Raw genomic sequence first — 134,228 nt, 5'->3', positions numbered from 1 at the left:
GCTTTATCATGGATTGCGGATCAACATTTGGAAGACAGGAGAGTCTATGTTGAATCAGACTCTCAGCTCACAGTTCGAGCCATTCATAATGAAGATGTTAACTATTTGGAGGTAGGTGTGGTGGTCGAAAGCTGCTACCAGAAGCTCCAACAACTCGAGCATGTGTCACTTAGTTTCATTCGGCGAAATGCTAATAGGGTAGCTCATGAATTAGCTAGGTATCCCTGTTTAGCTTACTGCCAGGTTCTTTTTACGTCTCCTCCAGGGAATGTGGTGGAGGCTATTATGTACGATGTTTTGAAATAATGAAATCTTCTTTTATTTCAAAAAAAAAAAATCAAGCTATTTCATCGTTCAGTTTTTGTACGATGTGTTCAGTTTTTGTATGATGTGTCCATGACACACAATAATTACAAAGTTTGGTATATTTATTTGACTTATATTCTTTAATAATAATTAAGCCATATATTCACAACAACCACATCAATTAAAACGAATCAAATTCACAAATTTTAATGATTGACATATGCGAATTGGCACACACTACAAACCCTTCATCATTTGGTGCACTATTATTACTTATGAATTTGGTTATTATTTTTATCTCACTGTTACAAATTTTAATTCTATGAGCGTATAAATTTCGCTGTTAGAAAATCATTTTATCTAATATTTTTTTCTTAAACAATATACTAAACAAAATTATTTTATGCACAATATTAAAATTAATAAGTTGGATTTAATCCCCACATAATATATAGTTAACATCACAAAAATTATTTTAATCAAAAAAATTCGAAAATAAATAATAAATATTTAATATTACAAAATCATTTTGATCGAAAAAAATTCAAAACATAATAAAGTTGGTAGAAAGAAATTATACTTTACTAAGACATATGGAAAAAGGCCTAACTCAACTAAGCGGGAGACATTGGTCTTAAAGACGAAATTTAGCTTAATAAGTGTAGTTGTTAGGTCCAATCAGACGTAGAAGGGGGGGTTGAATACGTCGTACCAATTTCTTCGATTTAATTTAATTGCGGATAATCTTTGTTTCAGTCCATGTTAAATCAATCGTAAATAAATAACTCCAGCAAGTCGGGGAATATTCTTATATTAGAAATAATCCTCGGGTGCTACAAATTCCAACACAAGTGTCGGCTGCAGAGACTACAATCACTCTATTACAAACTCTCGATAAATACGATCTTCTAATTTAACTCTCGAGAATGTGTATAGTGTGTGCACTTACAAAGTGTGTAGTTATTTTCAAATGAAAACACTAAGCTCTATTTATAGGCTTTCCAACAACTAACCATGGTTAACGAGTTCGTCCTGGACGACTTGAGTTCGTCCTGGACGGATTCGATTTATAAAAATAAATCAAACTCAGAATGTATAAGGGGTGGCGCCACTTTCATATACATATATGTAAATGTATATATATATATATATGAGAGTTGCGCCCCAAATACACACATCTCCACTGTGGTCAAACCTTGCGCCAGTGAAGTCAAACATGGCGCTAATACAGTGTTCCACTGTAGAGGAGTTACTAAGAATAATTCTAAGTGGATGACACTGTTGGAGGCGCAAACTTTGACTTGGTCAAAGTTTGCGCTCCAATAGAGTAGCACAGTGTGTATACAGGGACTTAGTTAAATTCTTCACACACTTATGCATAGCTCTTGAATCATGGTCAGAGGCGCACCATTTGACTTGGTCAAATGTTGCGCTTTGACCAAAGTCAAATGATGCGCCTGAGCATCACTGTGGACTTGGCTGATTTACTCCATTTCAACATTACAGTGAAGGAGTGAAGCGCAGGTTTTGACTTTAGTCAAACCTTGCGCCTCAACTCTTTCACTGTGCAAGGAATATTGACTTAGAAGAATTCAAGTCCTTCCATTTTGCACAAGGAGTTAAATATATATATATATATATATATATATAATTGTGTCAAATTAATTACTTGAATTATCTAAATTCAAATAATTCACAATTAATATATATATACATATATATCTAATTAAAAGTCCTTGACAATATATCTAGGAGCAGCTCGATTGACTTGATCAATTAATTCGTTGATCGAATCCACTGAATACTTTCGTACGTCCTGACGTCCTGTGCACTGGTCTGGTTCACGAACGACTCGAACTGAAATAATTCTTTGAATTCTTTGCTTGATAATAAACTTGATCAGTCATTCCGGGTTAGATGTTGCTTCGATAAATTTGATTATAAATAATCAAATTAAATATGCTGGAATCTTCTGGTCTTTGATACTTGATCTTCAGGCAATCTTGATAGCAGAAACATATTGAACTTTATTCTTCACTGAGGCTTGAACATGTTAATGAACTTCTTCCAGTGGACGGATGCTCGTCTCAGATATCTTGATTGACTTTGTCTATTCGTATCGAATCTCCAACCTGTAGATTCCTGTATTATACTTACGTATTGTTTCCTGTCTTTCGTTTTGTTGAGTTATCGTAATTACAGTTACGTTACATTATGCTTTACAATCTCCCCCTATTTGATTGTTAGAGTTCGACAAGCAAATCCTTTAAGAGGATAACTCAACTGACACAATGAAAAAGCATACTAATTTAAACAGGAAATAATACTAAGTACAGTCTGGATTATATCTTACAATTTCCAGAATTCAAAAGTAAATACAAGTAGCCATTTGTTCCTCTAGCCTGAACTAATCTTTCCTTGGTTTCTTGGCTCTTGCATTAATCAGCTTCTGCTCAGCTTTTCTTTTTGCAGCTTCCTCTACTCTCTTCTGAGTAAGCTTGTTTTCAATCTCTTCAATCCTTGCTGTAATGGTACTCAGTGCCACTTGCTCCAGTGTATTCTCAGGTGGAGGTTGCTCTAGATTTTTCTTCATCTTCTCTAAAGTCTGCAGGTGAATCATCTTCTTCAACTTCTTAAAAGTGACATTCATCTCCATTCCTTCAATTTTCATAATGATCCTTGATGGATGAGCACGAACTCTAGAAGTGTTGTGGACAGTCTCTACAGCTTTTCTTATCTCCAGAAGATCAACCAAATCTTTGAGCACACTCTTGTCTTCTTTTACCACTGACCACTTAACAGCTGCAACTGCACGAGTGATTCTTTTGGAATTGAGTTTTCCAATCTCTGTGAGTGGTATAGCAGTGACTTCAGAGTCTTTCTTCTTCTTGAATAGTACAGATGTAGGATTGTAAGTAACAACAGGTGCATTTGGATTTTCAGGAATTTCAGGGTTGAGTGGAGGCAGTGGATATGGTGGTTGACGATTGATGGCTGATAAGTCTAAATCTCTCAGAGCAGCAAAGTTCAGACGATAAGCATATAACAATTCAGCAGTTAGTCTTCCCTTGCTAGTCCTTGAGCACTTCTCCCTGACTTGAGCTTCCAGATATTTCAGTATACGAGGATTGTATGTTGATAATGCTTCATCAGTGAGTCCAATACTCTGAATCATACCATCCTTGAAGTACTTAATAACTGAGGGCTTGTCATGAATTTCAACTCCAATATCAGTGATCCATTCTTCCACCATATCTCTGAATACTTCATTATGCTTTCTGCCGGTAGAGATGATCTTGTTTCTTACCACAAACAGCTCAGTTAAAGATAGATCTCTGAGAAACTGACTTGACACATGCTTGAGTCCATGGCCTTCTCTTTGTAGCTCAAATGATATGTTAACCATCCATCCTCTTCTGGGAAGAACAGCAACAGACACAGTAGAAATGATATCATTCAACACCTCGTGATAATCATGTAAATCTTTGTAGTTGTTCCTGAAGGAGTCAAAGATATCTTTTACTTCGTCATCATCATTATCTTGAGTGACCTCTGGAAAGTCAAACACAGATCTAGCAGCATCCCATTCAGCTCCATCTTTATGTAAGTTGGCAAGTCTCCTTTCCCTTCGAATCCGTCTTTGGTTTTCTAACTTCTCCCTAGCTCTCTTTTGCTCAGCATAATCCCTAGCAACATTAGCAATGTCTTGAGGATTTGCAATTTCAAACTCTTCAGCAGGAAAGATGTCATTGTGATATGCAAGTTCATCAGCAAAGACTTCAGCGTCTGGGATTTCTCCTTCTTCAAGATCTTCATTCTCAGCACCAACCATCCTAATCACCCGGTCATCCACAAACTCAGGGATGTATTCATCATGATGACTGTAACTGAATTGATGCCTAAGAGCAGAATCAATCAGTTCTTCAGACACCCCTGTTATCACCCTCTTTCCCTTTGCTTTTTCTGCTGCTCTCTCCCCCTCAATTGAGTAATCCTCTCTGGAAGGTTGAGATGCCAGCAACTTAGCCTCCAGGGCAGCCAACCTTTGTTCCATAGTTGATTTGATTTCTGCCAACTCCTCCCGTAGAACAAGATTCTCAGCTTCTAGATGTTGAACTTTGAACTTTAGAGCTTCAAATTCTGTCACAGATACAGTTGGAATAGCAGATTCAATTGTAGGTTGGGATGTGGGGTTCTCATTTGTTCGTTCTGTAGGTGTTTCTCTCGTTTCACTCAAAGCTAGAACACTCAGTGGGTCAGAGGGTTTCTGTATATCAAGTTCTGTTGGTGTTTCCCTCTCACTCAAAGACATTCCAGCATCCTTAGATGTACCTGCAGAAGAAATCTTCTTAGCCTCTTCTAGAGAGGTCACAGAAGGTGCAATGAAGGTTCGTAAGCCTTCGTCCTCGGTTTCCTCGTCAGATGAATCTGAGTCATAAGAAACAAGTTGCCGACCACTTGAGAGTGGTGAGTCCTTTGATGGATCCTGAGTTGGAATCTCAGGGTGGGTAGACACAGGGCTCGAAGGATGTGATCCTTGAATTGGCGAAGCACCCTGGTTTCCCACAACTGCCTTTGACGGCGAAAGACTTTGTGACAAGTCCTCTGTAACTGGCACACTTCCTGATACGAAGGGCTCAGAAACAGATTGCCGTTCACCTTCGAGAGGTGAAGAGTCCTTTGAAGGATCTGGGAATGTTCCTCCCAGGGGGGTAGACAAGGATGTAGAAAGTGGCATTTCATCCAAGTTTCCCCCAGAAGCCTGTGAAGGCACTTGACCCTGAAAAGGATCAGAAACAACAGTGTCTATCCCTGACATGGACGACAAAGTGTTCGCAACCGTCAATTCTTCAACTGTGTGTGCAACCTCACTGTGCATTGGAATAGTATTTGGCTGAGGTGGTGAAGAAATAGACATATCTGCAGTTGTCTCAGGTTCTATTCTCCTTTCCTGACTAGGAGACAGAGCTGCAGTTTCAGAAACAGACTCCTTATGTGGTGCACTTAAGGCACTTTCTCCCTCGCTCTCAATTATTTGAAGTGGTTGGCTGAGGGGCTGAGATGTTTCTGCTTCAGGTGTTTGGGAAGTGGTGCCTTGGTTATGAATTTGGGGGATTTCAAATTCACTGGCACGTGGAGGAAGTGGAGTGAGTGGATTAAGATCCAGTAAATTCTGGACCCAATCATCAGGTGCACTAAATGACAAATTGTCAGAGTCAGAAGGGATACCTGATGGATGCAGGGGATTGTATGTGTTGGTGAAGAGTTCATCAATGTCCACCATCACATCATCAGTTGGTGCAGCTACAGTGGATTGTACAGGACTATTTGCTTCATCCTCAGAGTCAGTAGAGTTGTCCTGTAGTGAATCCTCTCCATCAGATTGATCATTGGCTTCAGAGGAGTCATCTGCAGCATCTTCCACAATTACTTCTTCCTCTATAGGAATATCTTGAGCCTCAGGAACATTTTCTTGGATGAGTGGCTCAGGCATTGGTTCATCTTGTTCTTCAGGGACTTCTTCAGCAACAACAGGGGCAGCAACATGTTGAATTGGTGGTGGAGGCACATTTTGATTCAGAAAAGCTTGCATGGCCTCAGTGATCACCACTGGTTCATTGTTGGTGTACCCTTGATGATTCTCTAGCATTGATATCACCCTTGTAGTCATGAAGGAACAGATGACATTGTCTATTCTTGGATAGACAGCAAGTTCAGCAGGTGTCAACAGCTGATTCAGCACAATCTGGAAGAAACGAGGATATAGAAGTACATGTCTGTTCTTCCTCTGTCCTGAAAAGCTCCCATAATCAGATGTCCCAGATTGATTCTTGAGTTTTGAGCAATGGCAATCCCAATCTCCTGATTGAAGTTGGTAATCCCATGGAATCCTCCAGTTTTAGGGGCAAACACATGGGAGATGGAATTAAAGAAGAAATTCCATTCCCTAGGCAGGTGCTTGACATACATCTTCGCTGGAAGATCACCATTTGGCTCCCTCTGACAGTGGATAGCATAGAAAAAATTAGTTCGTTCAGCTCTGTCAGGAACAGCTTCAAAGTCTTCAGTAGGTAGTTGGAGTGCAGTATTCAGGGTATTTTCTGTGATAGTTAATGTTCGTCCCTGAATTTGACAAGTGAGTCCAAGTACCTGTCCTGTATTCACAACAGAAATAGAAGACAAAAACTCTCGCAGAAGAGATTTGTTAAGGTTAACAGATTCTGTCATGGCAAATCTAGCAAAAGAAAATTCAGACATATATCGAACCCAGCGTCGATAATTCGCTTGCGTAATTAAATTATTATTCTCAACAATTGTGAAATTTGTTTTCGGAATATCAAAATTTGCAGCCATTTTTAATTAGAATTAAAAATGATTATAAATTTCGTTTCTCGAATAAACACGAACAAATATTCACTTTATGTCACGAAAATAATTAATTAATAACGCTCCGAAAAACCCTAATTCCAAGAATTTTAGAATTTGATGAAATTCAAGTATGTTAAACTACTCGAAATTCTAAGAATTATAGGTTCGGTTATGCAAATTATGGACACTTAGATCACTTAAAAAACGAGCCTCGAAGTCGAATAGTCTCAAAAACCCTTTCGAAAAACTGTAACGGATCGTGAAAAGGTTCGGTTCAAATCAAAGCTCTTGATTCAGGGAGTCTAAAACTGGTCTCTAAATCGACAATGGACAAGGATTTATGTGTGTGTTGCTCGATTAAAAACCTCGACTCCGTTTGTTTGAATATGGCAGTGGAGGGTTTATAAGCGATGTGTGTATATGCTGTGTATATGCGTTTGATAATTGAAAGAAAAGAGACAAGTCGCATACATATACGCTCAGGAGAGGAGGGCGCAACATATAGAATGACTAAAACACCCCTTATACTGAACTCAGTATACGGGGTTGGCGCAGATAATGTATTGACAAAATTGCCCTCCATAGTGTGAACTGTGGAGGCGCAACTTTTGTCAAGATATTCTAAGTCAAAAGAAATAACCACACATATGCACCTATATACACCCGAGGCGCAAACTTTGACTTTTGGTCAAAGTTTGCGCTCCATCATACATTCCAGCAAAATGTGACTTAGAAAACTAAGTGCATAGATAATACAGTGCATACAGTGATAAGAGGAGGGGCGCAACGTTTGACTTTGGTCAAACGTTGCGCTTCTTATCAAGCAACACAGTGTTGCCTTGGAGAATTTTAACAAAAACTCAAAAGCAAACGCCCACCTATCATTTTATTAAATATATTTTGATTAAGTCAAAATTATCTAATAATATGATAAGTAGAAAATCACAATTAAATCAAATAAAGTTTAACTAAATTAATTTCAGTCAACAATATTTAATTAATTATGCTGCATATATTTTAATTAAGATCTAATTAATGGATAACTTAAAATAATTTGAATTGCTTCAAATCCATTAATCAAATATAATTAAAATATGAATTAAATAAACACTAATATTCATTAATTGAATATAAGCACTTAAATAATTCAAGAAAATTAATTCTAAATATCTACCACTTAGCAATTAATCACATAATCACATAAAGTCATGCAGATCATATAAATCATGGTAAATAATTAAAGCTAATTATCAGAAAATTATGTAAAATACTGGATGCACTTTGTAAATTCACAAGTCCTGAAAATATGTACATTTTAAAACTTGTGAACTTACGAACAAATTGCAGTTATTTCTTGTCTAATTAATTAGACATATTTAACATCCCTAGTTCACCAACCAATCTAGAGAAAGTGGATTCGTCTAGTGGTTTAGTGAAGATGTCTGCAATTTGTTGATCAGTAGGTACAAAGTGTAACTCTACTGTTCCATTCATTACATGCTCGCGAAGGAAATGATACCTGATATCAATATGCTTTGTCCTGGAGTGTTGAACAGGATTGTTGGCAATGGCAATGGCACTCGTGTTATCACACAGAATCGGAATTTTATTCAACATGAGTCCATAATCTTGTAGTTGATTCCTCATCCACAAGATTTGAGCACAGCAACTTCCAGCAGCTATGTATTCAGCTTCCGCTGTAGACGTAGACACGGAGTGTTGCTTCTTGCTATACCATGACACCAACCTTCGTCCAAGAAACTGACAGCTTCCTGAAGTACTTTTCCTATCAATCTTACATCCTGCAAAGTCAGAATCTGTATAGCCAATCAGATTAAAACCTGTATCTTTAGGGTACCATATCCCTAGATTGGGGGTTCCCTTAAGATACCTAAAAATACGCTTAACAGCTATAAGATGTGACTCTTTAGGATCAGCCTGGAATCTAGCACATAAACAAGTTGCGAACATGATATCTGGTCTACTAGCAGTTAGATATAAGAGAGAGCCAATCATACCTCGATACTTCGTGATGTCAACTGACTTACCAGATTTGTCCTGATCAAGTTTGACAGCAGTTGGCATAGGGGTTTTGGCAGTAGATGCTTCTTCCATTCCATATTTCTTCAGAAGATCCTTGATGTATTTAGATTGGCAGATAAAAATACCGTCAGGCTTCTGAATAACTTGAAGTCCTAGGAAGAAGGACAATTCTCCCATCATGCTCATCTCATACTTGCTCTGCATTAACTTAGCAAATCTCTCGCACAAAAGATCATTAGTAGAACCAAATATAATGTCATCGACATATACTTGTACAAGAATTATATCATCCTTATGCTTTTTATGGAAAAGAGTTTTATCGATGATACCTCTGGTGAAACCATTTTCAAGTAAGAACTTGGAAAGAGTGTCATACCAGGTTCGAGGGGCTTGCTTCAGGCCATAGAGTGCTTTGAAGAGAAAGTATACGAAGTCTTCAAATTCTTTGTCTTCAAACCCAGGGGGTTGTTCAACATAGACTTCCTCTTCCAGATCACCATTCAGGAATGCACTTTTCACATCCATCTGATATACTTTAAAGTTGGAGTGTGCAGCAAATGCTAAGAACATCCTGATTGCTTCAAGCCTAGCAACTGGAGCGTAGGTTTCATCATAATCAATTCCTTCTTCTTGTGAATAACCCTTTGCAACCAGTCTTGCCTTATTCCTCGTAACAATACCATCTTCATCCAGTTTGTTTCTAAAAACCCATCTGGTGCCAACTATAGATTTTCCTTTAGGTCTTGGCACCAGCTTCCAAACTTTCTGCCTTTCGAATTGATTGAGTTCTTCCTGCATTGCAGATACCCAATCTGGATCACTTAGAGCCTCTTCAACTTTCTTTGGTTCTATCTGAGACAAGAATCCAGCAAAGTTGCATTCATTCTGAGTTGCTCTTCTAGTCTGTACTCCTGTGTCTGGATCACCAATGATTTGTTCAACAGGATGGTCTCTACTCCATACCCTTTGTCTTGGCAGATTCAATCTTGATGATTCACCAAAATCATAGTTGTGTTGAGTGTGATGACTAGTGGATCCACTTTGACTTACTCCCCCTGAGCTGATGTAGATTCTATTTGATGATCCTCCACTTTGACCACTGTGACCATGATGATCATTTGTATTGTTGCCAATACTTCCTCCAGATGGTTCAGGATCAGCATTCTCTTCATTTGCATTAGGATCTCTTATATCAGCTTCAGGTTCATCTTCTCCTAAGTAGATGTCTTCTAAATTCTCAAACTCCAGAGAATCAGATTCATTTTCCTTTTGAAGACTTGGGAGTCTGGTATCATCAAATCTTACATTGATGCTTTCAATCAGCTTGTCGTCATTGATCAGATAAACCCTGTAGGCCTTAGACTCCAGAGAATAGCCCAGAAATATGCCTTCTTCAGCTTTGGCATCAAACTTTCCCAAATGCTCTTCTTTTAACACAAAGCATTTTGCACCAAACACATGAAAGTAACTCAGTGATGGTTTTCTGTTGGCCATTACTTCATAAGGAGTCTTATCCAAATCCTTGTTAATCAGGGTACGATTTTGAGTGTAACAAGCAGTACTCACAGCTTCAGCCCAAAAATAGATTGGAAGTCTTGATTGACTAATCATAGTCCTTGCTGCTTCAATCAAGGTTCTGTTCTTCCTTTCTACGACACCATTTTGTTGTGGAGTCCTTGGAGCTGAATACTGACGAGAGATGCCCTTATCAGTACAGAAGTCATTAAGAACAGCATTACGAAATTCTGTTCCATTATCTGATCTGATTGCCCTTACTGGCAGATCTGCTTCCTTTTCAATCTTCTTGATATGATCAATGATGACGAGTGCTGCTTCATCCTTTGAATGTAAGAATAATACCCATGTGTATTTTGAGTAGTCATCGACGATCACAAGAGCATATCTTTTCCTTGATATAGAAGGAATGTTGACTGGTCCAAACAGATCCATATGAATCAGTTGAAGGGGTGAACCAATATCAGTCATGCCTTTGCTCCTGTGTGATGCTTTCTTTGACTTCCCTTTTTCACATGCATCACAGAGTCCTTCTTGACAGAATTCTTTCTGTGGCAATCCTCTCACAAGTTCCCTTTTAACTAAAGAGTTCATAGTCTTAAAGTTCAAGTGTGAGAGCTTCCGATGCCATAACCAACTATCATCAGCAGAGGCCTTGGTGTAGAAACACTTGACCTCCCCCTTACTTGCTGAGTCTATGTCGGCTATAAACAAACTTGATTTTCTTACACCACGGAGTGTAAGATCCTTGTTCTTCCGGTTCTGGATTAAGCAAACTTCCTTCTGAAAGATTACGTCGTATCCTTTGTCACAGAACTGACTGATACTCAGTAAGTTGTGCTTGAGTCCTTCAACCAGAGAGATATCTTCAATGATGACATTTCCAACTTTCAGCTTACCATATCCCGTTGTAAAACCTTTGCTGTCATCTCCAAAGATTACAATTGGGCCGGTTCTCATCACCACATCTGTGAGCAGGGACTTTTCTCCAGTCATGTGTCTTGAACAACCACTATCAAGAACCCACACAACTTTACTTTTCCTTCCTGTGCCCTGCATTCACAAATGGATTAAACTTTCTTTGGTACCCAGACGTTCTTGGGTCCAGGTGATTTAGTAGAAACAGGATTATCAACAGAAACTGGTTTAACATGTGCTTGTTCAGGGGTGACTGGACTCTTCTCCTTTTTAGTCTTAGCAGGAGTGCTTCTAGACTTGGAGTTGGGAGTTTCCTTCTTCTTAGAAGGACTAGCAGTCTTTGCCACAGGGGCAACAGAAGGTGCAGGCATATTCATATTCATAGTAGATGGTGCAGAAAAGGATGCATTCAACATGGTAAAACATGCAGACATCATATTCATAGCACATAGCATGCAACCTACTCTACCACATGGCAAATGAACAGCATTCATGTTAACAGTATTAGGCATGCTAGAAACAGAATTATCTACTTTAATCACTTTACATGCATGAGTAAGATGATTAGTAGAATTGCAATTATTACAAACCTTTCTAGCATTACAATTCCTAGAATTGGTGTTCTTAGGATCTAACTTGCCATTCCTGTTGTTCTTCTTTTTGTTGGAACTAGTACTTCCTAATCCAGTTTTATCTGAATCATCTCTGACATGGGAATTAGAAGGTACATCTTGTGATTCCTGTTTTACTTGAGGCTTAACAACTTCCTCATTTTTCAACTCTTCCTTGATGACAAGGTCTTCTTCTATCAGAGGTTCTGTTTGTGCCATTCTAAAGATAGGGGTCTTGGTGTTCTTCAGAATTTTAGGTATATTTGTTCCTTCAGGAGCATTCTCAGTTCCTGCTGAAACAAATATGCCTTCATTCTCTTTTCTTTTCTTTCTTTTAGCTCTTTCCAAAGAACTATAGTCAAGGCCAATAGCAACCTTCTTATCAACCCTTTGACTATCCAAGATCTCTTTCTGTAGAAAAGCAGAATTCTGATAGGCCCTAAGCTTAGTTTCTAGGTCAGCAATCTGAGACCTAAGGGACTCCTCAATTTCTGCACTACACTTCTCCTTATTCTCTAGATATTCAATTCTATCTTTAAGGTTAGTGTTCATGAGTTTCTCTAAAGCTAATTCATCTACTCTTTCTTCAAGTTTAGTTATCTTTAGAGAAAGACTACAGTTATCTGATTCTGAAGCTAATAAACTAGTGTGCAAGTTATACATCTCTTGACCTAGTTCATTTATAGTCTTTTTATAATCAGCAGTAGTCATGTCATCAACAGAAATTTCAGGAGATACCTGAGATGGAGATTCCTCGACAGTGTCAGCCATTAATGCAAATGCATAATTGCTCTGGACAGGTTCATCATCAGAATCTGTGTCATCCCAGCTTTTTCCCTCAGCAATGTAAGCCTTTCCTTTGTGCTTGGCCACCATTGCTTCCAACTTAGCTTTTAGCTTCTCATTCTCTTTCTTCAGATCCTCATAAGAATTCTTCTTATCATATGAGTTGCTTCTGACAGGAGCTGCTTTGGGTTTCCTGCACTCCGTTGCAAAGTGCCCTAAGTCATTGCAGTTGTAGCATCTGACCTTGCTCTTGTCATACATGTTTGGTTTGAAACTGCCAGTAGTCTTTGACCCTGAGCCTGAGTATCCTCCTTTACCCTGAAACTTGTTCCCTGAAGTTTTCTTGTACCGGGGGTTCTTCCTGAACTTGATATGCTTGAACCTTGCAGCCATATAAGCCATTGACTTATCTTCCAGCTGCTCCAGCTCTTCTTGAGTGTAGAACTCATCCTCCGGTTCTTCAGAAACTTCATCAACTTCAGCTTCTACAATCTCAGTAATGGTAGAAGGATAGTCAGCTTTGATGGATGAACAATCACTCTGAGCAACAGTGTGATCATTGATACCATATTCAACTAATTGTTGATAACCAAAGTATGGTTGATCAGCAATCAGTGCAGTGGTCTTCTGTAAGGCCATACTCTTGGATTCTGTTGATCCACCACCATATATGATCTTTCTCTGTTCAAGTTCCATCTCAAACGTCTTCAGTTTTCCAAACAGCTTTTCCAAAGTCATAGTCCTGAAGTCGCTTCTTTCCCGGATGGTCTCTGTCTTTACAACTAGATGGGGTGGCATCACAAATGAGAACTTTCTGTTAATCTCTTTCTGTGGATAAGTCTTTCCATGCAGGGTGAGTTCATTCAGTAACAACATGAACCTCTCGTAGATTTGAGAAATGTTCTCTCCAGGTATTGCCTGAAATGCTTCATATCTGGCAATTAGCATATCGTATCTGTTTTCCCTGACTTCTTCAGATTCCTCCATCAATGCCTCAATAGTGTCCCACATCTGCTTTGAAGTTTTCAGACTTAGTATCAGATGTGTCATTGTCTTGGTCATTGATTCAACAATTATGAGTTGCAGATTATGATCTTGTGCAACATATTCCTTATCAGTGTCAGTGTATTCATTTTTCTCTTTGGGAACAGACTTCTGTGGAATACGAACACCATTTTCAACAGATTCAGGAATAATCTTCATAGGCACAAATGGACCATTTTCCAGAATCCCAATAAACATGGGATTAGCAACTCTGATGTACAGCAACATCTTCATCTTCCAGTTGTTGTAGTCATCCTTGTCAAATGGAGGTACTTTGATTCCTAACTTGTGTGTCGACATTGTTATCAGATAAAATTACGATTGTACGGACAGCTAGCTTTTCAGATTGGTTACGGATCTCAGATCTGTATATCGATCAACCTCGCTCTGATACCAATTGTTAGGTCCAATCAGACGTAGAAGGGGGGGTTGAATACGTCGTACCAATTTCTTCGATTTAATTTAATTGCGGATAATCTTTGTTTCAGTCCATGTTAAATCAATCGTAAATAAATAACTCCAGCAAGTCGGGGAATATTCTTATATTAGAAATAATCCTCGGGTGCTACAAATTCCAACACAAGTGTCGGCTGCAGAGACTACAATCACTCTATTACAAACTCTCGATAAATACGATCTTCTAATTTAACTCTCGAGAATGTGTATAGTGTGTGCACTTACAAAGTGTGTAGTTATTTTCAAATGAAAACACTAAGCTCTATTTATAGGCTTTCCAACAACTAACCATGGTTAACGAGTTCGTCCTGGACGACTTGAGTTCGTCCTGGACGGATTCGATTTATAAAAATAAATCAAACTCAGAATGTATAAGGGGTGGCGCCACTTTCATATACATATATGTAAATGTATATATATATATGAGAGTTGCGCCCCAAATACACACATCTCCACTGTGGTCAAACCTTGCGCCAGTGAAGTCAAACATGGCGCTAATACAGTGTTCCACTGTAGAGGAGTTACTAAGAATAATTCTAAGTGGATGACACTGTTGGAGGCGCAAACATTGACTTGGTCAAAGTTTGCGCTCCAATAGAGTAGCACAGTGTGTATACAGGGACTTAGTTAAATTCTTCACACACTTATGCATAGCTCTTGAATCATGGTCAGAGGCGCACCATTTGACTTGGTCAAATGTTGCGCTTTGACCAAAGTCAAATGATGCGCCTGAGCATCACTGTGGACTTGGCTGATTTACTCCATTTCAACATTACAGTGAAGGAGTGAAGCGCAGGTTTTGACTTTAGTCAAACCTTGCGCCTCAACTCTTTCACTGTGCAAGGAATATTGACTTAGAAGAATTCAAGTCCTTCCATTTTGCACAAGGAGTTAAATATATATATATATATATATAATTGTGTCAAATTAATTACTTGAATTATCTAAATTCAAATAATTCACAATTAATATATATATACATATATATCTAATTAAAAGTCCTTGACAATATATCTAGGAGCAGCTCGATTGACTTGATCAATTAATTCGTTGATCAAATCCACTGAATACTTTCGTACGTCCTGACGTCCTGTGCACTGGTCTGGTTCACGAACGACTCGAACTGAAATAATTCTTTGAATTCTTTGCTTGATAATAAACTTGATCAGTCATTCCGGGTTAGATGTTGCTTCGATAAATTTGATTATAAATAATCAAATTAAATATGCTGGAATCTTCTGGTCTTTGATACTTGATCTTCAGGCAATCTTGATAGCAGAAACATATTGAACTTTATTCTTCACTGAGGCTTGAACATGTTAATGAACTTCTTCCAGTGGACGGATGCTCGTCTCAGATATCTTGATTGACTTTGTCTATTCGTATCGAATCTCCAACCTGTAGATTCCTGTATTATACTTACGTATTGTTTCCTGTCTTTCGTTTTGTTGAGTTATCGTAATTACAGTTACGTTACATTATGCTTTACAGTAGTAACGAATGTGGGGAACGAACATGAACACTTTTTTTTAATCCAAAATAATTTTTGTCTGTTTGCATGTTTATGATTCCTTTTTTTTAATCCAGAAAAAGTTATGACACTAATTTTATTTCTAAAATCATATAGACGTTTAGAATAATAAATAAATTACATTACATTTCATAGTTCTAATATAAAACACATTCATAAATATAATCTAATAGAAATTGACGTTACATATATAGAATACTGTCATACGAATGCATATCAATAAAAAAAATATTAAGAGAAATACTTGAAAAATACCGTAATGGGAGTTGATATTTATATATAAAACTCTACTATACAAATACAAATCAACCAAAAAAATTATATACGACAGAATTTTCAACATCCGCAACGAGGCCAAAATCTTCCAAGCGTAAAATTAGCCAACATCTTGAACATAAACCACCTCGTACCAGGATCACCGAATTTTCTTCTCTTTTCGGTCATTCTATAAAAATTTGTTAATTTCAAAATATGAATGCGTCAGCGAGATAAAAAAAATAATGGTGATTACATAGAATAATAGTACTAGCCCTGCAAGGCAACCAGTTGCAACTTGTTATGCAATTAAATGTAATTTTCAACAGATTTTTTCAAAGTTACATTTGTGATTGCATATATAGTTTCCAGTAGTTGTATATATGGTTACATATGCAATCTCCGCATTTTTGTAAATATTTTTTGAAACATAGTATTTTTGAAATTTGTTTTAAAAAGTTAATATTTTTGCAAAAATTCTTTAAGGTTTGGGTATTTATGAGAAAAGCCCTAAACTAAAACACATTATCTTTCTCAGAATTCTAACTAAAAAAGCCGATTTTCTAAAAATAACACATGCAACATACATATAAAAAAGATAATATTATTATATACAATTATTAATATACAACCAATGATTTATTTCATTATTTGTTATTACTCTATATTATCACTTTAAAAGTAATATCATAGATTTATACTATTTATTCTAATATTATTTATTATAATAATAATAATAATTATTATTATTATTATTATTATTATTATCATTATTATATCAAAACTGAAATATTAATAATTTTATTGGCCGCTCGGATTGTATCAGCCGATCGATATTATTATACAGGTCTCCTTAATATATAACATTTTCTAATAAATTTTTTTATTATCAATTAAGTCAAAACATTTAACAATCGGTCAGCATGATTGGTTTTTATTTCAATTAAATTTAAAATATAGACAATAAAACTATATATGTTATAAATCACCCATGCATGACACTGGGTTATAAGCTAGTCACATACGGATACCAAATTAAAATCATTGGAGTAAATATTAAAATAATAATTATTATTAATTATTATAATAAATATAACTTTTGAGTATTACTTTATATTTTTTATTTTTTTTATAATGTCAAATTACTCCCTCAATTTTATATTATATGTCCACTTTTGATAACTAAAAATTGTTTTAAATTAGTTATCTCATTTCAACTTTCAATGGAATGCAGTCAATAGTTGTATTTGTTAGATAAAATTTATACCGCGTCCTACTAAATTATATTTTCTAGATCTAAATATATCCCCATATTATATTTAGTGCAATAAATACAATAATAAATGAAGGTTAAGTAAATAAATGAAGGTTAAGTAAGTTTTCTAGAAGTTTGTAGGGGCATAACTCTCCTACTACAGACTGTATTTACGAGGCTTCTTCTCTCACAGCGTACAGAAGAACGAAGCAAGCATGGAAAACGACAACGTTGCAGGGATGGAACACCCTCTGATTACTGCTTTTCTTCATATCGCCAAGGGGCAGACCGCTGAAACTGCTATCCGATTCTTACAGGTCTCCCCCGCTATTTTTGTATTATTTTTTTGATCTTTTTTACTGCGAAAGTTGTGAAATTCGATGTTTTTTGTGTGTGCACAAATTTTTTGATGATGGGTATTGATTGATTTGCTAAAAGATTGATTGTACGTGTTTGGGTGTGTGATTGTAGCTTTTGTAATAAAGATTGAGACCCAATAGATGCGTAGGTGGTGTAATGCACTAGGGTGTGATTCTTGCATTTGTTTTGGGGTGTGATCTCATGTTTCTTTGTGTTTGGTAATTGTTTGAGTTGATTTTTACGTTGTAGATTGAAGGTTGATTAAGCATTGTAGTAAGGTTATTCGAGTGAGTTGTTTGGGGTTCGAATAGGAAAACACGTAACTAGTATAGTTTTTGGGACTAGTTAGCAGAAAAGAATGAAGAGTTTGTTAGGGACACATTTTTTTAGTCTTCATTCCCAAGTTATGATTTTTCTTACCTTAGATTGATCGGATAAAAAATCTAGTGTGTGTTTGCGCGAGAGTTTGCAGTTCTGAGTGAATATATCTCTTTATGTGTAGTATATATGCAAGGTGAAATTGCAATTCCAGTTTGAAGTAATATTGTTTTAGTTGATCCGGGTTGTTGGTTGGTGTCAGCTTATCTTAACTGCCAGATAATCATTAGCTTGTGAAGTACTAGCAGTCATACTTTGGATTGAGTAAGTGACTAATATTAACATCAAGTGTAAATCTTTTCGAACTGCAAGGCTGCACATTCACATGTGTCACATGCCTTAGAAGTGAATTTAGCATTTGTAGCTGGTCGCTGTGGAGGAGCGGATAGGGTATGTATGTATTGCGATTACTTGAGATAAAAAAAGGACTTGGAAGCACAAGTGTGGGCAGTGCACTTGGCGTCCTTTACACTTCGAATGATGCCACCAGAAATTGTGAAGTAATTTAAGAAGTTTTGTTCAGATATTGCATCACCACTACAGTGGTACAACCTAGGCAAGCAAGAAGTACATGAGACAAATAAAGCATATTCTGATTGTATATGGCTATTATGCTTTGACAATAACTAAAATCGAAATGATTTCTTGTTAAGTAGAAGAAAAAAGTACATCAAAGAAGCTAAGCAATCTTTACGTTTGACTGTTCAGACTGCATATCTAATATCCCTCTCCCATTTTAATAATAAGTTTAGAGAAAAGGGAGCAATCTTTATCCACGGAGTTGTGCTCTTGATTTTCTTTTCTTATATATATTTATTTGTAAGGGCGTTAGTTGTACTTAATTTAAATATATTATGATTTGATAATAATTTCCTATATTATTTATAGAAGTAGACTAGCATTTAATTATACTTATCGACCGGGAGTAGTTTCCTCTTTTGTAGAATCTTACTTGTTGTCTAGGATATTTATAAATAAATGTGATCATCATTATATACCCTTGTTAAACCCTTTTCCTTGTTAAATACGTATCATATGTCTGCCATATTATTTGAAATATCCCTTTAAGGACTCTGCATTAACAGGCTCATAAATTGTATTATCTTTTGTGTACAGGCCACTGGTTGGCAGCTTGCGGAAGCTATTCAGCTCTTTTATGCTGGGAATGAAACTGGAGCTGTTGCATCATATTCAGAATTTCCTCCATTGGTAAATGCGAAAACCCAGATTGATGACAGTTTAAGGTATTTTGAGCGTTTGAGAGGAAATACTATGTAACTTTCTTTATAGTGATTACTTACGTGGATGCCACATCAATCTCTCTAATTGTTTCATTCTTCTATTAGTGGTTCGGGAAAGCAATTGGATCATGAACATGCAGCGCCAACCAATGATTCTACAGTACGAGCTCCGTTACCAGTAATGAGAGATCTCCTCTATGACCGGGAAATGCTTTATCAGTATGCAATCGAATCTTAGACTATAAGTGGAAGTTTTAATTTATTACTTTAGAAGTCGTGATCTTTTTCTTGTCTTATTATATATTTCTTGGTCTGTTGATATCATTTTCTACTTCTCTGCTTCATTCGGTGCTATTTAGGTGTAATATCGCCAATTTCCCGTTTGCTAGGATAAGGGATGCTTTAGTTCGGTGCTTTATAGTTTTCGCTTTGCTATGATAAGGAATTTAGTAGTTTCAGTACTTAATGAATATTGTGAATCTGCTCTTATGTGTTTATCTTTTAAGTTGTAAACTATAAACTTCTTTTTTAAAGTTGCAACTATATCCTTTCTTACACTCTCTCCTCTTGTGAGCAATCACACACATATTTGTCACAGTAATTCCACTCATCTATGCAATCTAATGTTGTGATTTGGTAACTTGAGAGTTTACAGGTTTCTGAGAGGATTAGTGCACGTACAATTTTTTATTTATTTATGCATCTCGTTTGGATGTGTGTTGTTTGCATACTTTCATATTTGGGTGCTATAAACGATAAGTACAGTTGGCCTTGTTAAATATATACTCCAGCTCCTGATAAATTTAACAGTGATCTTGTTATACTGTTCTATGGCTTTCTTATGGTACTGAGTAGAAAAAATAAAGTTCTTAACACCCCTTCTCTCCTTTTCTTTATAGTTCCAGAAGAGCTGCTTTTTTGGGGTATGTGTCTAATGGAGATCGTTCAGACGTACTGTTACCCAATTCCAGCCGGGAAGTAAAGCATCCTGGGATCTGGGAAGCAGAGCAATCTTCTGCATCTGCAGTAGATAACTCTCGAGATAATCTTGCCTCGTTATATCGTCCTCCTTTCGCAATAATGTTTCGAGGTCCATTTGAGATGGTAAGCAATCTGTTTGCCTACATCATGGTCTTTGTTTACATTGCAAGGCTTGAATCTGGGTGGCTATTAAGATTAGTGGCTTTATTTTACAGAGAAACTTTATTAGCTTTTCTAGTCAGTAACTGAACTGAGGCATTCATGTACATGAGTGTCTAATTTTTATAAATTGACCCATGGCATCGAGTTTATCTGACGTGGATTTTTGTGTGTTTGTGCGTAATGCAGGCCAAAGATGCAGCGAAAGATCAGAACAGATGGCTTCTGGTCAATTTGCAATCCATGAAGGAATTCAGCTCACATATGGTATTGTTGGCTTGGCTCACATTTTTCTCATATTTATTGATATATTTTCTTAATGCAAGGGCGTATTCATCAATCTGCATATTTGTGCAGCTTAACCGTGACACTTGGGCAAATGAAGCTGTTGCCCAAACCATCAAAGCAAATTTCATCTTCTGGCAGGTTCGTATAGTGCTTCTGGAGCACAATCATTTTTTTGGTATCGGTACATATTATTACAATGTTATATTTGAAGGTCTTTTTTTATGTTCAAAAATATCTATGCTTGTTCAATTCGCTTAATCTTGTGTATAAATCTATTATAGGAAAAGGTACTGAACACTTCTGCAACTAGTTTCCGTTCAGTTTTTTTGGTATCTGTACATATTATTTCAATGTTATGTTTGAAGGGCTTTCGTTATGTTCACTAATTTCTTTCCTTGTTTAAGGCGCTAATTCTTGTGTATAAATCTATTATATGAAAAGGTATTGAACTCTTTTGCAACTGGTTTTCATTCACTCTTTTTTGGTATCTGTACATATTCTTTCAATTTTATATTTGAAGGTCTTCCTATATATTCAGAAACATCTGTTTTTGTTTAAGTCGCTAAATCTTGTGTATAAATCTATCATATAAAGAGGTACTGAACACTTCTGCAACTTCTTTAATTCAGTTTGGTCTGCAAATGAACTGGGGACAATGTACTGATATTGTAGATTGGATGATACAACATGGTCTAAATACTTGATATTTCTTGTTTTGTCACTTGAATATGCAGTGTATAAATAAAGCTAATTAGCTATCCGCCACAAAAACTTAAAAATAAGTCAGCTCTGGAACTTATATGAGGCATGATGTCTCATAACACAGTAAATGTTGTTGGCAATACTAGGAAAAACACTTGACCACCATTCACCACAAAAGAGGGTTTTCTGGAATGGATATGTTCACTTCTTGTACTGGTTATTACTTTTTTTTCCTCCAAATTTTTTTTCATCCATATATGTCATTGTAGGTAAACGATGATACGGAGGAGGGCAGTAAGGTCTGCACTTACTACAGATTGGATTCCCCTGCAGTTCTGATTGTTGATCCTGTTACAGGACAGAAAATGCGATCATGGAAAGGAATGATTCCACCAGAGACATTGCTGGAGGTACATACTTTACAAATCATGTAGATATCTAGAGGGGGATTAGTGCCATGATACCGACATTTGTCAAATAAATGGGAGGTGGATTTTGGTGCAATTAAAATGCATTTGCCCAGGGAGATGCCCTCTCTCTTCATAAGAGGATCGAGGGTTTAGTTTCTTTTCAGAATTCAGATACATCAAGATGTGTGTGAGTGTGGGGCATGCAAGTTCATATTCACTTGCTAAAATTTGAAAAAGGAAGGAATAGGATATATAAAATATAGGTAGACCTCTGAACAAGAAATGTATAGAAAAACTTTCTTTGAAGTATATTCTTCTTTGGACCAGTATCGTTTTTTAATCTTATGAATTTGAATTGATTTTTCTTTTGTAAATCTTTTTTACAACAGATATTGTGTTTCTATAAAAAATGTGGTTCCTAACATTCTAATTTTAGTTATTCGTCTTTATTATGGGAGAGACGTAGGTGAGTGGGCCACAGGAGTAACCACTTTAAATTGACAACTTTGGAAAACCTAGAGACCTCTCATGTCCAGAGTGTTAATTGAAGATTTGTGGTGGTTGTGTTGCTTTCTTCTAGTCAGTAAATTATAGACCGTTGGTAACTTGAGTGATAATAGGGTTAAAATAGTTCAAATATTACTAATATTAAAGTTTTGAAGCTCTAAAATGCTTTATTTAGAAGCGTTGTTTCCTTTTGTAGGATCTGCTACCGTTTATGGATGGAAGCCCAAAGGATCATCATGCCAGTTTTTCTCAAAAACGAACCACAGAAACTTCTCAGGCTTCATCTCTGAATGTTCAAGGTACATAAGGCACTATATAAAATTATGTTTGTTTGGGAATGTAAATTCTTATGATTGACCATAACCAAATACACCAGATTAACTGAATTGCTCTGCTCCAAACCATGGAAGTATGTGACCAAGAACTCAGTGTGAATATTATGAAGAGGTGCAAAGCTTAAAAGGATCATTAAATGATGTTTATAAAATCTAAAGACGTCGTATATGTAAATTTTTTACTTCCGGAAAGATCTCTTTGGGATATAGGAACTTATCGTATTAAGCTCTATTTTGTCATTTTGATCTTATTTCACAAGACAATATATTATACAATCAAATTTGGCTTCTTAATATTTACATCATGCCGTCACCTTTATTGTTAAGAGAAAAAGAGAAAACAAGTCTTAAAGGATTTTCCAAGGATGTTTTGGATATGTAAAGGCATTAAAAATCTAATTAAAAATTCTTATATTTTGTTGCTTCTACCTTGTAGAACAAGCTTATGAATGATAGTACTAGGCTGGCGATCGTAGTATTAATTTCATGTCATTGCTTGTTACCTTGGGATGAAGTGCAACAAAGTACTCCGTTCAGAGCTTATGAGCGATAGTATTAAGCTTGTGATCATAGTACTGATTTCATGCCATTGCTTGTATATCAATAGCTTGTTACCTTAGGATGAAGTGCAACAAAGTTCTCTCTCGCTCCCCCCCCCCCCTTTATCTCCCTCCCTCCCTCCCTCCCTCTCTCTCTCTCTGGCCAAGTTGAAATATATTTCGTGCAAATTTTTGCCTTTCCAGTATACATTTAACCATTTCGAAGCATTACTGATTGGACAATATATTGTGGCTACATCTTTTATTTGTTTTGCGGCTGTAATATAGTTAATTTTGATGTTTTCACTTGCAGCAGATATATCTGAGGATGAATATGAGGATATGCTGCTATCATTGGCTACGGGAATCTCCCAATATATGGATATCACTGATGCTGAGGAAGAACTACGCAAATTAAAGAAGCCAGCATGTTTACCCTTGCCTGAGAAGCAAAGCAGAGAAACTTTTCAGGCTTCATCTCAGAATGTTCAAGGTATGTAAAGCACTATACAGGTTTATGTTGCTGACTTCGCTGACATGTGTGTTTGGGAATGTAAATTCCTGTAATTGACCGTAACCCAACACACTATATCAACTAAATTGCGCTGCTGCGAGCCATGGAAGTATGTGCCAAGAACTCAGTGTGTAAATATTGTGGAGTGGTGCTAAGTTTAAAAGGATCATTAAATGACGTTTATAATATCTGAAGACATCATATATGTAATTTTCTTACTTCCTGAAGGATCTTTTTTGGATATACGAACTTATACATTAAGCTCTATTTTGTCGTTTTTATCTTATTGTACAAGCCAATATTATTATACAACCAAATCTGGCATCATAATATTGACATCATGTCGTCACCTTTATTGTTAAGTGATGACAAGTCTTGAAGGTTTTTCCAAGGATGTTTCGAATATGTAAAGACATGAGAAATCCAACAACAAATTCTTTTAGTTTGTTTGCTTCTACCTCGAGAACAAGCTTATGAACGATATTATCAAGCTTGCGATCATAGTATTAGTTTCATGCCATTGCTTTTATGTTAATAGCTTGTTATTTTAAGATGAAGTGCAACAAAGTACTCCATTCAGAGCTTTCAGCAGTTCTTTCTTTTTTTGGTCAAGTTGAATATTTTTTGTGCAAATTTTTGGCTTTTGCAGCATCATAAAATCATTTTGTAGTATTTTTAATTGGACAATATATTGGGGGTACTTCTGTTCTTATTTGTTTTGCAGTTGTAATATAGTTATTTTTGATGTTTTCAGTTGCAGCAGATATATCTGAGGAGGAATATGAGAATATGCTCCTAGCATTGGCAGCTGCCCCGGAAAGCATTGACGATGCTACTGGAGGCTCCCAAGATATGGATACTACTGCTGCTAAAGAAAATATCTGCAAAATAAAGAACCCAGCATATCCACCCTTGCCTGAAGAACCTAAAGCTGATAAGGACCTCCTTTGCAGAGTTGGAGTGCGACTTCCTGATGGGCGAAGGCTGCAGAGGAACTTTTTACGTACTGACCGGATACAGGTAGAGGTTTTCCTACTTTTGTTTGTTTTGTAGTAGTTTCTCTATGTAGCTGGTTGCATTTTCTGATCTTGTCATCTCATATTTCACCGTATGCAAAGAGTATGATTATTAGAGTAATGAAATAGCCTTTCAAGTTACCTGGAGAGTAGTGGGTATGGCCGCATTTGCCTTTACTGCTGTTCGAGTTAAAACTGAAATCAACAGAATCTAGTAATAAATACTAGTTCAAAAGAATAGAAGTGGCAGGCAGATTCATTTGCCTCCCTCATTTATATGGATGGTCAATGTTCATGCAACACTTCGACTAATTAATGCTTTTTTGGAAATGTTAGTAGGTCATAGTTGTCCCCGTACTAAACTAAAGTATACGACTTTTCTAAAATTCCTAATTTTAGTTCATTCATTTCATCTTTTATTTTCAGCTGCTGTGGTCATTTTGCAATTCTCTGCTTGACGAAGAAGATTCTCGGCAGTTCCGCTTGAATCTTGCAATTCCAGGTGCTTCAAGATCCTTGGAATATGAAAGCAACTTGACCTTTGACGAATCTGGGCTCTCAGACTCGATGATTTCAGTCAACTGGGACTGAAGGGCATATCAGGTCCAATAGCTTATTTTCGCCACAAATAGTCTGGCAAAATGAATATTTTGTTTGTTCTTTAAGCTCTGTTAGCTTTAACTGCCAAACATCAGTTTGTATGTACCCCTAGCCCCGTTTGGTATTTGAAGTCTTTTAAAAGCAAGATGTGTTACATGGTTGGGCGTTTATACCTGCTGTTTTTTAAACTAAATATTAGGTGTTACAATCGTGTTTTTTTGGAGAAGTCATAGCTTATCTTTTTAGGTGTGAGCCTTGTTTACCAGAAAACAACTAATGATTTTACAAAAACACCACACCTTAGTAGCCAGCCTTTTATATCACCCATTAACATTACAAAGATATCCCAGTAGCTAACTAGCTTTTATACCACACAAATGCGCATCATATGCAAGCCTAGCTTGTGTCGTTTATCACCAAATATGCCCAGTGTCGGCTGGTTCTAAGTTAGTTCTGAACATACTTGAGTGTTTTTTACCTTAGTTCTCTCTAGTCTCGTCTGAACCTAGTTCTTTTTGGAGGATCAATGGTTCTTTTTCCAACCTTTTGTTTTTATGGGTGCTGATCTTGCTGTTAACATTTCTTATCTGAACTGTTTGTATACATATCTACCTTGCCATCCCCATTGGCTGCCTTTGAAATAGCCTCTAGAGGAAACAACCACCCTTTGCCAATGACGTATCGTCTATGTTACCTTGCAATTTAACACCATTGATTCCCCTTAACGAGAAATACTATAGTACTATCATCTTGGTGCAAATTTATGTTTATGTTGTCCAATACCTACTGTCGAGAATATATGAGCAGATACGCATAATGGATATATTGAGCATGTGATTTTCATTTGGCGGGACGAACTTTTATTAAAGCCAGGTGCTGGTAATTCATTGCACAATATTGAGAAATAATGTTTCAGATATCATATCACATATAATAGTCCCAAATATTACTCTAAAATGGTACTTAAACTTGTGTCATGCATGTTTTAAAATTTAACATTATATTGAAAACGTAGTATCATTTACTGATTTAACGATTTTTTAAAAAAAAAACTTTGAGTTTTTAGCTTAAAACAAGGGATTTCCCCTCAAAACTAGACTTCAAGTTGAGCTCAAAACACTATTCCAAGTTCAAATAAAAAGTTACTACTGACGAGTTTGTTTGTTAATATGATTATTTAGCATTTTAAAATTTCATAAATTTTGGTACTTTTATATGTTTGAATAATCTAGTTTTCATAATTGAAAATATTTAAGCCTTATTATAATTGTATTTTCTTAATTCCAGTATTTATATATTCACATCTTCGTCTAGATCTGAATCCACATAATTTTAATATCTTAAAAAGGTATAATTTTAAGAGTCCAAAATTTCAGTTTCATCTGAAGCTCGAGGACCGTATAAAACCTTGAACTGAGCTTGAGCTGAATTTTGAGAATGAAGTTGAAATGTAAAATATTGAATTTAGAAAAGCTACAAGAGACAAATGAGTCTGTATTACAGAATTTAAGTTGTCCACAAGCAAATTCATCAGCGGGCTCCTTGTACTCCAGACCGGCTGATATTAAAAAAAATTCAAAATTAATTCAACAAATTTTGGCATAATTCTAAAAATTGTTAAGAATTTTAAAATCTTAATCTGGCTATACTTTTATAAATTTTTGTACTAAGATTTGTATGCATGTTGATAAATTATAAATAACATTATAGTTGTAGAATTATTAGAGTTATTGTAAAACAAAATTTAAAATTTTAGTGTGAAAATCCCATGAAAGCAAGTTGAAGTAATAATTATAATTTATAATAGACATATTAAATTGCGAGGAAGTGATATGAAGCTAAAAGTGAAAAAGAGACACTGTCACTCTCACTCAGTCTCACACAGTTCATGTCTCTCACATATCACACACACACACACTTCTTCTGTTTAGTCATTGTTCACAATAAAAACAAATCAGCAAAAACCACCCAGTCTCTCCCATCTCTCCCATCTCTCCCTATATCTCTCTCTCTTGATGCCAAACAATGTCATCTGAACCACCAAACACATTCCACCGCCACCACCAGCAGCCACCGCAACGCCACCACCTGCCTCCACTCCTCCACGGCGCCAACATCAACATAACCACCTCCTCCGCCACCAACACTCCCACCTCTCCTCCTGTCATCTACCGAGACTACCGCAAAGGCAATTGGACTCTGGAAGAAACACTGGTCCTCATCACCGCCAAGAGACTCGACGACCAGCGCCGCTCCAAGCCCAACAATGTGGACCCCACCACGCCGCGCCACACCGGAGAGCTGCGGTGGAAATGGGTGGAGAATTTCTGCTGGAACAATGGGTGCCTCCGGAGCCAAAACCAGTGCAATGATAAATGGGATAATTTACTACGAGACTATAAAAAGGTACGCGAATACGAAACGAAAAGTTCGCAATCAAATCTCCCTTCCTATTGGGCTATGGATAAACAACAACGAAAAGATCATAATTTACCATCGAATTTAACTCACCAAATTTATCAACAACTTCAAGAAGTCGTACAAAAAAAGAGCCCACTTAAAATCCTACCACCTCCCACCCCACAACCACCCATGCATCATCAACAACCACCGCCACCTCCTCAGCCGTCCACGGTGGCTCCGGCACCGGTTGTCTCAGGTAAATAATTACTGTAACACACTCCCATGATTCTAATTAAGGTTATTGTCCGGAAGCTAATGTTTTGGTCAAAGGTGCAGAGTTTGAAAACTCTGTACCCACCACATTATGTACACAGACACAGGCCTCATTCATTATATTGGAATGATGCCGTACAGTCAAACCCTACGAAATTACATTATCATCCCCCGATCTTAAATTTTTATTTTTTTTCCTTGTGTGTAGTAGCATCGTATCACACTATTATTGATTTATGTGGGCCTTTTCTTATTTTGGACGGTGCGATATAAACGATACTGTAGTGGGAAAGTGGAAACTCATGAGTAATAAAATCTATATATATCACCCGATTCACATATTGCTCTCCTGTACTTCACTAGTAACCAAACATATATAATAGCTGCAATGCAATTTAATATTATATATATATATATATGTGTGTGTGTGAAAAAAGAATTGAAGATAATGTTGGTATGGCAGACTGAGATAGTCCATGCGTGATACAATCATGCAAGCTTGTTTGCATTGCCATTTAGCTAGGTCACACTTTTCGGAAGAATTATATGCAGCACTTATTTGTTCTTGAAAGACCTAAATGATTATAATGAGCTTTTGAGCTACTTTTTAGAACCATAATGGCCATTTCCTCTTTATAAAAGTATGGTTAGCATAATTGCATCTACAAAATCGGGAGGTAATAATAAGAACAACAAGTATTGCATGGTACTTGATATATTTATTGTGTATATACAAGGACGTTGATCTTTTTTGTTGTGACAAAATTAGCTAGCTGTAAACAGACCACGCTTGCCTTGTACTTTTCACAGCTTTTTTGCAAGTCTTAGATCTGGAAACAGACTGATGATACAGATTATTTAAATATATTAAGAATTGTTCAAGGCTTTGTGTGTGAGATGGTGGAGTTGGCTTTATTGTACGTACAAAACTGCATATGCAGAACATGAGAAAAGCATTTAATCAAGCGACCACAGTCAACACACACATGTGTGTGTGAGTGTGATCATTGGTATTGTGTTTTGTTGGCTTTAGGGTTTTTATTTAAAAGAAACTAACCTATTAAATTTGTGTGACAAATGTGAGAAAATGCAGAAGCCTCGGTGTCGTCAGAGACGGAGTGGGGGAGTCATCTTGATCCGGATACAAAACGCAAGAGAGTTCGAGACATAGGATCAAGCATTGTTCACGGAGCTTCATCGTTGGCACGAGCCCTAAAACGGTCAGAGGAAAAGAAGGAGAAGCGACACCGTGAGCTTATGGAGCTTGAGGAGCAGAGGATTCGTCTCGACGAAGCTCAGAATGAGGCGCAGAGAGAAGGTGTGGCTAGTCTTGTTGCTGCAGTAAATAATCTTTCGGGTGCTATTCAGTCTCTAGCTGCGGACCAGCGGCCAGGATCCTGATCATCAAGCCCTACTTAATTACCTACGGATTAACAACTGAATGCAGCTTAAAATAACAAGTGAATAAATAATTTATTATTTGAATTAATTATAATATTATAACTTTGTGAAGGATTCTAGGGTTTATTAAGAGTAACAACTGTTATTAATGACGACGAAATTGTGTTTGATGTTAAATATGTGACGCAGGAAACCCTAGTTAATTACATCTACATTGCTACATATATGTGTCTCATATATGCACATAATGGAATTGTGGAAAAGACTGCATGATGTGAACGCGGGGTTTGTTCGTTTGATATAAATAAAGAACTTATTATTATCATTTTACTGTAAAGGATGACGATGTTTTTTTAGTTTTTTGTTTTGCTGGTATTTTGTATATATCGTTGCACGTAATCTCACTATTTTATAGGTCGAGACTGATGTGTAAATGGCCATGCCATATATTCGTTGAGCTGGAAATTATAAAAAAGAAAAAGCTCGTGCAAATGAAGGTATGTGCAAGATGCATCAGCTTCTTAACAACATTGATGGTGCTTAGCCGGTACTTAACTTCTAGACTTGTAACATTTTGTACGGTGCCTGTAAAAAATTCTGAGTCAATTTTCGATTTATAAATCAGAAAGAAGTTGAAAATTATAATATTTTAATTGATTTATTTTTATTTTTTAAATTTAACTTTACAATTATGTAAAAATAATATTATAATATTTTATTATTATATTAACAATTTTTATACCCGATAATTTCTAAATATATTAAATAAATTATTCAAACACATAATATAAAAACTAAATTTTATTATAAATAATTACTGACTTATAAACATTAAACACTTATTTTAAATTAAATTAAATGACATCATTTTTTATCACTAGTCAAATAAGAGCTTGTCGTAATGAATATTAAGGAATAACTAGCTTCTTTATCCATCCAGTCTAAAAAATTTAAAAGATTATTAAGATATTAAAATTTTATATATATCGTCTATGTATTTGATTGATGTATGTGTATATGTTTATGTATATATAAGAATTTTAGTAAAAAACACTAAAATAAGAATTAGAATTAATTGATCGAATTAGAAATGGGTCTGGCGAGATGAAGTCATGATCGGGCTCTGGACATGTCCATATTCAATCCGAGATCCTGATGAGGTTAATGGATCCAATATGAACGGAGTTAAAGTTAATTTATAAATCGAAATCGACCCGAAATTAGAATTTCATTTCTAATAAGTTCAATTTTCAGTTTTATTCAATTTTAAGTGATTATAACTTGATCCGAAATCGACTCGAAATCGACCCGATTGCTGACACGAACACGACCTGTTACCCGAAACTGCCACCCCGAAGTTAAACTGCGATGGGTTTGGATAGAATTATCAATTATATAAATGATATTTATTTATTATTTAATAATATAACCCACATTCTTTTTTGGAAAATAGGAATTAATTCAATAATGAAAAATCATACAACATCTGCAATAACAATCGAGTCAAACAAACATAAAGCAGACCACGTCGCTGATTAATATACTCTTTTTTAAGACACAATCAAATGATTTGTTGAAATTGATATATACACATGTATTGTCTTCACCAAAACCAGTCTAAGCTATCGATCGTAATTGCAATCACATGTATAAATCTTTATCAGTGAATCAAACCTCTGAAAATCCGACAAATCTAACGTTCTGGATATCGAATCACATCAAAACACACCAAAAAATACCAAACTCTCACAAAGAGAGAATAAACAAAATTTAAATAAATTGGGAATAAATCTCACCCAAAAAAGATTTTACCAAACAAAAATACAATCTTGAACGATAAAAATCCTTACCCGGGGAGGAGTACTATTGAAAAACACGAATAAAGCAAAGAAAATAGCTGATTATATATAAACCCACATTCTTGATGTAATATATTATATCTATTATAATATTCATATAACAGCAATAAATTATGTTTGCTGAGTTACTATTATTATTTCGAATTTCTATCGTTGTCAATGGGCACACAATAGTCACTAACTCGATCTTATGATAATACTAACTTTTGATTAGTGAATGGATATTAAATGTTGATGGCTCCCCTTATTCACACCAATTCCACCAATCAAATTAAACCATTTTTACGAGAGTTGATACTTAGCATTTGATCATGGGCACACACTAAAAAAACCGTTATTATTTATATTTTCACACGTCTTGATACACTATAAATATAATATGCATATTTGTTATATATTTGTTATGACATAAATCTAACAGTTCTATTTTTAATTTAAATTAATTTATTGGTACAAAAGGTCACATATATAACACAAATTTATAAGTGAAAAATGTATATAACAATTTCTTTGTGTAAAGATATATTAAGGAATCATAGGCATATTTAATTCGTTATTTATTTCTATATTATTATAAATAAAATTTTGATTTAAAATAATATTTTTTAATAGAAGATAATATTTTTACATTATTAATGCTTTAATAATATATAATTTGATAAAAGTATTTAAATGACCTTTTCACATGACAAAATGCTATACACATGTGTGTATAATCTGTTTATATATTTTAAATAAAGGTACTCGTACTCAACAATTTTTTTTGATAATATCCTGTAAACAACTTCTTTGGAATTTAATTTTAATTTTTAATAGCACATAGAAGTAAAATAAATGGAGGAGTGCAAGTTTTGGTATGAAAATTACCAAAAAAAGGACTTTCAGGTTTGGGGCCAGATAGATGATGAGAGATAGGCATACAGGCCCTCAATTTCACAACCTATGACGCTGTCTGTCTATCAAACAAGCCCTCATCTCATCTCCCCCAACACAACACAAACCTTAACAAAACCAAACTAAACTAAAACAAGCCCCAATATCTTCCTCAAACATATACATACATAAAGTTTCAAACACACAATTTTATATCATTCTCAACCTTCCTCAATTTCTATCTCTTCATCTCTGTCTTGATATCAAATATGTTTTAGATCAATTAGTATTGTTATTGAAATAAGCAAACCCTAGATCTTGATCAATCAGCCGCCATGTTGGGTGGTTCACAATCAGAGATAACACCTCAACAATTACAACATGAAGAAGCTCTCAAACGCAACACGGACTGTGTTTACTTTCTTGCTTCTCCATTGACATGCAAAAAGGTCCCTCCTTTATCCCTATAACCACTCATTTTTTATGTTTTAATCATGTGCGATGTATGTTTTCTTGATCTTGTGCATTTGTATGAGATTCATGTGCTGTATTGGTTGTTTCCTTTTGATTTATCTGCAATTTGTTGAATATGTTGGGAATTTGATTAGGGGTTATAGGTGAGTTCTGAAATGTTATTGTTTACGGTTTTGCATGATGGAATTGGGGTGTTTTCGGTTATTACTTGGGTGGTGACGGAAGGGTTTTTTTACTGAGCTGAAAGGAGAAGTTTTGCTTGATGATTCTTGTCGAAGAAGGATTTATCCTTTTTCTGTCAATACCAATTATTTGTATTTTGTCGGTTCTGACATAATTGACTGCAAGATATCAGAGATTTTATTGGCGTTTAGTCGTTATTGTGTTATAAATGATATTCGTGATGAAATCGACTGACATGTGGCCGCATGTTATCTCTTTTTTGTAGCGTAGTTGTTTTTACTCTTTGTAGACATTCGTGGTTGAAACGTGTATCCAAATTCCAATATGAGTAAATTTATTTCTGCAGCTCGTATAACAAGTGTAATATAGGGCTGTTATTTGTTTACGTTATTGTCAACTGCAAATTTGCTAACGGGGCATTCTAGAAATAGTTATAATCTTAGACACCTGAAGTCAGTTACTTCATTAAACAATATAAACAGATAGAATCACTGCTATGTAATTTGAAATGTGCATTTGATCCTTTATATGTCATTCTCCTCAGGGAATTGAATGCGAGTATCGTCATAGTGACATTGCACGTCTTAACCCCCGGGATTGCTGGTATTGGCTAAATGGCAGTTGCTTGAACCCAAAGTGTGCTTTCCGACATCCGGTAAGTTTACATGTCTTATTTATATCTGTGATATTTTGAATTGGACTAATCTATTAGAACATATAAGTAGAAAATTTTGTAATTCCCTCTAACTAACATCTAAATCAGTACAACTAAATATGCTTATATTAATCAATTTTCAGCCTCTAGATGGATTACTTGAAGTGACGACTCCTTCTGTAAATTCTTTACCTCCATCCCAGACTTTAGCACCAGTTGCATCGCAGGGTCCTAATGTCCCTGGCAAACAAGCAGTTCCCTGCATTTTTTTCCAGAAAGGCTACTGTCTGAAAGGTGATATATGCCCCTTTATGCATTACCCCTACTCTCTCAACAGCAAAGCTACCCAGTCTGCAGGAGCTACACCAGTGTCTGAACCTCAAACTAATAAAATAACTTCTGGTGGTCTTGGAAAGCATACTACTCAGGAGCAGAAGGTTTCACAGGCAAATGCCTTTAAATCGGCTGATTTACCATCAATGATGAATCCAACTGCTATAGCGGGAAAGGCTCTGTTGAGAAATGAAATTCCAGTTGGCAGAAATGAACCGATTGGTGCTGGGTTGGAGGGTGAGCTTCCTCGGTACAGTCGAGGAAATGTTCATTCCTCCAGCAATGGAAACTTGGTTAGCAGGTCACACCGTAGTAGTCAGGTTCATACGCTACAGGATCAAAGTATTTTAAATGCCAAAGATGCTGACGAGGTCTCGAGGGAGCCTTCACCTGGGTTTGATGTTCTTGTGGATGATGAAATTAGAGATTCTGAATATTATCCTGACGAAGATCAATATGGAAGAACAGGGCATGATGGAATGAATTTCACCGCAGCTAATGAGTATGATATCGGACGTTCTGCTGATTATGGTTCCGTGGGTGGTGTGGACCGAGATATGTATCATGATTCGCGTAATTATGACTCTTTTGAGCCCCTGCAAGGGCAATATGACTCATCTGAGAGAATGGTAAGAGGACCTGCTCAATTAGAAAGGAGGCGATACCCTAGAGCTGATAGCCCAGGCCGAATTGATGGGTCAGACTTGCGTCATCATTTATCAAAGCAGAAGAGGAATAATGGTTTAAAATCAGTTATCAGTCGAAATCCTTCTCGTGAAAACCATTCTGATGACCGGAGCTCACGAGCTTCTAGAAGGGACCAATTACCTGTGCATGAGGCCAGCAGTCGACTTCGAGGGAGAATTAAAATTCCAGGTAGATCAGTATCTCCTATTAATAGAATCGATCCTCGTTCAGAGAGAGAAAATGACAGGTCTAGGCATCTTAGGAGATTATCCCCGCAAAGGCCTCTGGGAAGGCTTAGGGACAGAATAAAGGGAAGAGTTCAGGAGGATTTTGATGATCGGAGGAACTTCAGAGGGTCTAGCACAAGAAGAGATATAATATTTGACAATAATGCTGAATTTAGTGGTCCTAAAAGCCTATCAGAGCTAAAGGTTCGCAAGACTTCAGAGAGTTCTGGACAGCACATGAATGATAGACTGTTGCATGGGAAAAGAAAATATTCCCCAACGGAAGAAGTCAAACAGGGGGAAGGAGATGTCTCATTTGATGGGCCAAAGCCCTTGAGTGAAATTTTAAAGCGAAAAAGAGGTGGGGATAGTGCTTTTCATGAAAGTGGATTCACAACTGATAAAGAAAATAATCAGAAGGAAGGAAATGAAAGCATGAATTTTGCACTTTCTTCTGAAGCCAATAATAAAGTGAATGAGAGTCGTTTAAATGAAGGATCAATACCTGCAGCTGGTGAAGTTGGCGTAGCAGAAGAAAATAACAAAGCATACGAGGGGCAGTCTTCTCTACAACCTAATGACAGTGAGCTACAGATTGAAGAAGGTATGATTGGTGATGAAGCCTATGAACAGAGAGGCAACTTTGACTATGATGAGCAGGCCGAAGGCGAAGACTTTATTAATATAGATGAAGGTGAGAATGCTGATCCTGGAGATGACTACTTTGACGAAGATGATGATGCGGATGACTTTGCAAAGAAAATGGGTGTCATGTATTCATAGGAGTTGTTACTAATCTTTCACTCATTGCTCGGGTGCGTAGTACCTGCTGATTTTGTTCCGAACACATACAGCTCATTAGCAAGGTTTCTGTGTGGACTTTGGTAGTAGGTTGATTGAATCTTGGTTTTTCATGTACCTTTACTTTTTTAGAATAACTTATATTTGTATTTAAGTTATAATTGCTCTGAATTTTTCATTCTGATTGTGGCTTTGGCCATTTTATTCAGTCAAATGAAAAGTTCATGGCTGTTATGTTTAGAAAGATTTAATAAGAGACAATTTTCTGTTATCTACTTTGCTGTGGCTATGTTTAGTTCCGCAATTGTTCCTTTGAATTCGTAATCACTGGTTGCATTAGTAGCTACTTTTCGCAAAGTATCCTACCATTCTTAATTTGGTAGATTCATACTAGCTGGTGATCCTTGAAAAGAGTATGTACAACTGCTCGAAAAGGAGGGCATAGAGGCCGGTGAGTTTTTGCTACTTCCGGGAGGTTGCTGTCCTCTGATATTCTGCAACTAAACTAGTTCAGCAATTAGCTATTTAGCTTCATGTTGCTCTGCTCTCCGGTAGAATAAAATAAGCACAAAACAACTGGACACTGGACAGTTCCATTTTCATCAATGTCCGTCTTCTAGCTTCTCATACTCTAACTGCGGTTTGCAGGACTTAGAGAGTATGTCGCGGTTCGAAGGACTTGGAGATTATGTCGCGGTTTTTTTGACAACTTGGACCCCCAGATATTAGGTGCTAAATGGTGACTAATTTGAGACAAACTGGAAAGTGGTCACTTGAAACATTTGATTTGAACGAGTCACCAATTTGATATTTTTCCCTTTTAAGAAACATGCATGCAGAGGGGATCCTGAAAGGCCGGAGTAAGCTTGAAAGCCTGATCAATCAGAATATCACAGTAGGAGAACACTCAAAAGATTTATCCTTCATCAGTAATGCCCGCTTGGTCAAGGCGTCCTCACAGTATTTTTTGGGGTCAAGCCTTGTTGATGGCAAAATGGTGTGCTGCATGAGTTAAATTAGCAGAAAAACAAGGGCAAGAGAGCTGAAAAACAAGCAGATTCAGCGATTTCCACAATCTTTAGGTTCAAGCTTCAATTATTTCACTCAGCTACAAGTGATGAATCTATGTAACAGTCTTTCAGCTCAACTTCCTGAAACTGTCCAACATCACCAGCCTAAGGGCATTGGTTGAACCATGTCATCCCCAACTTGAGCTTTGCACGGAATAAAAAAAATAATTTGGGCTTGAATCATCACCACGTCCATCAATAAAGAATCAAGAACCAGACATCATAGAGGACTCTATTATTGGTTTCTTTTCTCATGGGAGGTGTAGCAGGTATTATCAATAGCATCTATCTATACTTGTCAATAGTATCTCTGATCTATACAGCTATTCCCGAAAGGCCAAAACTTTCCGAGTGACCTTCATTTAAGTTATTGATGTTAAAGGCTGATCTTTACCTAGAAGGCTAGAACTAACAACCTAAAAGATCCTCATTACCGGATAGAAGAGGTAAGAAGGTACCCAAAGCTAGATGACTAATCATTCATACAAATGAATAGGGCTTATGATGTAATTTGTTTGCTCAAATTCCGATTATCTTAATAGCATAACAGATTACTACTTTGGAGAAGCAGCATGTGATATATAGTGCAAGCACAATTTGTGAAGCAATACATAAACCTACTGTATTTTGTATATATTTATAGGCATCACATCTTTTATCATTTCTTGGCGCCCAATTGCTCTATTGGTGCCATAGCAGCCAACATGGATATTAACCATATTTCTCTTCAATTCTGGAAAAGATAGACAAGGTAAGATTCCTGTGGATCTATTTCTCAAGATAAGGGTTGATGTTTCTACACGGATATAAGTACGGGCACAATAGATAAGTATAAACATCTACGTGAATACATTTCTTGCTGGCCTTGAGGTGATAAAAGAAAAATAAACAGAGCCACAAACCACAGCAAGAAAAAGAGGAAGGTATTTGACCAGTTCTGCGAATATAATCTGCTTGCTTCTCAGTTTTTGCACTTTGGCGGTTTCTCTCAAATTCTGCTGCTGCTAGCTTCTTTTCAGCTTAAGCCTTACAGCTGCTAGGTTGTTCATAAGCTTTCATGTGCTCGACTACTCATAAGCTGCTAACTAAATTATATACTTGGATAATGGTCCAGAATAATAGATTATAATCAACATATCTTCAACAGTAAGAAAATGAAGATGATAAAAATTTTACAATTAGTGATTTTTTTGTTGACAAATATTGGAATTACCTGTATTTTTATCAAAAATTTAGAATTAATGACATCTCACGAAAAATTCGTTAATAATATACCACGTCATATGTCAGATCTTAATTATTATTTTTCAATAAGTAACCTTTAAACTAATGCACATATTATTTATATATTTTTGCTAAATGTCATAATTTTCGATAAAGAGTTGTTATATTGGAACTGTTTGACGTAATTTAAAATAAGTGCTTATTAATGAGAAGTTAATTATAAGTAAGAAATAACTAGTTTATATGTTTGGATAATTTTTTTGGTGTTTATAGCTTATTTGATATAAAAATTATTAATATAATAAATTATTATAAATTATTTTTCAATCAAATCCTGTATATATTTATAAAATTAAATTTCAGAAATAAAAATAAATTATTAAAATAATTAGGATTTTAAACTTATTTTGATTTATAATTCATGACTGGACCTCTAGGCTCAGACACACACCTCCCTCAGTCCCTCTCTCAAAATTGAAAAAAAGACGCCTCAACTCGCTCCGGATTTCAAGTGCCGATTTGCTTTTCCGGTATGTTTCTCCGTCTATATTTCACCGAAGCTCGTAATTATATATTACCTAATATCATTTTCGATCCATTACTTATCGTACTTGTAATTAGGGTTTCGTTACTGTTTATACAGTAGTTCTTTCGATTATAAATTAATATTTGAACCGATCAGTTGCTTGTTCTGCATATTTAGTTTGATTGCATATATTCTTCGATTGAATTGTTTGACTACGATAGAATGGGTAATTGTGATTTATAGTTCATTGGATGTGAATTTTGTTGTTTTGGAGCTTGATATATGACCGGTTCTGCTTAAGAGGATATTAATGCGGTTTCGATTAACGTCTTTTGTTAACACGGAGGTGTGAGAGGTGTGAATTCTGCTCTATTGTTTTTTTAAGTGTTTTGATATTTGGGCATCTGAACTAATTTCCGTATGCCACAAATTTTAAGGTGTTATGGCTATCTAAATACTCAAACAAAAGATTTGAGGTGATTTATTAATACTAGCATAATTAGGTCATTTTATAGTTTCGTTATTAATATTGTGTCTTTGTGTCAGTACAAAAAGTTTTGAACAATTTTTAATGTTATTAACAATGTGTTTTATTTTTATGTCACAATTGCCACAAATGAATATTTTGAAATACTTTTTAGATACCTTTTACCGTAGGTGAATTGACATATTGTTTGCTTTTAAAGACCACACCAAGGAGTCATAAAAATGTCTTGAACCTGTAGTAGGCATATGCAGTGTAAATGATTATGGTTCATAGCGAAAGCAGGAGACAAATATATACAAACCGCAAAATCATTCCTAACACATATATGTTATGTTAATTTACAAAACAAAATTGTTCTTTTGTAAACCCCTAAGAATTATGTTTTTTTATTTTTAGAGAACAGAAGCAGTTCCATAACTCTTTCTTCAGTAATTAACTAATTATAATTTTCCTTTGAGTTGTGTTGTCGTGAGAAATATGGAGGAATGCCGAAGCATAGCACTCCGTTACTTTGGTTTTCCCTCTTTTTCCCGCAACAGTTAATAGGCTTTAACGATGTCTTTACAAAGTTATTGCTTTGTGCTCTGATTTTGTAAGGATGTTCCAAATTAGTAAATTCGTGTCACACTATAGGCTTAATTTTTATGTGTCCAATAGTTAAATCTTGATTACCATCGGTTCCTCCAATATGCTTTGTTGGAAAAGAAGGTATACAAAGTGTTCATTTTGTTAATAAAAAACATGATATCAAGTCAGCATTGGGTTAGAGAACAGGGCCGGCTGATAGACTCATATATATTATAATTGTGTTATTGTTTTCATGAATCGTGTCTTAAATGTTGAGTATTGATTTAACTATTTTTCTGAAGAACCGCTATAAATAGTTTCTTGAGCATACAGGAACCAAGATAAAGGACCATTGCAGATATGGCAGATGGAGAGGAGAACTTGCCGAGAGATGCAAAGATTGTCAAAACCCTTCTAAAATCTATGGGTGTTGTGGATTATGAACCTCGCGTTATCCACCAATTCTTGGAATTATGGTATCGCTATGTTGTCGATATCCTGACTGATTCACAAGTTTATGCTGAGCATGCCGGAAAGTCTGCCATTGACTCAGATGATGTAAAATTGGCTATTCAGTCAAAAGTCAATTTTAGCTTCTCTCAGCCCCCACCACGAGAGGTAACTAACCTATGTTCACCTCTTCAGAAACTGCTGTCAAGATATGTGATGCCTGTTTAAGTCTCACTTATTGAATGATGTGCCTGATTATATCTGCTAATCTGTTTCCATTTTTTGCATTCTAGTAGAGCATTTGTTTTTTTCTTCATAAACCATATTTCAAGTTTAAAGGCGTTGCTTAGAAGCATTTGTTCAATTCTTGATTATATGCCCTACAAAATATGACATGTTTCAGGCATACTTTTATTTTTCTTCTTATCCAGTATCCAGTATAATATAATAGTGGCTTCTACCTGTAGACAATTCATAGTATTACACTCCGATAAGGCCATAACCCTCATGACTATCTTTTGTCAGTTAATGTACTTGAAATTCACAGGTCCTCCTGGAGTTGGCTAGGAACAGGAACAAAATCCCACTGCCAAAGTCCATATCAGGACCAGGAATTGCACTTCCCCCAGATGAGGATACTTTGATTAGTCCAAACTACCAACTTGCAATCCCAATTAAACAAGCCAGTCAAGCCGTTGAAGAAACTGAGGATGAAGAGATGGCTGACCCAAACCCTAAACCAACCCAAGAACCAAAAACACAAGTGCCTCTGAATGCTTCTCAGCAAGTGTCATTTTCCCTTGGAGCTAAACGTCCAAGAGGAAGCATATGAAACACATTACGCTTGCCCTTTTGTAACATAAATGCTTAACTTCGACATTCTTAATAATTAGATTGAGAAATTAATCAATTATGTTTATGTTCATACTGACGGGGTTCAAAAAATGTGGTATATGTGTATTTGTCGATAATCTAGTTTTCTAACATATGCCATAATCTGTACATCTTTAAACAGAATTTCCCCTGTCCTCAAATAGAATTTTCTGTTCTGTTATACCAAGCACGGGAGATCAAGGGGACTCCGTCATATTATTCTATGCAAATTATCATTTCAGATCCAATGATATGTTACCAATCATCTGCTTGCCCTCAAGACATCACTGAAAATAACACTACTTTTTGATTTTTTTTAACAATGTTACGAATCCAAATTCTATTTTCAAATGATGTGACACATATGATTAGGTCTCAGCAAAATGCTAGTATCATTAATATTTTCATCTTCATCTAGAGCAATTTGTATCAGTTCAACAATATTAGGAAACCTTTTTAATCCTTTCGGCCGTTGAAGATTTGAAATAACCCCTCAGATGTTCTGTGAGCCGAACAACTCTAGAAGTATTGAACAACTCTCGAAGTATTGAGGTACCACGGGCGAGGACAATATCTCGAAATTTTATGTCTATTTGTATTTTTTTTAATCATAAGACACTTTTTTTTATCATAAAAAAAAATATATTTCCTTAATAGAAAGAACGAAGATATAATGTTCAGAATCTCATTAATTCAAAAATATATTATCTGGAAAGTAACAAGCACTTTTGGATAAACAAATTAAAAATAATATTATTATTTTCTCATAACTATATGACTCCATTGCTTTGTTTACTTCAATGTAAAAAGTTTGATCGACAGGAGTACTTATTATTGAATATTTTGATTTTATATTATGGTTTTCAAATTGTTAACTCAACAAACTACAACAAATTAAGAAAAACAATAATAAAAAAGTTACGTTATTGAATATAATTATACAATAAATTTATTTTATTTCCATTTTCCAGTAAATATTTTGAAAAGAAGTTTACATATATTAAAAAAAATTAAATACTATTTAGTTTTATCTTCATCTATAATTTAATATTAGTTTCATATATGTATCAAAGAAAAAAAAATCAACATTGAAATAATGAAAGATGAAAGATAAAAGAAAAGAAAGATAACCAATTTGTATTAAACATGTTGATGAAAATTTATTTGATACAAAAATCTCATCTTTTTTGCTATATTGTTTTTTTTGTAATGATCTTTTTTTGCTATATCTTTAAAATAATTAAAACAAGTACATATACGATTAATTTAATAGAAACAATGCACAAAACCATCCTATGCTGTATATTTTTGTGTAGGATCAATTTATTGAAGGGGCTTAATTATCCTTCTCCCATAGAATAAAATCTCAGACGATGGGTCCGGCGCCGGCGACCTTGTCGTCGGTGGTGGCGTTAATACTAAAAGACGACGCATCTGATTGGTGGGCTTTTATTAACGAATCAACACAATGGCAGACTTTCATTTTTCACCTTCTCGCTGCCCTTTTTGGGATCCTCTCGGTCACTGCTCTTGTAATTTTTCATACTCTATCATATTTTTATATATTGGTTTATGTCATTTTATGAAATATATGTGTTTTTTTATTGAATCGGTGCATATGTTTCAAATGTTTGCTATTTAAGCTTTATCTAACAAGTGATTCCGGAACTGTTGTATTAGACAATAAACAGGGCCTGTTGATTTTCTTTATGGATTAATGTTTAGGGTCTGCCTCGGATTGTTAGATGGGAACCTGAGAGCCAAATGTTTTGTGGTTTTTTCGATGGTGTTATGTATGGTTGTGCATTTTGTGGTTTAAGTGTTGAATATTTGGTTCAAGGTCCTTAGGTTTCTTAGTTGAACCTGCAGTGTTTCTAAGGAAGTGTGGGTTTGAGTTGGCAACTGATCTTCCTTACAGAGTGTATCGAGAGTGATGGTGTGTATATGGACTGCAACATTGAGTGTATTTCCGTACTAAGATTAGCATTGTGCGACGTGCTTATTTGGGAGAAGGGGGGGATACTGACATAAAAATTGTAATTTTTTGGGATTTATTTGAGGTTAAAGTATTAATATGTTTAAACAGTAATCTTTATGTGATTGTTATAGTAATCCTATTTACCAATTGATGCATGAAAACTATTGGAAGCGAAAAATCTTTGGAATGCAAAAAAATAAAAGGATAAGAATTTATAAATTGTACTGGGCATAAGGTGATCATCCGTAAAAACCCCTATGAATTTTCAAGCGCTAGTGGGAAAGAAAGGAATTACCTCCATCACACTGGGATTGGAATTTTCATTCAATTATCAGGCTGATTTTCAGATATTAGAAGATCACATGTCCTTTTAGGAGGTTTTGTAGTAAAAGCCATAAAACTTTAAACAACTGAACAATTTAGAAATTAATTAGGAAGTGAAACAAATCCTCTCTCTTATAGCTCTATAACCATAATTTAGAATGTTGCTTATAATCTATCTACATATATGTGATTTAAGTAAGCTTTATAACAAATTAAAATTAATTATATTTCTAAATAAAAATAGTACAAATTAATATCTTACTTAAGTGCTCGGCATGGCCAAACTTTTCAAATATGATATCTTCATGTTCTGCGACACATCTTCTCTTTGTGGGATGATCTCTATCATATTGCATTTCTCAAGGGTTTGTCTTGGCCTAAATTGTCAATATGTTCCCAATATGTTTCACCATGACGATGTCGGCCGCCTTGTTCACAACAAATTCAATCTTTAGGCGCATCATATGCCATTTCTTTTTTAGTGTTGATACACATTCTCCTTAACATGCTTACTTTGTGATTAAGTGGTCTAGTTTCTAACAGGTTCTTCCCGTGGCACTTTATTTCACCCCATTTTTATAACAAGTATATCCTTTAGTTTGTAATGCTAGTGGCATCTACCATATTTCTCAAAAAATTTGGCCATTTTTTTTTGGTTGAACAATGCCGATGAAAAATACTCCCAACCTCTCCCCGGACCAAGGGCAATGAACAGTAAGTCAGTAACTATGAATTATGCTGATAAACAGTAATTCTTCAATTTATTTTTAAACCACAGATCTCCCAGCAATTAAGAAATCGATTAAACAAAAGATTAGCTCGTCAAACCAATTTGAAGAACAAGAACAAAATAGATGATTTTATGGAATAAAATATGAAAGGATAGAAAGATATCAATATTCAATATTAAATAAATGATCAAAGCCTTGCAATATTAAAATTATGTCTCCTTATATGGGAGTATAAAATCCTAGTACTAAACCAACAATCAAAGTCTTAAATATACGAGTATAGAAAAAAGAAACAACTCTTTTATAATCTAGTTAGTATTCTACTGCCATAACCTAGAATTCACAAACAATCTACATATCTACTATGATCATGTTTTTTTTCCTATAAGGAATTACATTTAATTCTATGCCTAAATAATGATACTAAATAAATACAGAATTAATATTATTATTTCATGCTTTGAATTTCCAGATGTTAAAGTTGTGACTTTGACGATATATTTCCTGTCTTAAACTATCAAGGACGATAAAATAACGAGCTTGGTTCAATTTCCCTAAAGTATTAATGTTTAGAGCTTATTGCAATTCGCACCCCTAGACTTCGGCCCAAAAACACTTTAGTATGCAGACTTTAGATAATTGCACTTCGCCACTCACAGGTAATTTGTGCGCGGCAATTTGCAACCCTTCCGTAAAAAATTAACGGTTCCGTTAAAAAGTTGAGGGTAGTTTTGGCATTTAAAAAAAATTAAAGAATTAACCCACTATTAGTGGGTTAATTAGCAGTTTAATAGATGGAAATTTAAAATCTCAAATTTCCAGCTTCTTATTTGATCATGATCAAAATGTTGTCCTCCGTTATTCTTTCATCAATATGATTCAGTCACATTTCTTGGGCAACAACGTGCAGAAGTGAGGCCAATTCTCGAGGCTTGCAAAATTGATGATTCTGTTCATAAGCCACGCAATTAATCAAGAAGGAGCCATTAAATCGTCCATTGTGATAGATGGCATTTCCAGCACACCGTGACTAAACTTTATCACCAAAAAACTTGTGGCCTTTCCAGGTTTGAGTTTAATACCTGCTTGACGAAGTTCTAATACACAATGAATCACATGGCTTGGATTGTTGTAATGCATATGATCTAGATGACCAGGCGGAATCAGACTTGCTCGGACAAAATCAAGCAAGTGTTTTCACAAGCACACTCCTCCCTCATCTTTTCTCTAGTTGATAAAACAAAAAACAAGTAAATTAGGACTAATAAACATGAGAATAGTTGATAAAACAAAAAACAAGTAAATTAGGACTAATAAACATGAGATTAGGGCCTATATAAAGTAAATGGGGGAAGAAGACTGTTAGAAGTGGATTTTCCCATTTTACCCCGCCTAAAGTAACGTTAAACATAAATATTTAACGGAGATTGACGGAAGGGTTGCAAATTGCCGCGCACAAAATACCTGTGGGTGGCGAAGTGCAATTATCTAAAGTCTGCATACTAAAGTGTTTTTGGGCCGAAGTCTAGGGGTGCGAATTGCAATAAGCTCTAATGTTCAATACTGGATTTTATCATATACAACATTGAATATATATATATATATATATATATATATATATATATATATATATAGGGTTGTACTCCACACAGAACACTTTAAAAAAAGAACAACACAGAACACTATCATAACACTTTTTCTTTCATAAAAAATGATTTGTTATGATTATAATTACATAGTTAAGCACTAACTAAACTTAATATATGAAATCTAACATCCAAATCTATCCAAATTATTAATATGAAATATTATAAAATCCAGAACATAATCCAAAACAGAATCCAAAATGGAATCATGTATATATTCTTTACATGATTAATATCACATAGAATCATGTTATTTTTAATCCATAATTGTTGTTAAACATGCTAGATACTATTATTATTCATAATAAATGGTTAATTAGCTTAAAGTTAGAATTTAATTCAAGTTTTAGATGAGATTCTATGTTCGATTCCAAAGTGTTCTTCTTTGTTCTTTTTTTAAGGGTGTTTTGTCTTGAGCAATGCCCTATATATATATATATATATATATATATATATATATATATGTATGTATGTATGTATGTATGTATGTATGTATGTATTTGTATTATTTTATTTATGTTGTATACTTGTAGGCTGTAGCCCAGCATTAAAATCCCCAGATTTTCATATATGTCGAATCCATTGTCCCAACATTTCTCTTCCTTCCCTTGTGTGTTTGGTGGTTACCTTGCTGATTGAAGTTGTATTTATTCATGATTGACAATTTCGATGAAGCCCCCAATATTATGTGTTTAGATGTTAGATGTCTTTGCACACTTATATTCTAGACTAATATTATATCTGACTTTTATATGGAAGGCATGTAGCCACTATATGATTATGTATGCCTCTCATGATGGTAATTTATTAGCATTGGGTTCTGGTAGGTACAATTGTTACGGATCCAGTTGAGACTGCCGGAGTATGGATGGACCACTCAGAAGGTTTTCCATTTTCTTAACTTCTTGGTCAATGGAGGTTTGTTGTTTTTTCTGTACTTGGAGTCAGTGGTGGAAACAATGGGGCAGGGGCACTTTATTTTGAGATTAGTACTATAAACTACAGATGTTTAGAAATGATTCTAGTAGGTGAGCTGGGATTGGGGAAATTTTGTATTAACAAATACACAAATTGATATATTTAGTCTTCTTGTCCTAAGGTTTCTGCTGTCATTTATTCTATTTTATTTTTCAGTTTCTACTTAATGAATATATCCGTCCCTGGTTTCAGAACTTGCTTCCCCTGCTACTTGTAGTTGCACCTGTTGTTCTCTTTCTTTGTTCTTATTTGTTAATTTTATCAACTTTGAGTATGATGGTTTTCGTCTTTTGCAGTTCGATGTGTTGTTTTTGTTTTTCGTCAAGATGTTCAGAATTTGCAACCAGAGGTACGAGCTTTCTTCAAATTACATCCAACACCTGCTTATACCTATAAAATATGCAAGCTTAACTATTTATGAGATTTATTTTCAGATTGTACAGCATCTGTTGCTTGATGTGCCAAGTCTTGCATTTTTCACAACTTATACGCTGTTAGTTTTATTCTGGGCAGAAATATACTATCAGGTACTTTAATTTCTATCACGATTAACTCCCCCAATTGATTAGGAGTGTATACTGATATCATACTAATGTCATTTTGATCATCACACAGGCACATGAAGAATGTGCCGATGGACTCAGGCCAAGTTTCTTGATAATCAACAGCGTTGTTTATGCCATTCAGGTTTATATCCCAATTGTTATTATAGCTTACCATAGGGTTGAATTAAGATTTTTATGCGAAATGTATTTGTTACTCGGGGGTGTCTGATTTACCTTAATTTTCAAAAATAAGCAAGGACTTATTTTTGGAAAAAAGTACGTTAATGTGCACTTTTTTCCTTGGAAATAAGTACTTATTTTTGCTAAATAACGAATATGAAACACTTTCTTAATATTTATTTCTAAAAAAAGGTACATAAATGCGTACATTTTTTTATAAAAAATAGTTCTTTTGACAAAATTATTTTTGCCAAACAGGCTTCGCTTTACAAAGTCGTGAAAAAACTAAGAAAACTATTTGTCTGGTTGAGTGTGTGGTTAGGCCAAGTACATTTATTTTGTGAGTTATAGTAATACGTGATAATAATACTTGTTAAAATTTAGAAAAAATAAAATAAAAAATAAAATAATACTTGTTAAACAAAGACATTATACATTTTCTCGATAAAAACGTATTCTTGAGGTCTTGGTCAATAAAAGCTGTAGTCTGGGACGCAGTGTGAGTTAACTGCGCAGTGATGCAAATACAGGCCAACAAAATTAATAATACTAGTGGCTGCATCATAACGGTATGCCTCTCCTGCGGCACCTTTATTGCCTGTAGACTAATAACGCATCTCCTGCATCGAGAGTACTATGATTGGCTTGTGTTTATCATGGTGATGCCCATTATAATACAAGATGTAACATACATTGACCTCAAGCATAAACTGCAAGAGTAATATTTTTTTTAATATATTCCAGATTGTGATGTGGTTGGTTATATGGTGGAATCCCATCCCAGTTCTAGTCATCATATCAAAGGTGTTCTTTGCTGGTTCGTGCTTCTTTTAGTGACTTGTGATAGTATTGTATCATAAATCTATTATGAACTGATATTGATAGGCTGCTCTTAACATAAATTCCTGGGCAGCTATATCATTGTTCACGGCCTTGGGATTTCTCCTATATGGTGGAAGGTATTGCCTTTCTCTTTCCTTAATTATGCTTAGAGCTTATTGCAATTCGCACCCCTAGACTTCGGCCCAAAAACACTTTAGTATGCAGACTTTAGATAATTGCACTTCGCCACTCACAGGTAATTTGTGCGCGGCAATTTGCAACCCTTCCGTCAAAAATTAACGGTTCAGTTAAAAAGTTGAGGGTAGTTTATGAACCCATCAGTGATTGTCACCTGAAGTCATTAGGTTGCCTTCACTTATGTATATTAATCTAATTCTCACTCAAGCACCTCTGTTTAAGCAATCTTTAATTTTCATTTCAATACAGGCTCTTCTTGATGTTAAAACGATTTCCAGTGGAATCAAAAGGGCGTCATAAGAAGTTACAGGAGGTACATTAACCACCCGCGCGCACACATTATATATGTAGTACTGATTATGACTACTCTTTCTCACATGCTCTGTAATTGTTTCTCTCTCAGGTTGGCTATCTTACTACCATATGTTTTACATGCTTTCTTATCAGATGCATAATGGTGAGTCAGTGAGATTAATGCATCTTCTGCTTTGTCTGCCTACTGAATGTTATTTGTCCAAGATGATCAAGTTACACTATAAATGATGGAAACCTGTGTAATATTTTGGATGCTCAATGCCCTTTTTATTCTAATTCTTGTGTGTTTCATCTTTATTGCAGATTTCCTTTAATGCATTTGATAAAGCTGCCAACCTCGACGTTTTGTATCACCCGGTTCTGAGCTTCTTTTATTATCTGGTAAGTATCAGTTTCAGCTAATATGTGCTTTTTTTGATGTTGATAATAAAATATTATGTATATAATCATAGGATTGTAGAAGCACATTATGATTTTTTCATTTCTTAGATCTGTGTGAATTCCATGATACGAACTCGTGATGCACCACCATTGTTAAAGTTCTTTCCCACATAAGTTGTCCCATTCAGGTACTGTTTGGGGTTGCTGTTGCACACAACAACAGCAGCTTTTGCTGAAAAGCAGGTGAAAAACTGTTTGGTAAATATAAAAGTAGATTTTCCAAACAACAGTTTTTAGCTGAAAAGCTGCTTTTAGAAAAAGCAGGTCCTCCCATGCTTTTGGAAAAAAGCTGTTTTTCAGCTTTTGTAGAAAGCTGTTACGGATTTCATCATCAAACCTCACCAAAAAATTATTTTTTTATATTATAACTCAAAATAAGCAAATATCAAAAAATTACCAAACAGTTATTTGATTTCTACAGCACTTTTTTTACTGGCACTTTTTTTGACAGCACAACAATTTTTAACGGCACTCCCAAACAGACCCTCAGATTTCATCTCGGCAGAGGCACATGTTTTGCATTGTAATTTTTTTGAAGCTCCCACACTCTCACACACTCGCTCTTTTTTTAATTAGTAAATTTCATTGAATTTTGATGAAGGAATGGAATAAATCAGTGTCAACATTTTAGCAAGTATTTTCTGGTCCTTGAAATTTCTGTTGTAAAGAATAAATCATGTTTTCTTTTTATAAATTACAAAATACAGTTGCAATCATTCAGAATAGGGCTGTCAATGGATCGGATATCCGGTCCGATCCGATCCGATCCAGGGGCTAATGGAGCGGATATGGATCACCTAAAATAAAATCCGATCCGGAAAAAATCCGATCCGAAAAATATCCGATCCGATATGTATAGGATATGGATTTAATATGATCCGATCCGGAAAAAATCCGATCCGACTTTTATATATATATATATATATATATATTTATATGTGTATATATATACTCTATTAATATATTATATACATAAATAAATAAAATTAGAGAGCATTTGAACTTGGATAGTTGAACTTATTAAGCATCTGGTTTGAGAGTTTTGAGCTGCATTAGTACAATCTATAAATTTAAAGTTTCACATATTTATTTTATTAGAGATTTATAATATTTATAAGTTAACGTAGTATTTCTAAATTCTAAACTTTCAGAATTTATTAAAGACTTTTAATATTTGAACAAATATGTTTTTGTATTTTAAAACACTACATTTTGATTTTATAAATTATTATTATGAGTGGTTTCAAGAAATTTTTATAGGTGAAGACTTTTTTTTTGTTTGAATATAAACGGAGCGGAGCTCCGATCCGAAAATCCGTGATCCTACGGATTAGGATATGGATCGTGTTCTAAAAAATCCGGTTGAAATCCGATCCGAATCCGAATCCGATAAAATTATACGGATCAGGATATGGATCATGCCTGATCCGATCCAGATCCGATCCATTGACACCCCTAATTCAGAATAGCATTTTTAGCATTCCAATTAGAATAGTTTGTTCATTCACCTTTTCGTGAAGAATTGTGTTTCAAGCTGGCATCAAACTTATTACTACTATACTTCATCTATGATATTGCTTCTAGTTTCTGTCGCCTCTGTACTTGCAAGCAAATTCAACTTTTTATTTATTGCACCTTGCAGTTGGTGGAGATACTGCCATCAGCCCTTGTCCTTTTCATTTTGAGGAAGTTGCCTCCAAAGCGTGGAATCACACAATACCGCCCAATCCGCTGACTACCATAGAGAATATACGATGTTGTAAACTGTAATGGGGTCAATAACTGAACAAATTAGTGGATCTGTTATCTTCTTGTGATGCTGGAGATCTAACCTGTAGGAGAAGAGAGAATCAGGATGGAAAGTATGAACAGATAATTGATGTAAACAGTAGAAAGGCAATTCATAATATCTCTGTTCATACCATGTCAGTATGAATTCGGTGTAGGCAGAAGTCTTGCTTAGAAGGGAAAACAATTGGGAGCACATTGTGATATAAAAAATTCGTCCCGATCCCCGCATTTTTATAAAAAATTTCTCGACCCCCGTTCTATAATTGAAGAAGTTCCCGATTATCCGTCCCGAACAGAACGAGGATTGGATGAGGATCGGACGGTTAACGGAGAATGCACATGTGTCCACCCAAAACCAGAAATTTTCAATCCCTGAATTGCTGCAGACTTGATAGTACAGATGCTCTAACGGTCGTTTGGTTCATGGGGTTTGTCCATTCCAAACCTATACCTGGTGTTTGGTTGGAGAAAATAAAATCTCAAACCCATATTTTAAAGCATGAAGGTATGAGTTTTTGATACCCAAGTGGAGAGGTGGGTATGAGATGCATTCATTTTATATTTTTTTTTGTCTCTATTTAAGTAATGAAATATTAATATTTCCCAAACAAAAATAAATAAATTAATGTTTAATACAAAATTAAATCAATACTGCAAAAATATAAAACAATAATAATTTTATTAATATTTTTAATTAATATAAATTAATAACTTATTTTTTACAAAAATTGTATATATTGATTTCAGCTATCAACCAAATACATTACATCAGATATGATATTCCAAACTCATACCAACTTAATCCGATTTCTCATTTAACCAAGTATCACTCCTCGAATCAAACGACTCCAAAATGTGGTACCAAACGACCCCTTAATGTGGTGGGTACAGAGAAGCCAATCACTATGCTGTGGTAATTTTCTATATTGGATGATATTACTCGGTTCTTACAAAGACGAATAAGGGTTAAAATGCAAATTTGGATTGGAATTATCTCTGGTTTTTTATCACTACACTATCAACAAGTTTTTTATCACTAAACTATCAACGAATCTTTGTTCTCGCTAACGAAAAAGAACTTAAAGTGGTTTAAAATCCTGTTCCACTTCTCAGAGCAGCTCCATTCCAAAATCAAGGAATAGACAAAATTGTGCTCCGCCTCGAATCATATTTTACATGTGATCTACCAACCAGAATGAATATTTTAACTTTATAGTGTTTTTTTTTTTTTTTGAGAATGAACTTTATAGTGTTAACTAAGGACTAGAGTCCAATATCACCAGCTTAAATCTTTACCGATTACTAGTCCTTCGGCGTGCGCTGCCTCATTACCTTCTGTTATGTGTGAAATTTGCATTTTCACAGCTACTGCAAATCTTATAATTGATTTTCACATGATTAAACGCACTTCCTTATCAATTATTATTAGCTTCTTTGTTCTATAAATGCCTCAAGTTTTATCTGGGAAGTTAACATCAATGGCGTTTAGAGGATTGATTCGGTCATCGATCTTTAGAAGGCAGCTGCATGTGATATCAAGATCAAGCAGTAACATCAGACCAGCTTCTCCAACTCCCTCAAAGCTCAAACAATACAACATTCCTTTACATGATCGAATGATTCCAGATTTTTATATTCCGATGGTTTTCTTCTATCCCGTCAACTCTAATCACAGTTCAAAAGCAGTCCCTGATAATGTATCAAAGTCAGATCTACTCAAAAAGTCATTGTCAGAGACACTGTCTAAGTACTACCCTTTTGCTGGTAGGCTGTGTTCTGGATCCTACGTTGATTGTAACGATCAAGGCGTTCATTTTGTTGATGCCCAAATCGGATGTCAGTTGTCAGAGGTTCTGGAAAAAGCTCCTGTGAAGGAAGAAGAAGAAGGTTTAGGCCATCTGTTTCCACCTCGCACAATTTGGAATCAGTTGTCTGATCTTTATCCTGGTATGATAATGCATGTTCAAGTGAATCATTTCACTTGTGGAGGAATTGCTGTAGCCGTTAGTCTTTGTCATCGTCTTGGAGATGCTCTCACTTTTTGCTCATTTTTAAGGTATTGGGCATCTTTGTCGTTCAACTCTGGTGATCACCAGAAATCATTACATCTATGTCCACGTTTCGTGTATGAGCTGCTGCCTCCGTCATATGACAGCGATTCAATCCCAATTGTGTCATATCCAGATAAGAATTGGACCACTAAGGCGGTCGTGTTTCCCAACAGAAAGCTAGCAAAACTCAAGGCAGCAGTGGAAAATGAAGACAAAGTAGACGGAGTACTAGAAGATCAAAAATACACCCGAAATGAGCTTCTGACAGCACTCATTTACAGATGCATTGTAGCATCAGTAGCCAGAACAAATTCAGGAACACATGGTGGTTCAGCTTTGCTCCGGAGTGTTAACGTGAGACCTATGCTTGATCCGCCACTGCCAGAAACCAGTGTAGGGAATTTCGTGATTCCAAACTACATTCTAACAAGCACGGAGAGTGAGACAAAGTACAGGACGCTGGTAGGACGAATGCGGGAAGAGAAGAAGCAGCTAAATGGAATCAAAAGTTTGGAAGGGCATGAAGTGGAAACAAAGTTAAATGAGTTGAGTAAAAAAAACTACAGGTTCTATGCTATTAGCAGCATTTGTAATTTCCCACTGTATGATGTGATGGATTTCGGGTGGGGAAAGCCGATCAATGCTACGCTTGTGGACACACCGTTGGTTGATAACATTACTCTCATGGATACCGCAAATGATGGTATCAGGGCTATGATAGGTTTAGGAGAGCAGGACATGAAATTTTTTCTGTCGCACAAAGAGTTGCTCACTTATGCTTCTCTCTAAAAACTTGTCAAGTTTCTGAATAATGTTTTCAATTTTCCATGAGCTTGTCAAATTTCTGAATAATGTTTATCGATATAGTGCGATTTGATGAAAAAAATCCCGATTTATTGATTTTTTTATTTTAGAAATTCTCAATTAGATTAACCAATTATTTCAATTCCCATGATCACCTGTTCTGAATATACTAGGAGGCGTTTGGTATATGGATAATGAGCCCGGTAAACGGAAATTCGAACCTCGAACTCATATTATTGTTTGGATTAATAATTTTTTGGACAGAATGAGAATCTCAATCTCACTTAATGGATTAATCATTCCTTACAAATTCATTCCCATACTCGCCATTATCATACGCCTCATTCTCGATTCTCATACCCGCATGGCATCCAACTGCCCCAAGACAGCTTCATGTGATCTCGAGATCAAAAGCCATCATCATATTAGCTTCTCCAACAATATGGCCGTTAAATATGTGTTTACACTTGCACCATTGTAATTAACTTGTCATGGACAGATTAACAGAAGTTGGTTGGAGCCCCTTAAGCTCATTGAGTTAAATTTAACGTTCATCCCATCAACGTGCCAAATAAAAAACCAACTCATAGTCAACAATGAATAAACAAACAAAATAAATCAGTTCTTCACTGCCAAAAACGTTCAAATCATATGCGTTGCTTCCTTGGTGAGATCGTTCCAACAATAATTTATATATTTTATACAGATATTCTCAGAGCTCAATCTTCATATCTCAACTACCAATCTATTTCAGATCTTGTAAAGGCTAGCAGTGCTCTCTTGATCATCTCTTAGAATTTAAAGCTAACTATTTCGATTTCCAGTATTGCAACTATTACATCTAAAATTTGAGACTCGCCTGATTTGCTTGTACTAAGCCTAATCAGGTCAGATTCTTTATTGCAGGCGTCATTATGATAATTTATTTATTCATTCACAGAAAATAGCATGGAAGACTCTAACAGTCATATTGAAAATCATATTTATGGGCTTGATTGAGAGCATCTACTTAAAAACCTTACTCTACACCTGATTTTAGATCAGTTACCTTGTTTTCTTGTGGATTATCCTCATCGGGGGTAAAGATGGGTCTTTAACATTTGGGGTAAGTCATAGATTCGTACGTCCGTTAAATTAGGAGACTTATGCAGTAGTGCCGTATCCGTGATATTCGTAGATTGTAAACGGGCCCTAGGCCTTTATGACTTAGCGGATTGAATTAGATGTTTTGACTGACTGACTGAAATAGATGTTTTGACTAGCGGATTGGATTAGCGGTTTATTGTAGAACTGTTTGGTAAATAACTGTTTGATTAGCTTTTTGTGACATATATCAAAACCTCTAACCCAAAAAACTCCTCCAGTAGCTTTTTGAAAAGTAGCTTTTTGAGCCAAAACCTCCATTTCAATGCGCTAACTATCAAACATTAGCATTACCGGATTGGAATGGTCAAACCTCTAAACCACCCATACCTCTAATTTTACTTCTGAAGCTGTTGGATATCCATGAACAAATGTATGGCCTGATCCCTAAAAATCTAGGGATACATAGGCAAATTAGAGTGACACGAGTTGAGAGTACAAGGAAAAACGGAAATCCTGATCTCAATGACCCTTATTTTCATCATCACCATTACGGCATTACTCTCTGATACAAGTTTCAAGAAGCGAACATCATCTTAATTCCGGTCAGATACCTCGAATTTTGTTGATACTAAATTTGACTACATTAATCACTCTTAGCATCACAATTTACATTCAGCCAAGCCAATTTTTTATGTTGCCGTGTTTCATGTCATTTAAGTAACATATATTGAAAATTGTATCCTTGAAATCTAAACACGTTTTCCTCGGCTCAAATCTTAACTCAAAAACAAAACAAGATTTAAACATTAATTGAACTTCAGGTTCCTTATATCTGTGCTTGATTCTCGCCCTTTCATGCAATATTAGGCTATATATATGCTCACCTTATAGCAATTTAAACAGCAACATATGAAGCCTAATCCACCTCTTAAATTCAATTAGTATATATAAATTCACCAATTTGAACCTGGCAATTTGAAGCAGAAAGCATCAAGTTTTATCTAGGAAGTCAACATAAATGGCATTGAGAGGATTGATTCGGTCATCGATCTTTAGAAGGCAGCTGCATGTGATATCGAGATCAAGCAGCAACATCAGACCAGCTTCTCCAACTCCCTCAAAGCTCAAACAATACAACATTCCTTTACATGATCGCATGATTCCAGATTTTAGTATTCCCATGGTTTTCTTTTATCCCATCAACTCTAATCACAGTTCAAAAGCAATCCCTGATAATGTGTCCAAGTCAGATGTACTCAAAAAGTCTTTATCCGAGACACTTTCCAAGTACTACCCTTTTGCTGGTAGGCTATGTTCTGGATCCTACGTTGATTGTAACGATCAAGGCGTTCATTTTGTTGATGCCCAAATCGAATGTAAGTTGTCAGAGGTTCTGGAAAAACCTCCTGTAAAGGAAGAAGAAGAAGGTTTAGGCCATCTCTTTCCACCGCGAACAATTTGGAATCAGTTGTCTGATCTTTATGGCGGTACTGTAATGCATGTTCAAGTAAATCATTGCACTTGTGGAGGAATTGCTCTAGCAGTTAGTCTTAGTCATCTTCTTGGAGATGCTCTTACTCTTTGCTCATTCCTAAGGTATTGGGCCTCTTTGTCATTCAACTCAGGTGATCACCAGAAATCATTACATCTATGTCCACGATTCGTGTATGAGCTGCTGCCTCCGTCATATGACAGAGATTCAATCCCAATTGTGTCATATCCAGATAAGAATTGGACCACTAAGGCGATCGTGTTTCCCAACAAAAAGCTAGCAAAACTCAAGGCAGCAGTGGAAAATGAAGACAAAGTAGACGGAGTAGTAGAAGATCAAAAATACACCCGAAATGAGCTTCTGACAGCACTCATTTACAGATGCATTGTAGCAGCCGTAGCCAGAACAAATTCAGGAACACGTGAAGGTTCAGGTTTTATCCGGAGTGTTAACGTGAGACCTCTGCTTGATCCGCTCCTGCCAGAAACAAGTGTAGGGAATTTCGTGATTCCAAACTACATTCTAACAAGCACGGAGAGTGAGACAAAGTTCAGAACGTTGGTAGGACGAATGCGGGAAGAGAAGAGGCAGCTAAATGGAATCAAGAGCCTGGAAGGGCATCAAGTGGAAACAAAAATACGTGAGTTGAGTAAAAAACACAGGCTCTATGGTATTAGCAGCATGTGTAATTTCCCACTGTATGATGTGCTGGATTTCGGGTGGGGAAAGCCGATGAATGCTGTGCTTGTGGACACACCGATGGTTGATTGCGTTAACCTCATGGATACCGCAAATGATGGTATCAGGGCTATGATAGGTTTAGGAGAGCAGGACATGAAATTCTTTTTGGCGCAAGAAGATTTGCTCACTTATGCATCTCTTTAATAGCTTGTCAAATTCCTTGTCTCTCAGCACCAAACTGTTGGTTTTAATAATCGAACACGCTCATCCTTGATAGAACCTCAACTACGTGTTTATTTTTCAACTTCTCCATCAAAGTCATAATACTAATCAAGTCATCACACCGTTTTTTATCTAATATTTACACGATGTGAAACTTGGATTGGATGCGGGTACAACAAATATGCCAAGGTCCAAGGATACAAAAGAAGCTCTTGAGTCTTGGGTGGATAGAAACCGATGGCTTTTCCTTTTTTCATTATTGTAATCTTCTCTTTTCAGTTTGTTTCTATTTCAATTTTCTGACTTGTATTTTTAGGTTGTTTTCTCTCCTTGATAAGATGTTTGTTTTCGCTTCTTGATTGTAAGCGTGCGTGGGTCTTGATTTGGTGATAAAATTTTGTATAAGATCACAATTCTGGTCGATAGCTCAAACGATAGCTCCATTGGGCCAATGATGAAGAGGGTACCACGACACTAATTGAACTAGAATGTATGCAGTTGTATTTGTATATACATTATCTTCAAAATAATGTTTAACTGTCTCTTCACAAAAAGATTACAATAATGTTTGTTCGACTCGATCATCGTCCATCGATGTAGATGTCGTATGATTTTTTATTATTAGATTAACACCTTTGTTTCAGAAAAAGAAGAAGAGTCAGTGCGGTTTGTTAGAGTAATATTTTGTATATTAATTCTGGCGCATTTACTTGCCTATAAATGTAAGAAATAAATTAGTTTAATAATTTATGCATCCATTTCCTTGCAAAATAATAGATTGAGATATTTTCTTTCTTAATACAAGTTTGGGTATGCTTGTTGGTGAAAATGAGAAAGTTAACAGAAAAGATCAAGAGCATTCTACTCTTTCTTATAATTCCTCATGATAAACGTTTATGTTTATGATAAACGTTTTGAATATGAAAAGAAACAATAAAGAAGGAAACCGCAAGAATGCTCCTGTTATTCATGGGACAATAATTTATAACTCGATTTAATATTCTGATCATTAGAAAAATTGAATTATCAGCAAGTGACAGGTCATTCTTGTAAGCTATATATAAGTTTAGCAAGTATGATTCAGTTAAGCAAGCACTCCTACTAGCTAAAATGACAGCTAATGATCTTGTTATTGTTTTGGTAGTAGCCGGAGCCTCATGGCTGTTGATTCATGTATGGCGAACCCTGATCTCCAAGACCCTGAACCAAAAGGCACCACCAGGCCCCCCTGGTTTACCAGTCCTCGGTCATCTCCACATGTTAGGAAAACTCCCCCACCGAAATCTTTACAATCTGTCTCAAAAATACGGTCCCATAATGTCCCTCCGCCTTGGTTCTGTACCAACAGTTATCTTATCGTCCCCTGCTGCAGTTGAGCTCTTCTTCAAGACCCATGACACTGTTTTTGCTAGCCGTCCCTCAACTCAGGCAGGGGACTACTTGTTGTATGGAACCAAAGGCATTGGATTTGCTAAGTATGGAGCTTATTGGCGTAGCGCGAGAAAGTTGTGCATGGTGGAGCTTCTCAGTGCAGAGAAGGTGAAATCCATGGCAGGGATGAGAAGGGAGGATGTGAGGTTGTTTGTTGAGTCCCTTAGGAAAGCTGCTGCTGCACGGGAGGTGGTTGATATTACTGACAAGACGGTCCATCTGATTGAGGACATGACATGTAGAATGTTGTTTGGGAAGAGCAGAGATGAGAGGTTCGACTGGAGTGCTATAGTACACGATATGGCAGAGGACTTGGGAACCTTCAATATTTCGGATTATATCCCATATTTAGGGGCACTTAATCTCCAGGTATCCATCTATTTATACAACTATATGCTCAGTGCTTAATTTAATACTCTCAAGTAATCATAATAATAAATTGATCAAGTTTGTTTTTGCTCTGCCATCAGGGATTGACTAAGCGGTTCAAAGTTACTAGCGAGGCAGTAGACAAAATATTGGAAACTATACTCGATGATCATGAAAAAAATGCGGGTAATGGCTATAAGGAGAATGAGAGAGATTTTGTAGATGTCATTCTAGCTTTGAAAAAGAATTCTGCTGGTACTCATGAGCAATTAGCACGGAACATTGACAGATCACATATTAAAGCAATCGTGTTAAACTTGCTTTTTGGAGCAATAGATGCCTCCCCAACTGCAATCGAATGGACCATGTCAGAACTCATTCGACATCCAAGGGTGATGAAACTTCTACAAGAAGAGATTAATAATGTAGCCAAGGATTGTGATTTTGTGGAAGAGTCACATTTGTCAAAACTAGAATACCTAGACATGGTAATCAAGGAAAGCTTGAGATTGCATCCAGTTTCACCTATAATAGCTCCTCATGAGTCGACGGAGGACATTGTGATAGATGGATATCACATACCAAAGAAATCACGCGTTTTGGTCAATATTTGGGCCCTTGGACGTGATCCAAGATTTTGGTCAGAAAATGTGGAAGAATTTGTTCCAGAGAGATTTAAGAGCAGTAACATAGATCTTCTGGGCCAGAGTTTTCAACTTCTACCGTTTAGTTCAGGCCGAAGAGTTTGTCCAGGTAAACACTGGGGCTTACTAACATTAAAACTGGTGGTAGCTCAGTTGGTGCACAGCTTCCACTGGGAACTACCTTGTGGGATGTCACCAGAAGAGTTGCCTATGGATGAATTTTTCGGTTTGTCGGCACCAAGAGCAAATCATCTCCTTGCAATACCAAGAATCCGTCTATCTTAAGATCCACATTCATGAAGATCGCAGTTCTGAGAGTCGACCTCCAAAACTAGGGTTCCACCTGCTACTTCTCCGCTCTTTAACCTTCATCTCTTTACTCATTAATCATCTTCGCTCTTCCATCTTCTCTCCTATTTATCAATTTTATTAATAAAATCAAGATCTAACCCTTTCTTGGCGAGTTCTTGTTGAGCACCTTGTCATCAAGGTCGTGCCCATCTTTTTGGGATGTTTGTGTTTGTTTTGATATTTTTGTGTGTTTTTGTTATGAGTTTCAATAACGTTTATAAGAAGGACTTACATGATATTTTGGGTGATCCGTAAGGGTTGTATCAAATATAGCACGGCGGTTAGGGGTGTTCATCAAACCACCCACACCGCATAAACCGCCCGCACCGCTCCGCACCACACCGCAAAATGCGGTTTTTCTTTTTCGTGGTGCGGTTGCGGGTTGAAATTTTAACAAACCGCACGGTGCGGTGTGGGTTGCGGTTTGACATTATACAAGCGCGGTTCAAACCGCACCGCACCGCTATTTTCTAATATATAAAAATATATCACATATAGTTACAAATATTTATATTATATAGATAGATTATTTATAATGATGTTACCTCCTATGTTTGTATATATATATATATATGTTCAAGTTACTCAACTTAATTTTAATAATTTTACGATACAAATTAAGGTTAGTTTTAAGACGACAAATGAAATATTATTATTATATTTGTTTTCTATAAAATAATTTGTTAGTGTTGAAATCTTTTCATCTTCATCATTATCATACTCATATTTTAATTTATATTTCTTTTGATAAGTATCGTAACTTTAAATTTGTATATATATATTGTAAAAATTATTTTAAATACATATAATTTGAAATTATATTTATATTGTCATTCAAAAGATTAAAATTTTTGAATCTATAAACCACGCAAACCGCATGAACCGCACCGCAATTTTGCGGTGTGGTTTACGCGGTTTTTATATTACGCGGTGCGGTTGCGGTTTACGAATTTTCCCAAACCGCATGCGCGGGTTGGTTTGCGGTTTTAGGAAAAAACCGCACCGCCCGCACCGCGAACACCCCTAACGGCGGTGAATATCGCAAAAGCTCACCTTTCACGACATAAAATTGTTCATATTTTGGGTCATTTGTTGATCCAATATCAGTTGATGTAACTGATAATTCTGAACATTGGGCTACAGTTGCTGCTTATGTGAAGGTCAATTGCGATGCCACTATGTTCAGAACTGATATATGTTGAATTGCTCGAGATTTGATTGAAATATTTTTGGATTAAAGAATTTAAATATTCTATTTGTTAAGCGATCTGAAAACAAAACGACTATATGTTTAGCTCGCTTTTTGTTTCTTAATTAGGTTGTAATTGACAGTTCGAGGGTTTGTCTCGGCTGTGTTTCGGTTATTTATTAAATTGTTCGCTTTTCGTTAAAAAAAAAAAAAGAACTTCAATATTAGTGCCAAGATATTAATATTCTTAGTACATTTCAATAGTTTAATCATGTTTGAGTCGATGTTAATGTCATTCACACTTTGAAGTACCTGTTATATGTTACAATAAGCTCATGCAAGATTCTACCGGTATCATTTAAAAGTCATGTTGCAGTCATGTTGTGTTATGTCATGTTATTTAGGACTTGTTTATCAGTGCCACTACATTATTATAATACTCTTAGTAATTCTACCTAAATAGCCTGTTTGAATCGATGTCAAATATCATTCACATTTAGAAGTATTTATTGTATTTTATAATAAGAACAAAATTTGTTAAAACCGAAGGTAGGGTTAGTTTTTGATCCTGATGATAATTTTCTGTTTTTCCTCCCGAAAAATGTTCAGCCCTCTCTCATGATATACTCTGCAGAATTTTTGTTGAGAAATCTTGTTCGTCACTGGTTTCTAACTCGAAGGTTTAATCTCTGGTCCGGTCCAAGGATTTAGCCCCGATCCCTGTTAAGGTTTGTCAAAGAAGTTAAAATATTCAAATAAATTTATTATAAAAATAGTAAATTATAAATAAGAAACTAGTTTATTACATCATAAATTTGTAATTAAAAATTAAGAACAATTCTAAATTTAAGAACATTTAAATGAAATCTAAAAATGATAAATCCTAACCGAAATATTGAAGCACACTTTTTCTAAACTAAAGCATGTATATAATTTTTTGTGAATACCAGTGGATTGCCACTTATTCGTAAATACATTTTGTAATTAATTTTACTGGTGAAATTTCTTGTAAGTTGTTTTGTGAAAGTTGATACAGTTATATGCACATTATTCTTTTTGGTTGGGCTAAGATGATTGTCAAAAGTTTTATGTCATATTTCTAAATATTTATTCATCTATTTTTAGAATTTTCAGAAAGTTTATTTCTTACCGACCTCCCTTCTAGTAAGCTTAGCCACCGAAGGAAATTCTCATAGAAAAAAGCCATTGCTAAAGCATATGAGACATATGGGAGCCTAAGAGATGACACTTTTTATGTTTTATATCCCTGGTGAGTGAAGGCAGGGAAATCAATGTCAAACTAAGCAGCTCAGAGTATGGCGACCTCAACTTCTCCTTAATTTATTAGTTAACTTAAATTTCTAGTACTTGTTTTCTTACATCTATTCTACAAGTTAGAGCATCTCCAACGGCGTTGGCTATAATCGTTGGCTAAATTGGACCTGTAAGACATTATGTAAAATTTGCTGAACCTGTAAGACATTTTGTTTCAATGGTACTGGCTATATTGGTTGGCTATAATTTAAAAATAGTATGTTATTAATATTTTAAATTGTTAAAATAGAATATATCAGTTCAATATGGTAATAAATGATGTACAATCTTCCTACAGATTTTCCTACAGACCTGTAGAGGTTCGACAAATTTAGCCATCCATAAGAGGTTGGCTAAATTTATAGACAACAGGTAAGCATGGTTGGAGTTGAGTTTTTGGAGCTGTTGGCTAAATTTTTTTATTTTAAGTAAGCCAACTCACCTTTTAACCAAGGGCTTTAGATGGTTGGAGATGCTCTTAGAAATTTCATTTTTGGGTAACCTTTGTGAACGGATAGAACTCTTCAGTTTTATTAAAGTCTTTTGCTGTACTTGTGAAAACACCAGTACAGCAACACTTCATGGTTCAATTATTTGAGTTGCTAAATTTTGAAAATTATGCCTAAATGTAACTCAGAATGTCAAAAAAAGACTGTGAAAAGAGTCGAGTCTTTCATTTTTCTTGCCCAAGAACGAGAATTGCAATTTCCTTATTTTCCCACTTAAAGCAGAGAAACAATACACAGATTGAACCTGAGTTCTATAAGGCACTTTTTCTCCTTGTGTGGATTAGTTGCAAATTGCAATACATGAAATTCTTTTGCTGCACAAAGAGTTGCTCACTTATGCTTCTCTTTAGTATCTTGTCTAATTCCTTGTCTCAAAACTGTTGTTTTTAATTAAAAACTAAATTAAGTTTGATTTTATTTAATTTAATGATATTAATATATTTTATGGTTATATGCACATTGTTCTTTTTGGTTGGACAAGATGATTGTCAAAAAATATTTATTTATGTAACACGTTATTAAATATTTATTTATATGTTTTAGAATTTTTCGCAATATTACATGGGAGCCATTCATGGTTTTTTATCCCTAATTCTGGTGAACCTTATTTAAGTAGAGGCAGGGAAATCAATGTCAAATAAGCAGCTCAGAGTACGGTACGGTGACCTCAATTTCTCCTTAATTTTAAGCTAATTAGGTAGGTTTTGTTTGAATTTATTTGGTATCTTCAAATATTTAGAATATTACTAAGTTATCATAAAATTCTGGTACTTCTATTTTCTTATATCTATTCTACAAGTGAGAAATTCCATTTTTCGGCAACCTTTGTGAACAGAGACAGATACTGAATTTTTTTGCCATAAATGTACTTGTGAAAATACCAGTAACTTGGCCTAAAAAAAAAATACCAGTACAAGAATAGTGGTTTAAACTTCAATCATTTGAGTTGCTAAATTTTGAAACAGAGTTTAGTACTTTAGACCATATCCGGAGTTTTGTATGTTACATGTGATCCACATCCAGATAGGTCATTATCATTGTTTGGTGATGACTCAATTCCAAGATCACCAGCTTGGACTGAGACAAGGTTTTTGGCCTGTGGAAGCTTCATCATTAGTTTAGTATTTTAGTCCACACCCAGAGTTTTGTATGTTACATGTGATCCACACCCAGAGGCCAGAAAATCGTATATGATCAGCCCTACTCTTAGTTTCTTTTCCATATAATACATCAAGTTACTTCTGGCAAGCTAAAAACAAATGGCATTTAGAGGATTAATTCGGTCATTAATCACCAAAAGGCAGCTGCATGTCGTCTCAAAATCATCGAGCAACATTAAACCAGCTTCGCCAACTCCCTCAAAGCTCAAACAGTACAACATTCCTTTACATGATCGCACGATTCCAAATATTCATGTTCCAATGATTTTATTCTACCCCAGCTACAACTCTGATCATAGCCTAAAACTCATCCCTAACAATGCATCATTATCAGATCTTCTGAAAAACTCTTTGTCAGAGACACTGTCTATGTATTACCCATTTGCAGGAAGGCTACGTTCTGGATCCTACATTGATTGTAACGATGAAGGTGTTCATTTTGTTGAAGCCCAAATCGGATGCAAGTTGTGGGAGGTTTTGGAAAAACCTCCTGTCATGGAGGAAGAAGAAGGTTTAGGCCATCTCTTTCCGCCTTGCACAATTTGGAAAAATTGTACCGAGATGTATCCTGGTATTGTAATGCATATTCAGCTAAACCATTTCACTTGTGGAGGAATTGCCATTGCAGCTACCCTTCATCACCATATTGGTGATGCTCTTACTCTCTGCTCATTTCTGAAGTATTGGGCAACTTTGTCACTCCACTCTGGTGACCACCAGAAATTATTACATCTTCGTCCACATTTAGTGCACGAGCTGCTGCCTGCATCATCTGATGGCGATTCTATCCCAGATTTTCCATTACCAGAGAAGAATTGGACCACTAAGGAGGTAATATTCCAAAACACAAATCTGGCAAAACTGAAGGCAGCAGTGGAAAATGAAGACAAAGTAGACGGCATAGTAGAAAATCAAATATACACCCGCAATGAGCTTCTAACTGCACTCCTTTACAGATGTCTTGTAGCAGCGGCAGCTGAAACAAACACAGGAGCACACAACGGATCAGTTTTGATCAGGAGCGTAAACGTGAGGCCTATGATTGATCCACCACTGCCGGAAACAAGTGTTGGGAACTTTGTAGTCATAAACAGCATTACAACAAGCACGGAGAGTGATACAAAGTACAGGACGTTGGTGGCACGAATGAGGCAAGAGAAGAGGCGCCTTAGTGGAATCAAAAATTTTGATGGACAGGGATTGGTACCGAAGATGGTTGAGTTAAGTAAAAATAAGTACAGAATCTTCATGATCACTAGTATGTGTAACTTTCCACTATATGAGGCAACGAACTTCGGGTGGGGAAAGCCGATTAAAGCACTCCTTGTGGACACAGGCATGGCAGATATAATAACTTTGATGGATACTACAAATGATGGTATTAGAGCTGTTGTAGCTTTAGGAGAGCAAGACATGAAAAATTTTCTAGCACAGAAAGAGCTGCTTACCTATGCTTCACTTGAATAATTGGTTGATTTCCGGTTACTTTCAAACTGAGATGGGAGCTGTTTGCTTACTTATAAATTACCTCATCTGCATTCTGTTTCTCTATGTGTTTATGGTTTCTGAATAATGTTTTCAACTTTCCATGAGCTTAATTGCGTTATGGGGCACTTAATGTGAAAGAATGAAATATCAGTTGATGAACGAGACGATTGTAAAGCTTAATTAGGCTCACTCTATCGTAAACTTGAAAAGCTGTTTGTGACAACAAGTCTTAGAGCAATTTGGATCAGGTGTCAAGAAGAATGTTAAATTGTAATTAAAAATTTTATTGATTTCACCGATTACCTCTAATTTAACTAAAAATCATCAAGGTATCGGAAAAATCTCCTACTCAGTTCCGATTTCCATCATCACATGCTCCAAATGTACTGAATTGTAAAAAATCTTGAGATATTTGAACATGTTTTCCGTTAAAAAATGACTGAGCCACTAAAGTTGAGCTTCCTAATTATTTTGCCCGAAATACCCCCTCTGCTATGCTAATTTCAGTATCACCATGAGCAACTGGCAATTTACTACAAGAGGCAGTATGGCAATTAGAGGACTAAGACAGCTCCATGGGATCTCCAGATCAAAAGCTTTCATCATATTAGATATGTGATGGACAGATTAACAGAAGTTGGTTGGAGCCCCTTAAATTGAAGATCACCCATCAACGTGCAAAATAATTAAATTGCAGAGCAGATGCAATCTAGTCATAAAAAACCAACTCAAGGTCAAAAAATGAATAAACAAACAAAATGAATCAGTTCTTCACGGCCAAAAACGTTTAACTCACATGTGTTGCTTGCTTCGCGAGATCTTTCCAACAATAATTTACACTCCTTCGGTCTCATTGATTTCTATACACTTTCCTTTTTTATGTCCCATTCCATTCTATACATTTCAAATTTTTCCCAAAGTAGTACTCCCTCCTTCCCTTTCATTTCTTTACATTTTTTGTACTTGCTCGACACACATTTTAATACGTCTATAAAACATAGTTCTATAGCTTTTTTCTAAAATTTTCTTTTTTTGAATAAAAATTTAAACATCTTATTCGGAAAAATAAAAATTTTAAAAAAAAGTTATAAAACAATACTTTATAAAAGCATTAAAGTACGTGTCACGCCCCCGTCCCCCAATGTTAAGAATTGAGAGGGACGGAGGGAGTAATATAAAAATTACAACCAACCACTACTTTCATCTACTTTTTCAAATTTTTTTATTATATATTGATGGGTCCCACCACTTTAGTCACTTTCTCTTATCTTTTCCAATCCCTTAGAGCATCTCCAATGGAGCTCTTAAACAAGCTCTTATCCTTCAATTTAAAGAGCAAATCAAAAAATAGTGCTCCAATGGACTCTTAGATGCTCTTTAAAAATTTAAGAGCCTACCATCTCTCCTCTCTTTTAAAGAGCATCTAGTAGCTCCTAACTAATATTATATTAATTTTTCACCCACTACACATTCAACCTTTCTCTCTTTTTTCACTTCTCTCTCTAATTTATATGAATAAAATATGAATAGAGAACATGTATAAAGAGTAGCATTGGAGTTGGAAGTTTTTTCAATGTCTTAACTCACTAAGAGCCACATATTATATTATATTTTAAAGAGTGATTTAAGAGCACCATTGGAGATGCTCTTGTACTATTTTATACGCTTTTCTTAATTCTCGTGTCCATTTCCTATGTATATAATTCAAAGGGGAGTATATTTTATACAGATATTCTCAGAGCTCAATCTCCATATCTCAACTACAAATCTATTTCAGATTTTGTAAAGGCCAGCATTGCTCTCTTGATCATCTCTTAGCATTCAAAGCTAGCTATTTCGATTTCCAGGTATTGCAACTGCTCAAACTTTAACACACAAACACACACACACAAAAACCATTTGGTTGCTTGGACACGAGTCATGCGACTACATCAATCACTCTTAGCATCACAATTTCCATTCAGCCAAGCCATTTTTTTTTATGTTGTCATGTTCCTTTATGTCGTTTGAGTAACATAAATTGAATTGTATCGTTAAAATCTAAACACGTTTATTTTGGGGTTCAAATCTTAACTCAAAAACAAAACAAGATTGGGTGAATCAAACTTCAGGTTCCTTGTAATTGTGCTTGATTCTCGCCCTTTGCGATGCTAGTTTCATGCTCTATGTTAGAACATCTATGCTAGTTTCATGCACTTTGTTAGAAGTTACAACATCTCCTCCAACTGTTTGGTTGACTAAATTGGACACGTAGGACATTGTGCAAGATTCATGTTCGTAGAGGTTGGTTAAATATAGCCAACATCAGGTGGCTGACTATGTTTTTAGACAAGAGTAATGTGTGGTTGGAGTGAACAAATATTAGTTACTATCTATAAATTTATTTATGGTATGATTTATTGAATTTTAGCTAAAGGTTGCATAGGGTTGGAGATGCTCTTAGGCTATATGCTCACTTTAGAGCAATTTAAACAGCAACATATGAAGCCTAATCCTGCTCTTGAATTCAGTTATTGTATATAAATTAATTGATCTGAACCTGGCAATTTGCAGCAGAAGGCAGTATGACAATAAGAAGACTGATCCGGTCATCAATATTTAGAAGACATCTCCATGTGATTTCGAGAACAAAAGCTACCATCAAACCAGCTTCACCAACGCCTTTAAACCTCAAACAATACAATCTTCCTTTATATGATTGCATTGCACCAAATTACTATGTTCCAATGTTATTCTTCTATCCGAACCAAAACTCTGATCATGGTACTCAACAACCAAGCCCTAATATGACAGCCACAACTATATCTAATCAACTTAAGAACTCCTTATCTGAAACACTTTCCAAGTACTACCCCTTGGCTGGAAGGTTGACGTCTGAAACCCAAGTTGATTGCAGTGATCAGGGCGCTGATTTTGTTGAGGTCCAAATCGGATGCAAGTTATCAGAGATTCAGGGGAACAATATTGTCAAGGGTGACAAATTTTCAGGTCATCTCTTCCCACCTAACTCAATATGGGATGAGGTACCTAATCAGGATTCCAGTTTAGTGCGTGTTCAACTTAATCATTTTGATTGTGGAGGAATAGCTATAGCAGCCAGCGTTTCACACAAGCTCAGTGATGCTCTTACTGTATGCTCATTCCTACGCTACTGGGCTAATGTATCGCGTCACTCAGGTGATCACCCAAAATTATTAGATCTCTGTCCCCAATTCCAATACGATCTCATGCCCAAGTCATGTTATGATGACTCAGTTACAACTAAAATTGTGTGTCCCCCGAAGCATTGGATTACTAAGGAGATAGTGTTTCACAACAAGAATATAGAAACACTCAAGGCAACAGCGCGACTCAAAGACAAATTAGACGGTGTAGTAGAAGATCAAAAGTACACCCGAAATGAGCTTGTGACTGCACTGCTCTACAAATGTTCTGTAGCTGCAGCAGCAGCCACATCAAAGTCAGGGGAGTATGCTCCATCAGTTCTGTTTCAAACTGTCAACATGAGGCGAATGATGGAACCGAAAGTGCCAGAAACAAGTGTAGGGAACATTGTAACCCCGATTCACATTCCAACAACAACAGAGAGTGAAACAATGCTGAATAACTTGATCAGAAAAATGAGACAAGCTAAAATGCAGCTCAGAGGAATAAAAAATCCCAATGAATTTGAACTCATTCCAGTGAAACTGGAAGAGTACGTAAAAAGTAATCACAGAGTTGTTGCTGTTTCCAGCATGTGTAATTTCCCAATATACAAGGAGATGGATTTCGGGTGGGGAAGGCCTGCTAGAGTCTCGCTTGTGGACACGCCAGTGAGTGACCTCTTTACTCTGATGGATACCGCGAGTGGAGATGGTATCAAGGCTGTCATAAGTTTGGAGGAGAAATACTTGGAACATTTTCAAAATAACCAAGAACTGCTAACTTATGGTTGTTTTTTGTGATATTGACCTCGCTCTGCAGTGTCAAAATAAGTCTTCTACAATAAGGTAATGCAGATCCCCCAGATTTGTCTATTTAAGTGTTTTCACCAAGGTTGCTTAAAGCTTGCAGCAAATTTATGCAACTGCTCTGTGACTCTGTGTACGCTGTGCATTACATATCTTCATCTACGTTTAGTGCATCAGCTGCTGCCATGGAGATTCTATCGGAGATTTTCCATTTGTGAATAAGGATTATACCGCCAAGAAGGTTGAAATTGTGAACGCAAATCAATTTATTTGTGATATTCCATTAAATAGTTATGAGCCTGTCCCCGCCGTTGTTAAGTTTAACCAGAAAATGTTGGTTTGTGTAATAAATCAGAAGCGGACTAAAAGTTGGAAATAAGTCGGAAGAAACCGACTCGAATCAAAATCACAAGTTAGTTTTCAGGTGAATTTATTTTTTGATAAAAATTACTCATAAAACATAAATTATATATAAATCATTTTTATTATTATTTTTTATATTTTTAATAATTAATAATTCATAAATCGTTAATAAGTTAAAATTACCCAAGCACACCTTTTAAAATTTCAGTTTATCGCTAAAATTGTTTTTGTGAACACAAAGTTGCCAAAACTCATTTTATTTGTGACATTCAATTAGTCAATTATTAAAATATTACTCCATCCAATTATTTATCAAAAAATATACGAATTTTAGAAAATATTGGTTAAATTTTTTTCTTGTATATCCCTAACAATTTCTATGGATTAAATAAGATTATGTGTATATTTTAAATTAATCAAATATTGAAATCTGTATTTTAAAATTTTTCTATGAAGTAATATATAATCAAATAAAATAATAAATGATATTGAATATTCTCGTATATTTATAAAGTTCTGACAAATAGTTGATATAAAAAAGTTGACTAAAATAATAATAACAAAATTGATTAAGTAATTTATTTAGTTTTAGTTTTATTTAGTTTGCGCGATGAAGATTTAAATAAAAGAAAACTGAACAATAAAATATATCTGCCTTTTGAATTTTGATTGCTCATGCATCAGAGCTCTGTTGTACCGGTTTAGCCAGAAGAATCGCAGAAAATTAATCAAAGTCGCTTCCGCTATCTCAAAGGTATGTCTTCTGTATAGTATGCTTTGCCATCTGGGTTTTCTTGGATCGTCTTGATTAACCCCGTAATTTGAGATTTTGTTGATTATGATTCTATAAAGCTTTGATTTTTGTGCTTCCTGTTAACTTTTTAGACAATATTTCACATATTTCTTGAATTAGGATGTACTTTCATGTTACCATGTGATGTTGATCGTTTTTTCCCAATAAAGATTTCAAATTTATGTGATTGGTAGATGGGTTTTGATGTTTTGTAATGTGAAGTAATTGGGTTTAGTTTTGTTTACCTGTATTTGCAACTAGTAAAGATTTTGGTCAAAAGGGGCAAAAAAATGGATGGGATTGTTAATGAGAGTAAGAAGCGGCGATTACCGCTGTGGATGTTGGGTGTTTCTGGTGCTGATCAAGTAAAGAAATCAAGAAAAGGGGATGTACTTAATGTTGATAAGAAAGAGAAGGGAGGGAATTCTGGTGAGTGTAAGGTGAAAAAGTCGAGAGGGGCAAGGTCTGCGCAATGTGATAATGAAGTTGCTGCTCCTTGTGAGGATTTTTTAGATGATGGAGAGTCTAATGTAGTGGTGAAACGTCAAAGAGTGACGAGAAAGAGAAAAGATGTGGAAAGTATAAATAGTGATGCTGAAGAAGCTTTGATTGAGAAAAAGAGCAAGCGCAATGTGGGTCGGAAAACTGTTCAGAAATCTGCTAGTAGTAGAAGAGAAAAAAGAAAGAGCAAGGGATTTGAAAGTACCGAGGATGTTGAAGCTGAGAGCAAGGATTTAGATGGTTGCGATGATATTGAAGCTGCATCACCAAATGAGGATGATGTGGACTTAACTATGGATGATCTAATTAGCATTGCAAATGAGGTGATTTACATTTACCCTTCTATTTACTATTTTAATATGAAGTACATTACATGTTTCATCTTAATTGTATTAGAACTTTTGTGTTAATTGCAATACAATATAACTTCTAAACATCTTTGCTTGTTTGGAAAGCACAACAGCATAATGATGAGTAATTTCTACAATCTTATAGTTTCGTCGCAAATAGGGATTTTACCAGTCACGTGTAAACTCTGTTAAGCTTTGTTTATAACAATGATTTAATATTTATATTCTATACAATCGCCTAGTTTTACAATTGCCTAATTAATTGACGAACAAATGAGACCTTTTCTTTTTCTAAGGAGACAAAATTGCTAATTGGACACACTTCCTCACGCCCATATATGTTCTTATTGATTTAAAGTTGTCCCTTCAACTTTGTACACAATAATCAAGAAGCTTCATGCATGTGCAGTTTGTCAAGGATGAGAAAGATAGGGGACAACAGGAGAAATCAGATGCAGAGCAAATACTACACAAACAATGTTCACCTACTGATATCTCTATAAATGAGCGAGCAGACTCTGTCGCCACTTCTGAAACTGTTAAAATATTACCAGCACAGGAAGAAACAGCTTCTTGTCATTATGTAAGCAGTACAGGCGATCCAGCTCAGGATATGCTGGATTTGCTACTCGGACCCTTGCTGACGCAGCCCCCCAAAAAAGAAAAGTTGGACGTTATAACAGATGAGATGATAGCTGCCCATCGGCTCAAAAAGCAGAACCAGAAACTTGAATCTACAGATGCAGTTATTCCATTGGCCAAAAAGAAAACCAGTCTTAGAGATCAAGTAGCTATGTTCCTAAACTGAAAAGAGGTTTTTGGTACCTGATTCTAATAAGCTTATAGCAATATAGCTTAGTGTAGCAGCATATATGTGTTATCTCTAGAATATGTTTCATTTATAACGTGCATCTAGCAAAGTCTTGTTCTGCAAATTGTTTAGTTAATTTTGTTCAGGTTTGAAAGAGTGTGTGTGGTTTTCTATACATTTTGGATATCGTCGCTGTTTATAGCACCGAGTCCACCAAGTGAGTGTCAGCTCTAGTTTCATCTTTTTTTAGTGCTGTTTTGGTCAATCTTCTTCTTCCCTTTCCAAGTGGAAAAGTTCAATAAGCTGGAGGATGTTCTTCCTATAGTGTGAAATGTATGAATATACATATTCTGAGTTAAAATTCATTCTACTTGAGTTGCGTCACATCCACTTACAAAATAGGACATTCTGAAACACCATTATGACAATCATATAGGTGGTGTTTCGAATTTTTATTTAGGATATACTTACCATAAACCGAATTTCCATTTTCAAAAATGGCCTAGTCGGTTAGAAGGTAAGATGTACACAATTTTTTTTTATACTTCAAGAAAAAAGTTACATTTAGACCACTATTTTATTGGAGATCTCGGAGATCGTATATATACATCAAGCTTGACATGTTATGTATTTTTTAGTCTCCGAGGTCTCCAGAACATATATAGTCCCCGAGGTCTCTAGTAACATATATGTAGTCTCCAATTTCTACTTTCAGTAAGTTTGCGTCTGAAAATTTCTTTAGAACTTGGTAATGGTGGAGGATATCCAGCCTGTAGTTGTCCAGCTGAAATATACGACACAGAAATGTATACCATATCATGAGAAGGCTTGGTATATTTTCCTACACGATTGAACCTCGTGTTGAAGAGTGATAATGCTATTGCTTGATGTTTTGGGCATCTGGTGTTGGCAGAACCTAACAATCCATCATTAGCAAATAGATGTGACACCAATGTATGTTGATAATGAAGTGTCGGTAGACATGACATGTTTAATATATGTGGAGTGAACTTTTTCTATATATGATACATTCAGGAACACAGCATCCCCCTTAATTTTTTTGGATATATGCTTGCACCAGGACTATCATATCAATGACTCAATGAGCAGATATTCAAACCAGAATGATTGAGTCGGGACTTGGATACTGAGATTGAGGTTTACGCTTGTACACATATATGGCTACTCTACCACAACTAGTTATGTCAGTTCTGTAATGGGAGAGGGTTGATGCTGGGAATGAGAAATCAGGGACAGGAGAACGTGAATGGAAACTAAAGATTTTATAGGTTTTCACTAATTTTTTGATAAAACCTCAAATAATTAGCACATAAAATGGTAAAATATGTGAATAACATTTTCATCCCGGTTAATCAGATTAGGAAAATTGCTTCACACATAAAATTGGTTACAAATATGTGTTAAATTTTGATTGTATTATCCTTTGTTCATGCATTAGTAGCGATAATTAAAACATTTCATATTAATTGTCATGTCATTTTGCGCAAAATTTTTAAAACATATTATTACATTATTTTGAATATAAAATCTAATAAGTAATATATAAAAAAGTAGTAAATATGAGATGAAATTATTGATGACCAATCAGACCAGAAAGATATTCTAAAAAATAGGTATTCTATTAAAATTTAACATGTTTGATATTTCTTAAAATACACATTAAAAATATGTGTTTCTAAAGTTTTATGACCATGTATCTTTTAAAAAAAAAAAAAATCTACTCCTTTAGATATATAAAATATATGATATACTTAAGCAAATAAAATGAATTTCCAAACTTTATTTTCAAAGATATTTCATTTATTAGTACACTAGAGAGTCCATTATTGAGGCTCATGGGCAGGTCCTGAAATGTCGTCAACATTTTTTTTCTCGATCATTCCTTATTTATATTATTATTGGTATATCGACAATCGCATTGTGGAGGTTTTTTCTGTTGGTTGATATTTCATGCAGCATATCATTAGCATGTGCCTCCCCAGTTTGCCGGTTCACATAACATGCTCTATTAATTAAATTTTGGTTTGCTAAGAACATCCCAGCATGGATGTCTGGGAAATTTATATATACCCAACTAGCTTAATTACCTAACAATACGTGTCAAAATTCAAAACGACTGTTATTTAAGAGTATATAAATAAACGAATTTCATTAAAGCACACATAATTTACATATTACAAGCGGTAGTATAAGTAGGATCCCCCTTTGCTTCCTAGCTTCAGTTGTAGCTGACACTATAAGCTACACACACTTACATATGTTTGTTATTCTAGTAATAAGGAACCAGGGGATATTTGGAGATACAACATGAGAAGTACTGATACATGCATTATCTTAGGCATCAGCAAGCAATCATGTCATTGTCAAAATTGTTGTAGCATCCACGTAACACACTTAATATTAGGTTGATGACACTTAAGTGGGAGATTAATTAGCATGATTAAGGGGTCTGATGATTCCAATTAAGAAACCTGGGCAAACCAACTTTCTGTCCAGTCTTCTTCACATCCTGCTGAATTTGACTCCTGTACTCTCCAAAGGTGAACTTCTTGTACACTGCAGGCTCTTTGTAGCTGCTGATCACAGAGTCACCAGATGGGCACAGAAAATAGGCTATTGAGTACCTTTCCACCTTGCTATTCACCATCACCTTGTGCTCCACACTCTTGTAAATATCATTGCTCCATGCCTGCACCATCACAACAATTAATTAATGCCTAATTAATTATGGCGTAAATCGCAGTCAAGGACAGACAGACAGATGTGTGCATTTGACTTGGACATGTTTTGACATGATTTTAATAATTAATCTCGTATTCAATTCAGATTGCTTAAAGTTGTCGCGGTGCTTGTTGCTGCTACTTCTGTGTTTCGTGTATATTCTTTTCCTGAACATGGGATCATAACCACCATATCTTGACTTTTGGCTTGGTGAAATGACATTTATTTGAGGTTTGCACAAGAGACAGAGACTTTTTTATTAGTAAAGGTAGAGTGTTTATGGCTTGTGGGATTGAAATTACCTGAAAAAGATCGCCAATGTTGACAATGAGTGCATCTTGATTAGGTTTAACAGCAACCCATTTGGAATCTTTCATGAGCTGAAGTCCCCCAACTTCATCTTGGTGCAGAATGGTGAGAAAATCACTGTCAGTGTGGGGGACTAGACCATATACCTCAGGAGCATAAGGACAGACCGGATAGCGATTCAGGCGTAAGAAACAGGTACTCTCGTCACAAGTCTTGTCCACCTCTTTTCCTTCTCCCATGTTGGACACAAGCACACTTGCTAGCTTTTTTGCCAGCCTCTGCATCTCCCCAGCATACTCCTCCATCACTCCCCTACAAAAACACATGAACATCCTACCTGTTTAGACGTTATAAAGCTCGATAAACGATACATAGGAGCCGTTTGGGCAAGTTTAAAAAAGTGGATTAAAAGGGAAAGTAAATAAGTTAATAAAGTGTTTTGGATAAGAAGCAGAAGCTCTGAGAAGAAGTTAGCATTCTCAGCGTGTTTCTACTTATTTACACAAACGGGTCAAGAAAAGTAGAAGCCAAAAATAGCTTCTGCTTCTTGAATACAAACACGCCCATAAATTGTTAAGTAACCGGCTCATCTAAAACCTTAAGGTATTAGAGAAAGGCCTGTTACCTGAGGGAGTAAAACTCTCCGTAACAGGCTTCTTCAGAAATCTTGATGAGAGGAACATGAAAAGCTTCGGACCACGAGAGCTGTTTCGGATTGGTGGCCGTTTGGTTGCCCCACCTATACGAATTGTTGAGCAAGCCACAGGTGGATTTCTTCTCAAAAGAAGACTCAAACAGCTTCTTCTGTTCCCTCCTCATCAACCTAAGCAAGTCAAGGCTTATTCCATGGTTCACAACTTGAAAGAACCCCCACTCAGATGAAGCTTTACAGATGGCTGCCACACAAGCAGCCTTCTCAGCTTCATTCCCATTTCTTAGACCACCAAGATCAATCAAGGGCAGCTCACATTCCTCCATCACCACCACAGCTTTGTGATCAACATCACCAAGAGCCTCCGCGGAACGGCACACGAGTTGAGCATAGTTTGCAAGGAGAGGAGGGTTCGGGCTTGAAGCATACATGATGATGGTGCTAGTAGTTTTAGCAGGATTGATAAAACAAGAAAGATGGCACGAATGTGTGAGGGGGAAAGTTGTGAGTAGAGCATGGGATGATATGCTAGAGAGGGGTATTTATAGCAGTGAAATGAGTAGGGTAATGAGCTTATGACATATGTGTCACAACTTTTATTACTAAACGGCCATGAACTGTTCTACTAGAGACCTGTTCTCCATATGTCACAAGCCACACCGGATTTTACGAAAAAGAAAAACGGCTATTTTCGACTGAATTTTTGACTGTAGTTATATTCGACTGTTTTCGAATATAAAACTTGTCAAAATTTGATGATCAAATTTGAAATTGACAATCAAATTTGATCATATTTAAATTTAATCGACAATAGAACCGTCGAGATTAGTCAAAAGTACCTGCTATGGCCTATGGACATTCTGTAACTTCGAATATAATCATGTAAACATTTGACGGTGATTTCATGTGTGAAAATCAACAAATTCCTAAAGCGTTATTATATTTAATTAATACATGCCTGCTAGTTATGTCTGTGCATAATTGACCAATTGAGCAACAAATCATGATGGAATCTTAATTTTGTAGAATGATAAGAGTAATAATGCGTAATCATCAATTTAATGGCGGCAGCGGCAAGCAGCTGGTAATCTTCCGGCTTAAATTAGTACAACTTGTAGTATACTATTAAACTCAACATGTGTATATTTTTGAAATATTAATATTACAACATATAGAAATAGAATCAGGGTATACCTTCCATAAAATAGTACTTAGTTGTTGACAAAAGATTAAATTTTTTCCTACCCCTATTTCTGGTAGCAACCAGAAACTGCCGACTACTTTACATGGTGAAAAGTGCATGCTTGATTATGCAAAAGAGTCTTGCTATGTATAATGATTTAAATACATGAATCATAGTAATGTAAAATAATAAAAGTCAATCAACAAAATGAACCAATACACTGGCTTTCCTGCATGCTCTAATTTTTGTCTTTGTAGCACTTATTATTTGCTTTGACTTAATAAGATTAAGTTTATTTCAAATTATAACCGTATTTGTAGCTTCAATTTTTTGAAATACATACATATATTTTAATTGAAAAATGAAAATAATGGTTTTTTTTCAAAAACACCCAAGCTACAAAAAATATTTTCAAAAATACTTTTAGAAAAGAAATTACTTTCAGAAATACCGACTTTTAAAAAATATTTCAAAAATATGTTTTGCAATTGTTGCAACCATATTTGCAGCTAATCAATAAAATCAAAATACGGTTTGAAAATACTGCAATCATATTTGCAACTGATCAATCAAAATTTAATCACAAATGTCATTATAAAATTTAAAGTTTGAAATCATATTTTGTTAGATATATGTTGCACAACAAGTTGCGTCGCGCGCCCTTAAAGAAAATAACATCAAATTAAATATGAACTCAAGCAATGCAAAGAAAGGGGGTGAATCTTCTCTCTCATTTATTTTGTTCGATCAAAGATTTAGGACCTGAATGAGGCTGAATTTTGTCTCTCTTTTATTTTGTTCGATCAAAGAATTAGGACCTGAATGAGGCTGAAACTCAACTGTAAAAAAGAGATGAAAAGAGATTCCAAACAAACAAATTAAATATCAAGTCAGAGTGAGCTCACTCAGAAAAAGACGGTTGCGCCAACAATCAACTGTCAGGTCTTGGTCGGAAGTCGCCAGCAAACCCAAAGTCTTCACTCTCTCCGCCTCTCTCTTTATTCTCTCCTCCCCCTCCTTACTCTTCTTCATCTCCATCATCCGAAAACAAACGAAATCAACCACAATCAACCTATAACTCTTCTTTTTCTAAAAATTAAATCGAACTTGTAAGTATGGTTGCAAATATTGCAAATCATATTTTTAAAAATAAAATTTAAAAAATAGTGATTTTGAAAAGAAGTTTCAAAGTGATAGTATTTTGATAATACTTTTAAAAGGTAATATTTTAGATAATCTTTGTAAAAATAATTTAAAATACATGCACCCAAGAACTTAACCACTATATTAACTCACACACCCAGACATGCTATTGTTATATTTACTATTCATTACATTGTGATTTGAGTGTATCAATTTTTGTTCATCATATAATACTTGTTTTTACTTATTAAACTAGTTTATTTATAATTCAAACTAAAACCATAATCATATTTATTAATATATGATTTGAAAATGAGTTTAATTCATTTATCCAAACTAAATTTATTTATTTTATGAGAATCAAAATCAAATCAATCACATATTCTGTGGCCTCTAATTTTCGCCGATGTATTTGGGTCATTTTGATGCACAAATCCAAATCAGGACTCGAAGAATACGTAAATAGTCAAATAGACTTCAAAAAAACACTACCTAATATATTTCAACCAGAGGCATGCATGCATGGCTGCATAGTTCATTTATGTCAAGAATGACTAATGAGGAGTGAATACGTGTTTGCAACAAAGAAAAACGTGGCCTCGTCTGAGCACAAGGATTCAGGTGACTAAGGCGGTTTGGCATGTGAACTGCAGAGTGCATATGGGTGTGTGTATTTAACCTCGATTAGTTAAATTATCAAATTACGGTAAATTCACGTGAGACCATGAGGAGCTTCAGGTGGGGGGCAATGGGCATGCCTAGCTGGATGGGGCAGATGAAGAAAGAAAGAAAGCTCCTAGCCTAGGTGGCTTTTTTGGTATATCTTATGCAATAAAACAATCCTATAGCTGGGATCACTTTGTGTAAGATATCACACAAACCTTTGTGTATAAGATCACGTTTTGAAACTATGAAAGTGAGGATGAGATCACTGCAGGTGGCCACAACCGATCACTGCAGGTGGGAAAGACATGAGTGTTGGGCCAGCTAAGCGAGCCTAACTCCATGTGCTTATATTCTAGCTTTCTGTCCCTCCCACAACCGATGTGGGTCGGACTCGGGTCGGACTCGATCTGCCTCTTCCTAAGCCGAGCTCACCTGAGATTGTCATTGTCACGGACTGTTCCAACCTGGAACTAATACCACTTGTTGGTCCAGCTAAGCGAGCCTAACTCCACAATAGTACGATTGTCCGCTTTGAGCCGAGCCTGCACGGCTTTGTTTTTTTTGGGCACCTCCAGAAATGCCTCGTACTATTGGAGTTGGTCTGCTGCTTATATTTTAGCTTTCTGCCCCTCCCACAACCGATGTGGGACAACTCCTAACAGTGAGGTTGGAGGCCCCGGTGGTGCGTGTGTGTGCAAAACTTGCAATCAAATGTGCGTAAAAATTCCGTACAAAAATTACAAATTATTTATTATCGTATTTAATTACTCCCTCTGTCCCATTTTAACTGATGTTTGACTTTTTAACATGTATATTGAGATGTAAAAAAAAATATCTACACTCAATAAAAAATTTCAATTCTTATATCAAATAAAAGTTTAGATTCTAAACTTTTATTTGATATAAATTTTATAAAAAATAATCATGTTTAGATGTAATTTTTTTAACATCTTAAAATACGTGTAAAAAAGTTAAAAGCAGTTAAAATGGGACGGAGGGAGTAATATATTCTATTTATAATAATCTAGTTATTAATAACATAATATTTTTAAGTTACAGCCAACTAATTAGCCAATAACAATACCTTACATGTTTAACAAATTTTACGTAATATCGTTATGTAATGTCTTACAGATTTAATTTAGCTAACTTCGGGCTATGGAAGCTCAGAGACAGGGCAAGAGATTATAGCCATCTCATCGGAGATGCTCCGGAAAAAAAAAGTTCATACTTAACCTGCTTCTCCGTAACTACATAAATCATAGACAATTCAATGAAACCAAAAGCCGTCCAGAAAAAACTAAAGCTCTTAAATATGATAATTAAACAAAACAAGCGATTCAACGTTTTGCCGCCCTGAAATTAACAGTTAAAATATACAACCCTCGCAATTCCATGCAAGTGCAAAAGTCACTAACATAATATACATGCATTTTGACATATCGATTCAACATTGCATATACTAATCACAAAACAATCTGTATATTTTGACCCTACGAATTTTATATATATACCTACTTTGGGAGAGTATCAGATGCTTAAAGGATTGATTATTAATAAGAAGCTTATGATTCCTTTCCATGTATATATCATTTTCTTGTCCCTTAACTAATGACTTTCAACATCAATCGCATAATCAAACAAGCAGGCGTGCATGTGTAAACAATACTATGAGTATGTAACGCGGGAAGAATCATTCTCAAATCAATTTTGTTTGTAATAAGAAAATTTACAGACTCAGACGAAAGAATGCGAAATTTACTAAAGTAGTATGCATTGAGGACAGATGCTAGAAACAAAACGCAAGCATAATCAAACTTAGAACGGTCAAGACACTAATTTGGCACTTGGAAATATGGTAAAGTTGCGATGGCATGACACTGATCGACACATTCTGTCGTTTTGTAACTGAAATCTAGTGTAGGAAAATGAGGAAGAGACTTGGTTCACATGCAACTTCCTATAGATCAGTTCATGCTCTCACTCAACACAATTACAAAAATCATCAGATGCTAAACTTAGATCATCTCCGACTTGTAAGACAGTTACAGAGATAATTAGATGCTAACATAGTAGATTTCAGAGCGATTATGATAAACGCAGATAATCTCCAGCCTATAACACATTTACAAAAATTATCTCCTATTTATAATACTTGGGGGATTAAGAATTATCCTAGATAATACATAGAACACATAGAGAAACAAAAAGTTCATTACTGCAGATAAGATTGTCTTTCTTTTTCTAAAATTTCAAACTCGCAGTAAGAAATAATTAACAAGCAACCCCAAATGCTTGTGATTACATGAGGCATTATTATCTTTCAATATGCTTAAATTACCCGAAAACACGAAAGCATGTAGCAACAAGATACGACTTTTCTTGGTGTAGGTCATTCATATTTCATACAAAGTATACATTCAGGAATCAACGTAACCTTCATATGCTATATATACTGTAGCTTTGTTGCATAATGTACAGAGGAATATATAAACAAAACATAAAAGTGAAGTAAACAGTAATTTCTGATTTGTACAGGAACTGGCTGACTTCTTTTTTCAATATTTACAAGGCAGTAAATACTGGAATATATTGACACCAAGTCTTCACAGAATATAGATACATTATTAAATGGCAAGGGTTGCCAAAAAATTTTGCTGACACAGATTACAACAATGACAATAAACTTGCATCGGTTCCAGATTGCAGAAAATTAAAGTAACCATGTCTGCAAATTGACCTCCACAAGTAACAATGTACTATCAGATAGTGACACGTTTTGTTCTAGAACTTTTAAGCTAGACAGACACGTAATCAATCCTATGGTAATCTATACACCATTATTTGTGAAGTAAGATTCCAAACTTATTGAAGTCAAAATAGGGGACCTTGAAGTATAACTAGATCCTGTGGGTGCAACGAGTAGGACATTTTTAACAAATCTCTGCAGTGAACCGTAAAATCTGGAAGTTAGTAATCGAAAAGTTCTAAATAAGTGCAGGAATGAACTAAATACATCCTAATACAGCACTGGGATAAAGAGCTTACAGAGAGTGAAGAAAGAATATCAGGGTCTTTATCTATATGCCAATCTGGCTCTAGTTGCCGAACAAAAGATAATCTGCCATTCCCAGTGCTACAAAATAAGACCTGGAACACAATATGAAAATCACTTTAGTCTGGATTCCAAACAATGGAGTGGGATTATGAGTATGAGAAGTTTCTAATTAACAAAAGTTCTACTCTGATACACATTCACAAAGAAGGAAACAAGATTCACATCAGTATTGGCTAATAGAAGGCAAGTAAGAGATGACCCTGTTAGTATTCTGATAGTTGTAAAACCAAGAGTTGATCCTAACAGTTCTGTATCAATATTTTCTAATGTAAATATCGTGATATGCACAAAATGGAAACACACTGTAACAAGACACTGTATATTCTTTTTTGTGTAATATATAGTGTCTTATTGTAATACTTTTGGTATTTGTCCTCGAAGCATTTTCATCTCGCTTATTCTTTGTTAGGTCTGAAAGCTATTAAAGCACAGAGGGCTTCCTATTTGTCCGTCTTCTTACTTTAAAAATGCTGTAGGGCAAAAGCCATAGACAAAATCGATCCAGATGAGTCCCAAAATTTGCATTCAGTAGAGAAACACACAGAACCCGCAAGATATACAATTCTGATACACTTTCTTCACTGATAAATGAAATTGATCCGCTATATAGCTCTACAGACCCTTGAGGACCATAATCTAATGTGACAACAAACAGTCTAGCAGGCTTTCTGTATCTCTAATTGTAACTTAGAAGAAAGAGACTCTTTACTCTGGATTCTGGTCTGTGGTGTAGACCTGGCAAATTGCACGCAACACAGAAACATGATAAATTTTGATTTCGCTTTTTAAATCTCGTGTCCAGGCTGCCATGTTTGTTGTGTTTTGATTACAGTGGAAATATGTCACATCAAGTACATGCAACACATCCATGTGTAATGCAAAGGTACGGTATATAAACATGACTTCTTATTTATCAATATATATTTACAAACCTTCTTATAGCATATATTTTAGATTTGTTAATCATTTCTTCAATTTTCTATCAATAAATTAATATAAAATCATAACTGATTTTGTGGATATTTCTTGTTTTGTGTCCGTGTACTATACACTAAAGAATCCCAGTTGTATTGGGTTTTTAAAGCGGGACTCGTAAACACGAAAATACACGACTACATAACATAAGTTTTAAAGTCATTAGTAGTAATCATATAAGCTCTCTCAGTTGATTCCAGTGTTGCATCATATAGTCGTGAATATCAGTAAATTATTTCACTGTTTCGTCTTTAATATAACTCTGTGCTTCTTTGTCTCCAGATCTTCAGATGGTCAAAATAGAATTCTGTCCCGTGGTCTGAATTGTGTAGATAATTGCTTAGCCAGCCTTTAAGTTTCATTTTTTGGAATTATAGGCATCTCCTGATGGCGGTAAGATCTGCTTTGAAATATTCTCCCCTTCATTGGCTTCTTTATGTTATCGGGGGTTGCACCACTTTCCAGTCTGGACCTGTAAACTGGACCGGGTCTATCGGTCCAAGACCGGACCAGACCAGACCGAAAATAGCCGGTCTGGTATCCGATCCTTATCCTGAAAAAATCCAATCTTCGGTCCGGTCCAAGGCTTGAAAAAACCATATTTAAGAGATATATATTAAAATTTATCAAAAAAATGAAAATATACTATGTATTTAAAATCAAAATTATATTAAAATTATATTTTAATATAAAAATATATATATAAATATAGAGTAATCGGTCCGGTTCCTGTTTTTTCCAGTCCGGTCCGGTCCAAAGACCGAATATAATAGGTCCACCCTGGTCCAAGAATTCATAAACATCCGGTCTTCAGTCTGATTTTGAACCTTTGGTGCAGCTTCGGGAGGACTAAAGTGATCTGATGTGGCGGCTATGTTTGAAATCGAACCATGTAAGCTCTGTCCCTACCTACAAGCTTCACAGACCCTAATAACACATTAATAGTCATTCCTTCCAACTGTGATTTGTCTCCAAGCACCAGTCTGGTGTTAAGTGCTACTAGATTTTATGTCAACAGCTAACTTGTATATTGAGAACTTCCCTTGCACATTCATCCCACCCCTCTTCAAGTAATGTGGGACACCTCAATCGATTTCCCTTCACACTTAGGACAGAAATATCAGTTTGGTTCCCCTAAACCTGCACTCTCCTCGGTTTGGAGGTCATAGTAAGTTGTGTCTCTCCTAATCTCCTTTGTGTATATTTCCTCACCATCACACACTATGGGAATTAGATGATTCCCATCAATCCCCATTCAGCAATTTGCTTTCTCCTCTCTTTCTTGGAATCTTTCCGAAGAGAGTTTTATCCCGCTTTGGTGGTTGGGCAGCCACAACTCTGAAGCGATTGTTACAATCCTAAAATCTAGCTCGTAGGGTGAAAACTTTCTCACACTTGTGTAGTACCATAACAGATATGTAATGAAAAAACCCAACACCAGTTACTCAAAAAAAATGCCAAATCTTTCAGGCAATTCTTTGTCCCTAATGAAACTAGCTCTTGATATAAAAATGTTAGAAGGAAGCTCTGGAAAAAATAGATAACAAGAGAAGAGAATGTTGCAGTTTACTTGAAGCTAAAAAGTGACTGCTAAAAGGATATATATAGGAATCCTGCGATAACTTTAAATATTCTCTCATGGATTCTGCATCCTAGAAAATATGAAGAGACTCAAATTTTTTTATCTCTAAATGAGTTAGAGATAAAGATACAACTACAATCTAGTAGATAATAATATTGTTTTTACAAGATCATCGGCATATCCTTCATATGCTGAAAATATGTGTGTGTGTGTGTGTGTATTAAGTGGGGTTAATTCAATTTTTGGGGTCATTTTCAATTTTATAGCCTATAAATATATATATATAATATTAAAAAAAATATTTAATGGGGGGTCAGCGGACCCCTCTTGCCCCTATTAAGATCCACCTATGCAATCTACAAGGACAGTAAAAGACTCCATAGACTTGCAAGAATATTCTTAGACAAATACACTTTAGAACATTCAAAAATACTTGAAAAGACAATGACCGAATATTTTCTTAAAATTGCTTATCCATGCCAATCACATTTTAATCTATTTTTAGGTGTTTGTTTGCATATAAAAAATTGAAATATGAAAAGTTACAGTTACTTATAATATGGTTTTCAGGTCAATTTGACCAAGTCAAATCAAAACAAGACTATCATTTTGAGATGGAGGGAGTATATGCAAATACTAACTCATGATATTGTAGGTAGTGATATTTGGATGTACCTTCTCTTTCATTAAACCTCCAGGTCCAAGCAGACCAGACTTTTCCAAAGCCGATAGTACTTTTTCCTATAACAGTGTTAACATTCAACTACTTCATAAGAATAGTCAAGGATACAAGAAATAGTAAAGCAGATATATAGGGGGGAAATCGAGAGCAGAAAGCTTATGATCTATGTAAATTCTTTCATCAATCTTAGAAAAAGATCCGTACATATAAGTGATTATAATTGAAGGCTGAAAGAAAAGAGTTGTGTGGATAGTAGATTTTTGACGGGTATGGATAATATCTTCAGTTTCAAAAGTTTAGATAAGTCTCCCACAAAGTGCAACAAAGGCTTGAAAGTTTATGAGCCATTCACTGCTCACTACAGATATCAACAACAAATTATTCAGCCAATTTGCAAAAATAAATAGCACAAGATACAGTAATATTTTATCAATCCTTGGAAATTTTCCACTTCATCAGCTAGCCTAGGGCTTGCCCCAGTTTTTTGCTGTTTTCTTCAACCAAAAGTTTTTTTTTTTTGCTCAAAAAGCAAAACCAAAAGTTGGCATAAAGATAGGTAAAAACAGAATTAAGTATGTGAGAGTAGACAGCGAGGATTATATAGTATATACTGTAAATAGAACTGAAGGCAACACAAAATTCGCACCTCGCTGTCGTCATCAAGAATCATCTCCATCAAATAAATATCGCAAACCTTGCCAATTTCAAGCAGCACTTCAACTGCCGATGATCTTACAGTTACATGCTCCTAAAAGGACATTCCATCACATCGGATCAGTACAGAACCAAACATCAAGATTTGGCTAAAATTATACTTTTGATACTTGATGAGTTCACTGTTCACCTTCAATTCTTCAGGCGTACTTTCCTCAAGAACCACACCAAGTAACTGGCAAGTCATCTGCACAAAAAGCCCGACATTACAGAATTTGCAGTAAAGGAAAAACTCAAGTCCTTTATAAGCAAGCAGAACACTTGAGTCGTCAAAAAACACACCATATAAAATTGTCACTCTTTGAGATGGTTTTCTCAATTTTTGACTCAGGAAATATTTAGGGGTCAGAGATCACTTGCATTCATCATCTGTTATTCTGTTTTATTATAGAACAGGAGAGAAGGGTTCTTTCTTTTATTCCTGACGAGGTATTCCTCTTGTTTTTTTCTGGCTAATTGGTTTTTATTCTTTGACTTTATCTTTTGTAAGAATTAAACTACTATAATGTCTGAGTATTTTGTTAAGAGCAAAAGTCAAAACATTCCACAACCATCTTTTTTCTTTACTTCAATTACACTAGAACCCGTTTTGTTATGGATTCCGATTACATAATTAATATAACATTGCTTCACTTCATAAGACCAGAAGATGATCAAATTAGTAACATCAAAATAAAATGCATTGTTCTCAAAAATATTAAAGTGTGGAGCGCAGATCTACTGAAAATGTTAGAACATACAATATTACAGGTTTCCTCAGTTTTTTTTCATATACGAAACTTGGAATTAATATACCTTTCTGCCCCCACACAACTTCTTGCTAACCATTTGCGCTAAAGGTGCCTACAAAATAACACACCATATAAATATTTATAATATATATAATCCTCTTAAATCTAGAAGCATCTCCGTGATAATATAAAGATTAGTGGGAGGAAGAGGTTCTCTACCTTTTCTGTAGTACATAATCCATCACCGAATTTAATTTCCTTGTCACTCAAAGTAAGAGTAGCTTCACTGGTGGATGCAGAACTTATATTTTTCCGCCGTTTCCATGATCTTATAGATGATCTTGAAAATTTCCAAGCAAACAGAAATGCAACGACAAAACCAACCAAAGCTCCAAGCGATCCAGAAGTCTACATTCAAGATCATATTACTACATATAATCACCGTGCAACTTGTTGTTATATTAAGCCTTACTAATGTAATCATTCAAATTACACATGATATACAAATAAAATCTAGAGTTCACAAAATGGGTACCAAATACATTGTAAATTTGATTGGTTCGTTCGACATGTAGAAAGGCCCTCCTTATGCATATGGAAACCATGATATAAGATTCAACACACATTTTAGGACCTTTAGCATTGCTCATCACAGAAGAGACTTTATATTTGTTACAACAAAGAAATTCAAACAAATTTAGTAATTCTGATTAAAAGGGTCTGCTTCCCTCTTTCCGGCAAGCCATTGATACAACCATTTATCAGCGTGGTTTTATGGCTAAGAGGATTAATTACAGGATCTTTTATGTGAACGTTGGGGTCACGTCACCCTATCGTACCAGAGACTACTGCCAAATTTATAATCCCTATGCATACACTTGAAATCTTTATCTACTAAAATTATTTGTGCAAGAATTTCCCAATTGTCAAATTTCCTTAAAGATTGCAGCTTTAGCAATAGCTACATAGATTTTATTACTATACTCATGTACTTGTCTACATACAGCACAGATCAAAACATGAACATATGTAATGTAAAGAAAGCTTTGGACAAAAAAGCAAGCACCTTGTGAGCAAGAAGTATAGAGATTATGCGAGAACATCTACGATTAAAGCGGTGAACAAGAATCTTGAAGTGGGTACTAAATTGTTGGGTCAGTAGAGAAACAGAATCATTTCCCATTTTTCACATATATGTGATACATACAAATTTTGTGTGTGTATATTTGTAAGAGGCTATCTGGATTTGTTAATACTTAATATACGTCTCCGGTAGAACTTGCCAGCGCAGTTGAAATTTACTCTGACAATAAAAAATAAAAAATTTTGATAAGGCTGCAAAACATAATCCGAACCCGACCCATTTAATTGAGTTCGATTCTCTTGATTTATTAACAAATTAGATCTTGGACGTGACTGATTTAGCCAGACTGGTGAAACAAAAAAATTCAAACCAAGTTTTTTTCATATTCTGATCGGTTATTTTGAAATGGGATTGAATTTTGAAAAAGCTAAGCTTTTTTCATATTTATGTATTGAAATTAATAGAGTCAGAAATATGTGAGAATTGTTTGTGAGACGAATGGAAATCTGAATATACAATTATTACGGCAGGGACGTTGATATGACTGCATGAATATAATTTGCAAGTTTATAAATTATATTTTATAAATAAGGATTGGTTGATTAAAAATTATAAAGAATTTGACATATATATCAATTTTTAGATATTAATTTGTGAATATATCAACTTATCTAAAATTTTACAAATTTACTATCTTTCAAAATATACAAGTAATTAAATTGTAAAAATAAGTTTCTTAGTTGTTGGATCTACAAAACCCATTCTCACCCATGTAATGCACGGGCGGTTATAATATTTTTAATTTATCGTATATATTTTAGATTTAATTAATTTTATTGAAAGTAAAATTATGATAGAATAATGTGATTAAATAAAATTTTTATTTAACAGCTGAATAAATTTTTAATAGTAATAATTGGTATATAGATAGGCCCGTATTTTGGTCAAAGTACCGACTGACCAAATTTTCAAGGTTTCGGCTTTCATAACATAGTATAGATGCGTATATAATTTTTAAGGTTTGACTTTAGTTTTTGGTAATGTCAAATAGGTCCTGTACTTATTTTATGTTTTGATCTTATATTTGTTTTATGTTTTGATTTGTTTATATTTTATTTGAAGCCCACTAATTTTGTTTGAAGCCCGCTAATTATAAAAGCTCGTGTACCGACCGATCAAATTTTCAATATTTCGGCTTTAATAGTATAGTATTTTTTAAGGTTTGAATTTAGTTTTGGTATATTCAAATAAGTTTTATATTTGTTTTATGTTTTGATCGTATATTTGTTTTATGTTTTGATTTGTTTATATTTTGTTTGAGTCCACTAATTTTGTTTGAAACCCGTTAATTATAAAAGTCTATATAAAAGCCCGCGTACCGACCGACCAAACTTTTAATGTTTCGGCGCCTATCTATATAACCCATTAATTAATCTTTTTAAAACCGAAATATTAAAAGTTTGGTAGGTCGGTACTTGGGCCAATATATGGGCCTATCAATATAATCAATTATTCCGGGTCTATCTATATAACCAATTAAAAAGTTGATTGGTTAGTTTATATCTGGATTTATAGGCCTCCTTAAATTATAACATGTAAAAAAAAAATATTTTAACATTCTCATTAAAATATACATGTTCGACTTAATTTTTAATTAGCCATTTGACGCACTTAACTATGAATAATTTATCCAACTGTTAAATAAAATATTTATTTAACCACATTATTCTATCATAATTTTATTTTTAGGTAAATTTAAAATATATACGATAAAATAACAAATATGTTAACCGCCCGTGCATTGCACGGGTTAAAACCCGTGCAATGCACGGGCGGTTATAATATTTTTAATTTATCGTATATATTTTAGATTTAACTAATTTTATTGAAAGTAAAATTATGATAGAATAATGTGATTAAATAAAACTTTTATTTAACAGCTGAATAAATTCTTAATAGTTAAATCCGTCAAATAGCTAATTTAAAATGAAGTCAAATATATATTTTAATGAGAATGTTAAAATATATTATATTTTCTTATATGTTATAATTTAAGGAGACCCATAAATCCAGATATAAACATCCCAATTAACCTTTTAATATTTAGTTATTAATAATTAATAATAAGACCATAAAACATAACCCATACAGTATAAAACATATTATAAGTTAAAGGGAATCGTAAACTCTCATAACACTAACCTAATTTTTAGTTTTTTGGTTTAATAGATAATAAAAAAAAAATATTATAAAATGTTATAAATCAAGGAGGTCCATGGATCGAATATGAACCGGTTTATCAAACTCGATCCACCAACTGAACTTTTCATATTTATGTTTTAATAGTACAATATTATACAGTATATTATAGATTTGTAATATTACTTTTAAATTTAGATCAGTAGAGTATTTAAAAATAACATTAATATATTTTGGTTAACAAATATCACCATTTATTTATTAATAATAATAATATATTAATAATATTATATTTTTTTATATATGTCGCCCGTGTTAATTGTAGAAGATCGGTTTTTTTTAGTTAGTAAATGTTAAAAAAGATAACGTGTTCAAGTTAAAAAGGTAATAACTATATTGCTCGATGTTATTTTAGAAGATTGAGTTTTTTTAGTTAGAAAATATAAAAAAATAATATAGTTTAGTTAAAAGAATAATTAGTTATATAGATAGGCTTGAATTTCAACCCAAAGTTAAAAAAATAAATAAATTAGTTATATAGACATGCCTGTATTCGGCCAAGTACCGACCGAGCAAATTTTCAATGTTTCGGCTTTAATAATATATTAAATCTTAAAAAAGATAACATTTTTAGTTAAAAAGGTAATAACTATATTGCTCGATGTTATATTAGAATATTGAGTTTTTTTAGTTAGAAAATATAAAAAGATAACATATTTTAGTTAAAAAGAATAATTAGTTACATAGATAGGCCTATATTTCGGCCCAAAGTTAAAAAGAATAATTAGTTATATAGATAGTCCCGTATTTCGGCCCAAATATCGACCGACCAAACTTTCAATATTTCGGCTTTAATAGTAAGTCTTATCCTCCTTTCATCTCTCTTCACTCCGTTTTCTCCCTCTAGCTTTGGCCTTAACATAAAATAATCTTCCTCGCTAGCTTTCTCAATCTCATTTTCTTCAGTTTGTCATTTCCCATGTGCTCTCAAGCCACAATCCTCAACACTCAGTTGGCGTGAACTATGGGCTGTTTGTTTCCAAGAAGCAGAAACTGCTTCTGACTTCTGCTTTTCTTGACCCGTTTGTGTAAATAAGCAGAAGCATTTTTAAGAAGCTGAGAATGCTAGCTTCTCTCTCAGAGCTTCTGCTTCTTTTCCAAATACTATATTAATTTATAAACTTCTCACTTCTACTCCACTTCTGCACTTTAAGCAAGAAGTCACTTATTTTAAGCTTGTACAAACGGCCTCTATATGTGCACGACCTTATGGTTTCTATTTTTTTTAATCATCAGTCCCAATTCTACAATCAAAAAATTTTATTCATCGGTGTTTTTTTTTATTTTTTTCGTCATTTCCCTATTAATTCTTGATGTGAAGATTTATCTTTAGTAGTTTACAATAAAGAAGATGTTTCTATGTGGTGGCAAATTTATGAGTCAGATTTCGATTATAGAAAATTTAGTATGGGATGGGAAGAGAGTATCACTTTATCCTAATTCTCAGGGTTGATTTTCTATTTGCTTTTGTGATATTAATACGGGTATTTTTCGATTTTTGCAATCACTTGCAATTTGTTATGCAATTAAATGTAATTTTTAACTTTTTTAAAATTGTATTTTTTTGATTATGTACATAATTGCTACAGTTGTAGATATAGTTACAAATACAACCTCCGTATTTTTGTAAATTTTATTAGGAAAATTATATTTTTTACAAACTTTTATAAAACTTTTACAATATTATTTATAAAAAACTTTATAGGTTTTGGGTATTTGAGAAAAAAAAAATCAGGATTATACTACCTTCATCCCAAAAAATTTCTTACATTGAAATAGAGGTTGAGAAAATGTATAAGATAATTTAAAAGAGTAAAAAAAGGTAGATAAAGTTTTGAGAGTCATTAATAATTAACTAATACAATAGATTGAAAAAGTTAAATAAAAGTAGCAGGTGGAATTTGATTTTTATATAAAAATTACTAGTTGTAGAAAATTTTAAAATATAAAAGAAAATGAAGGACACTTCTAGAAAAATGTATAATAAATAAAAAGTGAGACTAAGATAAACAAAATATACAAAATTATTATGAAATGCTAATATTAATACTATTTTAAGTAAAATGATATATTGACAATACAGGAGTCAACAAAAATAATAACTAGTTTGATTTTTAACTTAAAATAATTCAGATATTTAAGTTTTTTGATTTATTATAAATGTCTAACACTTTCCATTTAAACAAATTAAATTTGGATATCTGTTTAAATCAAATCGCAAAATAAATTATCGAATTAAGAACGAAGAACTTGAGTTGAATTACGGGGCTATTTTTATAATCAATCATCCTTTTTAACTAAAATTATTATCCTTTTTATATTTCTAACTACAAAAACACAATTTCTTAAAAATAACATTGGACAACATATCAACTATCCTTTTTAACTAAAGTATATTATCTTTTTCAAATTCCTAACTAGAAAACCGATTTTATAAAAATAAACGTGTCCAAATAAAACTTTTTTTATAATCAATTAAGTCAAAACATTTAAAAATTCGTTTAGTATAATCGATTTATATTTCAATTAAATTTAAATTATAAATGATAAAATTATAAATATTATAAATCACCCGTGAATTGTGCGGGCTATAAGTTAGTATGAATGTATAGCTAGACGTAAAGTTTCTAAATGAAATTTTTTTTCTAATTAAACAGCTTAAATTCACCTTTTTAAATCATTTAAAAAATTTAATTGTACATAATCATCATATAAAAACAAGTAAATGTATAATTAATTAATAATTCACATCAATTATTTTATGAAAAAAATTACAATCAATTTTTATCATCAAATTTAAATAAGAAACTATTATTATAACAAAGTTAGCATTCTACAATTTGATTACTTTAGAAAAATATTATACCATGATTTATTGATATATAATTTTGCATTCACAATGTCAAATTGTATAAAATAATATGCTTACTATTAGATCGTAAAAATATCACTGTAAGTTACATAAATAGGGGATTCGTCTAAATTGACCTTTATATATTATTTTTATTTATTTTTATAATATTATATTTTTTTTTTACATTAATTAAAATGTCGGCGATGATCGTATATGAAATCTTAACATAAAAGTTGATGTCAACATTATATACATAGAGAAAAGAATATAACTTGACTTTATAAAGTTATTAAAAATTGCGTGTGTTCAGTATATATGAAAGTTTGATTGCATTTTCATAAGAAATATGCCACGGACCCGACATTTCAAAAAAAAAAAAGAACTCAAATCTGACAATTTTTGATTGATTTTATTTATACTAATAATAGGATTCTCTATATGCATATAAATTACCAAAATTAAAATCAGTGATTTGTTTGTCACGTCATTTGTGACACATTTGGGTTACCTAGCACTACTTTTTTCGTAATAACATAATCCAACCCCATATTTACAAAAATAATCTTAATTCTGTATTGAAATATATATCTTAATTTTAGATAATTATCTAAAAGTGACTTTAGAGCCATCAAATCCATAAAAATATGATAAAATATTTAAAATTTAATTTATTACATATCATATAATATTAGGAAAGCTATTCGTTAATAACTTATTAAGATTGATTTATATAGAGTATATGCACAAAAATCATATGAGAGAGTATTCAAATAATTTTTTAAATCATAATATAATCATTTATATTTACGCACTACGACAATAAACTATAAGAAATAGAATTCACGTGTTATATTTTGTGCGCATATATATGTGTTGGATATGTTTATGTGTAAAAACTCAAATTCACATAAAAAATAGTAATCTAAGATAAACATGAATATCTAATCGATAAGGCTGGAAAAAAAATATTACTTCTTTCGTCACTTTTTATATGACTTTTTTTTTGAGACGTCCCAAAAAAATAACCTTTTATACTTACTATTTTTTAACACTACTTTTCATTATTACACCTACTACCACTCTATTTTATATTCTTCTTTAATTAAATAAACACTATTACACCGACTACTTTCCTCCACTATCTCAAATCTATTATTAAATTTTAATAGATCTCATCATTTTACCAACTTTTCAACTAAATTTACTCTGTTGTTATTACCTTTTTCTTAATCTCCGTGAAAGTCAAACAAGCTCACATAAAAATGGGGCCCAAAGAGTATATGCAATTGAGAACATACTCGTGCTTTGTACGGGATGCAAAGCTAGTTCCTAATTAGCGCAAGCAATTGGTTGTTCTTTTTATTGTGATCAACTCAACATTATTCAAATCAATAAAACTATAATCATAAGTATAAAATTGATGGCATACATCATTAAAGAAAAACATAGACCACACAGTACATATTATTACATAATCGAGACCATCGTTGATTAATCACATAACTAATAATATCAAATACAAAACCAACAATCTTAGTCATCATCTGTCGAGTCATCATCAGTCGCATCACTTGAAGCCACGAGCGGAGGCATGAGTTCAGTCTCAATAACTTCTTCCAAAACAAGAGCAAGGTCACTAAATCTATTTTGTGCTTGCTGGATACTCTGAACTTTCACCGCTAAATCCAACTATAACAAGATAAAAGTTACCAGTTACATTGCTGAGTAAAATACTAATCAACACAACAATATGATTATTTTTATCTATAATAGTGTCTATTTTGCCTAATTAAATATTCGCATATTTGTAATTGCGAGAAAATGACTGCATATATGAAAATGCAAATGTAATTATATGAAGTACCTAAGGTGCTAGTATGTGTTTGGTGAAAACTCGATCATAATAATTCTAATAATCAATTTATAGCAAGAAAAACATGTTACCAAGCTTAGCAATATGTTTGAAACATGTGAATATGCAATGTTACACTATTGAACATGATACAAGAACAATATTAAGATTTAAAAAAAAAGAGAATTTGATAATATTTAATGTGAAGTAACAATAAATGCAGATGGATAAGTAATAAACCAGTCTACATATGAATAACAATAAAGTTCGCCGATAAAATAAATTGTGTAGCCAACAGATTCAATGTCACCGTATACCGGCGTTATAGACGAGATAAACATCTATTCATTCATTATTGCTTTATACAACAAATACTTTCAATATATAAAATAAAATAAAAAAATTACCTCTTCAATTGCCCAAAACAACCTATTTGCAAGTTCAGTGAGAGAGCTCTTTAGATCCTTTGAAGCACCAGATATCACTTTGTCGAAGTCACAATACAATAACGTCGATTTGAGCTGAAGATCTTTCCCAACAAATTCCCATGACTCACTATCATCCATCAAGTCATCGCCAATTGACATTAATTCACTTGCACACTTTCGAATTCTATTAGCACTGCCCTTGAACTCCATAGTTGTTATCTTTGTATTAAACTGAAATGATATATATGATTGTAAAAATAATTAAAAAAGTAAAATAATAGTCAAACCAATGATGTAATCAAGAACAATACACTACATGATTGATTTCTTTTCTAGATAATAAAAAAACATGGAGGAGTCTCCATGGTACTAAACCTTGAGCTTGTATAGTTCGCAGTTTATTGCAGAAGATGGTAGATGGTGCAATTTAATGTCTTATATATGGGCCAACAGTTCACATATGTTAAATTAATTCTTTTTTAGAGATAAGGTCCCTCCGAAAAAGTTAAAAAAAAATGAAACCGCCTTTCTTGGTTATCTTTTTCTCTAAATTGGCAAAATAATTTAACTACAAGAAAAATTAAAAACAATGACAACATCTTGTAATTATTCACTAATGTCGTTCCATATCACAATAATAAACTATCTAAGGTCCTCGAATAGAGGAAAATAAATATACAATGTATTGAACTTTGTTGTAAATCTCTGAAGAAGAATAACACGTTAATCTCTTTTGATCGGGACCATGCAATACTACAAATTTTTATCATTACAAATACAATTCAGTTAGTACAGAGTCTGGATACAAATGATCATTTATTTTATATCTTACATATAAAAAATCATACCTTATATTACCTTTGTAGTAAAATAATTCAAAAGACCAAATACTTTCGAAAGGTAGAAAATATCGACTTTTTTAAAGGAAATTAACATAAAAATTAAAGTTGTGAAGTAAATGAAGGATCCTAATCAATATTGAACTAAACACAAAAAAAATCCACATTTAATCACTCCAAAAAGACAATCTTGCAATTATGAATAATTTCTAGACAAGATCAATACTAATGACTATAATCAAGCATTTAAAAAAAGAACACATTAACATATGCATATATAAAAAGACACATATGTACATACATACATATGACAAATATATGTTTATAAAGACTTGAATAACAAGCAGATTCTTTTTGCTTACTTTGATTTTTAGGATCATGGAAAGAGACCTTGCGGGTTTTCTTATCAGACTTTACAGTCTTATTATCTAAACGTCCGGAGATTTCCTTGCTAATCTTTCGGTTAGATGATAAACTTTATCGGATGAAAGTAATCCCTGGTGCGGCTATTGTATCTCTGATACAACTCATCTACGATTATGTAGTTCCTGACAAAAAAAACATATTCATCTAACTACTAATGTTTTGTAGGCAAGATTTGTTTGTCATACCTATATAAAAAGGTCAAGAGCAATAAAGTGTAAAAGAACAAAATTATCTAGTACATATATAAAAAATAGCATAATAATAATAATAATAATAATAATAATAATAATAATAATAATAATAATACAACAATAATCAAATAATAGTAATATCTATTGTATATTTCATATATAATTTGATATTATATTTATCTATCTTGTATAAAAAATCATGAGAATGTATTTTTTTTTTTTACCGAATAATGGATGGAGGATATTAGTAATAGAGGTTTGCAAAAAATAATTATATATAATGTGAGTCTTAACAGGATCCTCATTTATCTTGCTCAATTGTTTTCTCATCCAAACTTGTATACAAGTTACAATTGATGGAATGCTCAGACTTGAATTTATAGTAATATTCATGTTATCAAATTCGATTTTGATTCATAATTAAATATTTTGTGTGAATTTGTTGTGGTATCATGTTTGTAAACAACATCCTCTATTTTTAGGGTTTTTTTTATTCATAACCACGTTTTCAATCTTATTTTCAAAAATACTACCTTCTCCAATCTTATTTTCAAAAATACTACCTTCTCTAAAATATTTTCAAAAATACTGTGGTTGCATATGCAACCATATATGCAACTACAAATCCTGATTTCAAGTTCCAGTTTTCAAATGTCATTTTCGACCTCATCTTTGGAATCAATATATATATATATATATATATATATATATATATATATATATTGTATTCAGTTGATTCCATTGTAATCTAATGGCCCCGCCAGGGGCACCCATACATCAGTTGCAACTTACAGTTTTCAGTTGCATTTAGTTGCATATGAGGTTGCATGCAACCTCATATGCAACGGAAAACTGTAATTTGCAAGTGATGTATGGGTGTCCCTGGCGGGGCCATTAGATTGCAATAGAATCAACTGAATGCAACCTCATATGCAACTAAATGCAACTGAAAACTGTAAGTTACAATTGATGTATGAGTGCCCCTGGCGGGGCTATTAGATTGCAATAGAATCAACTGAATGCAACCTCATATGCAACTAAATGCAACCTCATATGCAACCAAATGCAACTGAAAACTGTAAGTTACAACGGATGTGCCCCTGGTGGGGCCATTAGACTACAATAGAATCAACTGAATGCAACCATATGCAACTGAATACAATTATATGCAACCATATATGCAACTACAATTCCTGATTTCAAGTTCCAGTTTTCAAATGTCATTTTCGACCTCATCTATATCGACTCCAAAGATGAGGTCGAAAATGACATTTGAAAACTGGAACTTGAAATCAGGAATTGTAGTTGCATATATGGTTGCATATGTAACCACCGTATTTTTGGAAATTTTTTTCAAAAAGATGGTATTTTGAAAATATTTTAGAGAAGGTAGTACTTTTGAAAATAAGATTGGAGAAGGTAGCATTTTTGAAAATAAGATTGAAAAAACAGTATACAAGATAATTCCCCCTATTTTTAATGGATTTTTACCACATATATGATTTGGTACTTAATTGTATAGTAAAATATTATTTTGAATAATCTCAAACACACCTAAATTAAGGGACTTGCATTCTCTGAATGCTCATTCTACAAACTGGTGACTTATTTCATGTCTTTTACTTTAATTAATTTTACATTTGAATTATGGAGTTGAACTTAGAACCTCAAACACACCTAAAACAAAGAAACTTGCATTCTCTCGATTCCCATCCTACAACAAAAGACCAGAAAGATAGTCTACTTCTACATAATACACAAGGTAGACAGAAAATTAGACATCATTTTTTCAATATATAAAGTCTTTTACACCGGTTAACATTACAGAGAAATTGTTGAGATGTTAAACCAACTAAACACTTTGGTTTATTAATACACTTCGGTTTATTAAAAGAGCAATGTAAAAAAGAGATCTTTAAACAGCTAATAGTCATCGGTCACCAATACACCTCATCAATGTAATCCACGCTGGCCAATTATTTTAACGACAACAAATATAATTTACTAACATACTCATAATCATACAAACATAACGTTAGTTACTTGGGAAAAAAATCATGGTCCTGTTTGGTAATTAGTGGTTAGTTGTTAGCGGATTGAATTAGATGTTTTGACTAGTTGATTGAAATAGATTTTTGACTAGCAGATTGAATTTACGGTTTCTTGTAAAACTGTTTGGTAAATAACTGTATGATTTGTTTTTTATGACATCCCAAAACCTCTAACCCAAAAAATATTTATTATTTATTTTAAATTTTACAATTATTTAATCTTAATTAAATAAAAATATATAGTAAACATTTTTAAAAAAATCTAGATATATTAGCTAAAATACTAGAATTCACCACTGTTCATTTGATTATAACAACGTTTGAAGAAAAATGTGTATAACTTAACAAAAAATTATTTACTTTCTCGACTCATATTTCGAAGTATCTATCTGATATTTTATACGATTTTAGAGATGAAAATGATACTTATGAAAGATTAATGAAAAAAATGATATATAACTTTTACTTCGATGAACAATTTTATACTTAATCCGTTGGTTATTAGCCACAACTAAAGGTGGTCTTTGGACACCAATTTACATTCCCACAATCAATAGCGAAAAAGCTAATCCCGAGATGGCAATCCAAACTGATTTCCTCGCATAGTCTACGATTATGATTATATGCATTTAGTGGTTTTAGAATACTATATTTTTAATGGGCTCTTTAAATAAATTCTTAGTTCTAATCTTAAAAATGATGTGAAAAATTAGAGTTTTAATATATTCTTAGTGGCACTTTACAAATCTAAAATTTTCTCTCTTCTCCTTAAAGAGCATTTCTCTTAACCATTGAATAGAATATTCACTTTTTTCTATTTTTATTCACTTCTCTTTCATTATTTCTTCAACTCCTCTCTTTTAAAGAGCATTTGCTGTTGAATTCGTACTAGTAGCTGAAAGAATGGTTCCCCTATAACTCTAACAAGTAAGAGGGCAGATATATTTGCACTTATCCTTTTCTTGAGTATGAGCAAGTTTTCAAGTATATGGAGAACCAGCATTAATGCTAGTAGTCACAGGATCAAAACTAGTCAATTGGTCTGATGACGAACATGTTAGTGAGGATTGAGGAATGTACCCTTGATTCGAAAGATGATTATGAAGATTTCAGTGTAGGTTCAGAAAATGAAAATGAGGAAAGTGATGCTGATTCAGAAGATCATAATGAGGAAAGCAGCACTCCTGATTCTGAAGACAATGAGAAAGACAAGTAAAATAAAACTCCCAACTCATGTTTGATATTTGAGCAGAACAAATGCATGCGCAGGATGCCAAGCCTGCCTTGATCACTTGACTATGCAGATCTTTATTACAGAGGCCGATCCAACCCGATGAAGTACCACAACTGCATCACCTTGCACACACAATCCTTTTTTTGTTGCTGAATTCAAAGCAGCATTTAAGATCACCTCAGTTGATTCTGCATCGGTAGCCTTTGCAGAGCCTTCAGCGAGAAGAGGGATCAAGCCTCTGTATATTAGGCTGTGCCTTGCTGGGGTCTCATCACTGCAGGTCCAATCAAATGAGTCTGTTGTCAAAACTGGGACAACCACTGAGAGAATTGGGACTGCAGGACGGTACTTGGCAACTAACTTTGCTGTAGTCCCACCACGAGTCAGCACAACAATGAGTTTTGCTTGAGCCTTGTTAGCTGCTCGGACAGCAGTAGATGCAAGGCTCTCCAGTGGACTCATTGGCACAGGGGTTGCCTTTATCATCTCCTTATATATAGTGCTATAGTCAAGTGAGGACTCTGCCTCTATGCAAATTCGAGCCATAGTTTTAACAGCAATTTCAGGATATGCTCCAGCTGCACTCTCCCCACTAAGCATTACACAGTCAGTCCCATCTAATACAGCATTAGCAACGTCGGTTGCCTCAGCACGAGTGGGACGTGGAGACTTGATCATTGATTCAAGCATCTGAGTGGCAGTGACCACTGGCTTACCAGCAAGATTACACTTGTAAATCATCATTTTTTGCGCCAAGAAAATCTTCTCAACTGGGATTTCCATTCCAAGATCACCACGAGCAACCATGAATGAGTCAGTCTCACGCAAGATTTCATCAAAGTTTACAACTCCCTCCTGATTCTCAACCTTCAAGAAATTTAGTTAAAAAAAAACCATTACAAAAGGCATGAAGGTTTGGGATTACTAGTATATTCAATGATAAGACTCCCGACTCCGCATGAAAGTGAGGTTCACGAAAATTAGAACATGTAAAGCAAAAGACCGATTTTTTAGCACACAGCAGAGACCACAGTTTACTAATTGTCCTCATTGGAAGAGACCTACATACCTTTGACATCAACTGTATATTTTTAGCATGGTGCCCAAGTACTTTCCGAACATTAACAAGATCTGAACCCTTGCGAACAAAGGAGAGTGCAATCATATCAATCTTGTTTGGGACACCCCACTGCAAGATGTCTTCCTTGTCCTTTTCTGTGAGTGTTGGGAGATCCACTACAACACCAGGAAGATTCACGTTCTTCCTCTCACCTAGCATAGAAGTATTCTCACAACGACATCTCACTGTTCCAGCTGCCGGGTCACATCTCAAGACAGTGAGAGTGATGGTGCCATCTGCACATAATATTGTATTTCCAGGCTTGATATCCACAGGTAACTTTTTGTAGCTCATAGAGATAGTCTCTTCATCACCCTTTATGCTGTAATCTGTGCTTATAGTGATTTCACGCCCTTCCTTCAGCTGAACAGGTTTTCCATCTTTAAGAAAACCGGTTCGAATTTCAGGTCCCTGGAGGAAACAGAACATAATAAAACTTCAAAATTAGACATTTACAAACAGAATGCATTACAAGAAACTAAAACTTCACGGTACTGAGTTTATCTCAAAGCCTCCTTATGATATTGCAACTAATGATAATATTTGACCTTATCTGTTATATTTTGTGCTTGAGACATATAAAATTTTTTGGGATCAAATACATAAATGTATAACTAATTCAAAGAGTTGCTACTTATAAATAATCCTAAGGAGTAATTATTAAAGGGTGTTGTTCCCTGGCAACCGTGTGTCAGAGAGAGTTATCTAACACATTGTACGGGGCCGTTAGATTTATATTTCAAGGGCTCAGATTCATTTTTTTTAATGGATCCGCGGAAAAGGCGAACTCCCGATCCACGGATATTTATAGCGGATCCTTAAAAAAAAAATTGAATCCGAGCCCTTAAAATATAGATTTAACAGCCCCCGTACAGTGTGTTAAATAACCCCTCCCTGGCACACGGTTGCCAGGGAACATGACCCATTATTAAAATCGCTAGTATACATCAAAACGATAGCATAAGAACACACCTATCCTGATTCCGGTCACATTCAATGAGCAACTGACATTAACCGACTAACACAAACTTATTAGGTCCTCCCTTCAAAACTTGTTCTCTTAGGACAGGCTGTGTCATCAACTTGTAATGAAAGTGCTTTTCATTCTTACAGTAATCTCTACTTCATAACTTTAGTTGCTAATAAAAATTCAAAGTATATATTCTCATCCTATATAGTTATCAGAGAAGTATTTTTGGCAGATAAGATGACTGAATCTCTAGCTAACGTTCACAGAGTCATTAACACTTCAAGGCAACATTATATTCAGTTTCCTGCCAGTGCTCCCCTGAACCAGATATAGTAGCAAAAGTGTTATATAGAAGGAGCAAAACAAGGCTTATAAGTTATAAGCAAAATCAAAATATGAAATAAGCGAGTAAGCAACAAATTTACTCTAAAAGAGCTTGACAATGATCTAGAAACACTTGACCTTGGTATCGAGCATCACGGCACACATGATCTGAGTGTTCTGCATGCCAATTTTAAGATTGTCCAATGTCTCCTGATGGTACTCATGAGTCCCGTGTGAGAAGTTAAATCTAGCAACATTCATTCCCGCCCTCAAAAGCTTTTCAATCATTGGTACAGATCGGGAAGACGGGCCAAGGGTGCACACAATTTTAGTCTTTGGAACACGGCCATCATTTGGGAGCTCCTTCAAGATCCCCTCAATGTCAATGGTCGACATTTTAGTATCTCAACTAATGAAAGTAGCACCAGCAGAAATGACTTGTAATATAGAGAAGTATAAGCAGACCTGGCAAGCAAACAAGACTAATTGATAAACAAAATGCATGCTAACCTTATTAACTCATTACACATTAAGTCGATTATTGAGATAGGAAGTATCTCTGATCTGCTTTATAATGCTTCCACTGATTTAGTAAAATTACTATCAATATTTCCTTATTTTTTAGTATTTTCGCACTAACAACACAAGATCTCCGTACATCTTACCCTCTCCTCGTATCATGTTACCTCATACCCTGTTAAACTGGGACAGCGTACAGGTGAAACTAACAATCTAACATCAACCATATTCAAGTCCACAAAAATCAAACAGAAACACTGAAAAGTTGAGATATTTAACATGAACCAAAACGCAAGTGAACTGAAACTGTGAGTAAAACACACACACACAAAATTACCAAAGGAAGATTTGAGCTGCAGCTTCTTCTTGAAATGAAGTTGTGAAATTTCCAGCTTTCTCTGTATCTATTTTTTGTGGCCGTGTGTTTATAAGCTTTCTAAATTTTGTGGGGGTTGGTTTATATCTGGATACAAACAGTACACTTAAACTGGAGCCGGGACTAACGGCATATCCAATAGCATGTACTAAAATTGCAGAATAAGATAAGATAAATATAATAATTATGATCTAACCGAATATAATATTAATTATATATTTTAAATAATATACTATTGTTAAAGGTTTTTGAACTTGTTATATATATTTATATATAATATATTATATCATTTATTCAATTGATATAACAATTATATGGGGCTTGACAAAACTTTGTCTAAAAACAAGTACAGCGTGCATATCGTTTTCCACATTAGTTTACAAAACGATTGGCTTAAAGTAATACACGCCCATGGTTTTCTAGAAATTGGATATTAAACCGGTTATTATGGGTTTTGGATTGGGTTACAGCCGTGTCATAGCACAATGCATTCGGAAAACTTTTATTAGCAGTGATGGAATACTAGAAAGAAGGCCGCTACAACGCTTCTTTTATCAGCAATTTCAAAGATTTACACGTTCATCGGCTTTAAAAATAGACACCTGTTAGACTTCCGACCACATAAAAATACCAGTTATACTTTCTACTGCATAAAAATAGACACATGTGCCGTCAAATTCTTAGTTCAATGATATCTCACTCGATTCCTTTACGGGATGTCCAGGTCCTGATAGCTACGTATCAAATAAAATTCAAGGACGTATGTGGTGTGTCTGACTGGGAAGTATTGAGAACTGATATTCCCAACTAGGAGCTAAAGGAGGAGTGGAGAACATGTATGTCCACTCTGGAAATAGTGTGGTAGAATTGTGAGCTAGGAGGCAATATATAAGAACAGGCATGTCTCAGCCTCAGTAAGGGGTAGATGCACACTAATGTCCCCTCCGAAACGGCAGAGAATGTCCAACTCAAAGCAGTAAGACAGCAAGTATGTCCTAGAAAGAAAGGGAACAGACCCAACTTAAAAAGAGAGAATAAAAGTAAGTTTGTTCTAAAAGCGCCGACCCAACTTAAAAACAGAGAAAAACAGTAAGTTTAGTTCAGTTCGAAAAGCAATGCCACAGATCTTTCATCTCAGGAATGCCAAAGCTGCTAAAAAACCCATCACCCATTTGCCTTAAGAGTTAAAGGGCTGTTTAACCAATCCTAAGAAAATATAATATGCCAACCCGCTAAGGCTGAAAAGTTTTCATAATGTGATTGCACACTACCTAGAACATAAAACTAACATTTACACAGAGACCGGTCTATATGCCAGAATGAGAAGAAATGAACATAAGAGGCAAATAGATTCAAGTCTCTACTCATCAAAATCCAAGTTCACCTGATAGATACTTGGTGCACACACATAATAATACATAGCCCATGATTTTGATCAGTACAATAATACAACATCAGATTTAACAGTAAAGCATTCGAGCTCCCAATCAGTACCATCAAAATTTCTACAACTCTATACTTCACTTAAAACTCACAACATTATACCAAAATTCATAGCCAAGGAAATAATACTAAAGCTTAAGTAAACCGTACATAAAAATTACAAAACAAAAATTCAAAACAATTTCTGTTTATGCTTCAAGAGTTCAAGTATATTATGAATGATACCAATCTCTAAGGCATAGATTTCTAAGAATCTATGCAATAAACCTGTTGTGCTATGCTGTATGTAGCGATAGCAAACAAACAACAAAATTGCAATGCAACACCATTTCATTCTATATGTTCTGAATATAAGTTTCTAGTTAAAGTACAACTACAAGAAAAAGGAATGAGTTACTGGACTAGTTTATGCTTCTTTTGATATGGTAGATCTTCCCATATGCTCAAAGCAAGTCATTCTTTACCCTCTTGTTACCACTAATTATTGAACCTCCATCCTTCCGCTTCTTTCCCACATTCTTACCTGAACCCAATTCTTTACTCCCTCTTTCCTCACCGTCTCTGCTTCCACCCTCATCATCATTATCCACAAGCCCAACACTCTTCAAAGATCGAACCTTTTCCAAAACCTTCCCCTCCACATTCTCCTTCTTCCCTTCAACGCCCAACTTCCCATCAACCAATGCCGGATAAATAGGCATCGCCAAAGACTCCGTAAACTTCAAATGAAAGGATCTCACACCAGCCCACTTCCTTGGAACAACCTCTACAACCTCCTCAATCACCTTAACAACATTCTCGAAAATCTCATTCCTCTCCATCGAACTCTTCCCAACTTTAACCAAACTACAGGTCCCACCACTCAAACTCAACATCACACTCCTACACCCCCTCTCAATCTCCTCCTTCCAACTACATTTCCCCAAATTAACCGCCATCGGAACCTTCTTCTTACTCCCATAAAACACCTTCCCAAGAACCCCCGGAAGAAACTTCTCCACCCTCCTATCAACCAAAAACACATCAAACTCCTCATACAACTTCTTTTTCGCCTCGAAAGCCTTATACTCACTTTTCAAAGTCGAAAATTTCAAAACTTTTGTAACGGGCAAGTCCTCATTCTTAATCATCTTATTAGCAACCTCCACATTAACCTTAAACTTAGGGTTTGACTTGGGTCTATCATCAATTATAAGACAAACATCCTTAAACAACAAAGAATCTTGAAGGGGGTGAACAAGGGGTATCTTAAAAGCGGTTCTATTATCTTTTCTTGGGATTTTCTTGAGGGTTACAAGTAGATACATAAAATCATCTGATTGGTTTTGTGGGTCAGTTAAAGATTGGGGCTTTTGTAATTCTTTCCACCGGAGAAGGGCTTTTATGGCTTTTTGAACTGTGATGAGATTCAAGACTGGTTTCTTGGAGATGGGTTTTGAGGTAGAAATTGAATCAGCAGGAGCCATGGGAACAGAAATTGAAAGCTGCAAGCAGGGGAGGCTACTTCTCTGTCAAAATTAGGGTTATGAATCAAGATTTTATTCACACAGGACTGGAGCTCACACTGCTAAATAATAATTTAAAGAATTTTAATGTTAAGAAAAAAAATTCAATATCGATTTTTTCGCCACCGAACTTATTGTTTGTTTAGAAATTTGCTACCTAACTATAAAAAATTTTATTTTTGTCACTGATGTTAGGTTCGAAATTTTTTTTTTTCACTAACATTAGATTCAGATTTGATTATTAACATTATATTTTTTTTTTAGCATTATTGAAACATAATAGTAGTCCACAATATTATGGTGATCTGATGTGCGTCATGTGCCTTATGTAGTTTAGCTTGTAGGACGAGAATTTTGACATGTATTTTAAGGCTCTTAAAAGATTCAGTTTCATAAATTATTTTATTTTTTTGAATAAAAATTTAACATTTGAATTTTTATACTCAAAATTAAATTATGGAACTATGTTTTATAGGAAGTAGGAACTTTGAAATACGTGCCAAGCAGTGGAAAAAAACTATAAAAAAATGAGGAGGACGGAGGGAGTAATAATAACATAAATGAGCGGTAAAATGGGGAATATTTATTATCCTTTTATATCCATCTTTGCGTGTTGGTTCATTAAACACAAGAAAAAAATGATTCGTGCAAAAGTTAAGATATTGATATAAAAAGTAACATATTAATATTAGGTGTGTTTATAAAAGAAGCACAAGATAAAATCAAGTAAAATTTCGTATTAATTTAGGCTAAATTTATAAATCAAAATCATCCTTTGAATTTATAGAAACAATCCTATTTTTATAATGAAATTTTCTAATAACCTCAACTTACGGATCATATAGTGAGGTCAAATTCAGAAAGAGGGTGTCGCTGGCAAGAAATGGAAAAAGTAGAAATGAGGGCATGAATCTGATTAACCGAAATACGCAATATACAAAAAGGGTAAATTTGAGCCCTTCGATCTTCGAAATAAAAAAATACTGCAAATATTTGTATGCAACTGTCGTAATTGGTAGTTTGGTACTCTGTTTCACACCCTCCTTCCCCTGGATTCTCTCTTCCTACAAAAATTGAGTCGCTAATTATTTCATATATTTAAAAAAAGAATAAAATAATGTAAATATATTTATAATAACTTCATATAATAATATATTATAATCACTCATAACTCTTAATTTCTTTTTTTTATTTTAGGCTCTGGTATGGTCGTGTGTTTTAGCCGGCTTGCACGATGATTGGCTGCATTCAATTCCAGCTTAATTCGCTGCCATTTGTTCATATTGCATCACAGGCACAGCACAGAAATATTATTATTACTATTTTCACTCTATAATCTCTCCTGCATAAATCTCATGCGCACATATATCGTCAAAGTTTTTTCATTTCATCTGTTTCTTGGTCCAGGTTAAAACTTTGTCCACTTTCTATAAAGTTGACTTCTCTTCTGTACTACATGCATCTGTTACAGACAAACAGTTCCTCGAGGTATCTTAGGATCATCACTTCTTCCTTGATTCTCTCTGCCTTGTACTTCTACACTTGTACCAATCATTGAACAAGTAAATATCATATATGTTGTAGCATCCCTATAATATACTAAAGTTTTAGTTGATGGAGTTCTTGGATAGGCAGAGGAAACACATCCGAAATCATACCAAAGAAAAGCTGCCCTGTGGTTTAGTAGCCACGCTTCCTGTGCTTCTTCTTGCAGCTCTAGCTCTTTGGTGGTGCTCCTCTTCGATTGTCAATTCTTCGCGGCAGGCTAGATTAGCCTCTGACGCAGTTTCAACGTTGAATTCTACAGTGGATGGGAAGGTTCAGCTAGACACACCTAATGAAACATTTTATGATGATCCGAAACTCAACTATTCCATTGGAAGTCCTATGGAAAACTGGGATGAGAAGAGAAGGACTTGGATGAAGCATAATCCTTCGTATGCAGCAGCGGATAAGGTACTTGTGTTGACGGGATCACAGCCATCCCCATGTCACAACCCGATAGGCGATTTCTTCCTATTGAGACTTTTTAAGAACAAGGTGGATTACTGCAGAATTCATGGATATGACATCTTTTATAATAATGCTTTTCTGCATCCTAAGATGGACTCTTATTGGGCTAAAACGCCTATTATACGTGCTGCCATGATGGCTCATCCGGAGGTGGAGTGGATTTGGTGGGTAGACTCTGATGCAGTGATCACAGACATGGACTTCAAGCTTCCTTTTGACAAGTACAAAAACTATAACCTCATTGTTGATGGCTGGCCTGGGATGATCTACGAGGAACGGAGCTGGTATGGGCTCAATGCTGGAGTTTTGCTGTTCAGGAATTGTCAGTGGTCAATGGACTTCATGGATGTTTGGGCTAGCATGGGCCCTGGATACGCAGAGTATGAAAAATGGGGAAAAATCTTAAAATCCACTTTCAAAGACAAGCAATTTGCAATAGCAGATGATCAATCAGCCATGGTTTATATGCTACTGCAACAGAAAGAGAAATGGGCTGACAAAGTTTACATTGAGAATGAGTATTGTTTCCAGTGTTATTGGGCTGGCATAGTAAGTAAATTTGAAAATGTGTCAAAAAAATACGCAGACCTGGAGAAGGATGCCAGCCTGTTAAGGAGGAGACACGCGGAGGTGCTAACTGAGAGCTACTCTGAGCTGAGGGAGCTGTACTTAAAAAAGGCCGGATATGGGAAAGAGACAGGAAGACGCCCATTTATTACGCATTTTACAGGGTGTTCACCGTGTAGTGGGAACCACAATCCCATCTATGCTGGGGATTCTTGCAAAGATGGAATGGAGAAGGCTTTGAACTTTGTGGATAACCAGGTGCTTCGCGTTTTTGGGTATGAGCATCGTAGCTTAATGTCTTCCTCCGTGGTGCCTTGGCAATCAGATGTAGCAGGAATGAGAGATTAGGATCAATGTCTTATTATACATTCAGCAGATATGACTATGATACCACGAATAGTTAGTCATTGGCAAATTGACAGTTGCTATTTACCAAACTTGTCAGTCCTGTAAACAGAAGGGAGAAGTGCAAAGTGCAAACAATAACTAAACTGAAATTGTTATAAACAAATTAATCATATCATTTTTAATTCGTCCCCAATGAAGAAGGAGAATGTATCATCAGAGTTAACTTGTCTAGCGTTTTTCCGCTGAAAGTATGCTACTATGTATGAAACACATGTTTGCATATCAAAAAATAGAGTCAATTTACTCAGAAGTTTGGTATTTTCTTTTGCTCAAAATTTAAGCAAAGCATGAAGTTCCATATTTCAATCCCAGTAGAATTCCTTGACTTTTCACTGATCCTTTCATTTAGCATAAAATAAAAATGCAACCGAAATTTTAAAACACATTTTATATAAAAAATAACAAATGGTTTTTTAATCAGATTTATATGTTTTTTTTTGAAACAATCAGATTTTTATGTTATTCACAAAAAAGTCTTCCTTTTCTTGAAAAGACCCATTTTTCATCCCTTTAATTTTTTACTTTTTATTTTCGTCTCAATCTTCATAACCAAATCACAAGACACAACAGAACAAAAGAATCTGGATGTTACCCAGTTTAATTGTCAAGAAAATAGTAAACCCATCATCACTCATTCTCTTCTTTATGCTCAAAAAAGCTCTGTTCTTTTCAGTTTCACACACATATATATAGTATAAGCTTAACCCTCACTTGTTATTTTAATACACAACAAGGGTCTGATAGTTTTTGAGACCCATTTGCAAGAACAATTGATATACCTAATTTGAATACGATTAGATCGCTGTAATGGATAGCATTACATCTCCGAGGAAGAACCAGAGTAGTGGCAATAACAACAAGATAGATGGGTTTGCGTTGATAAAATCCATGTTTTTCAAGAACCCAGATGCCATTTCTGGCGCTGCTGATGCTGCTTTCTCTAAACCCCTCCCCCTTTTCTCCCCTTTTGCCAATTCTGTCATCTCTCGCTGTGCCACGTATTCTCTCTCTCTCTCTCTCTCTCTGCTTGTATGTGTGCAGTTATATATTCTTGCTAATGTTAGAATGTCCTTATTGTTCACTTGTGTACAACTACTGGATCATCAACTAATAATGTTTATGTAGAGAATATAATATGTTCAAGATTAATATTCTTTTATGCAACTTCTATTGCAATGTTTTCAATATTTTTGCATTGAAGCACTATATACATTCTCTAATACTAAAGTATTCCATTTACACTAATTTCCTAAGATTTGGTACCCACTTCTCGATTGTTCTTTTTCACCTGCAGCCACAACCTAAAATTTTGGCAACTTTCATGATCTTTTCACACTATCTCCATATCCTCCCTTCTAATTTAGCAATATACGGGGTTTCTGTCTATTGGGAAGGAAAGGGCAGGCTAAGTGAAAAATGATATTGCTTGCCTCTACATAAAGTCAATAGCCATATTATTGTAAGCATTAAATTTGACCATAATTCATGGATGGACCCTGAAATATGTGATGTTGTATCCGTTTAAAGCCTGGCCTTACTATCCGATTAAACTGATCCTTAAACTATACAAATGGGACAAGTTGCCCCTTGCATTGGCCTATATTGTTAGTTAGCTCAGAAGTGGTCCACAAACATTAAAAAATATGACATCGTAGTTGCGCCGTACTTCACAAGTGCGTGAATCTCTACCAAAATTTATGTCCAGGGTCCAATTTTTCAAGACGCGTATTCAGGGTTTGTTTTAATAAATATTTATGTGTTGGAAAAGACGACATACTTAAATAACGTTGTAGATCCTAACTGGGTTGCAATAAAATTGACAATGACTATGAATGTAGTGGTGTTGAATTACAGTGTTTCATAGTTAGACTCAGTGGCAAACCATGCTAATGGACATTGGAAGCTGAAAGAATTCATATGATTCACTTGCCTTGCATCACATTATTCGATGTACCCTTTTCTCTATCTTTCAAATATACCGTTCTAACCTTGAAGTTTGACACCTTATTCACCTAAAACTTCTAAGTTTGGAATTGAACATATTGAACTCTATAGTGATTGAAATTTTTTTAAAGCTATCATATCCCTATTTCTATTAAATATAAATATACACTTCTGGAATCTGCTACATTGCAGGATCCTTCAGAAACCAACTGAGGAGCTGCAGCACTGTTTTGACACCAAGTACCCTGATATTGTGAAGGAATCATTGATTTATGCTAGAAGTTTATTGGAATTCTGTTCGTATCAAGCACTGCACATAATGACTAGGCGTCCAAATTATTTGGCTGACAAAGATTTTCGCCGCTTAACATTTGACATGATGCTTGCATGGGAGGGACCGAGTCCTCAGGATGAAGAACTAAAGATCGTAAGACCACACCCTCTATATTACCTTCTGACATCTGAGCACAATTAGCTGCTAATCATTATGCCATTATAGTTTTATTTTTGGATAGCATTTGACAGTCATCCACTGCTCATCCATTACCACTTTAAGCATTGTTAAGATTTAGCTTATTTTTTTGCATTAATAGTAATAGTTAGAAAATGTGATCTAAACAATGTTATATTGATTGGTGTTTTCATTGGGAGCTACAGGAAACTGCTTCTAGCAGTAACCAGGAAGCAGAGGATGACGGGTGGTCACTCTTCTATTCTAATGCCATGAATATGGCTGTTCAGGTTCTCAGTTCATCTTTATAGGGAAAATTATTCATTGTCTGTTTAGAGTAGACTGATCACTATTTTTGACTTTTTGAGTCTCTAATTCAGTTAGAGTAGTTTTCAAGGACCTTCTGCTTTCTCAGGTTGATGACAAAAAAACTGTAGGACTGGAGGCTTTTGCACGGATTGCCCCTGCCTGTACAGTTGTTGCAGATGTAATCACTGTTCACAATCTCTTTGATGTTCTGACTACATCTTCAGGCCATAGACTTCATTTTCTTATTTACGACAAGTACATTCGCAGCCTGGAAAAGTAAGGATGTACAGAAATCCCTTAAATCTTTGGTATTATATATTCTTGTTGGAGTTGGACATATTGTTCTGACTTCCAGTTACAGTGCATGATGGAATAATATTACTAGTATCCTTACAGTCACTAGTCACCTAAGCTGTGCACATGCTGCTAGCAAAATTTCATAAATTACTTCATATATGTATTCCCTTGAACGTCACTCAAGAACCACTAAATAGGGTCATAAATTGGCATGTGGCTGAAGGCTTCTCTTGATGATAAAAATGAAATTTGTTAAAATTGCACTCGGTTTTGTTTTTGTGATTGACTAGAAGCCCTTTCTTTATTGTTCATTTACGGGAATCCTTCATTTGTGCATTATTTATTATCTTGTTGGAGACATGTTACTGGGTATATGTTCTCATGTTTCTTCTGCACCGTTCAACAATGTAATGTAAATCAGGATAGGTGTTTTTGGCCCACTGGCTATGTCAGATTTAAGAAATGGTAGATTCACGAAGCGTTCACGTCGTTCTTCATGTTAATACTTAATAACTCCTTTTTATGGGTCAGTAGATTACCAATGAATGTGTTCTTGTAAAAAAAAAAGTTCTAATTGTTGTATACATGTTTGTTTTTGAGACAATTGGTATCATCCCATGCGCTCAGACTGAACTGTATTATGGTTGTAAAAAAAGTTCTATTATTGTGAGAAGTTACTCATGTAAAGGAAGCACCCTCTAAACTTTTAACCAAAACTAATCATCACAAGGTAACTCTTTTCATGTCAAACTCTTAAATGGAAGATAATTATTGCAAACAATTTGATTTGAAACAATTATTCTATACAACTTTTTAATCATAGGTCATGGACTTTTACTGCAGGGTGATAAAATCTACTGCTACTGCAAATACATCTTCGTTGGTATCCAGCCTTCAGCTTACTGAGGGTGAAATTATTTTAGATATTGATGGCACTGTTCCAACTCAAGCAATTTTTCAGCATATTGGGATATCTGCATGGCCTGGTATTTACTGTCGGTCCTGAATCTGATGTCACTTGTTAGACTTGACACATCTGCTTGTTGATTCTTGTCTTTCTGAACCTAGTTGCTAGTTCCTGCAATTTACAAGTGTATACTGACTTGGTTACAATATAATATCTTTTTGTCAGGACGTCTGACATTGACTACTCATGCTTTGTACTTCGAGTCTCTGGGAGTAGGAATTTATGATAAAGCTGCGAAATATGAATTGGCTGTGGACACGAAGCAGGTTATAAAGCCTGATCTAACGGGACCACTGGGTGCTCGTCTGTATGATAAAGCTGTTATGTACAAGTCCACATCAGTGTATGTTTTCTTATTGCATTATATGCCTGAATTTTTTGATTTTGTACACATCCTGATGTCTAGTTGTCACAATCTTATACAGGACAGAGCCTGTTTTTTTTGAATTTACTGAATTCAAAGGCAGTTCACGGCGGGACTATTGGTTGGATATCTGTCTAGAGATCCTATATGCTCATAGATTTATTAGGAAGTATAACCTTAAACAGATTCAGCAGTCTGAAGCACTTGCAAGAGCAGCATTAGGTATTCTTCGCTATCGTGCAGTGAAAGAAGCATTTCAGAACTTTCCATCTAACTACAAGACCTTGCTCTGTTTTAATTTGGCTGAAAGTCTTCCCGGAGGATATACAATATTGCAGACTCTTTCAAGTCGTTTGTCACTGTTAAATGCAAGTTCCTCTCAACCTGATTCAGTAAGATCTCCAACTGCCAGCAGGCAAATAAGACACCCGATTTCACATTTGACACTTTGTAGACATGGAATTATTTCACGAAATGAGTTTGGCATAGATGAAGAAGAACTGCAGCAAGTTGGAGATGTTTGCGTTGGTGAGATAAATCCTCTAGAATTGGCTGTGAAGCAGTCAAAACAAGACATAGGAAGGGCAGAAGCTGCACGAGCAACAGTTGACCAAGTGAAAGTGGAGGGGATCGATACCAACCTAGCCGTCATGAAGGTAATTAGTTTGTTATTATTTGATTTTGTTGTTGAGCACCCAAAATATTTACTTATGTATCTGCTTCCTTGTTAGACAGTGCTTGTGATGCAATATAATTGTTAATTAGTGGAGCCAGGAATTTAAGATGTAACTGATATTACTCCCTCCGTTTCACAATAGTAGTTCATTGAAAAAAAAATTCAAATTAGTTGTCCACTTATAATTTTAATGTAAAGAGCAGTCCACACTTCTCTTAGCTGGACTACATTGCAGTGAATCTGAGGCTGAATTCAAGGAAGAAGGCTCTTTAATGTGCAACAGTCAAACCCCTGACTAATTACTTGAAAGAAAACAAATGAATGAATATAGATATAACTAACCCGTATATGCTGATTCTCATTATGTGTCTCGTCAGTATCTTTATTGCAACTTAATTTAAATGGGTGGCACAGGGTTGCTAATTGCTTGTGATATATAATTAATGATGCAAACAGACACTTGCAAGAGTTATCATTCCTTTGCTCGTATTGGAAAGTGCCGAGAGTTATCCATGTTAAAATCATGTCACTGACAAATATTATAATTTTAGCTTTTTAACAATTTTATATAATAGAAAATCTAGTTGTGACATGATATGTGGGTGGCACAAGGGTCCTAATTGCTTGTCATATTTAATTAAAAGTTGCAATTTAAACACTAGCAAGAATTATCACTCAGCTTTCAGTGTGAAGTGTCAATAGATATCTTTGATTAAGTTAGCTTTATGAAATTATACCTATGTCTTAATGTTATAGTTATATGATAGGAAATAGAGTTGAAAATTTTTCTGTGTTTTGTATTATAACATGTAATTTGTTTATTTGTGTAGGAAATGCTTCTCCCAATTCTTGAATTGTTTAACCATCTTCAGCGACTTGCTTCCTGGGAAGAACCTGCAAAATCAACAGTGTTTATGGTACTGATGAGCTACATTATACTTAAGTAAGTTTTTTAGGTCTTGTCTACTGTTAATTATATATTAGTACAATAATTTGAACCATACTTGGTTTAAAAATAAAGTTTAGTGTTCATATGTATTTGCTTTTTTCATATATTTAAGTAGTTTATAACATGTAATCATATTGCCCTCATGCTAGGCCCAAGGAAAAAACTTCGTTATATCTAAGCTTGTATATTTAAAATTAGAATAAACTCTAACACTTGTCAGGAAGAGGTGGCAATAGTTTTACTCCGTTCAATAATTATTTTTAAGGTAGCGGTGAAAATGTATCCCTTGGAACTCATTTAACCACTTGTTTTAACAGGAAGACTCGTATGAAAAGTAATTTAATTGAAAACACTAACATATGTCTTGACAAAAGCTTTTTTTAAGCCACTTGTGGTTAATACAATATCATTTGACATCAGTGGCTCAATTGTATAGCTTATTCTCCAATTTTGACAAAGCTGGCAAGAGTAGAGCGCTAAATAATGTTTTATGGTTTACAGGGGATGGATAAAGTATGTACTGCCATCGATCTTTTTATTTCTTGCAATTATGATGGGTTGGCATAGGTATGCTAAGAGAGGGAAAACTTTGGAAGCTTTTAACATTACAGTTCCCCCTAGTCAAAATGCAGTTGAGCAGTTGCTGGCTTTGCAGGATGCTATATCTCAAGTTGAAGCTTTAATTCAAGCTGGAAATATATTTCTTCTTAAAGTTAGAGCTCTTCTTTTAGCTGCAATTCCACAGGTATTCACCCGACCGGATTTGATAGTAATAAAATCTGTTTATATAGTTTTTCTATATTACACTTGTAATAAGATCCAGTACTTTCACTGGATTATGGTGATCTGAGAGGTTTATATCTCTGCCTTTGCATGTTTTAAAGAATAACTAAACAAGGAAGTGTTTAAGAAAAAAATCACATATCCAATTCTTCCTGTACAAAAAGTCTTCAAGGATAATAGTTTCTAGACTTTCCAACTATCTTTGCAATTGCTAAGTGTCTGGTATTAATTTGATTTTATGCTATCTTTTCAATTCTCATCCGGGTTTATTTCACCTTCACTTAAGTGTCAATTTTCCAGTTCACCCTCTTTAATTCCTCTGAAGCTAACAACACATTGCTACTTAATCTGGCTTCTTTTAGGCAACGGAAAGAACTGCCCTAGTGCTAGTCATCATGGCACTGGTATTAGCATTTGTGCCTGTAAAATATCTGATACTAATGGGTTTCAATGAGGCATATACAAGGCAAATGCCCCTGAGAAAGGAAAGCAGTGAGCGATGGATGAGACGCATGAGGGATTGGTGGTACAGTATACCTGCAGCTCCAGTCCAGTTGATTAAACTTGATGACAAGAAAAAGAAGTAAATGATACTACCTGTATAGACATTGTAATTGTAATATGAATGCCCTCCCTCTAAGAACCCTTAAAACAGGGTATGCTTTAGAAGTATATATCAAGCTTTTATTTTAATTTCCAAATTTGTAGTAAACTGCAGTGTTCTTATATGCAAGTCTATCTATCTATCTATCTATCTATCTATCTATATCTATATTATAGTTCCTGAAGCGTGTTTGCTACAGTCCCCTTTCTTACTGCTTATACTTCCACCTTCGACCTGGCTTTTCTTTATAATTGCAAAATTGCCACTGCTTGCTTACGTGCGTGTACAGTTAACTGCCACCTCCATTACAGCATGGCCCGCCTCACGTGCACATTTTAATTACCACTTAAATATTAATTTCTAAAAGATTCAGACAATGAAACTTCTACAGCTTACAAGACAAGTTTTGCGTTTGAAAGTGGCTTCCTCTGCAGCTTTCCCATATCAAAGATGATCACTCTCTTCTATCAGTGTGTAGAGGAAATATTTGCCGCCATCCTCTTTCTCCACCAAGGCAACATCTTTCTCGATCAATCTCGGACATCTATCTGTTTCTCTCTGCTACTCTTTTTATCAGAAGAGAACAATGACCAACAAGGTCAGAGCTGTCTACCATAGTCCTGTTTCTATTAATTTAATAGCATTCACTAATTTCAATCACATGACTTCAGGATGATGATTCACGGCGTTTATTCACGCCTGAAGACATGACAGATGGTACATCATATCCAATATCAATTATCTGCCTTTAACTTCGATTTATTTTTGGATGCTTTTTATTGTCTAATGTTGTTGTTTGATGCTTAATTTAGGTCATAAGTCTCTGAAGAGACGCAAAACTACGAAGAAGCCAAACCAAGAGAATGTTTCAGGCATCACGACTGGAACAGCACAGACAAACTCATCGGTGAACCGTACATGTATTGTGTTCCCTGTACTGTACATTATGTATCCAGACAAACATATGTTTGTCTAAAAGACAAGACATTTTCCTTAATTAGTTGTTAGTACATTTTATGCTGTTCTGAATACAAATGAAAAATATTACAGTTGTGACATAATATGTGTAATTAATTTCCGTTGATGTTAACTAATTTATGATACGAATTAAAAGCTGTTCAAACCATTTTGTCAAATGTCAACTTTCACTTGCAAATTAAGATTGGCAGGTTATCATAATCTAAACTCTTTGTTGGTATATAAGTCTGTGTTGGAATATAAGTTGGTTTTGCAATATGTTAATTTCAGTGCCTTGAATGAATTTTGTATTTTGTATGGTTGTTTTAATCTGATGCAGGTAAACCAGTTCCAACTGGTTCACGTCAATCCACTTTTCACAGCACTGATCAATTAATTAGAACTCCAGTTACAGATAGGTTCACCAGCTATGCATCATATTGCAATGCATCTCATACCCAACAAACATGTAATAATCTTGCAATACACTTTACACTCTGATATGAAACAGTAGCTTTAGTGAAGTTGATTTTTCTACCGTTTGTTGTCGTATTATGCAGCTAAACCAGTTGAAAGTGGTTCATGTCCATCCACTTTTCAGAGTGTAACTGAATTACCTAGGACTCCATTTAGAGATATAACAAACGTGTCTCGAAATCAAAAAAATGCGCAGCAGCAACAAAAACCGAAGGGCAAGGCTAAACAAAAGAAATGGGAGGATGTACCTTTAAATGCTTGGAGCCGTAACCTCTTTCAACAGGAATTTAGTCAGAACCACACCAACAGCAACAGTGTTGTATATGATGAGATTTGTGGTATGCAGACAAATAGTTTGTGTTTGCAAAATATGATTGTGAAATGAATATGCTGTTTTTCAGAGATATTCTGTCTTAATTTTTTAATTTCTGCAGAGGAAACTCGGCTTAAAAATGCAACAGTTACGGATGAGGATCTATTTGAGGTGGAGGATTCCTACGACACCAATGACGACAGCTCTGATGAGGATATTATGGAACAAACAACACCAGGTTTGTTCAATGTCTTTTTAAAGTTCTGAACCTTTTATCAGAAGATGTACTTTGCCATAATATTTCCATTATTTCACAGTTAATCAGAGCACAATGCATGATCAGCCACCGAAGAGGAATCGACGTGGTAAAAACTGCTATGTTCCTGAGGAATACGCCAGCCTTGGTGGTCCAACCAGAGTATGCACACATTGCAAAGCGCAAATGTGGCATGAAGAACGTTCGAACAAAAATGTTACCAAAGGCCCTCCTCTGTTTTCTATATGCTGCAGAAAAGGTGATGTCAGTCTACCTGAGCCACCACCAACACCATCTTGCTTGCAATCTCTTTATAATGATGTAGCTAGAGGTTCACATTTCAAAAGAAGTATACGAATGTACAACTCCATGTTTGCATTCACATCTGCTGGCGGTAATGTGGACCATTCAATAAACCGAGGCCGGGGTCCTTATATTTATCGCTTAAACGGTCAGAATCACCATGTTTTTGGCTCCTTAATCCCTGATGATGGTGACACTCCAAAATTCTGCCAGCTTTACATTTATGATACTGCAAATGAGGTTAATAATCGTTTACGGTGGGTTAAAGTTTCTGATGAACAACCTATTGATGTCCAAGTTGTTGAATGCTTAATCCAGATGTTAGATGACACCAATGAATTGGTGAAAAAATTCCGTACAGCACGTGATCGTTGGGAAAACAATGATATACTTGATTTGAAAGTTGAGCTGAAAATCTGTCGCGCACAGAATGGAAGAGAGAATCATATATCTGCCAGTGATGAAGTAGCTGGCATAATGGTTGGTTCCACCTCAAACACAACTCCTGATCGTGACATTATTATAGAGCCCAAGTTTGGAAAGCTCCAACGTGTGTCTTACATTCATCCAAAGTTCATGGCGCTTCAATATCCCCTTCTTTTTCCCAATGGAGAGGACGGATACCATAATAGAATTCCATTCACCAGTGCTGATTTGGAAAACCTCAAAGAGCGCGACTACATTTCAATGAAAGATTATTACGCATACCAGTTTCAAATCAGGCAAAAGCATTGTAAGTTTCTACCTTGAATCTGTCTTAATATTTTTTGGTGTGTAGCAATTTTGTTCACTGTAATCATATTGTTGTACAAATATTATGCAGCTCTGACACCTAGATTAGGTGGGAGGTTATTCCAGCAATATGTTGTTGACGCTTTTTCGTCTATTGAGCAAACACGCTTATGGTGGTTTCGGAAGAATCAGACAATTCTGAGGAATGAATTGTATAGCCATATATGTGACTCAGTACGTACTGGAGACTATAGTGCTTCTAATGTTGGGAAAGGCGTGATCTTGCCAGCTGGATTTGTTGGTTCTAAACGCTATATGCAGCAAAATTTTCAGGACGCACTAGCAGTGTGTCGTGAAGTAGGCCATCCGGATATTTTCCTAACCATGACAACTAATGCATTATGGGATGAAATTCAAAAAATGATGGTTTTTCTTCCTGGTTGCAGTCCAGAGAATTGCCCTGATATTATCTCTCGAGTCTTCCGTTTGAAACTGGAGCAGCTAACAAATGACATTAAGAAAAAATCTCATTTTGGTGTTTGTGTTGGAGGTATTCTTCTCTTTGTCTATCATAATTAAATGTATATACCTTAGTTCTTAAACTGAAATATTTTATTTTTTTTGTGGACAAACAGTGATGTATGTTGTGGAGTTTCAAAAGCGTGGCCTCCCCCATGTTCACATGCTCATTTGGCTTGACAGCGCTTCAAAGATTTATCTAAAGAATAATGTAGACAAGTTTGTCTCTGCTGAAATACCCGATCCTAAAAAAGACCCTGTGGGATATGCTGCGGTGAAGGCTTTTATGATACATGGACCGTGTGGACTCCAGAATACGAAATCTCCCTGCATGAAAGGTCTAAAGTGCATACGTCATTTTCCGAAAAAGTGAGTGCTTGCTGCCTTTAAAGTCTTCTAAACCTAGCTTATCAGTCTAAGTTGTTTAATAAACCATTATTTGTTATAGGTACTGTCCGCGCACAATGTTTGATGAAAGCGGATTTCCAATGTACAAACGGCGTAGACAGAACATAACAGTCCATGTTAGGAATGCTGATTTGGATAATCAGTGGGTAGTTCCTTATAATCGGGACTTATTGGTCAAATACCAATGTCACATGAACATTGAGATATGTTGTCACGCTCGCAGTCTCAAGTATTTGTTCAAATACTGTTTAAAGGGTCATGATACTGCCACGATACATGTTACTGGGAGGAAGAAGAGAACAGCCAACTCTAACGGTGATGAGCCTATCGATGAAATTGATGCCTACTTTGATGGTAGGTACATATGTGGAGCAGAATCGGCTTATAGGATTTTTGGTTTTCCTATACACCACCGTACAATATCTGTTGAAAGGTTACCATTCCATCTACCAGGACAAAAGAACTGCACATTTCACTCAAACCAGCCTTTGGATAAGGTAGCTGAAAGGGAAAAGGACAGACTTAGTAAACTTGAAGCGTTCTTCCTTTTATGTAATACTGATGCTACAGCTCAGCAATATACCTATCAGGAGATCCCAAAGCATTATGTATGGAATGATGTTGAAAGGAAATGGAATCGAAGAAAAAGAGGATATCAGATAGGACGACTATCTTATACTCATCACAGCAGCGGCGAAGTATGGTTTTTGAGATTATTGCTAACCAAGGTGCGCGGCCCAACTTCCTTTGAGAAACTCAGAACTGTCAATGGAATATGCTATGAGTCCTTTCGTGATGCTTGCAAAGAGTATGGTTTGCTGGATGACGACAAGGAATGGCATGAAGTTCTTGATCAATGCTCCTCTGGTGGCTTGCCTCCTCAGATTCGTCAACTTTTTGTTCACATAATAGTGAATTGCAAGGTAACAGATTTGTATAATTTGTGGAATGCTCACTGGAAGCAAATGGTTGATGATATTATTTTAAAGAGGCGACGCATAAATAAAGATGAAAGCCTAATGCTGGATGATAAGCAGCTACAATTTTATGCTCTGGCAGGTAAAATTAATTTGAATTCAGCTTAATCCTATTCATTTTGTTTTTTATGATAGTTTTATTATCATTCCTGCCGATGAAAAAAATAATAATTTTGATACTATGTGATTGCAGAAATTGATGATTTGCTTAGATCAATTGGGAAATCTTTAAAGAATTTTCAGCAGCTGCCACAACCTCCTGAAATGTATCTGAATCATGGGACAAACAACTTGATTTTGGAAGAAACTAATTACAATATTACTGAGATGGAACTAGAGAATAAGAAGTTGCTGTCGACCATGAACCCAGAGCAGAAGACAGTGTACAATGCCATTCTAGAATCTATAGACAAGAATGAAGGCGGACTTTTTTTTGTTTATGGTAGCGGTGGCTGTGGCAAGACTTTTCTATGGAGAACTTTAATATCAAAGCTACGATCTCAAGGTGATATAGTTTTACCAGTTGCGTCCTCGGGGATTGCTGCAACCCTTATGCCCGGAGGAAGGACCGCCCATTCCCGCTTTAAGATACCTATAGTGCTTGATGAGTTTTCACTTTGTGCTATAGGCAATAATTCTGATATTGCTGAACTTATCAGACATACAAAGCTGATAATCTGGGATGAAGCGCCAATGCAACACAGATTTGCATTTGAATGTCTAGACCGCTCTCTTAGAGACATTATGAAGACTGTTGATCAGGCCCGTGCTTCTTTACCATTTGGAGGTATTACTATACTGCTTGGAGGAGATTTTAGACAAATCCTTCCTGTAATACCTCACGGAGAAAGGGGAGAAATTCTTGAAGCATGTATAACACGTTCCCGTTTGTGGAATATTTGTAAAGTTTATGTTTTGGAGAAGAACATGAGGCTTAACAAAGGTTCATCTCAGCGTGAAATTGATGAGTTGAATGAATTTGCCAAATGGGTTCTTGCTGTTGGAGATGGAACTTTGCATCCTACTCAAGATGGCGGTAATTATCTTGAGGATGACATAGTAGTTCCAGAACAGTTTTGTGACTTGGATAATGAAAATTCTGTTGAGAACATGATTCGCAGTATATATCCAGATTTTATCCAGAATGCAAGAAATCCCAAATATTTGAGTGAGAGGGCTATTCTGACTCCTACTAATCAAACTGTGGGTCATCTCAACTCTCTAATTGTAGAAATGATTCCTGGTGATGCAGTGAATTATTATAGTGTTGATAGTGCTGAGGATTTTGGAGGTACAGATGCTGATCTACAGTCTGCTTTTCCTATCGAGTATCTTAATTCTCTACAAGTACCAGGTATGCCTAGCCATGATTTGAAGCTTAAAGTTGGTACAGTTGTAATGTTGATGAGGAATTTGAATCAAACACTTGGACTATGCAACGGCACTAGAATGATTGTTACCAAGTGTTTGAAATTCTGCGTTGAGTGTGAGGTTATTTGTGGTTCTTTTGCTGGCACCAAACATTTCATTCCACGCATGGAATTATCTCCAAGTGACTCAGATCTGCCTTTTAAGTTAGTTAGAAAACAAATGCCAATTCAGATTTGCTACGCCATGACTATAAATAAGTCTCAGGGTCAGTCTCTAGAAAAGGTTGGTTTGTTTCTTCCGAAAGCTGTTTTTACACACGGCCAGTTCTATGTTGCGGTAAGCAGGGTTACATCTCCAAGTGGTTTGAAGGTATTCATTGATGATGATCGTGGTCTACCAACAAACCTCACACAAAATGTTGTCTACAAAGAGGTGTTCTATGCTTTGCCTAGGTAGTAGAATTTCATGTATCCATTTATTAACTATTTCCTCCACTCTCTTCTGTCAGTTGCAAAGGTATTTGAGAGAAGTTAAATTTTGTTCAGATATTGATAGACTGTATGTTCTTTGCTTTTGGAAATTTTGTTTTTGGAACAACAAACTAACCTGTCAATGACACAATGTTCATTTGTTATGCCTTGGTGCATTACTGATATTATTTGTTTGCTTTACTGATGTCATTCCTTTTCAACTATATCCCGCATTCTGTACATTTCAGTTTCAAGATTTGTAAGAGAAGTTGAACTCTGCTCAGATTTGAAATGCATCTCTTTTTTTGCTTTCCAGGTGTTTTGACAATAGTACCATAGATTAACCTGTCAATGAGACTACTCACACTATGTTATTTAATAATAAGTATAACATATTGAAAGAAATCATCTGCACACTATGTTATGTAATAATAAGTATAACCTGGCAAATATTATGTCTTTTAATCGTATAATCTGAATCAGGATGCTCAGTGAAATAATGAAAATCCAACATTGCATAATTGGCAGATGGCTTCATTTCCCAATATTTCATAAATTGACATTAGTAGCTGATAAAATGTTTACTTTGTGGTACTGCTAGACAATTGCAGAGTGCCCAATTTCTTACAATCACCTAAACTTAGTGGTAATGACCAAATATGTCTTTGGGTTACAATGACCAAAAGGTAATAGCACTGACAACACACTATGTCACGACTACTAAGTAGAAGCATTTACTTTGAAAGTTGCATTCCCAACAAAAGTGAACGATAACCGCTGTCCAACATGAAGCTTATTCTTCCGAGTGAACTCATTCCATCCAAGTCCTAGCCTGCACGTTTTCTTTCTCCTTAGAATTGCCAGCTGATAATGTTTGGACTTCATGACCAACTTCACCACTGTCCCTTTGCTCCACCTCCTATATAATGCATTCAGATATCTAGGCAGGTACTGTATGAAAACAGAATTGAATTAGATAATTTTAATTTTTACAGAGAAACTATAGTAAAGCACTAACCACTCCATGGCCATTTCCATCAACATGTGATTTCAGTAACTCTATATTAAAATCGTACGCTCCCTCATTTGTTTCGGCTGTCTTTCCTGTACGGGAAAAAAATCAAAGTCCATATATAGTGCAGTAGCCTAGCTTTATGATAACCATAATTACATGTTGTATTCATTTTACCTGCGCTGTTATGCGGCGTGTTGTACACTGATCTGCCTGATTCAGCTCCACTGTCAATGGACTCTACATAAGTTCATAAACCAACATCCACTTAGCAGAGGCAAAAAACCGTCTAATAGGTTAACATTTTTTAAAGTCTGATTACCATCATCGCTGTCATCGCTGTCTGACAAAACAATCACATCAGGTCCCATCTTAAGTTTCGCAGTGTGTAGTGATAACTTCTCAGGCAGATCATTAAAAATACCCATACCAGCTTCGTTGTAAATTGTAACATAGAATGTAGAATTTCCAATGTAATTGAAAAAAATTGTACAGTTCTCACGCACAGAGTATTTAATCATTAAATCTTTAAGACCATATAATAGATCTCCGTTTTTTGAGAAATAACAAGAAGAGCTGAAACCATCAGGCAATACCAATTTTGCATTATCAGTTATAGCACTTGCATATGCTTTACCAAACAGGTATGGTACCTCGACCTCTCCGGTGTGGACACTCATCCACGTCATCATTTTGAACCACTTTACGACTCCTTTTCCTTCCACACCACCTATCCATTTGCAAGTTTTGCAGAAATTTATTGTCAAAATTTCTTTTATGGTGTACATGATGTAAAATTGATGTTGTTCAATCGAACAAATGATAAGAAAATACCTTTGCTTAATAGTTCTGTCATTCTGTGTTTCTCATGTATTGCAACCTTAAATTTCAAGCCATGTGTTGTGTTACGAAGAAAGCATCTATCACCCACACCAAGTTTAAAAGCTTCAGCAAATACATTCCACCCTTTGTCAAACCATAGCTCACCATCTCTCCAATGTAACTGAATTCTCCACTTAAACTTCTCGGTGCCTATCTCCAGCCAATCATCTTCGGGTTTCAGACCCATTTCGTCAGCTTCCTCTTTTGAAAGAACCTAAAAAATTCTCACATTTTTTTAAAAAATATCAAAAGCAGGATGCATATACAGGATTTTTCGGAAGTGCTTTGATATGATGCTCAGTTACACAGTGCAGTACAAATTACAGTTCTATTATATGAGAGCATCATATTTAGTTATTAACCTTATCAATTCTATGCCAACAACTCAGTAGTTGATATCCAAATTTCAAATATAAAACAGCAAAACCGAAAATACTCACAACTAATTACTAAAACTATAGAGTATCAGTGAGTTATACCTGAGTATAATCTGCTCCTTGCAAATGTTCCCGAGTTATTCCAAAATCATGAATTCCGTCAGACGATGACCAAGCATTAACAGCAAATGATGCTTGCAGTTTTTCGTTGTCTATTTCACTTATGTCAAAGACACCATCCCCGATAGTTGTTGAACTTCGCTGTGGACTTGGACCTCTTTTAACACTCTCGGTGTAGTTAACTTCAAGAGCATAATCATTATAAATAGACACTAAAAATTCAGTTCCACCAAAATACTCAAAGGCAAACAAATAACATGGTTTCACATCAAAATATTTCATCAGAGACTCAATTCCTTCAATCCTCTCGGAATGACGAACAAATCGACCCAACCATGTGCTTTTGTTTGGTAAATGCAAGCCAATATTATTTAATCCCATCAAGCCAAAAAAGGAAGCAAACTCTGACGGACATTTCTGTAAAATAAATCAAAAAACGAAATATAAACCCTGAAAAAATCATGGCTACTAAAATGCAGGAAATTATATGAGGCTAAGAAATATGTGGTACCAGTTGGCCATTTGAATCTCTTCCTTCCACAACCCGACATATAAACTTCTTATTCCCTATGACTTCACTCATTTCTACAGAAGCTATGTAGAAACCAAACGGAAAAATTTAGAACTCAGTATTTTCAGAATCTACATACAGATTAACATGCAAGATCAAATGAGTTCCACATAGTTAAGAAGATTACCTGTAGGAGAACAGTGTTAGGGTTCTTAATGCTGATGAGAAGATTGTTCTTCTGACTTCAGAAAACCTCCGACTTGAAAGTTGAAACAGAACTACTCTTAATTAAATATGCGTTTCCTACACTGCAGACTTTACTACTATTCTTTACTTTGTAATGCACATTAAAAACGAAAATTAAATTGGAACAACTACGTCTGTCCAGGTGGTTGTGGAAGTTTCAAAAATTCTAATTTATTCTCAAACACTATATGTCCATAGTAAAATAATGCATAATTCTAATTTCTTTGATTAAAATAAATCATTTTTTTTGTATCGCCTAATTTCAATTAAAACTAAAATACACTTTCCTAATTTCATATTTTTTACGAAACAAGTAATTTCTCATAAAAATTTGATATTTACTCATTAGTCTTAACATATTACGAATGCACACATAGAACACAAGTTTTTGAAGATGATCTGACTTCTAACTCATGAAGTGGACGAACATTATAATAAAAAATATAACACAATTTATCGAGAATTTAAACAATAATAATTGCAGTTGATCTTTTTGGTATGCATATTGTGATTATAACAAAATGTAATAAACCTATCATTTAGGTATATTTCATGTATCACATGAAATTATAAAATATGTTCAACTCAGAAAAAATATAATACGTTCCTGTTATTCAAATGAAAACTTTAAATTTACGCAAGCTTTACTACTTTATCATTTAGGTTTGATTATTTCATTTTCAAATTACATTTTCCATATATAATATTTGATTAATACAAATTACTTTTGAAGACTTTCTTTTCCGTGACAACTTTTAGATGATGAGAAGTAGTAGTTATGTGATAATTGTACCTAAAACCATCGTAACCATTGAACAAATTTGTGTGTCTCAATCTTAGCTATGCCTCGCATCTCCAAAACTTTAACATGACCATGTAAAGGACAACACTATTAGATTTTTATTAGCGAACTACTTTTCTCATATTTTATTATTAACCTGTCACGACTAATAATCTATTGAGTTATATCAGATAATTGCGTGTTCATCTAATTTAACAGTCATAAAACTCATAATATTACTCCAGTATGTATTTAAAATTCTACTATAATTTCTGATTTTCGGAGAAGTTTTGTTATTACATTTCCCATTAAATCACTTGAACTAAATTTACATGTACACTTATGTTATAATAGTACCTAAAATTATCCTAACCATTGAACAAGATTGTGTGTCTCAATCTTAGCAAAGGCTCACATCTCCAAAACTTTAACAAGCAGACATACAGAACATTACTCTTATTACAGATCTGAGGGCTAGGTTCTTTATTACAGCGGCCAACTACCACGAAATTGACGACGCATTCATATCCGGTATCATTCTCAGGTATTCGCAGTATAATCTTCCACTTACTTACTGTCAGTTTACACTTTGTATCCTCCGTGTGTGTATTCAATGCTACTAGACCATCAATATCTCAGTATCTGTAATGAAATTGAATGAATTTATTACACTTGCAGTTAGTAATAATGGAAATGAAACTCTATGACCCTATAAGCAATATCGACAGCACAACTTATGACTGGGTGTGTAGAGTCAGAGTACAATCATTCTGGAAAGGTCTTAACAGAGAGACTAAGGAATTTTGGGGCATAAATATGGTTTTAATCGATGATTCGGTATGTTTAGGTTATAATATTTGATCTTGCACTGCGATGTATAAATTTTTGGACTGCATATGGTTCCTTATTTTTTCTGTTTTGCTGTACAGAATAGTAGAATACATGCCTTTGCAAGTGCAAAATACTGTGATGAAGTAGTAAAAAAAATTAAGGAAGGAGGAATATACATTGTGTCCAATATCAAGGTCAAAGAATATTTGGGAAGTGAAAAATTCCGTGCTGTTCGGAATAAAAAACATGTTTTCTTCACCCCACACACAAAATTCGAGCTAGACGAAACTATGGGACTGAAAATTGAAAAGTTTGCTTTTGACCTGTTTCATTTTGATGAAATAGAGAAGCTTGCAAATGACGAGCGCTTCCTCATTGGTACTCATTTACTTATTCCCCAAATTTAAGTTTGTGCTTATTATGTATTTACTAATTATTCAATTCGCATCCAGATATGGTTGGGAAGGTAAAAAATATACAGGAATTAATCAAGACGACCAAAAATGAGGAGGAAAAGACAAGGCTGAAGTTTGATATCTCTAACGGAAGGTATACACTGCATTCTGGATTGGAAAGCGGTGATTTATTGCATTGCGGATTAAATAATAACATGTTAAATTCCACGTGAACAGGTCCACCGTCCCTGTCACTCTGTTTGATACCTTTGGAGAAGATGTTGAGAAAGAGTTTTTTAAACGGGATATAAACAACATCTTTGTCATAATTTGTTGTGCAAAAGTTGGTCGATATGAGGGTAATATAAACTAACTTACTAAATTTAAGTTCAGAACATATATCCTACTTTTCAATTTCTACAAATGTTATGTAAAGGTGTTCCACATCTTTCAAATTACCCTGCAACAAGAGTTTATATCAATCCGGAACACTATAGTGTTCATGAGCTGAAAAAGAGGTTAGTATCTTATATACTATTACAAATTATGCAGGAGATATATTGTCAAATAAATTAACTAACAAATACTCTTTACGTAGTTGGACAGAGAGTACGAAGTTGCCACAAAAGATGCATGTTGAAACAGAGGAACAGAAGGTTGACACACCAAATAAAATTTTCACTATCAAGGAGATAACAAGTGAACCAGGAAAATTAGTCGAGGTCTTCTTTCAATCTTTTTACTACACTACTTCCTCTACATGATAAAAACTTATATACATTTGTAACATTTTATATCAGGGGCCAGTATGGTGCGAAGTCACTGTGAAACGAATTAATGACAAATCAAATTGGTACTTTAGGAAGTGTACTGGATGCGAATTGGAACTGGACTGCGTAAATGATAAATTTAAATGTTCACGTCCTAATGGCTGTGGTCGGATCATTCCTTATCCAGACAAAAGGTTGTATTACATAACGACCTAAAAATTTAACTAAAATATTCACAGGATATTGGAAATATAGCATTTTTCAAATTTTATCAACTCATACAGGTTCAGGATATGCACTCTTTGCTCTGACTCAACGGGATCAATTTCTATTATTTTCTCGGACTATGAAATCACCAAACTTATTGGCAAGACTGTCACTGACCTGCATGCGGAGTGTGCTGATGTATGTTACACTCTATTCTCTCTAACTATTAAATTGACATATTTTCAGAAGGAAAATATCTTTTTAAAATATTGACTATACAGGAAGCTGAGGAAGAAAAATTCCCCAACATTCTGAATTCAATTGTCAAAGCGAAGTATACCATACAGCTTTATATGGGCGAGGAGAACATAAAAAACGGTTCTACAGTTTTCGAAGCAAAAGAAATAAAGCAGGCCCAGGAAAAAGCTGACAACTTCGATCCTAATGTTGCCGTTGCGGATGAAATTGAAGAGTTGTCGATGATCAATGTATGGCCAAATTTTTTCCTGTATTATTTCAGTTTGTCCTTTTCTTTGAAAAATGTGTGTTTTACATATAATAGGCCACGGAAGGAGATTCGAACCTCAATCATACACCAAACACCGAGAATTCTACAAACACCAAGTTCAGAGCAAGAAAAATTACAGAAGTGGTGACCTTTAATGCAGCAGATACCACAATAGCTAAACCTCCAAAAATTATCAAACTGGAAAAGGTAATGGGAAACTATTAATTGTAAAACATATTTTGACAAACTTTTTTATTTTTTTTGCCAGCCTTGAGAATGAAATCAGAGTCGTTAACTTTTGGACTACAGACATGTAGACAATGTTCAGCTTTTTTGTTGGTGGAAGTATTGTAATTCGTTGCTTTGGTTAGAACTTCCGGGTTCATCGGTCTGTATTAATGTTTGTTACTATGAACCACTGTTTGCGTATCTTTTCAACTTATGTACTGTAATCATTAAACGTTTTATTTATATGTAATGTACTGGCTTTCTTGATTCAATGCTGTAAGTGTTAGGTGAGAGAGTTAACTGCAGGTCTACTAAGCATCTAAATATAAAAATGTTCTCTATCAGTAATATTTCTATACAGAACTAACAAAAATGTCCACAGCAGAGTATACTTCCCTTCTAAAACTTCAGCTGGGTGATTGTCAACAAAGAATCAAGGTAAGAGTTATCAGACTTTGGAGAGGTGCCACGCGTGCTGGAGTTGAGTTCAAAAATTTCAACCTAATTCTAATGGACGACAAGGTGATTACAATTCCTTCTTATAACTTTTTTTAGCAGATATTATGAGAAGACCTTACATGCATTTTTTTACATGTAGAGCAAAAGGCTTCATGCTTTTGTCCCAACAAAATGTGCTGATGAAATTGAAGACAAGATTACAGTAGGAAAAACCTATGTCATTAAGAACTTTGCAGTTCAGTTGTATAGCGCAAGTGAGAAGTTCAGGTTATTGAGAAATGATAGGCAGTTGGTCTTCAGCATGGAAACTAACATACAAGAGGTGGATGATGATGGTTTGTCAATAGGTCAGGAAGCTTTTGATTTCTACGACCATAGCCAACTGGAGGAACTTTCAAAACAAACAACATACCTAACAGGTATTTCATAGGATTAAACATGTACATTTTATACTCTGTATTTGCTTGGCCAATAATTCATTTATTCCTCACTAGATTTGGTAGGAATCATCAAAAAACATCAGCACCTTAGAGACATAAAGAACAGACATGGTCAAGACCAACGACAGGCAAAATTAATTATCACAGATGGGAGGTTTTTTCTATAAACTATATCACCAGCTTTCCTTTAAACAAATAAACATGAATGCTTACTTCAATATTTTTTTTTAGGTCTAATGTCAATGTTACATTCTGGGATAAGTTTGGCGAAAGATTTGAGCAAGCAATGAACAAAAACTTGGAAAAACCAGTGATTATTATCCTTTCCGCATGTAAGGTTGGAAAGTGGAATGGTATGTTTTATTACTCAGGCTTATAATATTATCAAAATCAAACTACATCTAACTCCAAGAACCTATTTGCAGGGGAAGTTGATATATCACATGTCCCAGCAACCAGAATCTTCCTTAACTACAAGCATCATAGTGTGTTGCACCTGAGGAAATTGTGAGTCTAAAAAAAAACTTGGACTGAGTCACTTAAACATCATAACTTGGTACTAAATTACTTTTTCATCAAATCATACATAGGTTGGCAAATGCTGATTTTGCAAAAAATGCTCTTGGAACTGAAATAAAAAAGCCAGTGGAGCAGCATAGTATTGAAAGTATCTTCACCCTCGGAAAAGAGTATATCGAAGTAAAATTTCCTGTTGTCCATTATGTATTCAGTTAATTAACATGTTTCCAATTTTTATATTCATGAACACATATGCAGGCCTCCGTTTTTTCACACGTCAAAATAGTAGGATTTGATGAGAATATGAACTGGGGTTACGATGCTTGCACAGATTGTGGAAGAGAGACCAAAATGGAGAATCCATGTCCAGTATATGAAAGCTGCAACAGATTTGTGCCTTATCCAGATAAGAAGTTCGTAGATCCGTACTTTTTACAAATACTAGAACTGCCAAAACAAATTATATGACATATGCTTCTACTAATATCTAGGTTCAGAGTTCATGTTTTTGCAAAAGACCATTCTGGACAGATGCAGGTTGTGCTTGGAGATAGAGAAGTACGTACAGTAATTGGTTTTAGAGCACGTGAACTGTTTGCACAGGTATGCATCAATAATAGGATAATCATTTTGCATTACAATATTTTCTAACGGAGCAAATACTGCACAGGATTCCAATTGGCAACAGATTCCGAAACTTCTCTTCAACATTGTTGAAAAAGACTACAGCCTTATTGTTAAAATAAGGGAAATGAATGTTGAGAAGGATTTCAAAGTTTATTGGGCTACGAACATTTGCAGGGGTTTTGTTAGCATTCCAAAGCCAAAAATGCACGCACACACAATGACTGATGGAGAAACCTCACAGGTTCTAATATATAATAAGGCTGAATTACACATCAAAAAAATTTTCCTTGCTTTTATTTCCTATGGTAAATGACAATTTTATTCGAATCAGGCAACCACCACAACATGTAACACTGAAGGAATCCCAGCTATCAACTTAAGCTCCAACGTGGATAATTAAGGACCGCTTTATTACTTGCTTTTGCTTTGTCGCACGATGAAAGTATCAGATAACTTGAATTTGCTGTAATTTTGTTTGTAATTATCAGCAAAGTACTTTGTTTCATTTTGTGTAACCGAATGATCTGACTTTGTATCTATTCCGTATTTATATGTTTATGCATCCTTTAAGACAATATTGTTTGTAATTCTGTTGACAGACCTTTGTTTCCTGTATAATTTCTCATTTAAAGAAATACATGTGTAATGCTGCAATGTATATACTTATATCGTCCAGGTTGACACTTTGTGTTGTTGCTGAGGGTATTTCTGGCCAGATGCAAGTTGTCTTAAGAGACGGGGAAGTTCGTACTATCACAGGGAGTAGAACTCCTAATTTAGCTGATGAGGTACTGTTCAAATTTAAATCATCATATTACTCTTAATTTTATTATAACAAATCTTTGAATAGTTCACTGCGAGTAGGGTTCAGTTTACCAAATGAACCAAGCTGTCTGTTGCTGCTCTACATTTTTGCCCTAATGTATTCAGTTCATTAACATCCCTGTATTTTTGCCCTAATGCCATAGACTATTTACTGTTGGGATCATGTTAGTATGAAAAAACATTTGAACTTATAGGTTGCACATTCGACTTAGGGAAATTCCAAATAGATATGCCAAAATTTTATATAACTTTGCAGGTGGCAGAGAAAAAGCACACTTTGTAGCATAGGCTTTGCAGGGCACTCAGACCAGACTGCATACATGCACAGGAATTCTGAGTTAAAGTCACAAGATTCCTTTCAATCATAGCTACCAGCCAAGGAAAGTACAGTGACGAGCACTCAAACATTCAAAGAAGTGCACTCACCAGGGAATATAAATCATGGACTGCTTGAAGGAAACAATTAACACAAACATGGATGAGATCCCATACCAAATGATATCAAACTTGCGCCCTCAAACAACAACTGCATGGAGGCTTAAAGTCCGAGTGACGAGGGTTTGGCAAGCTATTGACCGCCAGGGAAATACAGTAGGTATAAACTTAATTTTCGTCGATGAACTGGTAAGTAAAACTGTATTTTTACCTAACAATTATTCTACCTCAAGGCTTATTAGATTACTAATGGTAGTTGTACTCTACCAGGGAGGCCGCATTCATGCATGGATTGCTGCAGCAAACATGAATCAATTTCAGAATTTGATTACGGAAGGACAAACCTATAATGTCCATAACTTTGTTGTCAGGCAATATGGTTCCATGCAAACTTACAGATGCTTTCAAAATGATGTCTTCATCCAATTGTATCATCTGACTGACCTCTTCGCGGCTGAAGGTGTGGATTACATACAGCGTCATGTGTTTCACTTCACTGACTTATCAGCTATAATGGATGTTGAAACGGAAAGGAACTTTCTAATCGGTCAGTAATAATATAATTGTATAAAAGTTCCATAAAGCTAGTAATTTTTTTTCTAACTGCCTATTTTCTTATGTAGATGTTGTTGGCATTGTACAGCAAGTGCAACCAATCCGTACCTACAGGAACAAATATAATGAGCTGAAAAACAGCATTCAGCTTACCATCAATGATATGCAGTTTGTGCTAATTTTTTAAAATGTAAGCTCTCATACAAGTGCTGCATTTTCAACAATTGACTTTTTTTCCAATCTCTTAACAGCACTTCTGCAGAAGTGATATTCTACGACGAAATGGCACAATCTTTTGATCAGGAAGTCCATAATGCTGGCCAACATCCGGTTATAGTTATCATCGCCAGTGTTAAAGCAACACTCATCCAAGGTAGTCCTGAAAATATTGCAGTCCTGTTTTTTAATATCTTCGTA

The 134,228-nt window shown here is 34.9% G+C and overlaps 20 protein-coding genes across 28 annotated transcripts in view; 15 read left to right on the top strand and 5 right to left on the bottom strand.

Moving 5' to 3' along the window:
- Positions 1–306, top strand: part of LOC108222085 (uncharacterized) — a 1,137-nt gene extending 831 nt beyond the window's left edge. The window contains exon 1 of the mRNA XM_017395980.1: positions 1–306. This exon is cut by the window's left edge and continues 831 nt beyond it. Coding sequence (XP_017251469.1) covers positions 1–306 — 306 coding nt within the window.
- A 16,935-nt stretch (positions 307–17,241) lies between these two features.
- On the top strand, positions 17,242–25,779 carry LOC108198966 (plant UBX domain-containing protein 7). 2 transcript variants are annotated; one of them, XM_017366747.2, is made up of 11 exons: positions 17,242–17,406; positions 18,944–19,071; positions 19,174–19,287; positions 19,968–20,172; positions 20,398–20,475; positions 20,566–20,634; positions 21,468–21,608; positions 22,312–22,414; positions 23,306–23,482; positions 24,258–24,523; positions 24,946–25,779. In XM_017366747.2, exons 1-11 carry the CDS (start codon positions 17,305–17,307, stop codon positions 25,108–25,110), a joined length of 1,548 nt encoding a protein of 515 aa, XP_017222236.1. In that variant the 5' UTR covers positions 17,242–17,304; the 3' UTR covers positions 25,111–25,779. The 2 variants fall into 2 exon arrangements, with proteins under 2 accessions (XP_017222236.1, XP_017222229.1); XM_017366740.2 differs by having other exon boundaries at positions 23,303–23,482.
- Positions 25,780–26,994: 1,215 nt separating this feature from the next.
- LOC108204821 (trihelix transcription factor ASR3) lies at positions 26,995–29,516 on the top strand. Its single transcript, XM_017374448.2, has 2 exons — positions 26,995–27,778; positions 28,889–29,516. The coding sequence occupies exons 1-2, from the start codon at positions 27,145–27,147 to the stop codon at positions 29,194–29,196; spliced, it is 942 nt and encodes a 313-aa protein (XP_017229937.1). The 5' UTR covers positions 26,995–27,144; the 3' UTR covers positions 29,197–29,516.
- Positions 29,517–31,944: 2,428 nt separating this feature from the next.
- LOC108204820 (zinc finger CCCH domain-containing protein 17) lies at positions 31,945–35,559 on the top strand. The gene is made up of 3 exons (XM_017374447.2): positions 31,945–32,377; positions 33,130–33,240; positions 33,384–35,559. The coding sequence occupies exons 1-3, from the start codon at positions 32,264–32,266 to the stop codon at positions 35,268–35,270; spliced, it is 2,112 nt and encodes a 703-aa protein (XP_017229936.1). The 5' UTR covers positions 31,945–32,263; the 3' UTR covers positions 35,271–35,559.
- Positions 35,560–37,980: 2,421 nt separating this feature from the next.
- Positions 37,981–40,537, top strand: LOC108206179 (transcription initiation factor TFIID subunit 9). Of its 2 annotated transcripts, none has more exons than XM_017376400.2 (3): positions 37,981–38,112; positions 39,496–39,780; positions 40,160–40,537. In XM_017376400.2, exons 2-3 carry the CDS (start codon positions 39,523–39,525, stop codon positions 40,442–40,444), a joined length of 543 nt encoding a protein of 180 aa, XP_017231889.1. In that variant the 5' UTR covers positions 37,981–38,112; positions 39,496–39,522; the 3' UTR covers positions 40,445–40,537. The 2 variants fall into 2 exon arrangements, with proteins under 2 accessions (XP_017231889.1, XP_017231897.1); XM_017376408.2 differs by having other exon boundaries at positions 38,008–38,112; positions 39,480–39,780.
- A 1,234-nt stretch (positions 40,538–41,771) lies between these two features.
- Positions 41,772–50,656, top strand: LOC108209741 (tobamovirus multiplication protein 3). Of its 4 annotated transcripts, none has more exons than XM_017380829.2 (11): positions 41,772–42,017; positions 45,992–46,082; positions 46,439–46,491; positions 46,577–46,669; positions 46,758–46,829; positions 47,612–47,684; positions 47,781–47,826; positions 48,137–48,200; positions 48,291–48,344; positions 48,506–48,583; positions 50,286–50,656. In XM_017380829.2, exons 1-11 carry the CDS (start codon positions 41,859–41,861, stop codon positions 50,376–50,378), a joined length of 876 nt encoding a protein of 291 aa, XP_017236318.1. In that variant the 5' UTR covers positions 41,772–41,858; the 3' UTR covers positions 50,379–50,656. The 4 variants fall into 4 exon arrangements, with proteins under 4 accessions (XP_017236318.1, XP_017236310.1, XP_063938290.1 ...); XM_017380821.2 differs by having other exon boundaries at positions 41,774–42,017; positions 47,612–47,671; positions 47,753–47,826; positions 50,286–50,567; XM_064082220.1 differs by having other exon boundaries at positions 41,802–42,017; positions 45,992–46,048.
- Positions 50,657–51,912: 1,256 nt separating this feature from the next.
- On the top strand, positions 51,913–53,274 carry LOC108213529 (tabersonine-19-hydroxy-O-acetyltransferase-like). The gene has a single exon (XM_064086286.1). It carries the CDS (start codon positions 51,913–51,915, stop codon positions 53,272–53,274), a length of 1,362 nt encoding a protein of 453 aa, XP_063942356.1.
- A 1,921-nt stretch (positions 53,275–55,195) lies between these two features.
- Positions 55,196–57,311, top strand: LOC108222076 (tabersonine-19-hydroxy-O-acetyltransferase). Its single transcript, XM_017395967.2, has one exon. It carries the CDS (start codon positions 55,394–55,396, stop codon positions 56,750–56,752), a length of 1,359 nt encoding a protein of 452 aa, XP_017251456.2. The 5' UTR covers positions 55,196–55,393; the 3' UTR covers positions 56,753–57,311.
- Positions 57,312–57,792: 481 nt separating this feature from the next.
- On the top strand, positions 57,793–59,813 carry LOC108207089 (cytochrome P450 CYP736A12). The gene is made up of 2 exons (XM_017377558.2): positions 57,793–58,570; positions 58,672–59,813. Exons 1-2 carry the CDS (start codon positions 57,881–57,883, stop codon positions 59,497–59,499), a joined length of 1,518 nt encoding a protein of 505 aa, XP_017233047.1. The 5' UTR covers positions 57,793–57,880; the 3' UTR covers positions 59,500–59,813.
- Positions 59,814–63,738: 3,925 nt separating this feature from the next.
- On the top strand, positions 63,739–65,384 carry LOC108222065 (tabersonine-19-hydroxy-O-acetyltransferase). The gene has a single exon (XM_017395956.2). It carries the CDS (start codon positions 63,837–63,839, stop codon positions 65,202–65,204), a length of 1,368 nt encoding a protein of 455 aa, XP_017251445.1. The 5' UTR covers positions 63,739–63,836; the 3' UTR covers positions 65,205–65,384.
- A 1,537-nt stretch (positions 65,385–66,921) lies between these two features.
- On the top strand, positions 66,922–69,667 carry LOC108213461 (acyltransferase Pun1). Of its 2 annotated transcripts, none has more exons than XM_017385267.2 (2): positions 66,922–67,072; positions 67,782–69,667. In XM_017385267.2, the coding sequence occupies exon 2, from the start codon at positions 67,790–67,792 to the stop codon at positions 69,170–69,172; it is 1,383 nt and encodes a 460-aa protein (XP_017240756.1). In that variant the 5' UTR covers positions 66,922–67,072; positions 67,782–67,789; the 3' UTR covers positions 69,173–69,667. The 2 variants fall into 2 exon arrangements, with proteins under 2 accessions (XP_017240756.1, XP_017240750.1); XM_017385261.2 differs by having other exon boundaries at positions 66,924–67,072; positions 67,779–69,667.
- Positions 69,668–70,155: 488 nt separating this feature from the next.
- On the top strand, positions 70,156–72,261 carry LOC108211723 (uncharacterized). 2 transcript variants are annotated; one of them, XM_017383403.2, is made up of 3 exons: positions 70,156–70,295; positions 70,601–71,158; positions 71,595–72,261. In XM_017383403.2, exons 2-3 carry the CDS (start codon positions 70,625–70,627, stop codon positions 71,991–71,993), a joined length of 933 nt encoding a protein of 310 aa, XP_017238892.1. In that variant the 5' UTR covers positions 70,156–70,295; positions 70,601–70,624; the 3' UTR covers positions 71,994–72,261. The 2 variants fall into 2 exon arrangements, with proteins under 2 accessions (XP_017238892.1, XP_063938268.1); XM_064082198.1 differs by having other exon boundaries at positions 70,199–70,295; positions 70,596–71,158.
- A 1,888-nt stretch (positions 72,262–74,149) lies between these two features.
- Positions 74,150–76,268, bottom strand: LOC108215741 (gibberellin 2-beta-dioxygenase 6). The gene is made up of 3 exons (XM_017388302.2): positions 75,673–76,268; positions 75,041–75,359; positions 74,150–74,706 (listed from the first exon to the last, which is right to left on the bottom strand). Exons 1-3 carry the CDS (start codon positions 76,128–76,130, stop codon positions 74,458–74,460), a joined length of 1,026 nt encoding a protein of 341 aa, XP_017243791.1. The 5' UTR covers positions 76,131–76,268; the 3' UTR covers positions 74,150–74,457.
- A 5,028-nt stretch (positions 76,269–81,296) lies between these two features.
- Positions 81,297–87,795, bottom strand: LOC108210817 (peroxisome biogenesis protein 22). The gene is made up of 8 exons (XM_017382240.2): positions 87,560–87,795; positions 86,713–86,901; positions 86,558–86,605; positions 85,893–85,949; positions 85,695–85,796; positions 85,042–85,107; positions 81,740–81,841; positions 81,297–81,635 (listed from the first exon to the last, which is right to left on the bottom strand). The coding sequence occupies exons 1-8, from the start codon at positions 87,674–87,676 to the stop codon at positions 81,522–81,524; spliced, it is 795 nt and encodes a 264-aa protein (XP_017237729.1). The 5' UTR covers positions 87,677–87,795; the 3' UTR covers positions 81,297–81,521.
- Positions 87,796–94,223: 6,428 nt separating this feature from the next.
- Positions 94,224–95,180, bottom strand: LOC108222054 (photosynthetic NDH subunit of lumenal location 3, chloroplastic). Its single transcript, XM_017395945.1, has 2 exons — positions 94,950–95,180; positions 94,224–94,379 (listed from the first exon to the last, which is right to left on the bottom strand). Exons 1-2 carry the CDS (start codon positions 95,178–95,180, stop codon positions 94,224–94,226), a joined length of 387 nt encoding a protein of 128 aa, XP_017251434.1.
- Positions 95,181–99,411: 4,231 nt separating this feature from the next.
- On the bottom strand, positions 99,412–103,152 carry LOC108205402 (pyruvate kinase, cytosolic isozyme). Its single transcript, XM_017375345.2, has 4 exons — positions 102,982–103,152; positions 102,264–102,590; positions 100,781–101,242; positions 99,412–100,578 (listed from the first exon to the last, which is right to left on the bottom strand). The coding sequence occupies exons 2-4, from the start codon at positions 102,519–102,521 to the stop codon at positions 99,766–99,768; spliced, it is 1,533 nt and encodes a 510-aa protein (XP_017230834.1). The 5' UTR covers positions 102,522–102,590; positions 102,982–103,152; the 3' UTR covers positions 99,412–99,765.
- Positions 103,153–104,906: 1,754 nt separating this feature from the next.
- On the bottom strand, positions 104,907–105,929 carry LOC108222044 (uncharacterized). The gene has a single exon (XM_017395934.1). The coding sequence runs from the start codon at positions 105,927–105,929 to the stop codon at positions 104,907–104,909; it is 1,023 nt and encodes a 340-aa protein (XP_017251423.1).
- A 1,156-nt stretch (positions 105,930–107,085) lies between these two features.
- On the top strand, positions 107,086–109,184 carry LOC108197219 (galactomannan galactosyltransferase 1). Its single transcript, XM_064082192.1, has one exon. It carries the CDS (start codon positions 107,583–107,585, stop codon positions 108,894–108,896), a length of 1,314 nt encoding a protein of 437 aa, XP_063938262.1. The 5' UTR covers positions 107,086–107,582; the 3' UTR covers positions 108,897–109,184.
- A 305-nt stretch (positions 109,185–109,489) lies between these two features.
- Positions 109,490–116,447, top strand: LOC108205272 (uncharacterized). Of its 2 annotated transcripts, XR_001803923.2 has the most exons (11): positions 109,490–109,954; positions 111,093–111,327; positions 111,558–111,641; positions 111,767–111,936; positions 112,801–112,943; positions 113,090–113,267; positions 113,350–113,944; positions 114,795–114,907; positions 115,415–115,480; positions 115,569–115,658; positions 116,059–116,198. XR_001803923.2 is itself a non-coding variant. In XM_017375163.2 (10 exons), exons 1-10 carry the CDS (start codon positions 109,764–109,766, stop codon positions 116,281–116,283), a joined length of 2,178 nt encoding a protein of 725 aa, XP_017230652.1. In that variant the 5' UTR covers positions 109,490–109,763; the 3' UTR covers positions 116,284–116,447. The 2 variants fall into 2 exon arrangements, 1 of the variants encoding a protein (XP_017230652.1); XM_017375163.2 differs by having other exon boundaries at positions 115,415–115,658; positions 116,059–116,447.
- Positions 116,448–117,007: 560 nt separating this feature from the next.
- LOC108222035 (uncharacterized) lies at positions 117,008–123,069 on the top strand. The gene is made up of 10 exons (XM_064086272.1): positions 117,008–117,017; positions 117,113–117,214; positions 117,598–117,726; positions 117,818–118,072; positions 118,169–118,285; positions 118,365–119,339; positions 119,430–119,888; positions 119,974–120,226; positions 120,306–121,324; positions 121,436–123,069. The coding sequence occupies exons 1-10, from the start codon at positions 117,008–117,010 to the stop codon at positions 123,067–123,069; spliced, it is 4,953 nt and encodes a 1,650-aa protein (XP_063942342.1).
- The last annotated feature ends 11,159 nt before the right edge of the window (positions 123,070–134,228 follow it).

Source organism: Daucus carota, chromosome 1 (genome assembly GCF_001625215.2).
Source record: "Daucus carota subsp. sativus chromosome 1, DH1 v3.0, whole genome shotgun sequence".
Classification (NCBI taxonomy): domain Eukaryota; kingdom Viridiplantae; phylum Streptophyta; class Magnoliopsida; order Apiales; family Apiaceae; genus Daucus; species Daucus carota.
This window is presented reverse-complemented; position numbering and strand designations above follow the sequence as displayed.

Excerpts from the sequence above, each read along its gene's own strand:
- LOC108215741 (XM_017388302.2), bottom strand. The coding sequence starts at position 76,130 with ATGTATGCTTCAAGCCCGAACCCTCCTCTCCTTGCAAACTATGCTCAA. Across the intron at positions 75,360-75,672 it reads GGAGAGTTTTACTCCCTCAG|GGGAGTGATGGAGGAGTATG; the intron begins GTAACAGGCCTT and ends GTGTTTTTGTAG. Across the intron at positions 74,707-75,040 it reads ACATTGGCGATCTTTTTCAG|GCATGGAGCAATGATATTTA; the intron begins GTAATTTCAATC and ends GTGATGGTGCAG.
- LOC108222035 (XM_064086272.1), top strand. Across the intron at positions 118,073-118,168 it reads TGTATATGATGAGATTTGTG|AGGAAACTCGGCTTAAAAAT; the intron begins GTATGCAGACAA and ends TAATTTCTGCAG. Across the intron at positions 121,325-121,435 it reads ACAATTTTATGCTCTGGCAG|AAATTGATGATTTGCTTAGA; the intron begins GTAAAATTAATT and ends ATGTGATTGCAG.
- LOC108222044 (XM_017395934.1), bottom strand. The coding sequence starts at position 105,929 with ATGGCTCCTGCTGATTCAATTTCTACCTCAAAACCCATCTCCAAGAAA.
- LOC108197219 (XM_064082192.1), top strand. The coding sequence starts at position 107,583 with ATGGAGTTCTTGGATAGGCAGAGGAAACACATCCGAAATCATACCAAA.
- LOC108213461 (XM_017385267.2), top strand. The coding sequence starts at position 67,790 with ATGACAATAAGAAGACTGATCCGGTCATCAATATTTAGAAGACATCTC.
- LOC108204820 (XM_017374447.2), top strand. The coding sequence starts at position 32,264 with ATGTTGGGTGGTTCACAATCAGAGATAACACCTCAACAATTACAACAT. Across the intron at positions 32,378-33,129 it reads CTCCATTGACATGCAAAAAG|GGAATTGAATGCGAGTATCG; the intron begins GTCCCTCCTTTA and ends CATTCTCCTCAG. Across the intron at positions 33,241-33,383 it reads AGTGTGCTTTCCGACATCCG|CCTCTAGATGGATTACTTGA; the intron begins GTAAGTTTACAT and ends ATCAATTTTCAG.
- LOC108204821 (XM_017374448.2), top strand. The coding sequence starts at position 27,145 with ATGTCATCTGAACCACCAAACACATTCCACCGCCACCACCAGCAGCCA. Across the intron at positions 27,779-28,888 it reads TCCGGCACCGGTTGTCTCAG|AAGCCTCGGTGTCGTCAGAG; the intron begins GTAAATAATTAC and ends GAGAAAATGCAG.
- LOC108211723 (XM_017383403.2), top strand. The coding sequence starts at position 70,625 with ATGGATGGGATTGTTAATGAGAGTAAGAAGCGGCGATTACCGCTGTGG. Across the intron at positions 71,159-71,594 it reads TAATTAGCATTGCAAATGAG|TTTGTCAAGGATGAGAAAGA; the intron begins GTGATTTACATT and ends ATGCATGTGCAG.
- LOC108222076 (XM_017395967.2), top strand. The coding sequence starts at position 55,394 with ATGGCATTGAGAGGATTGATTCGGTCATCGATCTTTAGAAGGCAGCTG.
- LOC108206179 (XM_017376400.2), top strand. The coding sequence starts at position 39,523 with ATGGCAGATGGAGAGGAGAACTTGCCGAGAGATGCAAAGATTGTCAAA. Across the intron at positions 39,781-40,159 it reads CTCAGCCCCCACCACGAGAG|GTCCTCCTGGAGTTGGCTAG; the intron begins GTAACTAACCTA and ends TGAAATTCACAG.
- LOC108198966 (XM_017366740.2), top strand. The coding sequence starts at position 17,305 with ATGGAAAACGACAACGTTGCAGGGATGGAACACCCTCTGATTACTGCT. Across the intron at positions 19,288-19,967 it reads GACCGGGAAATGCTTTATCA|TTCCAGAAGAGCTGCTTTTT; the intron begins GTATGCAATCGA and ends TTTTCTTTATAG. Across the intron at positions 20,635-21,467 it reads CAAATTTCATCTTCTGGCAG|GTAAACGATGATACGGAGGA; the intron begins GTTCGTATAGTG and ends ATGTCATTGTAG.
- LOC108210817 (XM_017382240.2), bottom strand. The coding sequence starts at position 87,676 with ATGGGAAATGATTCTGTTTCTCTACTGACCCAACAATTTAGTACCCAC. Across the intron at positions 86,606-86,712 it reads GATTATGTACTACAGAAAAG|GCACCTTTAGCGCAAATGGT; the intron begins GTAGAGAACCTC and ends GTTATTTTGTAG. Across the intron at positions 85,108-85,694 it reads TTCTTGATGACGACAGCGAG|GAAAAAGTACTATCGGCTTT; the intron begins GTGCGAATTTTG and ends ACACTGTTATAG.
- LOC108205402 (XM_017375345.2), bottom strand. The coding sequence starts at position 102,521 with ATGTCGACCATTGACATTGAGGGGATCTTGAAGGAGCTCCCAAATGAT. Across the intron at positions 101,243-102,263 it reads CCGTGATGCTCGATACCAAG|GGACCTGAAATTCGAACCGG; the intron begins GTCAAGTGTTTC and ends TGTTTCCTCCAG. Across the intron at positions 100,579-100,780 it reads ATATACAGTTGATGTCAAAG|GTTGAGAATCAGGAGGGAGT; the intron begins GTATGTAGGTCT and ends AATTTCTTGAAG.
- LOC108222065 (XM_017395956.2), top strand. The coding sequence starts at position 63,837 with ATGGCATTTAGAGGATTAATTCGGTCATTAATCACCAAAAGGCAGCTG.
- LOC108207089 (XM_017377558.2), top strand. The coding sequence starts at position 57,881 with ATGACAGCTAATGATCTTGTTATTGTTTTGGTAGTAGCCGGAGCCTCA. Across the intron at positions 58,571-58,671 it reads TAGGGGCACTTAATCTCCAG|GGATTGACTAAGCGGTTCAA; the intron begins GTATCCATCTAT and ends CTCTGCCATCAG.
- LOC108205272 (XM_017375163.2), top strand. The coding sequence starts at position 109,764 with ATGGATAGCATTACATCTCCGAGGAAGAACCAGAGTAGTGGCAATAAC. Across the intron at positions 111,937-112,800 it reads TACATTCGCAGCCTGGAAAA|GGTGATAAAATCTACTGCTA; the intron begins GTAAGGATGTAC and ends CTTTTACTGCAG. Across the intron at positions 112,944-113,089 it reads TGGGATATCTGCATGGCCTG|GACGTCTGACATTGACTACT; the intron begins GTATTTACTGTC and ends TCTTTTTGTCAG.
- LOC108222054 (XM_017395945.1), bottom strand. The coding sequence starts at position 95,180 with ATGGAGTTCAAGGGCAGTGCTAATAGAATTCGAAAGTGTGCAAGTGAA. Across the intron at positions 94,380-94,949 it reads TGTTTTGGGCAATTGAAGAG|TTGGATTTAGCGGTGAAAGT; the intron begins GTAATTTTTTTA and ends ATCTTGTTATAG.
- LOC108213529 (XM_064086286.1), top strand. The coding sequence starts at position 51,913 with ATGGCGTTTAGAGGATTGATTCGGTCATCGATCTTTAGAAGGCAGCTG.
- LOC108209741 (XM_017380821.2), top strand. The coding sequence starts at position 41,859 with ATGGGTCCGGCGCCGGCGACCTTGTCGTCGGTGGTGGCGTTAATACTA. Across the intron at positions 42,018-45,991 it reads TCCTCTCGGTCACTGCTCTT|GTACAATTGTTACGGATCCA; the intron begins GTAATTTTTCAT and ends GGGTTCTGGTAG. Across the intron at positions 47,827-48,136 it reads TTTCTCCTATATGGTGGAAG|GCTCTTCTTGATGTTAAAAC; the intron begins GTATTGCCTTTC and ends ATTTCAATACAG.